The sequence below is a fragment of the Asterias amurensis genome, chromosome 4 (assembly GCF_032118995.1).
Source record: "Asterias amurensis chromosome 4, ASM3211899v1".
NCBI classification, from domain to species: Eukaryota; Metazoa; Echinodermata; class Asteroidea; order Forcipulatida; family Asteriidae; genus Asterias; species Asterias amurensis.
The window spans coordinates 20627740-20746090 of NC_092651.1; the positions used below are offsets into that span (position 1 = coordinate 20627740).

The 118351-nt window shown below is 39.8% G+C and overlaps 3 protein-coding genes across 5 annotated transcripts; 1 reads left to right on the plus strand and 2 right to left on the minus strand.

The window, feature by feature from the left end:
* Positions 1 to 777: 777 nt before the first annotated feature.
* Positions 778 to 65888, minus strand: LOC139936485 (uncharacterized). 3 transcript variants are annotated; one of them, XM_071931315.1, is made up of 3 exons: positions 65825 to 65888; positions 43572 to 43752; positions 778 to 5062 (listed from the first exon to the last, which is right to left on the minus strand). In XM_071931315.1, the coding sequence occupies exon 3, from the start codon at positions 5024 to 5026 to the stop codon at positions 4241 to 4243; it is 786 nt and encodes a 261-aa protein (XP_071787416.1). In that variant the 5' UTR covers positions 5027 to 5062; positions 43572 to 43752; positions 65825 to 65888; the 3' UTR covers positions 778 to 4240. The 3 variants fall into 3 exon arrangements, with proteins under 3 accessions (XP_071787416.1, XP_071787415.1, XP_071787414.1); XM_071931314.1 differs by lacking the exons at positions 43572 to 43752; positions 65825 to 65888 and adding an exon at positions 7264 to 7538; XM_071931313.1 differs by lacking the exons at positions 43572 to 43752; positions 65825 to 65888 and adding an exon at positions 5382 to 5450.
* Positions 65889 to 74902: 9014 nt separating this feature from the next.
* LOC139936533 (ATPase family gene 2 protein homolog A-like) lies at positions 74903 to 96300 on the minus strand. Its single transcript, XM_071931368.1, has 13 exons — positions 95929 to 96300; positions 94008 to 94293; positions 92217 to 93001; positions 91914 to 92043; positions 90398 to 90578; positions 89527 to 89661; positions 88876 to 88993; positions 87708 to 87856; positions 86465 to 86674; positions 84770 to 84903; positions 83914 to 84040; positions 78590 to 78754; positions 74903 to 77708 (listed from the first exon to the last, which is right to left on the minus strand). The coding sequence occupies exons 1-13, from the start codon at positions 96224 to 96226 to the stop codon at positions 77532 to 77534; spliced, it is 2895 nt and encodes a 964-aa protein (XP_071787469.1). The 5' UTR covers positions 96227 to 96300; the 3' UTR covers positions 74903 to 77531.
* Positions 96301 to 96475: 175 nt separating this feature from the next.
* LOC139936095 (uncharacterized) lies at positions 96476 to 117432 on the plus strand. The gene is made up of 15 exons (XM_071930814.1): positions 96476 to 96848; positions 97719 to 99513; positions 100472 to 100587; positions 101884 to 101972; positions 103903 to 103979; positions 104790 to 108568; positions 109087 to 109206; positions 109618 to 109752; positions 110205 to 110467; positions 111099 to 111223; positions 112147 to 112303; positions 112731 to 112907; positions 113842 to 113909; positions 114355 to 114606; positions 115275 to 117432. Exons 1-15 carry the CDS (start codon positions 96596 to 96598, stop codon positions 115315 to 115317), a joined length of 7449 nt encoding a protein of 2482 aa, XP_071786915.1. The 5' UTR covers positions 96476 to 96595; the 3' UTR covers positions 115318 to 117432.
* The last annotated feature ends 919 nt before the right edge of the window (positions 117433 to 118351 follow it).

The window sequence follows — 118351 nt, forward strand, 5'->3', positions numbered from 1 at the left end:
TCATTTCAACCGAGTGAAAACGTGTTCCAACATTTTTTTTTTTCAACATGTGGATTTGTCTCTTGAACGCCAAAAGTTAGAGTGCAAATATTGGGTGACCATCACCGTTTACATACAGGTGACCTTTGACTGAATAATAAATGCAGATGACTATCACATACGCACCTTGTACCATAACTCCCATGCTTGTTCGAAGCATCTGTGTACACACACACGCAGAGGGGTTTGGTTTCAGATGAGAGTTGAATTTAAGACTGCAGTAAACACGTGTGCATTCAACATGTATGTTGTTTGTGCATATTCATGTGTTTCTCTGACATGACAAATCCATGCAAAAACTACATTGTTGTCTGTATATCTGGACATATTCAGATGAAACTCTGGTTCACCTTGAAGGTATGATGGGCAACAAAATGTCAGTTTGGACGTTCTAATCCTGTCTTCAAGGCACACACCAGGGAGGAACTTAAAGGAACACGTTGCCTTGGATCGGTCGAGTTGGTCTTTGAAAAGCGTTTGTAACCGTTTTTTTATAAAATGCATATGGGTAGAAAGATGTTGTAAAAGTAGAATACAATGATCCACACAAACATGCCTCGAAATTGCGTGGTTTTCCTTTTACCTTGTCGACTAACACGTCGGCCATTTATGGGGGTCAAAATTTTGACTCCCATAAATGGCCGACCATGTTAGTTCGCACAGTAGAAGGAAAACCACGCAATTTCGAGGCAAACTTGTGTGGATCATTGTATTCTACTTTTAAAACATCTTTCCAACCATATGCATTTTATAAAAAACGGTTACAAACGCTTTTGTTTTGACCAACTCGTCCGATCCAAGGCAACGTGTTCCTTTAAATGTTCATCTGAATATGCCATTACAACTTAACACTAAATTTAACTCCTTTTTCGAACATGACAACGATGTAGTTTGAATTTGAAGCATGGGGAGTGTTAGTATTTGAAGCTAGAACAACTTGCAAAAGATTGGGATTGGTTAATCATTTTCAGAACATTGGTATTTTGGTATCCTTACTACTTCCTCTGTATATAACACCTTCTATTTTACGATACCATAACTACAACAAGGGTGGGTTAACAAAATGCAAGAACAAAGGCAGACATTTCTGAGTCTCTAATTTGATCCTTCAACAACGGGTCCGAGACCGAGGGGGACATCCCGTCATGATTTACCTAGGTGGGGCGACACAAGGGGTGACGCAACTGACCATGCGCGTTGGTGTTTCACAGCGCCATGTTTCCGGACTCCACATCAACACCGCAGAGTTTAAAGCAAGGCACGTTTCTCCCCTAGAGCTAAACGATTTTGTTTTGTTTTTTGAAAGCCAGTGTAGAAGTTTGATTTGTTAAATGCATTTAAATGCAACTTATAATTTATTGTGTGAACCACATTGTAATTTGTTTATGGCTTTACAACTTCCTGTGTAAAATCTATCTAAAGAGATAAACAAAACTCAGAGTTGGTGTGGAAGAATGTTCCACATGCTCTCAGTTGTCTTTATGTTAATTGAAAAACACTTTTCGCGAACATTTCTTGATTGATTTGAGTTCATCTCTAGTGGAATTTTCACACAACACGAGTTCCAGCTAAAAGCTTTTCTCAACTACTATGGCGTTTCACAGATTATAAATACCACACAGTGGATTAAAGGGAGCTTTTTGCATTTAAAATATGTTTATCCTGCGTGGTTTATCGAGGCAAGTATGCAGCACGAAGGATCAGTTATCCCTGGAAAGTTCTTTTGTGTGAAAATGGTTTTCTTCGGGGGAGATTGGCGAAACCCTTTCTGAAACGGATTTAAATTTTTATAATCTTTCTGCTGAATTAAACTTCTGGGCCGGTCTGAGGAATATTAATACAAGCAAAACATGTCCGCCTGAGACTTGAAAGTATTGGATTGGATTCGCGTGCATGGAAAACCAAAATAAGCAGAATTTGTTTTTAATCTTTTCGGTTGCATTGTCTGGAAACGTTCGGTCGGATCAACTGGGGTAAAAGGGAGGGAAAATGTGTGAAAATCCCTGGTGGGAAATCGGCACGGTGTCGCTTGAGTTTTCTGGTTGATTTAACAGGACTATGAAAACCTTAACTGCACAAAGAAACCTGTGCCTTTTAAGATTTTTTTTGCCGGGGACATTTTTATTATTCCGTTTGAGAAATTTATACCCGGTCGGTAGGGCTGTGTTGAATAACACCGCGACTACGCCGAACAAAAACCCAACTACGGCCGCCCACACTACTGTGTTTGATAGCCGTGCTTAGTGCTGCATGTACCCCCTTGCTTGTCATATAATGCTCACAGAATTGTGCACGCATGCATGCATGCAGAGTGCAGAAAACCCCAACATGCACCAAAAATCCCTGATTTTCTTCCAACTGTTGCTGATAAATAAATTTTAAAAAATAGCTAAGAATTACTTGGTATTGCAGCCTCGTACTGCCCGTGTATCTGGGGACTTTGGGTGAATTCAAACTTGCAGAAAAACAGTGTGAAAACCAAACACTGGTTGGTTTCACATGTTTTTATACACCACTAATGACTCTCGCTTTACGGTCCAACGACAGGACAAGCTTACCTCACCCCCAGGCAAAAAGACCTCTTTCGCACGGAACTGCAGCTGAACCCGTTTTTTTTTGTGTTCAATTGTTGTGAATGGGATATTGACTGGCACTCAATACCGTTTGCAAACCCATTGAAACCCAAGGCATTGTGTTCATGTAAATCCGCCGGAAACCCAGCACATCGACAGGCGTTTAGTTATATGCTGCAATTGAATAGAGCAACACGATCACCTTGTGTACAATACTGGAAAAAAACCCTGATGTAATGGTTGTTTTCACAACTTGGTTTTTCACGGGATGAATGCTGTCCGGACATGATTTCAATAAACTATAAGTTACAATAAATGCATTCTCAGGGAGGAATTCTCTATTTATAATAAGAACTTGGTGTTTTCTTACAACTGGTTTCAATAAACAATCCGATCAGATATGCATTATATAATACCATAGGTTATACAACTTGTTCATATGATATTTAAAAACTGTGACAGTCCTACTGTAAAACATAACCCAATGACTTTAATAACAAACCGACCACGTGACCTAACGCATATTCCACGCATGTCATTCCAGTGAATATATACACTTGTATGTATAGAATATGTATGTACATGTATAAATACAAAGTGTATAGATTCACTTTAATTTTATTGTTAATATAGACCTATGAGTGGACACCTTATTTGAAAAAGTGTAATTCGAGGGGATAACATCCTTGCCCGAAGTTCAGATACAGAGCAAAGAGATGATGATGAAATACGAGATAGTAGTGTGTGGGGACGAGACTTTGTACAAACACTGAACCTGACTCAGTGTTTGTTAACACGAGGTTGGTAATGGTGAAGCAAGCTGCAAAAAAACGCGGGAATTTGGTCGAGGTCAATTTGACATAAGTGGTTTGAGGGGGTCCCGTGTGATTCACATGTTTTTCAGTTTGACCTCATGTTTCCTTTTTCATTCATGGAAGTTAAGTGAGATTCGTTTCGTCATGGCCTGTAATCGGTTTGTCTTATTATTATAGGAACACAAGACATATTGGTTTTACTTACTTTTTTTTAACCGTACATTTTATACATATTATATTTAGCACACTATCTAGGTGTATAGTGTTCAAAATTGCACCATGTTTCCCATCAATAATAATATAATTCAATCCTAACGCTGGTCACCCACCACGAGGCGGTCATTTACATGGTGGTAATTACAACTGACCAGTGGGGGTATTGTGTGTACAATTTCTCTCTCAAGGCTTGAGATCGCTACCGATTTGGTCTCATCCACACGAGGTGTCTACATCGGAGAAATCCTGCCAAGGTGGATGCAATATATCCCTGGTGTTCTGGAAGATACCATGGTAGCAGCTTTCTTTGGTTGCGTGGCAACGTAGCAATCGTTGGACGGACTGCTTCTGCTGCTGCAACAGGAGAGTTGTTTCTACAACCACCGCACTGATATAATATCCTTGAGTTGCGGAAATTCTGCCGTAGTGGCCACGTGGCGATGCATGTCATTGACTCCATGGGGTGTACAGTAACCGCGGCCCTGCGGCGTGAAACTAGGCACCCTGCCGGCCGGTTGTGGTGTCGAATGGACATGATGTTAGTGAGTTTGCTGAGAATGAAGTCGGCCCAGGGTGACGACGACGACGAGGATGATGCTACAAAGTCTCGTACTCCGATTCCTTGCACTTGCAACCGTCCCTCGCGAAGCAGAGTTTGCAGGAAGATATACACCCTCGCCCCGGCAGGTAACACCAGAGACAAGGCAACACCAGGGAGATCATACCCATAATGGACCATCGCAAACAACATTTCTTATCCCCGCATGAACATGGTTTGTCACCCCACGAATAATCATCGTGGTTGCTGTCCGCGAAATGGTAAAATAATCCTTTCACACAGAATAGACAGGTGCAATATTCCAACGTGTTCTCCGCTGAGCATTTGTACCTCCCGCACAGCCAGGTTTGAGGAAAATCTGTTCTAGTCCTGCACTTGTCGCAGCAACATTTCCCGCAGGCTTGACAAGCGATGGGGATATTGCTGTCGTAACAGCGCAGAGGAGTTGTAGTCTGGGCGCTCGAGTCGCTTTCTTCGCTAGTCCTACTCACTTCTCGTTTGGCGTATTTTAAAACTTTGGTCTTGCCGTTGTCCGACACGACAATAAAAGTTGATCTGTTGTTTCGGTGATGATGACTTCCCGACAGCAAGTGGGGCTGGGCTGGGTTGTCATTGTTATTCCTTGTATTGTTGAGAAGCTCATTGCCTGGTTCATAAACGTATTCGTTCCCCGGCGCCCGTCTCTCGGGAGGAGCGCTTTGTAGGGCCGGAAAGTCAACGATTCGGGGCTGCTGGCCTATAGGCTGCCGGCCGCTAGACTGCCGCAATGACCTGGTCAGAGACCTGGGCTGCCGCGATATCACGCCATTTCCATCCTGTGCCATGGATGCAACATGCGGCAAGCCGGTGCTCCATAAACTCTGAAAAAGAAGAAGAAACACACATTTTATTTTACCAGTCAGAAGGCAAGAGAGTCACGCTGAAGAAGAAGAAAAAAGGGAGGAAATTATGAGGTTTAAGTTGATCTGTGCTCGCGGGGTCCCAGTGAATGATTACGTCGACCTCGCCAGGGGGATTCGCACATTAGCATGGGTGATAAGACAGCACCCCAAATCGGACAACTCCTGTAACAATTTATACTCCCACCAGAGTGGGTTAAAATGACAGAGATTTATGGCGACTGACAAAACCGCAAGGCTGAGGTAGTTTGCTAAGGTTACAAAACGTATTAAATGTTACCATTATCATGCTGACTTTTCAAAAACACAATCAAGGACTGGTCCTGGTGAGCGAAGTGTCACAAACAGCTTACAGCGCGCTAATGACGTGAAGTTCACGCGGCCTGCTCTGTTTATACACTGAAAAGGAAGGGACCCAGTAAACTCGGAACTGTCTCATAAAGAACTGGGAAATGATCCTCATTTTCAAAGCCGGACACGGCAGAGCGGAAATGCGGATATAGACACCTCTCAATGGGGACAATCTGAGGCCGCTCAGGGTATTGACTTCCCATAATATCAAGTTAATTTAGGAAGGAATTTACTCAGTCAGAGATGGAAGCAGTGAATTGGAAAGCTCTGGCGACTGATTAAAGGAAACACATGTGACGTATAATTGACCATCATTGCCAGTGAAGCTCCCTCGGTGTAGGAGCCATTTACCTCGGCCGGGCTTCATGATTGAATCTTGGGGGGCTCTCTTGAGCTATCGGTGGAGTGGAGAGCAATAATGCCGATCTAATGTCTGTTGTGCATTTTCGACGTCTGTGAAAACAGTTTCCCTGTAGTCTGTGAGTCTGCTTTGTTGGATGGCACACTCTTCAGGGATCAAAATCCACTGCTAAATGTTTTCGCAGCAAGGAAAATATCCAAGACGGTTCTCATAACTGGTGTGTCCAATTCAAGTGGAATCTTGTGATGACGTTGTATAAACCATTGTATAGCCAAATGGTGCAGTGTAGTCTGCTGTAAAAGTGACAGGCTTGCACTCGCAAGGTTTTTAAATTCCCTAAATTAATTAACAGCTCTTTCATGTTCCCAAACTACCGGTGACAACATCGGGGTAAAACAGACAACTGCCATGTGATATATTTGATTAATTCCCAGAAGAAGAAGAGAAAAACCACAACCAAAACATTATTACAAAATAAAATAGACATGTAAAATGTCCCTGATTTTTAAATGCTATTGCAATCATTTATTTATGGACACTGTTATTACAAAAACACGTTCAGTGAGGGCAGTACACGTTGTGTAGTTCAACTATGGAGGTAGAAATGGTTCAACTAACTCTGCCAAGTATTTGTTTACTGATTATTCGATTATTACATACTATAAGTTTCCACGAATTCTGCTTGTTATAAAACACACACACATGGAAATGGATGGAACAAACTTTAATCCGTTCGGTAAGAAAGATTATTTTAAAACCAACCGTTTCTGATAATCAATGGCAGAATAATGTTTGCCGTTGTACTCTTATTCCCACTCCCAGTAAAAGACATCAGCCAGTGCGTTTACTTTTGATGAGGTAACAATCATACAAAGATTTCCCCACAAACTCTAGCGTAGATTTTTTTTTCTTCCCCCATTTATATACCACCTCCGTCCATGTTTCATGAAAAGTGCCTGGAGGTTTCCACTGGTAGAATTACCTCATGATACAGACTATCCCTGAAATAGCGCAGGCCCGAGGGATCAGATAGTGATAAACCACAAGCGACTGTAAACGCAGGGGGGTTAAATTTCATTTCCACATTGAGAAAAGAGAGAACTAAAAAAGACTGCAATCTCAGAGGCATTGCTCATGCATGGAGTTTCCATCCCATCGAAGTGCGCACACGCTGTGCACTTCGCTGGCAATCTTGTAAGCCGTATATATTTTACCTCCATGCTCAAACCAACGGTTTAAAACTGATGTGCATTCACTTCAAAAACTGCATATCTAAAGTTTACACAGCAGGACCATTATTGAGATTGAGCTGGGAGAATTTCAAAGCATGTGTGTGCTACAACGGTGCATGGGGTATGCCTGTTGTACCCATGCAGCACAAACTTCCCTATGCACACAGTGCCTTCCTGTGCCCGTTATCTACCCCCGACCAGTGATAATAAAAACTTACAATTGGATGACTACAGGCAGGGACTGCCTAACTGTCCATTCATCAGTTATAACATCTCCTCACTGAGCATATAGAATCCACACAAACCCTTGCAGGGAACAGGTAGTAACAACGCGTAGCTTTCCATTTAGTGTATAAATCGCCCGGGTAGAATATTCCAGTTTGGTTTATCGACGAGAGAGAAGTACGAACTGGCGAAGTTTTTTTTTTCGCCGTGGTGTGCTGCCACAGATAGATTTAGATACTTCAGCCCAAGCTCTCCGTGCTGTTCCGGTCTCCACTGAAGGACTTTATTTACTGCTGGGCGGAATTCTTTCACTAGCGAGCTGCAAGCAGGCACTTGGGTATTGATATGTAAATGTAAGGGGGCGTACTCTTTGGGTAGCACCATTACACCATAGGTGGTTTCTACTCTTGTCACCTGCATTTCCGGAGTGGCTAATGTGGCCCTCGGTTCCAGCAGAGACCGGATGGATTTCATCACATTCTAAATTCCTCGCAGTGTAGTATTACAAATAAACAAACGGCAAAGTCGGTCAATCTTTTTAATGCTTGAGACATATTTCATGTAATTACACTTCGCTGCGCTTCCCCTCAGCAATAAAAAGCACACCCCTCCTCCGGGTAGTGGTCGAGTCCACGATTTGCCTTATTTGGACAGGGTCTGTCAACATCCCTGGCGAATGATTTGCTGCTCGCTAATCTCTCGGGATCAGACATTTCCGGTCTTATCGTGTTCCGTTTTGCAAGTTTATCAAAAACAAACGCGAATGGGGTTTGGTGGGACCCGGTGTTTACCGATGAACGCAGCTAGCGTCCCCCTATCGTCAAGTTAGTGGTCACGTCTCGCTGTTCGTAACCGCAGGGATGGCCCCGGGTTGGACGGGATGGCCTAGCGGGTTCCCCCGTTGGTTTTGACGGGTCGCTGTTACGTCCATGATGACCCTCCCTCGGAAAAAAAACTCGTGCATCTCTTACAAAAATGCCGTGTGTCGTTGTACACCGTTAACAAATCACGCCAGAAGTTGACAGCCTCAGAAATAATGCACTGCAGATTTGGCATGGATCACGTACGGTAGCGTGTCCTTGCCATATCGAAACAAGCACTGACATAAGTTTTCAATCTTCATTTAGGAAACAACTTCATTTCTGATGATTTATGTAATTCCACATTCCCAATCATTTCATCTTAATTTCATGCAACATCTTACGGAAATTTACATTTAGTCTTATTTTTTTTAAAGGCAAAGTACACCTATACAAACCGCAATTGACCTATAATTAATCATTTCGCAACCCAACGAGAGGGTTGCGTAAAATAGGTTAGTTCATGTTAATGCACGACTGCTGCTGCTATTATCGATTACTCACTTATGACCCTTAAAAATGCGTATGCCTAAATTTATATTTAAAAGAAAGTTCAAAATATAACTGGAACAAGACAGGCTTTTCTAAATAGTTTAAGGAATAAGGTAACAAAATAGAAAAATTAATTTATTACATGTGATTATTTCTTTGTATGGTTTGCTGGCAGTAAATAAGATCCACTCAACTGTGATTTAGTTCGAATTTGGGGTACTGTCAACAGGTTTTACTCCGTGTAGGCCTATACAGCCTTGTGTAATCGTTGTATAATTTTGGTGTATATGTTTTGTAACTGCTGTTTCTGAATGAATGAATGATTTAATTGTTGTTATGTATTAATTAATAGTCCCTTGTGGTTCACTGCTTGAATTATTAGCACATGTACACGTGGACGAGTCTAGTAGGGCTAGATGGACGAGTTTAACAATCGTGCTCTATTCAGCATGTGGCACATCCCTCACACCACATGATTATAATACACTCCAACCGTGAAAAAAGGATCCTGCGAATGTCACACATCAAGAATAACATCGCTCCAAGCTAGTGGCTTCCCCCCTCCCCAAGAAAAACACAAACCCCAAAAGAAGCAGGCTGTAAACAACACTCAAAGAACCTTCCTCCTATAAACGAAGGTAGACAATCACCTCAAAAGAGCCACACGGAAGTGTTTCATTAGAATTCATTTTAGGCGGCTGAAAAATAGGCTCATTACAGCCTCTGCCTGGACAATAGCAAGAGACAAGGCAAAATCAGAGTGTTTCAGGACTAGTGTATAAAAGCTCTGGTACACTTCACAAGCGGAGGGTTGTTTCAATGGGGACGAGGCTACTCCAACAAAAGTGTTGTGTCTTTCTGGGTGGATTTTGTATAAACGCCAGTCCCAAGTCGGGTAAAAGGTTCTCTCTCTATGCTGCTGGCTTCGACAATCACTCCCCAAAACCCAGGGACAACAACAACCTCCAAACACTGAGAGGGGTTTGTGCCCGTTTCACTTGTTCGCTCTCTCATCAGAAAGATTAAAATATCGATCCACTTGGTGAAATAGCGTTGCAAGAGAAACATAGTGGGGGAATGCATGCGGAAAAGTGCGTAGCGTGTTTTTAACATAGACTGTTAGGGGAGGGGGCGGGGTAAGAATTGCATCACCAGAAAGGATCATCTTAAGATGGATGGATTGGATGAGGGGGGTTAATGTGTACAACCCCCCCCCCCCCCCCCGCGGCTGCACTTGAATTTTGAGAGTGAGAGCCGGTTTGAAACACATCTTGTTTCTTTTTGTCACGGTGTTAAATCCCACTAAGGGTCGGAAATTGCCGATCGATAATGGATCGAAGAGGTGTCGAATGGAGGAGAATGGCCCCGTGATGGGGGGACTCGGGGGTACGGTGGAAACACGGTCAAATCACCCTTAATTACCCCTCGGTGGTATTGGGTCATGGACCCTAGCTCCGGGCAAGGACGGTATCGAACACATGTATGTGCATTTTATGAAACATTAATGGTATTTGGCACAGTCAGAGTATGACATGAGCAAGACATCTTGCATTTGGGCCATCCCAGATTTGCTATTATACCTATACTCAGGTAGAATAACAAGAAATGGCGGCCATTAAAAAAAAAAAAAAAAAATGCTTTCCCCCGAAATTGTTCACAACTCAAATCTGCAACGCCCCCTATAGCCAACTATCTTTCTCATGATATACTCTGACTATGTGCCAAGTTCCAAAAGGCACCGTTCCCGAAAACGATTCCCCTATCTGCCCTATCAATATCTACTTCTGCTCTTGACCGTGTAATAAAAATACAACTAAAGACTATACGGAATTAACTGGGAATTGAGGCCACTGGTGTAAGACATGGCCTAACTATTTCCCTAAACTAAAGCAAAAAGAATTTCATAAAAAGGTACTCTGCCATCATTCCAAGCATGACTCATCAACCCATACCAGACAGATCTTAATGGATTTGTGAACAATCAATTTAAATCAATGATTAAGAGAAACGGAGAATGAAAGACGACTGGCAAAAGAGAAGGTTTTGTGGTTGTAAATTAGACTTAACACAAGTCACAAGACAAAACTTTCTACGAGTCCTTGCATAAACATCGCAGCTTTCGTTACAAAGCTCACTGTTACTGACTAGATTTGCACGAGACCCGACTGGAACCAAGTCTATGGTTGTAAACACACAATAGTCCCAAGGTATCTAAAGGCCCAAAAATAGTTTCATTGATTCTGGATTAGTTTTAAAATTCATCTGCATAAAATTGTGTTAACTTAGTTACGAATGTTGCTAGTGGAGTTGTGTTAAACGTGGGGAAACAGCATTGCACTGAGTAACGACTCGTGACAAGACTAACACAGGAGTATATATAGACAATCCATCAACATTTAAAAATACAAATATGTCGGCAGATCGAGTGTCTGTTGATGATTTGTGAATCCATGTCTATCTTTCTTGATTCAGGTTTTTAGATGACGTAAACAAGAAGCTTTCTACGTAATTGGAAACGGGTAGGACTATTAGCTAAAGTAAAAACGCATCCGGCGAAATTTGGAAAACAACTCACAGAGTGAGCACTTTCGAGAGACGCTGTAGAGTCTAAGCCAAGTCTAAGGAAACCCCTTTTGATCGAACAGCAGCATTGAAGAATGGGTATCAGCAGCGATGTGGCCATAGCCGTAGCCCATACCGTCAACTCAGACGATGGCCCGAACCTACATTTCGAGAACACCCAATCATCGATTGTCTACTGCAATTTTTCATTTCAGGATTTATTTTCAATAGAGAAAGAAAAAAAATGTACCTCCAGGAAATGTCTTCTATAATAATATGCCTACAGATTGACAATAATGACATGTGACAACACGATATAAAGCCAGATAGACCAACTGAGACAGGTTCAAGGTTTCAAGCTCATTAATGTGTATCAGTCGTAGTTGCAATACCGTGTAGCCACAAATTGTCTCAGCAAATTGTCAGATGAAAGCTGACAGAGATGGTTTGGTTGAGCCCCAATATGCTGGCAACGTATACTATCTGAGTGATACCAATAATTATAACCAGATAGATGAACCCATGAAGACGCGGCCTACATTTGAAGAGTAGTAGCTCATGTAACCGGATTTCAAACTTGCACATCCGATCTGCTGATACCGGCAGAGCGTTTCAACCATGCAATACTATTGATTAAACAGATCAGACATCCGCAGATATATACTTAATTGCATTTGTTTCCTGTAAATTTCATTACAAGACATGAAAAACCCAAACGGACGCCATTTCAAATCACCATTTTTCTTCTTCTTCACACCAAGGTGATACTTCTCCGGATTTAAACCCGCTCTGCAATTTCCCAATCCTCGTTTCGGGTCATGGCCGAAACTATAAAACACAATTACACACAGTTATAAACCAGTCTTCAAATACAGTTGTCTGTGGAGCAAGCGATATCAACTTTTAATGGTGATCGGAGCATACATAAAAAGATAAGGGGCTTGTTGTCCTCCAAAGAGAGGACATCTTGTAACCTCATTTTCCGTTTCCACAAAGCGTTGGTGAAGAGTACTCTGTACCATAGCTGTACAATGTTTAAGGCCAAATTTCACAGAGTTGGTTAAGCACAAACAAGTAGCTAATAACACCAAAACGAAATTATGCTTACTAGAATCAGATTATTACACTATCGTCCCATGCACAATGTTGCCTGGTATCCTGCTCATTTCTGCTAAGCAATGAAATTGAGCCCAGTTGTTGATGATGACGAGTAAGCCCTCGTTGTATTACAATCATAGAGCTAGATACAGTGTACCATCAGTTCTCGAGTCAAACCCACGCTCAGCGCACGTGCACACGGCCAAATCAGCAAACACAAAATGAGTCTCACTGCGTTGCATTACGAAATTAAAGACAAGATTTTTTAATTCCGACGAGAACGCAGAGCGCTGATTATTTGTTTAGCATCCCACGCGTCTAGGGTAAAAATAACAATACCCCAGCTTTATCGAACTGTGTCAATAATAATTAAAATATTTATAATTGGGAGCACATTATTACGGCGAAGAAGGGCGGGAGATCATCTTGTGTGGGTGTGGGGGGCCTTGTTTGGGGGGAGGGGGATAGAGGCGTGTGTGGATTCGAAATATAACTATTATTGATTACAATAGCCACCAATTGTTTCTGAAATAGAAACTTTGATTGGCTGTTACTTTCCTGATTCTTTCTATATCCTTCCCTTAATCCCTTTCCCCTCTCTTTTTCTATAAACGGATATGTATTTGTTTGTACCTGTTTCATGCCTCTGAAGAAGGTCCGGTTTGAATCGAAAGCTGAGGCCATCTACCCTACTTATATATTATTGATTACAATAATATATTCAGGGAACAAATTTAATGTATATTTGGTTTGCGGTAACACCAATAATAAAATTAGGTTTAGATTTACAACAATTCGTAACCACCTAACTACAGTCATGGGACTAAAGGCATACAAAGTATTTGTTCAATGAATGAAAACTGGCCGAGTTGTTTTAACTTGTTGTAATAACTTCGAGAACGTTTGAATATCCTAACAAAACAAGTTAAAGCATTTGTTCCTTTTCTATTTAATTTGAAGTAGAACTTCAGTCCTCTGCATACAAGACGATTCGTTCATATTAAATTTAAAAAAGAATATAGAAAACAGAATCTGTCGCACTTCAAATTGCAATCCAACAGTTTCTCTCTATAAATAAAGGTGCTGGATAACAAGCACTTAACCGTCACCAAAAATGTGGCCATCTAATTTATTAGCAAAGGGAGTAACATTACAAAACAATTTGCCAACAGTTTCATGACGTACATATCTTATAAGTTAGTCTGTATCGTCGGAGAAAGGCGACGAAAAAAAATCCCCCACAAAACTAAAAGAGCAGCCTTCCAAAAATTGCCAACAGTTTCATGACGTACATATCTTGTAAGTTAGTTTTCACCGTCGGAGAAAGGCGACGAATAAAATTCCCCACAAAACTCGAAGAGCGTCAATGACTCAAAGCAAGCTAGAAAGTACAGTGGCAACAAAAACGCATTCATACTCACGTTAAAAGACACGAATATACTAAATATTCCCAGTCGCTGATTTCAATAAGGAATCTCACTCATGTCGACAATTCTGTTTATCACTTAAAACCAAGTCCCTGACGAAAATCACACGTGAATTTCCACAGAAAAATATAATATATTTTAATATTATACGTCAGACCATCATAATGCATACAGCACTTCTGCGGTGCGTGTATGGTCGGTAGTCATTAGTAGCATGTGCGCTGCATCAGTGCATACACGATCTCAAATAACTTGAGTATGCACTTTTTTAGGGTTGAAACTCCAATCTATTCAATTTCCGGGGATTTTTTTTCTTTTTTTTCTTCTTCATTTTTTTTTTTTTTTACGTTTTCAATTATTATATATATAGCCTACTTCATTTCCAATCGATAAAAAAGCCCCATCGAGAGAAGAAAGAAATATTTTGTGACTAAAGATTTTACTCAACAGCCCGTGAAGCACCCGGGGTAACACGTTGCGGGTCAATGGGGACAATCTGAACTTGGAGACCGGCGAGATTACTTGCACAATTATGGTATGATTTCGGGTACTGCGGTTAAATAATGGCTATGGGTATGAGATAGCTGCATATAGATGCCGAGGGGCTTGGTAACCCCTAAAGCACCCCTGTAGCTGTAATAGTTGGGAGGGTGGGTGGGATGATTTGGTGGTTCTCTCTCTTATGCTCTTACCAACTCACCATGATCCATCTCTGTATGGCGTTTATATAGAAACCGATTATCACACAGAAACTATAAAATGTTTCGATGAATCGAGGAGAACAGTTATGACAATAAAACAATGTTACCTTTACTTCAGCTGAATGCTTTCAAAAAATCATTTCCACCAACCAATTTCACACTGTGATTGTGCGAACAACGTTGACATGCCCTGCAAATGCAGACAAAGTCCGTCGCACGGTGGCGCTATTTAAAACAAATATGGAAGAGTACCAAGGTCCCCGATTGCACGTGTAAATTGCGGGAACAATGTTAATCAGTTATGTAAATAGATCTATTTGGGGTAAACCACGCATGCATCATCCGCTAACAATTATTTCTAATTTTATTGGACAATGATAAAAGAAAGTATCTTCAAATTTTTGAAGGTTCGGTTTCCTGTTTATGGTGAAAAGCAACCGACCAAACAGTGGCCAGTGAACGCACCTAACTCAGGCGTGAAAACAATGAACTCAACCCATGCAGATATCCGCAGTAAAGAAATAATACCTCCCCCCCCCCCCTGCAAGGCTTGATTAATTTTTCAGTTCAGTGGGGAAATTAAACGATGCCTTTATCCTTTTGCAGGTTGACAATATTGCCAAAGCAAGATTCAAACAAGACCATGTTTTTAGAGAATGTAAGAACGATGATTGATCGAGGATTAAACTCTGATTGAGTGTCTTCAGACAGTAATTGTACAAATTCGTTACCCATGAACAAAACTATTGGAGAGAGAAAAGGGAGTACAGGAAAACATCGAATCAAACTTTAGTTTTGAAAGCTGTGTCTGATTATAAAAGTTCATATCAATACCAGTCACGTAGACAAATATTTCCGTCTATGGGGGCTCAACGTCAAAGTAAAAACAAAATTGCAGTTGAAGATTTTGGTATCTATGTTGCAGTCAAAAAGTAAAAGTAAAAATCAACCAAATTATGCGATACATTTTTTAAGTTCAATATTCACTAAAACCGGATAACCTCATTATTTTTATGAACCATGTGTTTTCCTGGTTAATGGGTTTCCTGGCAAGAGTCAGAAACAATTTATTAAGTTGAATCAAAACGAATAAAATTCAAGGATTTGTTTCCTAATTCGACCTCACTGTGTTCTTGCAATTAAATTTCTTTTTCCTGGAAGCATGATTTCGTTTTTCATTCTGGTCCGTTTCAGTCTTACTTTTTTCATTTAAAGACATTCCAGATTTCACTGTTTTTCTTTCTACAGACATTCTACTTAATTTTCACAATTTTTCAGTTGAATTTCTAGTACTAAAAGACACTGGACACTGTTGATCATTGTCAAAGACCAATCTTCTCACTTGGTGTATCTCAACATATGCATAAAATAACAAACCTGTGAAAATTTGAGCTCATTGGTCGTTGAAGTTGCGAGATAACAATGAAAGAAAAAATGCACTTGTCACACGAAGTTGTGTGCTTTAAGATAGTTGATTTCAAGACCTCAAATTCTGAACCAGTGTGAGTTTTGTGTTGAAATTGCAAAGAAAACCCCAGAACTGGAGTTCACGCAATTGTTTCTACATTTGGAGTTTCTCTTTCTAGAAAATATACGATTTAGAAAATGGGTTTTCCATCTTAAAGGCAGTGAACACTATTGGTAATGACTCAAAATAATTGTTAACTTAAAACCTTTCTCGGTGACGAGTAATGTGGAGGGGCTGATGGTATAAAACATTGCGAGAAACGGCTCCCTCTGAAGTGCTATAGTTTCAGAGAAAGAAGTAATTTTTTCACGAATTTGATTTCGAGACCTCAGATTTAGAACTTGAGGTCTCGAAATCAACCATCTAAACGCACACAACTTCGTGTGACAGGGGTGTTTTTTCTTTCATTATTATCTCGCAAGTTCGATGACCGATTGAGCTAAAATTTTCACAGGTTAGTTATTTTATGCATATGTTGAGATACACCAACTGTGAAGGATAGTCTTTGACAATTACCAATAGTGTCCACTGCCTTTAAGCAAAGAGAAATAACCTCGTTGAAGTTCCTACAGAGTTCGTCACTTATTTGGGTCAACAAAATCAATCACTTCCCCATGATGGTATTTCGACGAATAGAAAAAGCTCAGTTCTTCCCTTCTTCCGGCAGCGGATGCCGTACAAGAGATGTTTTCAACCGGCCTGGTCCTTGCTAATGAATCAAGTCCGGCCACGGAAGCTAGTACCAGGCAAATTAATAATGAAGACCCTACCACATGGTAGGGTTATCCATTCTTTATGGGAGTGGATAAAATCACCGTAAGGTAATAAAGTTTAAAATCTGCCTCCCCCCCCCCCCAAAAAAAGGAGGGGGGGATAAACTTAATGGTTTACCTGTCTCTCCACTTCATAAATTTATGAAATGAATATCATAAACAGGTATTGAATGAAAGGGTTGAACATGTGTTTTTTAAAGGAGGTTATTTTGTTGACTTTGGCAGAAACGGTTGACCCCCTTAATTAGTGTGTATTGCAATTTACGATAGCATTGGCTTATTGCTGACAGTCAACATGCATAAGTGGCCTTATATGTTTAAAAAAAAACTGTTCTGTGTGTTTTTAAAACATTCCCTTTAAGCGAAAATCAATTTCTGTTTGTCAGTTATTGTCTTTGATCCAACCATCCGCAATTTAAAAAAAAAGAAACTCAACATTTTAAAAACATTGTTAACTCCGAACGTAGGCCACCTACATCAAATAAATATATAACAATCAAAATAATAATTAATAAATTAATTAATCATTGTGTCCAATCGCAATGCAGCCCTTTTTTCATGCAACACGCCAGAAATTATTGCAGATTTCTCGAAAATTGCATTTACTTACTTGAACTTATTGAAGAGTGACAAGTTTGAATGAAGTCAAACTTTAAAAACAAAAAATATTTTATTTTAAACAAACTATGCACGAACCCTTTAAAACAAAGGTTTATAATACAAATCATCACGAGACTCAATCAAACAAGTCTTTCAAGAATAACGGAAAAGAATGAAGGTCACGTGCTTTCTATACAAACTGTCAATCATCGCGTGTGGCGGGTAAAAGAAAAATAACTTCGCGCCAATTTCACGGTCTTTCCCACTCTTTTATTTTCATAATTATAACGAACAACAGCTGAAAAGACATCAACTACATAGTTAACCTCCATTATTTCGGCTAGTTTTTTTTTTCTTCTCTATATTTCGCAATTACGAAAGGAATTTGGTTATTTATAAGGACAGGTTTGGGATTGATTTGCAAATAATCAAGTATTTGCTGCATGACATGTTATCAAGTTATCATAGGGTGAATTATATAGTTTCCGCTGAGGTGTTGGTTTATAACACGTTCTTGTGTATTTTTGATTGACGTAATTATTACTAACACGTGTAGTTTGTGTGCATACCAATGTTGGCTTGTGGGCTTTGCTTTTTTTTGCCTCTCCACAGACGTGTGTTTTTTTTTCTCTTCACAATGCAAGGATGTAGTCCATGATGATCTTTGATTAGGTGCTAAGTGACAAGCAAATAATGCGTGAGAACAAACAGTGTATGGTTTGACCATGGTTTGACCATCACACAAGTGCATTGTTTATTGATACAGAAGCAGTCATTTCGACATCAGTAAACTTTAAGAACAATTTGCCACGAAGACTTGGGGGTTATCGCTTTTACATTGCTTTTGATGAATGACAGTTTCAAGTTGAGCAGTTGATGGTTAACAATTCTCTAATCAACACACCAAAAGCATTATTATAATTTACACCAGACAACCTGTGTCCAATATCCGTTTACTAATTAACAGTTTCATGAATCTGTGATTGATTTTTGAAACTTAAACTAAAGACTTCAATCTTTGTCTCATTTTAAAAATGGACAAGGAGGGAATCAATCAAATCCGGATTGCGATCCCATATATATAGGCCTTTTCGAAGTGGTTGCTGCTATGGCTTTGGCTCCACGTATATTATGTTTGATGCCCTGTACAAAAGGGGCAAGTTTTAAAACTAACGGAGCCAAAGCCGGAAACCAACTTGCAGCCAAAGTCGTAGTTTCGAAAAGAGATTAATTATTTGGTATATCTCCGATGCAAATTTAACTACATCTATGATGGGAATTGTCAAGATGTTCCTAATACTAATACTTCATGCAGTTACAATCTTTACTCTTAAAGATTGTCTTAATTGGGAACATAGAGCAAGGATCATGGGGAACTACTGAAACTATAATAGGGGGAGGGCACCTGGGCCCAATTTCATGGAGCTGCTAAGCACAATAATTTGATTAGCATCAAATTTCTTACATGATAAAAACAGGATTACCAACCAAATCTCCACGTGGTTTTCAGGAGAATCAAACAACAGCCGAATACCAGAAACAAGCAATATACAACAAATGGAATGGTTGGTCAATCCTGTTTTTATCAAGGAAGAAATATCATGCTAAGCAATTTTGTGTGCTTAGCATTTCTATGACATTGGGGGCAGTTGACAGGGTGGAACCATCTCCCAAGTGTGTGGCTTGATCCGAATGCCGGAAATAACCCAAATTATAACAAAAGGTGGCAGTCAATGTCAAAGTGTGTTTTACAGATAATCTCTTGAATTGAACCATTCAGATGGGAGTGGGTTGGTCATTGGCAGCAGGCATCAACTTGGGGGGGGGGGGGGGCGGTGGTGGATGGGGGGGGGGGGGGGAGGCAATATCCATCCTGATATATCTCAGACAGGTGTAAAGGGACTGTGCACCAGGATGCCATGGAAATAATCAAGACATTACAACATTCTAAGATTCATATTTTATGTCCGGTTCAATTGTCCTAAATATACCAACATTAAATTGAGTAGAGGCTTCAAACAAAATTTGTTTTTTCTTTGATACTTTCATCTGATATAAAAAAAAAGATGAAGTTTGATTCCTCTGGCACCGTAAACATGTTGGTACGTTCAGAGATTACGAGGCCACATTTGGAAATGGATTTATTTTAGCATAGAACGGTCGGTTGTGAGTGAAAGTCATTTCTTTAAAAACAGAATCTGAAACTATTATGATCCAAATTTTAGGTGGTGCGTTCCACCTTTTGTCAAACCTTGTTGCAGATTTCCATGAGTTTTTGGAAACATCATCCTCAGCACTACAGAATTGTACAGATCAACCAACTTATCTGAAGAAATAGCAGCTATTCAACAAGCATATAACATTAAGAAAAACAGTCTGAAAGTTCTCATTTCTGAAGAGTTAGAGATTGAACGTACTTATGAGATTACGACTTGATCTAATCATGGATTCAATTTATACACAACAGAGCGGTTCCAAAGCAGTCTGAGAGGGTATGGTCAAGTCTAACCATTTAGAGGGATAATCTGCAAACGGATCTGGGTCAATTATACAATCAATTTTATTATTACACAATTGAGTCTAATTAATACAAGAATGAGTCCACAAGATCGGATCAAGTCCAACCAGACTTCAATATCATGATCTACTGCGTCCAATTACACGGATTTGTCCATTATTATAGGATCAACGGATAAAGTCAAACATGTTTAATAATTAATCCAATAATGTATGCATAATACTGAGCCGAATGTCATAGTGTACTGCGTCCTAATACACTTGTAGTACCTGGGACGCAGTAAAACCATGTAATTAATATGAATCTTATATATAGAATCCGACCAACCCTTTTATCAATGAGAAGTCACCATTAACACGAACTGGTCAAGTTCGATTTACAAATTTCAAATTTCAGGACAATATTAACCGTTTTCAAAGATTATCGGGTTTAATAATTTTAAAAGGTATACTTTATTCTGAGTATACAGTGCTAACAGTAACACACATCAGTGTAAGAATAAAAAACAAAAACTAATATTATAATAGTTATTCGTGTACGTCATATTTCAAGTCTCACGGCTGGCACGTCAATTATGAAATCTTCTTAATGGTTATAATTAATACGATTGGCATTGGTTTGTATAACATTCCTTGCCCATATATACAAGGAAGGAACCCTAAGTAAACTTTAATCATCAGCAGACATGTGCTTTTATAATTCACGTCCATATCTCATACTGATTGATAACCAATGATAGTCCACTTCCCATCCTCTGAGCCGGCCACGAGAGTTAGATAGCATCCGTTCCCACACTGATTAAGGGCCGGAGATATACCCCACAACCGAATAACACGGTCATGTGATGGCCTGTAAAAACAATCTACACTATCCTTCGCTATCTTTCTTATTTTAGTACTTCAAAATGGCAGCAACCTCAAGAATAAATCATAAGACTGACTATGACATGATCATGGAAAGGAACAAAAAGGCATCTTTGTGATATGCCATACGATGAACAAACAGACTCTCGTTATAAAACAAGATCTCTGTCGTGACGTCTGGCCAAGTTCCCCTCCTTATATAAAACAGGAAGTTGTTATAAAATAGAAGTAGAGCAAAAAGGAAGACTTATAACTTCATAAGCAGACACGAGATTCAGGACTTCATAATGTACTCTTTATAAGCAGAGCAGTATACAGAAATGTGTTATGAGGGTATAGCAACATCAAAGCAGTCTTGATGTTCGTTACTTAATAATGAAGTGATCTTAATAATGAGGGTTGACTGTGTAATAATAATTGCCACCTTATAACATGAATTTGTAATAAAATAAAACAGCAAAACAAAGAAACACAAAGCAGACATGAGATTCGGGACTATAGAATGTACTTTTGCAAAAAGCAGCACCTCTTTATAACAGTGCTATAAAGGGGGTTGACTGTCTAAGAGTTGCCACTTTACAGGAATTTGTTATAAATTAAGAGTAAAGTGAAACACTAAAGCAGACATAATATATTCTGATACGAATAAAAGACTATATAAGTAGAAACTTTTTATAACAGTGTTATTTATAAAGAGGACTAACTGTATAATAGTTGCTACTTTATAACAGGAAGAATTTGTTATAAAATAAGAGTACAGCAAAGCAAAGAAACACTAAAGCAGAAATGAGATTCAGGAAATCATAGTAAGCACTTTAAAAAACAGAACCTCCTTATAACAGGTTGACTGTTCAGTATTTGTTATCCTGTGTAGTATTTAAATTTATACTTACATGTAACGGTTTCATGTGACCGTACTGAGCTGAGCAGCTTCGTGTGAGAAATTTGTATTCTTTTTCAGATCCGGTGGAAAAAGGTAATAATATTCACAGTCGGCCCCTGCCGTTTGAAGATTGGCTTGTGACTCCGTTGAGATAGGGGTTAAGACACCGAATCCACGGCTGCAGAAGAATGTTGCTTAGAAACAATGGGGGTACGGACAGGTGTGTGAAGCTCTTATTGTTTGCACGAGAGGAACAGCAGTGTTCTTGAAGGCCAAGCCTGGTTCTCTTCTCTTTGAGTGACGGTAGGTGTGTCTAAGTTCATTACATGTCCACTCTTGCTATGTAGTGATGGTTTTACTCTATAGTACACGTGGTACAACGTTAACAGCGTGCAGATGAACCCACCAGAATAGATTGTGTGGGTTTGTTTTCAGCTTGTCTCTCTCCTATACCTGAAGTTCCGGCGTGTGGCTTAACAGCTCAACGGCACGTACGGTCACATGAGCCAGGTGCCATTCTTGGGATTCCAACTCCCGCGTTTTTCATCCTCCTGTTTTTGTATTGGTGCACCGCACGGTTAGGTTATGTCTCTCTCTTGAATACGTGATGGGAAGCCGTAATGACCGGATCCCAGGCTAACATTCGCAGGTGTGGCAAATCATAGAATGATCCGTCTTTCCTTTTTTCCCCCCACAGACACGACGACAGCCCGGTGATAGGGGAAGCTTCTATATAACCGGCGACACCACAACTAGCCTGAAACCCGCTGATGCTCGACAGCCTAAACTCACGTCAATGTCAATTAACTCTCAAAAGCACCACAGATAGTGAGTTTTAAACTTCAAACCCAAGTGCCAAGCTAGACCGCTGTCACCACTTCCTCATTCGCTGGTCAGGGTTCCTTGGAAAAATGTAGAATTGATGTCCACTTGAGTGTAAAGCATCAAGTTGGGGGTCACAAGTGCACAATTATGCCACTCCATATAGAAGAACAAATATTACGTCACACTGGGAATCGATTATTGGTCAATCGATTTCACTTCCAAGTACAGCTAAGCCAGTGCCTTAATGCATCGTATACACACGGTCCAGATGCCATGGCGTTGTACTATAGCTGGAACAGTTCCCATGGGTTTGTCGCTTAATTATTTCGGATATTTTATAAGCAGGAATCCGGATGCAACTAATATTTTTTTTTAAAGGGTCCATAAAGTTATGATTGGGGCGCTGTTGGATGTACAACAACAGGGGTTTAGGGCAAGGAAACCGATGCGGGGAATTTCCGAGCTGAGAGGAACAGCCGTGCTGGCTTGCCAGGGCGACGAGCGGGCAATGTGGATTGACAGGACGGCGTGGTAGGGTCACTGATCGTAGCAGGGGCAATGCACAGGGGGAACTGAGCCGGTTGTGGAAACGGGGAAGACAGGTGTGGCGGAAGAACTGCAGTTGCTCCGTCTCTCTTTCTCTCTCTCTCTCTCTCGAACTTTTAACTGTCATCATATTAATGCACTTTGCAGATATGAGGTTGTAAAATGATGGATGGGGCTAGCTGATGAATAAACAACCCTCCCCAGCCCCCGAATATAACAATTAAATTCAATTTTAGTACTCGCAGGCCACAGACTCTGGCCACCATACTCTAGGCATCACATCATAAATGTTAAACAGTTCTTCCCAAATTTAAAAACAAATAAGAGGTGTTGGCCCGAACACCTAATAAAAGGTTGGAAGAGATTCAGAAAAAAATACGAGAACGCGAAATTATTGGAACATGCTGGTGTGTTTCATCAGGGATTTTCCACAAATTGTATATACACACACGTGCTTATTTGTACTGTGGCAATCAATATAAAGCAATTGTGACTTGGTGGAGCTTTAATTGATGTTCAAACTCTTTCAGATGAAAAGGTTCCTGTGGATGATTACGGTTACTCATCACTTTACAATCAGTGAGCTGTTTCCTCTTGACAATTCCACTCCTGCAACTTTTGTCTTACTCTTAAAATAAAGACAGCCCTAGGACGTTAGAACGTAGGGCCAACAAGTTTCGAGCGAGTTCGAACTTCCGGGACCAAGTTGGACCCAACCATATTGAGCTTTTACATATGACTTGTGTAATTTATGGCTGTAAAAAATAATATCGTATTTTTGGGAAAGTAATCATGAAATTATGTGAAAGTAAAAAATATATTGAACAAATCCACAATATTACCCGTGGGATAAGACTTGACCTCCATTTCCGGTACTCTGTAAACAATTAAGAATGTTGCCCAACTGACGTTCAATTTATCATTCGACCTACGTGAGGGTCGCACACGTTCGGGCGTGATTGTCAAATGGGTTTGGGGGTATAATCGCCTTGTTAGCGCACCTTTGCATTTGGCACACAGGTTGCGTTGAGACTGTTTATGAAACAAACCCTAATAAAGCACGACACCTCAAAGTCGAGTTCCTTTTTGAGGCCGGCAAGGAATTTCAAATTCGCTTTTCTCAATTTTCGATTTAATTAAATAAAACAACTAACAAGGCAGGCGAGGCCATTTCCGTCAACATACTCTTGGATAATCACACGGACGTGTTAATTAAATGATAAGAAAGCGTTGAAGGCCGGACTCTGGTTGGGTCGACCGACGAAGGCAAGCGGTGGTACCGGGGGTGGTGGGTTTTTCACGGGGAAGGAATTTCCGTCACGGACGATTAACACAAAACTTTCGTGTGAACTTTTTTTTATATTTTATTTCACTTGGATGCATTTGGTTTATTGCCCCGTTTGTGTTGGTGTTTTGATCATATTTAGTTTGGGCTATGCACATTGTTGACTCAAGCATTATTTTGGGTAGCTTCCCCTAGATTTTATGTTCCTGTTTATTGGAAGAATAAAACAGCTCACTGCATTTCGAGAATGAAGTTATTTTATTACCGGAAATCTTTTACGACTCACTGGATACCACTAGCTGCCCTCACAAAATGTGGTTTTCGAATATTCGAAATTAAGTAACGGTTTTACTGCAAGACGGTCGTTTGTGCGTCAGGCAATGGACCCTTTTCATTCGAATGATACACACTTCACTCGAAAAACATTACTGTTATTATACCATGATGTCACAACAAAGCGAAGCGACTAAGACTATGGCTTGGGATGCAGATGAAACGTTGAAACAGTCAGCCGTAGCCACAACTGCTAATTCGGATGGCCGTACAAGTTATAGAATGCCACTGCCCTCACAAAGTCAAAATGTGGTTTTCAAATTCGAATGAAGTAACGGTTTTGACAGCAAGACTGTCGTTTGTGCGTCAGGCAGTGGACATTTGCTTTCGAATGTTACACACATCACTCGAAAATATTATTGGCCTATCAATATTATATCATGTTGTCGCGCCAGTTCGGATAAGGCTTTGGCCGTTGGCTGCTGAATGATCTAACAGTTAGCCACTGCCATAAGTGGCGTTTTGGATGTGGCCATACAAGTTTTTAGCAAACGCATGCTTTTTCCGTTTGCGCGGGAACGATTCACGCGGCACTGGCCAATCACACAGAGTGTTTGGTTGGCGTCATCGTGAAGCGTAATGAACATACTCAACATCAATGCAGAGGTCGTGTCCACATTGGCGGGTACGGCTATGGCCTGGGCCCAATTTCATAAAGCCTATAAGCACAAAAAATTGCGTAGCATGAAGTGTCTTCCTTAATACAAACAGGATTACCAACCACATTTTCACGTGTTTTTCAGGATAAGCAAACAACGGCTGAATGCCAGTAACAAGCAACATGCAACAAATTAAAATTTGGTTGGTAATCTTGTTTTTATCAAGGAAGAAATTACAAACTAAGCAAATTTTGTGCTTACGGGCTTTATGAAATTGGACCAGTACGGCCTGAACACCATTTGTAAATAGAACCCATCTTATCACCGAACTTTAAAATTGGGACTAACTCAACCACAGCACGCTGATGGTCATAGCTTGACCGGTGTCACAGTGCTTGTTTGCTTTACTTTGCAATAGGGATCCCATGCTTTCGAAAAATGTTGGGTTTGCGCGAGATATAGACCTTCTCTGTCTTATATTATCCGTATTTTCTGAACAAGTGGTGTGTTTGTGTGTGGGTGGGGGGGGGGGGGGCTGGAATTACCACAACGAACATTTTTGACAAATTTGTTACATGTTGGAATTTCAACCACACTGCCACCCGTGTTCGTTTCACACTTTAATTTAATTTTCTTGGGGGAAATAAACACACCACATCCTAACCTTCTTCCTCCATGATTCTACCTTCATGGTTCAACCCAACTCCAAAGCAGAAAATTTTGCGTACAAATTTTGTGTTTAGTAAAAGTTAACCATTATGACATGTTATTTTTGCTGGTAATCTTAATGTGGTAAGCATAATTTCGTTATGCTTAGCTACTTTTTTCTGCTTTAGAGCAGCTCTAGATGAAAATTGGGCACAGGTTTTGAGGTCTCAGCTTGACATTCCAGACGCACGGGGGGAACTTGAGGCATCCTGTCTCAAGATTGCCCCATCTCGTTCACATTGCTTATCATAACCATCTTAGGAAGGGACTCTCCTGAAGAACTCCACACGGACACAGACCCACTACTGTTCTCTTCTTAATTAATCAAGGGTGATAAAATTCCTTTAATTTGACTAATGGCCGCTCCGTAATGGGTTTGGTTACTATTCGCATCTCCTAATTAGTCGTCAGCGAATGTGGAAACAGATTTTTGTCTTTCTTAAAGACATCTTAAATGCGTTGTCAGATCTTGGATACATACAAAGAAGAGCAGTGTCTCAAAATTGAAGGAAGTTTCATTTCATTTCCTCCGTGGATCTTGGGAAAGATTATAAAAGCACTCTTCTGCAAACCGCGATAAACAAAGAACAGACTTTCTAAAGTTGCGTTTGGTTTTGTCTACTGTTTTCAGGAAGCCCCTTTACTCACGAGAGAAATTTAGCAAGGGTCACTTGCTAAATTGTAGCAAGGGTTGTACATTTTTTTTACAAAATGTTCTTCGTGTGAAAAGACAACAGTTTGTGCAGTGTCCAGGGTAGATCCCTTGTAAAATATTGCCCAATACATAGATGCCTGTCTCCAGTTATTTAAGGGGGGGAAATATGGGAAATATGAACAAGTTCCTCCATGGAACAACCATTCTCGCTCACTCATGGAGCTTCCATGCAGTCAAGCATTTTCAATTGTCGGCTGTTTTACTGATTTGAAGATCATTTGTTTGATCGGTAGATTTTTGAGATAACCAACGTAGCAGAACAACTTTCCTTACGGGTGAAAATAAATCGCGGGAAAAAGTATAAAACCATGCTCTAGCACGATCAGCAACAATTAAAAAGGGGCAAAGAATCGCATTGGTAAACAGTTTGGGCATCAGCAGCAGGGTCAGTGACCGCACGGTCGAGGTGAGAAGTCAGGCCAAATCAGTTGTTGTTGCGTTTGTTTTTTGCCATTATGCACACACACCATGTGTTTTGGAGGCTTTCCCTCGTAACTCATGTCACGTGGTTTGCCGGACGTGGCCGTGCGAGCGTTTTTATTTCTCATAAAAAGGTCCACGGACTGCCCGGACTCGACTCTCGTGTGTGTGCATGTTGTCAGGCCGTTGGATGTGTTCCGGGCCTCGGGGGCGACTGCGAGGCCAGTCCCCGCTGAAAGGTTTATGCCGGAGACCGGGGCGGGTGAGTGACGGAAAACAGAGCCCTTGGACTCCGGGCAATCATAACTCCCAAAAGCCTCTCTCAGCATGTTTCGGAAGATGACAAGAGCCATTAAAATACAAATAATATAATGCTGGGATCATATTACAAACCTGTTATTAAATGAGCCACTTTATGGGCTTTGAGAGGAAGGCCTACGCGGTTTACAAAACCCTCTGCTGTGATGTCTCCTCGTTACACAGTCCTGGGGCCAATGTCACGGTGCTGCTAAGCAAACAAACTATAATATGTGGATATGTAAGCCTACAAGGTGCCAGTTGTAGTGTACAGCTAGGCTTTGAGAGGTTCAGTGCCAGATTATTGCTTAGCCGAAAAACACTTCTGCCAAACACCTCACTGTAATGTCGTCTTCTCGATACACGGGACCAGTATCACAGAGCTACTTAGCTCACAAACTAAAGGCCTAAGTGGATAAAAAGGCCTACAAAAGCACAGGATAAAAAAACAAGTACATAGTCTTTGACAGGTTCAGTGCCAGATTATTTTCTGCATTATTTCTGCAAAACACCTCTTACTGTAAAATCGGGCCATATACACCTTTACCTTGCATGCGCCGGATTTTACATTACACATTGTTGTGTTGTCTGCATTCTGATTTGTTGTTTGCTCTCTTATTAACGATGTATTTTGGGTTGGTTTGTTAAGCGGTCGGCAAAAAAAAAAAACACAAAATGTGGGCTTTCATGTTAAACATAAAGTTTTAGTTCATCGTTTATTAATTAATTAATGATAAAGTAAAGTAAAATAATATTAAAAAAAAAAAACCACTAAATTATATCCTGAACGAAAATGCTCTAAGGTAAGGGCTACGTATGGGTGTCAATTTGATTTACCTTGAAAACACAAAGAGTGCATAAAAACACATGTGCTCAAAAATGTTGCTGCCGCCAAAACCATTACCATTATCTCAAGGATATGACGTCTATTTTTAGTCTTAACACTCCATCATCAGCCTTCACAGTAAAAACAATGACAAACATGGTCACACACAAATAATAAAGGCAGATCCGACCCAGTTTGTTCGGTCCTTCAAATTCTTAAAACCATAGTTCCCTCAGTTCACTTTGTCTTAAAGGCACTGGGCACGTTTGGTACTCAAACAATGTTTTAGCATAAAAAAAATTACTTGATAACGAGCAACGGAGAACTGTTGATAGTATAATTAATACTTGATAAGTATAGTTTTAAAACATTGTGAGAAACGGCTCCCTCTGAAGTTACGTACTCTTTGAGAAAGAGGTAATTTTTCATTAAAATGTTTTAATATGAGAAGCCTGAAGCCTTTCTCGGGCATCTGAAAGCAAATTTGTGTCTTAAATTTTTTCTTTCATTATTTTCTTGCAACCTCATTGACCAAATGGGCCAAAATCGTCACAGGTTTGTTATTTTATGTATATGTTGGGATACACCAAGTGAGAAGACTGGTCTTTGGCAACAACCAAACGTGTCCAGTGCCTTTACGCAAAACAGAAGGAGGGTGGGGTGACAAGAAAGCAGGAAAGACTGAGACCCGGACCGGCGGGTGAAGACGGCTTCATCCACAGGGCAATATTTTGGGTTCATCGTCAAAACAAGAAGACGTCTGACGACCTAGCCCCACCCCCACGCCTAAATGAGAAATTTCCCGATGGGAAGCTAAACCACCACATTATGGGTCTCGAGGGACCACCGGTACTCAATCCACAAGGAGGTGTCTTAAAGACAGTGGATACTATTGGTAACTGTCAAAGACTAGCCTTCACAGTTGGTGTATCTCAACATATGCAAAAAACAACAAACTTGTGAAAATTTGAGCTCAATCGGTCGTCAAAGTTGCGAGATAATGAAAGAAAAAACACCCTTGTCACACGAAGTTGTGTGCTTGCTTGATTTCGAGACCTCAAATTCTAAACGTCCCGAAATCAAATTCGTGGAAAACTACTTCTTTCTCGAAAACTACGTCACTTCAGAGGGCGCTGTTTCTCACAATGTTTTATACTATCAACCTCTCCCCATTACTCGTAATCAAGAAAGGTTTTATGATTATAATTATTTTGAGTAATTACCAATAGTGTCCACTGCCTTTAAGACGTGAGGATACGCGCTCTTGTCTTAAAGGCACTGGACACTATTGGTAATTACTCAAAATAATTGTTAGCATAAAAACTTGGTAACGAGCAATGGAGAGCTGTTGATAGTATAAAACATTATGAGGAACGACTCCATCTGAAGTAACGTAGTTTTTGAGAAAGAGATCATTTCACACTCAATGATTAAAATGGGCATCTGAAAGCGCACACATTTGTGCAGCAAGGCTATTTTTCTTTCATTATTCTCTTGCAACTTCGATGACCGATTTGAGTAAAAAAAATCACAGATTTGTTATTTTATGTAATGGGGCCTATACACCAAATGAGAATACTGGTCTTTGACAATTACCAATAGTGTCCAGTGCCTTTAAGACGTGAGGATACTTGCTCGAAGGCAAAGGGGAAGTTTTTCAGCCCACTTAACTCATCAGAAAAACTGGATGTGGTGTCATCTTCCTAACTGACCATTTCCAATTCCAAGGCATGTAGGCGATTGAGAAGAAAAGGCTTTCGACCTTTCTCTTTTTATAGTCTCAAACAGACCAGACAGAAGCGAAGGCAGTCAAATATCATCAGACACAGAGTTTGCGGTTGTGAGGTGTCAAAACATCGCCATGTTGTTTCCATCTTCTTATAAAACAACTCAAAACTCAATGTTAAGCAACGGGAGTGGAAAATGTCATAGAAAGGCAACAATGACGAGTAGCTGTCATTACATTTCATAATGTCTTCTTTCTACACTTCTATTCTTCCTTCAAAAGACAAGTCAACATTTTTTTAATTTCACACAAACTTGTGTTTACTGTTTGGCTAACCGTCTTCATAAGTCGGTTTGTAGTGTGGTTAACTTTGAATTATGTGCAGGCAAGAAAGTATGTATCAAAATTGACAACGTCTTGAAAAAAGGAAATGAAACAAAAGAGTTATATGAGGCAATGAGGGGGGGGGCGGGGGAAGACGCTCCCCCATGGAAAAGTACATCATCTCCGTTGTAGAGAGAGAGAGGGTGAGACGGGCAGCGAGCAGAGTGGTGCTTTCACGGAGAAAGAATGAAACAATGTGGTGTGCCTTTTTTGGGAGGTCGGGTTGGCGCATAGTGGTATATATCTTATTGCCTTCCAACTACCTCCTGGACCCCGTATTGAATCACGCCGGGGGCACTAGATTGGTTTTTCCGTCCCAACATGACTGCGTGGGTTTTTTCCCTGAAATAAATTATCTGGTGTTTTCCACCCCACCAAAAACTGAATCTTCCTTCAGTGTTATGGGCTTCACAAAGAATACAAACACATTTAAATGACAGCGAGTAGGTCAATGGGTGCCCATTTATGATTTCAACTGCCCATGTTTTCCTAAGAAAACTAGGCACAGACTGAGTCAGCACCAAAACCAATTAAGACTTGGAAGTGATATAACATGTCATTGACTTCCACCAGTTGTCGAAAATAATATTTAGAGATTGTAATTACATTGTGTGCAGTGTCTGTAGGGATGCCTATATTGCCTCTCCTAGTCCGTGACAAACCCTCTATTTTGGTCAAACACGTACACGTAAATCAAGACTACTTGGTGTTTTCTGTTTGGAAACCCTCCCCATCACAGCAGAGTAATTAGGACATTTGTTGTCATCGGTTTCTGACCCTGGCTGATCTACACCAGTTACGAACGAACTGTTGTCCCCGATGAATTCCCCATAGGAGGACTCCCTGGTTCCCGGCGTGCCTGGCTGGCCCCCAAACCACAACCTTGGACGTGTCACTGGTCAGGGTCAAGGTTGTCCGCACACGTTGAGTTTTTAAGCAACGGGTCTCTTTTTGATTTTGGGCGCGCATTCAATTTTAAAGGCACTGGACACTATTGGTAATTACTCAAAATAATTGTTAGCATAACAACTTAACTTGGTAACGAGCAACAGAGAGATGTTGATAGAATAAAACATTGTGCGAAACAGTTCCTCTGAAGTAAGATAGTTTTTGAGAAAGAGGCAACTTTTCATTCGAATATAAAAGACTTCAGGCCTGAAGCCTTTTATTAGGCATCTTGTGTGCAAGAATGGGTGTTTTTCTGTCGATATTCTCTTGCAAATTCGACGACCACTTGAGCAAAAAATCACAGATTTGTTACTTTATGCATATATTGGGATACACTTAGTGAGAATATGGGTTTTGACAATTTCAAAAGGTGTCCAGTGCCTTTAAGCAACGGGTCTCTTCAATTTTAAAAAGGATTGTCGTCTGCTCAAGAAACGATAACCTCAAATATGTTTAACTAAACATGATTCAATTTGGTTTAGGGGCACGACGAGGAGGCATTGAGACCAATTTGTGGTTCTTCTGGGGGGAACATTCTTCCAAGAGAATATAATGATGTCCTTTTTTTGCGGGTGACGACACGGGGGGTGAGTGGTGGAATCAGTGGGGAAGTTATCTATCACACGCAAAACATTGTTGCTGGTGAACCCGAAATGTTTTGGGTTTCTCTCATAATTCCTTTAAAGATACTGGACATTATTGGTAATTGTCAAAGACCAGTCTTCTCACTTGGTGTATCTCAACATATGCATAAACCAACAAACCTGTGAAAATTTGAGCTCAATTGGTCCTCGAAGTTGCGAGATAATAATGAAAGGAAAAAAAAAACCTTGTCACACGAGGTTGTGTGCTTTCAGATGCTTGATTTCGAGACCTCGAAATCTATTTTTTTTTCTCGAAAACTATGTCACTTCAGAGGGAGCCGTTTCTCACAATGTTTTATAATACTATCAACAGCTCCACATTACACGTTACCAAGTCGGGTTTTATGCTAATAACTATTTTGAGTAATTACCAATAGTGTCCACTGCCTTTAGAGGTGCCAAATAGTTGCAGACTGTATGCATGTTTTGTGTGCTCAGCCATAATAAACATGAACTAACAAAACAAGCCCCAAAACAGTGGCACTCCATTGTGCGAGTCAGAAGAAATTAGTAAACCGTACACAATTTCAGCATAAAACACAATTGTTCTTATAATTTTGGTGATGGAAATTATACATTTTTTGCTATTTAAAAATAGAACAACTATCATGGAAACAGTTATCAGTGTACTTTGCACTATGGTGGTACTATAAAAAGTTTGCTTCCAGAGTCAATCTCTTTCTTAGATTTGTGCGATCATTTACCAGAAGTCTAGAACCTGTCATAATATTTAATTTAAACATTCTTTACTTTGCAGTCTATTGTATTCTATGCATACAAGATCCCCCTTTTTAAGCTGCTGAGTTCAAGTCTGTCCAATCACTTAATTTAGTTTGCTCGTTTCGATTCTTGTCCGTCTCGCGAAAGAGAAAGCCCGAAGATGCCGAGCAACAAGACCGACTGCTAAATCTCTCCCAGTGAAGACACGTGTATCACATGTCATGTACAATTCATCTGTACAATAAGAAAGTTTGGAAAGTAGGTTTGTTTTCCAGGCACACACCATGAACATGTAATTATTGTTTTAACGGCATGATAACATCCGGCACTACGACCATACCTACGTTATGTATCATCATACCTCGGACATAAAAAAAAAAACAGCGTGGGAAATGCCAATGTTTAAAGATGGACTGTAGATGCAGTGGGTATATATTGGCAGAATGCCGTATCACTGGATTGGCTCACTCTGTTAGAATCATCAAATGCATCTAAGCATAATTTGGACAGTTATGGTTATTGTGTACACAATCCAACGATTATGTACCGTTGGGTTTAAACAAATGAAAACTGCATGTACCTACTTTTGAACTGAACACTTGAACAACACTTCTCCTAGATATCTTTCCAATTTGACTGCCAGCATTCAGATATAAATTAGACAGTTACCTTACTGTGTACACAAGTCAAAATTGACATGAAACAGCATGTAGTCTGGGAAAACTGCCAATGCTGAGGGAATATATTTGATATTTTGAAAGCTCCGTAAGTGATCAATCTATAGAGGCAAATTCATTTTCAACTAAAATGCTTGAAGAAAACTACTTCTAGATATACTTTCACTTTACTGTCATAAGTTGCAATACGCATTTAAGTTTAATTTAGACAGATGTTCTTTTGTACATATGTCACGATACATATGTATCATTGATATGAACCACAACATATGAAAACTGCATGTAGTCTGGTGGTAAACTGTCAAAGCTGAGGGAGTATATTTGAAATTGTGAAGACTCCAAAGTGACCATTAGAATACAAGTTCACTTTAGTCTAAACCCTTCAACAAAACTACTCCAAGATTTTCTTTCCAATTAATACTGCCATCGATTGGTTTGCTGTTTTGTGTCTCGAAGACGAGAGAATGATGGGAATGAACTGTCTTTTCCAAAAACCCATGATGCACAATATCACTTTAATCGCGAAAAAAATGACTTGTGTTATCGTTTCCTGCAACCCTTGACGGTCTCCTGGAAGTTCGTTTAGGGGTTGCAGCTGCATCACGGAGGAGGATGAAATACGATCGCTATTGTGTTTGAAACAACACCTTGTCATAAACATTGCTGTGGGTGGTTCAAGTGGTCTCTCTATACACCACATAAAATTAACCAATAAGTTTTTTGCGGATGGAATTATGTAGATGTGGATCAAAGGTTTATATAGCTTTGTTTTTATTTTAAAGACACTGGACCCTATTGGTAATGGTCAAAAGACTAGCCTTCACAGTTGGTGTGTCTCAACATATACATAAAATAACAAACTTCGGAAAATTTGAGCTCAATCGGTCGTCGAAGTTGCGAGATAATAATGAAAGAAAAAACACCCTTGTCACACGAAGTTGTGTGCTTTCAGTCACTTGATTTCGAGACCTCAAATTATATTTTTCGTGGAAAATTACTTCTTTCTCGAAAACTACATTACTTCAGAGGGAGCCGTTTCTCACAACGTTTTATACTATATATCAACCTCTCCCCGTTACTCGTAGTCAAGAAAGGTTTTATGATAATAATTATTTTGAGTAATTACGAATCGTGTCCACTGCCTTTAAATCAAGTACTGGTATGTCAAGTGAATATAGAGATAAAGACGACTGCCCTTGGCTGAGGGTGGAACCACAACTCATAAGAAGTAACAGTATAAAAAGTAAATTGCATGTACAACATTGTGCAAACCTCTTTCGGGAAGAGTGTTGGCTCTACTGAGAATGAGCCGGTGTGGTCTCAAAAACAGATGCTCGTCTTCAGGTACCTCTTGTTAATCAACTAACTTTGTTGCCCAGAGGGAACGCTGTCAATCCAAGTCATGATTTGGAAACATCTTGACCCGAATTGAGAACCGTTATTAAAATACATGGACACTATTGGTAATTTCCAAAGACCAGTCTTCTCACTTGGTGTATCTCAACATACTCACAAAATGTGAAAATTTGAACTCAATTGTTCGTCGACGTTGCGAGATAATAATGGAAGAAAAAGCACCCTTGTCAAACGAAGTTATGTGCTTTCAGATGCTTGATTTCGGGACCTCAAAATCTAATTCTGAGGTCTCGAAATCAAATTCGTGGAGAGTTAATTCTGTCTCGAAAACTACGTTACTTCAGAGGGAGCCGTTTCTCACAGTGTTTTATACAATCAACAGCTCTCCATTGCTTGTTACCAAGTAAGTTTTTTATGTTAAAAATTATTTTCAGTAGTTACCAATACTAGTGTCCAGTGCCTATAAATAAGGATATGAAATGGTCCACAAACGGGGGTCAACTGCCGGGAACACACTATGGTGCCCGTGACACCCTCTGCTATTATTAAGAATCACCATGAAATCTCTCATTAATATAGAGGGATCAATAGTTTGACCACCAAGGCAGAAAATGGCCTTTACCAAATTGACTACTACGGCTAACTAAAGCTACGGCTGAATCGCCGCGTCATTATTATGCATTGAAGTACATGTAGGACGTCCTTGGCAACAGTCGTGGCCGTAGCCGTAGCCATTTCGGTATGCTTCCGGGGCTGACCAGTGGTCATCACACCGGATTTGAGACCAACGAATTTCAATATGGGTTGGTCACTTGAAGTATGTTTGCATGATAAGAACCATGGAGGAAGATGTAAGAACATAGAGTTAGAGCTATCTACCTCCATGGTTAGAGCAAGGACCAGAGTCGCAAGATCCACTGGTTAAAAAACCCTTGAAGCAACTCGACCAAATCAAATTAAACCACTCCGGGTAAAATGTACCGGACTGCAACTGTCGACAATTACGGACACAACAACCGGAAAAGTGTGACAACTTGACTAATAACATTGAAAGCATCCTTTGGTGGGTACCGACAATGTGTATACCACACGTGTGAAACTCAGGCCACCTGTCGAGGTGGACCATTTGTAAACTTTGTTTCAATTCCTGATGGCGTGAATTGGACAGGTATAGTTTAGTTTCTGGACCCAATCGAACTGTCACAATCTTTAACACAAGTGTCCCTCAATTAACTCGAGATAAAAGATGCCAGCGGCAAGGTTTCTTACACGCCTTACTTAAGACATGGGCAGGTGAAGAGGCGGTGCCTTTGATGTGACCATGTGACTTGTGGGGAAAACCTTGGTTGGTATCTAGATAATGCTATACCAAGTCTGTCAGCTGCTTGCCAAGCTCCATGCCTAGACCAAAAAAATCTGACGACGGTTGTTGGATATTGAAAGTATGGAAAATGTCATTTACAGGTGCTGGTTATGAACCGCGGGAGAGGATGTGGCATAATTGATATTATCGCATATCGTCCAGTGTTACATAATACGCAACCCTGACACCTGTTACAGGCGTTAAAACTGACACATTTTTGTCAGTCAGGGACGGGAACATTCCGTGGTTCGAGATAAACATGGATAAACAGAAGGGTCACTGGTGTTCACAAGGCCCTTCTAATCAAACTAATATATCCCGATTGGGATTTACTTTACCCTGCTTGGGACCCTCTTCTCCCAAAGAGGGGATACAAATACGTGTATTCCAGAATCGGGGTCTTGTAAATGCAAGTTAACACCTTGCTATTTGGTTAACACTAAACGCTTACACCTAAAGAGGGGGTGTAGCTTTTTTAGACGTAAACGACTTTCTCCTGAAGAAGAGCAGAGTTTACTATTCGAAACGTCAAGACCACAGGCTCTAACCCGCCCACATCAATTGACGTGGTGCCCTGTGCTTTTGCTGTGGTGCCCTGTGCAAGTTTCCTGAACAAAATTACATTTCCTCATAAAGAGAATAAAGTGCCCCTCACCAGAGGGAAATTACTACGCCCTCCAAGAGCAAAGTTCAAGGCCTGCTCTTTTCAGAGCCAACGCTCGTCACAAAAGAGATTTACACATTGTTGCACACGCAAGTCTACTTCAGATTTAATATTTTGTCTAGGAAAAAAACAGCCAATGCAAAATGACAATCACAGTTTCTTCAAGATAAAGAGGTTCCACAGAGCGTTTCACTTTCAAGCAATCTGATGAAGAATGCCTCCTTTCTTGATAAAAAACCCAAACGCAAAACGACTCTGACATTTCTCCAGATAAAGTCATTACATTGCCTCTCTGTCGTCGCTGCATTAGGTTCAAGAAGTTCGACCTGCGACCAGACAAAAACCGAAATAGACAGAAAGGAAAAACCAAGTTCTGGAAAGTTTGGTGTCTGACTTTCCCCCTCTTTGAAACCTCTCGGGATAAAGTAAGAATAGTGACGCACGTCTTTGAGTACAGTCCTCAAGACGTATTCGGCATACCCAGACGGCACTACACTCGAGATTATCAAATTTTGATAAAAAGTTTGGTTGAAAGACTTCAACTGAAACAGAAGGAAAAGATAAATGAAAGGGGGGGGGGGTCGGCGCAAGATCATGTTTACAAAAGAGTAAAATTGGTCAAAGGTCGTCGGTGAGAAAGTGTACACTTGTGTCATGTGCAGTTTACATCACCGGAGTACATTCTGGAAACCGGGACCATGGAAAAGGGTTGTCTGAAATGACTGGGTACTAACAACGAAAGGTGTTGGGTGTATCAGACAGGAAAAGAACGAGTATATGCTGTCCAATTTCAAACGTTAGTATCCACAAGACAGGATGGACACCCAGTAATGAATGGCCACCCATGTCAGGATGGACAGTCCGGGATAGACACCCATGCCACAATGATGGACACCCAGATCTGGATGGACACCCATGTCTGGATGGACACCCAGGTCAGAACGGAAACCAAGGCCGTGTTAAACGAATGAAGATTGTTAAAAGAACGAAGAAACCACAATTCTAACTTTGATTTCGTCGAACCAGACATTATTTGGTGATTACAATGAACAGTATGTTCATGACAATCCACGTGAAATCAAAAACTTGTCTGTCACAAACAGCCATGAAATAAAGGTATAATGGCCAAACAGGTATGACTCTCTCGGTAAACCATGTCTAGCATATGTTTACTAAATATAAGTATGTTGCTTTTCATACGTTGTAACTTAAAGCCATCTACAGAGAAAAAGCAGTTTTGATGGAAGGGAATACTTGGCTGCAGTTCGGGTAATAATACTTTCTAAAGAAATAAGGGAAAGCTTCTAAATTTTAGCGAACTCGGGAGAGACTCCACGTTACGTCGACGCTAACAGAGATTCGCATGGGAGGTGCACTATAGGGAGGATTACAAAAGACCCATTTTATTTCGTTGAGGGTAAAGTTTGCTAAAGTGAGTTGCTTAAGGGTCCTTAACTCACTAATGGTACAGCGATATTGCACAGTCTATTACAGAGTTCATAGGCGAACTCGACTTCTGATCTTATGGGCCCTCGCAGCGCCACGGGGAACGGAGAGGGGTGGGTTATCTACAGCAGAAACAGAACAGTCAGTCAGGATAAATTGAATTTACTGTCTATGAATGATACAATTCTCAGTCCTTTTTGGTTTCGGGTTCACGTAAAGCCGGCAGGGGGACGTTTTCTGCTTACGGGGTGGAGTTCAGCACAGTTTACACTTCGTAACCGCTGCTTATGTCTTGCTTTAAGTTAAGTAAAATACAGGCTAACTTCCCCGCGGTTTTTGTATTGTTAGCCAACGAAAGACTCAATAAGGGGAGACATTGTATCAAATTAAAATAAAAAGAAGGGCAAATGTGTTTTGACCGATTTCCCTATCTGCGGTCGTCAGTTCTCTATAGGATTTACATGACGGGAAAACAAGTCAAAAAATTGGTCCATATATCATCATCGAAGTCGTGCAGATAAATTTGCTTTTCAATACGCTCAGATTTCCGTTGCTCTGGGTCTTCAAGCCATCATGGCCCCCCTTGCCATCTGTGAAGCTAAGCCTCTCACCACAGGCTGCCTGCTGGAAACAACATCTCTTTGAAGTTTGAGTCGCTGTGCGGGAACTATTGCCGACTGGCAGAGTGCTTCATTTTGTTCATGATATAATGCTTGTATTAGATTGTCTTATGGTTTATGGTTGTACTTTGTGTCATTGCACTTGGAAGATCATATACGATGAGTGTCACCTTTCATGCCCGACTTGGGCCTGTTGTTCCTACATGGTCCAAGGTTTGTCGAGTGAGCATGGTTTGTCGGACATGTCGGACATAAACAAAAATGGAATGGACATAGTATCACCAAGGGTGAGATTTTATGAAGATCAGAAATCCTAAACCAATTGATAAAAGTTTCCTCTAGTCTTAGTGAAAGCCAACCGATTTGAACGACGTTACATTTCAGAGGTTTAGACTATACCAGTCTCCAGTTGTTAAACTCATTGCACCTTAGGTGGTAGGGCAAACTTCCAACACTGAAAATGTCTTAAAAATTAAACCCCTTTCACACTAATTGAACTTCGCAGGAAACTTCGGTTTAGCTTCTCACACCCGATTTCCTAACCCTGGCAAACTCCTGAGAAATAACAATTACCAAAGGAAACCCCTTCAGGGTTAAAGTGTTAATATCATACCGAGTGTGCATCCTGCCCAGGAAAATTGCATTGAGTGTGAAACCCATGGCGGTGGGGTTGAAAATCTCCAGGAATTTCTGGGGTTTTATATCCCGGGAATTAGCTCTGTAATGTGAACACAGCCTTAGATGAACACAGCTTTAGATGGTCCCGCTTCTTTTTGTGTGAAACGACGGTTTCTGTTTTAAACCCGTTCTGTTTTTTTATTGTGGCGATCGAAATTACGGTGACCTTTTTTTCGAGACTTTGAAAACATTTCAGACGAAAATATTTATGATAACTGATCAGTTACTAGTAAAATTTATAGTATGTGATCTTTGAAATGCAACTAATCATTTGTTTGGCCTACTTTGTGTTCTCGATGTTGAGAGCCCAAAGTCTTAAGCGGTTGAGCTTTTTTGCTTTTTCATGATTGACTCTGCTCGAACCTCGTCACTCGACAATTCCAATCACCCCGACTTCGCTCGTGCCGGGTCGCAAGTTCCTAAGCTACTACCGGTATACTGAAGTCACTCACAGACACTACTGCTCTAGTTTGGTGTAAACGAAATTGGAGCACTTAATTAAAACGTTTATCAAAATGGTTTAGAAAGGGAAACGAGTATCAGACAATAGTCAATAACAATGTTTTAGCCAGGATTTTGTGAAAGGGTGTCAACATTTGCTCTGGAAATTTATAAACTTGGTGTCCAAATAGTTCACTTACAATACATGTATATTAACTGATAAAGAGGGTGTCCACATTAAAATAGGATATCCATAAGACACACAGACTATCCTCATATGGCTAACACCATGATCAATACCGTGAAGAGAATTCGCACTCACGAAAGTTATCAATCGCATATAGAAAATTCAGCCCACTTAAATAAAAAAAAAAGTTGTAGAACTTGATCTTTCCACAAATAAGAAAATCATATTTCAACCGGCCTTCTTCCGGTCAAATCACGTACACAACTTGCGGAATTCTCATTAAAATTTCACACATAACAAGAGAGCAAAATATAGTCAGCCCCGAAATTTAACAAACATCATCTATAAACTTGTTTACGCTGCAATGAGAAAACCATACGTAAATAACACGCGTGTTCAGATTTCAACGTGTTTACCAGCAACTTCGATTGTGAATACTTCTGAAAACCGAAAAGAACCAAAAGCCCTATTCACACGACACCAATTCAACGGGGGTCCTTTGTTTAAAGGAAGTGGACACTAATTACTCAAAATATCTTGATTACGATGCATATGTTGATATGTTAGAAAACTAGTGGTAATTGTCAAAGACCAGTCTTCTCACTTAGTGTATCTCAACATATGCATAAAATAACAAACCTGTGAACATTTGAGCTCAATTGGTCGTTGAGTTTCGAGATAATAATGAAAGAAAAAACACCCTTCTCACACGAAGTTGTGTGCGTTTAGATGGTTGATTTCGAGACCTCAAATTCTAAATCTGAGGTCTCGAAATCAAATTCGTGGAAAATTACTTCTTTCTCGAAAACTATGTCACTTCAGAGGGAGCCGTTTCTCACAATGTTTTATACCATCAACCTCTCCCCATTACTCGTCACCAAGTAAGGTTTTATGCTAATAATTATTTTGAGTAATTACCAATAGTGTCTACTGCCTTTAAGCACCAAGAAAGAGCAAACTATTTTCTTCAAGTTGGAACTAAAACTCAAAGTTCAATCAAAGTTTTGAAAACTCACATTTTTTCGTGATGACGTTTCTACTTCGTAGATATACAACATTACAACAAGGCAATATGTTTATTGAAGATTGAACACAAACTTGAAAACCTGACAACCTCATGAATCTACGACATCCTATGAAACTCTGAACTTTGAGTTACTGGAAGGACTTGGCGAGCCAGTCGTGTCAGTGTCACATTCGTCAAAAAATTTAACGTCAAGTTTGAGTTACTAATAAATTATTACTCGAAGGACTTGGCGAGCCAGTCTCGTGTCAGTGTCACATTCGTCAACAAGTTTAACATCAAGTTGAAGATACTAACTATTTATTACTAGAAGGACTTGGAGAGCCAGTCTAATGCGACGTGCATTTTCATAATATTCTTGTAGAGGTTGTCGATGGCTTCGCATCAGTGCCAGTCCTGGTGCAGGCTCTGGTATGATGAAAGCCCCCCTATAGCATCGACCCATGGCAAATCAAACAAACATCATGTCACTGGCAAAAAAGATGGCGAGAATTAACGGGATTTGCCAACTAACCACAACTCTTGGAAGGCAGACCACCGACAATCCAGCTTGACTCACATGGCTCCTTTGATGTTAAGGCAATGGACACTTAAGTTTGGATCCAATTGGTCATCGAAGTTGCAAGAGAATAATGAAACCCTTGTTGCACAAATTGGTGTGCTTTCAATAAAATCATAGTGCATAAAAAGGCCTCAGGTCTGAATTCTTTTAATATTTGAGTGAGAAATTACCTTTTCTCAAAAACTATTTGACTTCAGAGGGGGCTGTTTCTCACAATGTTTTATACCATCAACAGCTCTCCATTGCTCGTTACCAGGTAAGGTTTTATGCTGACACTTATTTTGAGTATTATAACCAATATTGTCCAGACAGTCACAGTGCCTTTAAGCAAGGAAGATCGACATTTCCGTAATTTGATCCGCCATCTTAAATTGGCGTTGAACTGTCAAGACCACTTTTCGTCGTCGACCAATTACTCCCATTAACTTTTCCTTTTCTAACCGAAATCAGCAGGAAATTTAATCCAAAATGAAACTAAATGTTTGAACCAAATCACCATCGTTTTGCATCACCACCACAGAGTTGAAGAGTTAATACATCGACCGAGCGGTTTCGCAAAACGGCCCTATACCGTGACTCAGTGTTCCCCAAGGATCGACCTTTGGCCCTCTTTTTTGGTTTTAAGATTAATTGGTAATGACCTTCGACACCTCAACACCTGTAGCATGCATCGAGTTTCAAAGACGGATTCTATATGTTCCCCCCTTTTTCAAACCCCATACACTGAACATATACAGCTGCATTTCAAATCTTTGGAGAATATCCCAGCCCGTGAACACCCAGCACAAGAAACACATACTTGTACATTCCTCCAGCTTCAAAAAAAAAGCTGAAGAATCTCGAATCTTTATTTTGATAAATCATGGTCCTCTGTGGAGTTGGACATTGAGTGGGCCCATGGGAGTAGTTAAGCTGAATAGGAGCTTGCTATGAATATGCCAACGGCCATGCTAGGCACGCTACCTGAGCTCAATTCTGGTTCAATTTGACGAAACCTTTTCCAGTTTATCTACACCACGTTATTACGCATTGGAATCAGCGGTGACAGGCTTGGGGAAAACAGTGGATTTTACGGGTCAGAAATATTGACATCGTGGACTGACTCGTTCCTCATTTAAGAATACAATGTACTCGGTCATGTACCACAGATATCAGCGTCTTAACTCATGTGATCAAACTTACTCAACAACTCAAGATGATCTATATTGCATAATATTACAATGACCTATGATAACCCATAGTTCTGCCTTGAAGGTTGACTACGAGCCTTTCCTCATGTGGTTCGAATCCCACCTCGCGAGTCCCGTCTCGGAGGGCAATCCCATCATATGTTTTCTTGATTACGAGGGTTTCAGTCACCCATTGAACCAGTTTCCATCTTAAATACTAACTGTTCATTATTAAACTCAAACATTCTCTTGACAGAAAACAATTTTCATTCGGTTTATAGACTTCGATTTCTTTCGAAAACGGGCAAACTGCAGAGAAAGGAACGGATTCGCGATTAGTGATTTAGAGTACAATGGCAATAGTTGCTACACTTCAATCTCATGCCATTACGAACATGCTCGGATTTACTCCTACATGGCCACCCGCACTCTCGCATTTAAAGAAATTATAAAAATACACTTCTTTCTCGACAAGCTGATCAACCATTGCGACAATGCTATAGGTGAAGTAAATACTCCAAGAAGTGGAACGAACTTGCATTGACCAATGCTGCTGGTTGGTTGTATCATTGATCATGTGTTATGTCACTTTTTTTTGTAAAAGTCTGTTTCAGAACTAATATTTATTTGTTTATAATATTAGAACACACAGAAAATTACGAAATAGGTTTAGGTAAACAAGCATCTGAACTCTGACTGATGTCACGCCTGCTTTCGTTCCCACTTTCGTCCCCGAGCATGGTTTTTTGGAAACACAACTGAGTCGAGAGAAATCGGGGGTTGATCGGCATTTAAAGTTTTAGTCTGATCATTAAAAACACTGTATATTTACAAAAGTTGTAAATGTAATGTCAGACAAGAAAAAAAAACAGAACAAAATGTAATGTACTCACCAATAAAGACTAGACTGTGATCCACTCCAGAGGGCGTTCACACAAGAAAGCATCCACCTCTGATTAACTCGTCAAGATCTTTCGGCTCCGTGTCACAAGTTTCGAAGTCTTGTCCAGAGAAGAAGACTGCCACAGATCAAAGTCTTTGTAGTAAATTCACAGGGGGAGTGCTGTTCAATGTCTGCAACAAACACAGACGATATAAAATAAAAATAGAGAGTAAATTTGGCGCCCAAATAGGGGGGTCCTATCTCTGGATGAAGAAAAAAAGAGGAAAGAATGGAAGTGTTGTGTACTTAAAAAAATTCCGCAAGTCCTGATGTTAAGTTCGTTTACTGATGTTAGTGACTTCCGAACAAACAACGTCGTTGATGGAACACGTCGGCTGAGCCTGGACTACAATCGACACAGCGGTAATTCCAAGTCACTCCATGTGCCAAACCCATCCCGTCCGGAAATTGCGAGAAGCACTTGCCCCGTGACGGTGTCGCCAGCGGTCTATACCAGACCAGAGGATAGAGGGATGAAGTACAGCCAGGTCAGAAGGCGAAATCATCGGCGGCGATAGCTGGAGTTAGGCCAGTCCCAAGTATCACAAGCTATTGAACAGGTGCCCTATAATAACCAAACGACACTCCAAAGGGACTACTGGCAGAGAGATACACATGTTAAGGTTCACGCAAAGTTTCTTGACTTCTTCGTTTTCTCACATAAGAAAGTCATAACAAAAAAAGTAAACCCCAAGCTCAGGTATATAGGTTTGGTCCCACCGCTGGGTCTAGTATGACCTTTTACACTGCTCAGTAATGCCAACTTTGCCAACAAGCCCAGATGTCTGACTTGCAATCCTTATGCACGCAGGGGACGGCAACCTGACACTAGGAGAGTCTTCATGTATTTTGTCACAGATCACAATATGAGAAGCAGATGAATATGTGGTTGGTTAAACCGAAGGGCATCGCCGTCAAGAAGAAAAAAAATCTATGCAATAATTTCTCTTCTTTATAATAGACCATGGAGGTTGAACAGACATAGCCTATAGCTTCTTCTTCAGCAAAGCTTTCTAACGCATCTCAAAGCCCCTCTGCGTTCGAACCGCATGGGACCCTCACGATCTGAAGCAGCCCCCGGGATTTCCGAAAGTTTTTTTGTTTCGAGGATAAAGGTGACTTTGACAAGTGACCCGAACGGCCTAGATTTCCGTTATGGAGGGTGTCATTTTGTGGCATTTCGTAGATTAGGGATGGATGCACCACCGTTGAACGAATCTCCCCCTTCGGAACAACGGGGGTCTATATGCACATGGCATGTTGTAGCGCAGCACAACCATCAAGACAAACATAGATCCTTTATCTATGTATATTCAGATCTAATTCTTTCAACAGATGGTAAAATGAACCGAAATCTGATTTGGAAGTTATGGTTTTTTTTATAACCTGTTATTTAGGGTATTCTCAACCTTGAGTTGAGTGTTGTGCATCTGTTAATTACGTCAGCATTAATGTATGCTTCAACTTTAAGCCAACATTAGATCAAAACGGGCCTCGTGTATGCCTTCAGTACATCACACCGTGTGCACTTCACTCCCACAGTGTGCTGGTTTTCCCTGTAATTAAAATTACCTTTAAATACCGATTTTGCACTGACTGAAATCATCATAACTTACCAATAAACATTGCTTCCCAAGTTATAAATCCTTACTCTTCTTTCTTGCAAAAAAGTAATGCGTATCCGTCCTCAACCCAAATAGTGTTGATATATCGGTACCGAGGACCCTCATGCCCCCCCCCCCCCAATGTACCATGTCAAGTGAGGTCTAGTGTTCTCCATTGTGACCCCCAAGTGATGACGTATTGTCCCTTGTGTTACGCACAACTTTCTGCATTAGCAGTTTAAGAGTTAAGCCTATTTTTGTCTTTCTTTCAAATCTGTTTGGATTTAGCGGGATTTGAGTGAGACTCACTAGTTGCCTGTGTCATGGTCGAGAGATAAGGACACGCCATATTGGCCAATGAACATTTTTATTTTGGCCGCTAGACGAGGGAGGGCGCCCTACTCAAAATAATGACGTCACGTGTTTAGTAAGGGTATCTAAACCGTTTATGTTGCTTTCTATAAACTCTAACACGTGACCAGACCGAATTTGGTAAACAATTCCACATGTCTGTTGTATTGTGTGTTTATGTCAACCTAACGAATGGGACTTCTAAAAACAATGACGCCATACTTTCCATTCAAAGGTCTTTGTGGATGATATGTGTTTTTTTGAAGGTTCATGCTTGGATTCGAACCTACAACCTTGTGACTTATAAAGCAGACAATCTATAACACTACTGAAGAGACTTTTCCACACAACGATCTCCTAAAACCTTAAAGTTTTGAAAGTGTGAGTAAGGTCTCCTAATTCCCATCAGGGATCAATCGCTAACTGGAATTCTGGCCAACCTTCAGAAAGGTGATTGGAAACATTCACGAATTTAATAAGAACCTTCTCTGTTTTGAAATTGCTGACTTGGTTAAAATAAGAGGGGAAAAAAAGAAGAAACAAAAAGAAGGAATGAAATTCAAGTAATCAAATTAAATCGTAAAGACCCTCTAATAATGTTCTCCTGGGCCGCCCCAGGCTAGCCAGGTCTGTTTGGTGTAACGCCAAGGACTATGGAACTCATGTTCTTAACAATTGAGTGAAGTCCCCGTTATTTGCAGCAAAATTCCCGGCCATTTTGTGGCCCTCCATGGGCCTTAAATCCCCAGATGTCATCGATAGCCACTCTTGCCAGACCATATGGAGATAGTCCGATAATCTCTTCTCCACCACTAAAACCATGGAATGTCAATACCGGGCAGCGCGTCCCACGGGCCGCCGACAGATGGTGATGATTCCCCGCTCACCTTCCTGCCCTCTCGGTATTCTCAACGTTTGGTTTCTATTTCCGCTTTCCCTCTATTTTTCTGTTTCCTTTTTTTTTTCTCGTGTGAAATTTCTTCTTGACTTCTCATCGGTTGCTAGTTCACGCCAGGGCAATTATGGTTCAGGCAAGGTCGATGGATAACATAGGTATATAAAGTAATTGGTCCTGTTAGAAGTTATAAGGATTCCTGGACTTAGAAATCGGTTCCAATAAGTTTAGCAAAAAGGTCCTTGCAGTAACACTCTCCATGCGAGACCTTCAAAGGCCGACGAAAGGGCGCCCTCACTTCAATATGTCGACAGTCTTGAACACTATTTTCCTCGATTTGTTTTATTCACAGAAAGGAGAAGAAGTTGACAAGAACATAAAAGTGAGAATGAACTTTCCTAACGGTTAAGCAGACACAAATATTTAAAAATGAACTGAACGAACACACTTTTTTCAAAAAATGCATCATTATGGAATATCTTATGTTCTAGTCTTTTGCCCTGCTCTATAAAGTAACAGTTTCCAATAGACTATGTTCACAACATTCCTTGTGGCGCACCCCAGTCTTTAGAATTCCCCTAAATGAAGTCCTTTCATTTTCCCTTTCTTGTTTCGTCCTCGGTCCTCATACCGAAAAAGATCATCTTAAAACACACCGATCCTAAAATCTATAGGCACAACACAGACACAAAGATTGACACCGAGCCGGCAAAAATGTACAAACAAATACAGCACCCCCCCCCCCCCCCCCCGTCATTACAACCCTATTAATATTACAAAGTCTCAGACCATAAATTTTAATTTGTTTTCGAAAACAATAAACCCCAGCATCCCCCACCGCAAACTTCCCCGCGTTATATTAATCCGAGGCCAATACCCAAACCACGAGGATGGCGGGAATTAAAAAGGATTAAACAACTATATATAGAGTCACGCTTTGGTATTACCGTTTGAGCTTACTCATTATGGCTTCCCGTATCATGTACGCAGTTTGTTAAAAATAATAAACACGTTGTTTACCGAAAAATACATCGCGCGCGAATCGTGAGGGAGATACAGTCTAGTCGAGCACAACCAATCTGGCTTTGACGTCATTAATTCGCCAAGATGGCTTTCTTGATGCATGATTTTAAGGCTGCGATGCACTGCGAACGAACCCTTGGTGACGTCACGATTTATGTTGACGTCACTCATCGTCTTCCGCCATAAGTCGGTGCGGAGATTTTGATTTTGTCCCTACAGTACGACAGTACGACAGTGGGTTGAGTGTAATAATAATTACAGAAGTCTTATATAGCATGCACAGTATCGATAAGGTACTCAAGGCGCTTGAACAGACATAAATGTTTCAATAGAGGTTTAAAAAAAACACCAAATTATTAAAAGACCTAAATTTTATGTAGCACCTTGTCGCCACTGGCCAGACACACCGGGCAAGTTCCTTCTTTAAGAGATAATTGTAACTGAGTGTGTTCTTTTACGAACATGAACATTAAGCAACACATGTGTAAAACAGTACACTCGAGTCAGACAGTAAGGCCTGGACACTATTGGTAATTACTAAAAATATTTTTTAGCATAAAAACTTACTTGGGAACAACCAATAAAAAGCTGTTGATGAAAGTCGTTGCCGTAGCCGTTGCCGTAGCCGTAGCCGTAGCCGTAGATGTAGCCGCCTATTTGGGTATAGGCGTACGGACTGCTGACTGACATCAATGAATCGTCACTGAAAATGTCAACTGGAACAAACTATAGTCTATAATTAGATGAGAGTATACACAGAGATCGTGGTTCGCTTTCGAAGAAAGATGAATTAAAATGTCATGTAAATATAAGTTGTGACGGATTTGTGACTCCGTGTTTGTTAAAGGGTATATGTACTTTTTCCTATTAAAAACACAATGTCCACAGATTTACATTAAACTAACACAGTTTGAAAATTATGATAGTAGAAAGCTTCCCTTGAAATTTTACTTACTGAGGTGCTGTAGTTTTTGAGAAATGAGTAAAGTAAAAGTAATACTTTTCGTCTCAGTTTTAGCATGTAAAAACGTATTAACCAGTTATGCTATGGTTTTGGTATAATATCATACTGGTTAAGAGGATTTTACATGCTAAAATCATTTTGGTCTCATGAGAACAAAACTATTTTGTGACTTGTTTTACTCATTTCTCAAAAACTACACAACCTTAGTTAGTAATATTTGAAGGGAAGCTTTCCACTATCATTATCTTCAAACCCTGTAAGTTTAGTGTAAATCTGGGGACATTTTGAAAAAGTACCCGAATCCTTTAAAATGTGAGACCCGTTTTAATTTATTTACATTACTGTTTTTGTTCATTGAAAACAAAGTAAGACACATTGTTTTGTTTCAGATTGGATGTTTTTTGTTAGTACAATTACAAAAAAATTACTTCACATGGATTCCTCGTTACGTTACACAATAACATAACTCATAATTTTTATCATTCGAAAGAACAAGGCATTTAAAGGCAGTGGACACTATTGGTGATTGTAAAAGTCTTTACATTTGGCGTATCTCAACATATGCATAAAATAACAAACCTGTGAAAATTTGAGCTCAATCGGTCATCAAACTTGCGAGATAATATTGAAAGAAAACAACACCCTTGTCACACGAAGTTGTGTGCGTGTAGATGGTTGATTTCGAGACCTCAAGTTCTAAACTTGAGGTCTCGAAATCAAATTCGTGGAAAATTACTTCTTTCTCCAAAACTATGGCACTTCAGAGGGAGCTGTTTCTCACAATGTTTTATACCACCAACCTCTCCCCACTACTATAAAGGTTTTATGCTAATAATTATTTTGAGTAATTACCAATAGTGTCCATACACTGCCTTTAACAAAAATAATGCCCGTCACGCCATTTAACAAATAATTATTTGATTTTGTTTGTCAATCATCTCTTGAAAATAAACACCCGCCAGTCAGAATTACTTTCTTATTTTTATGCGGTTTTGATGTCTGTCTTAAAGCAGATGTTAAATCAAATAACCTGAGAAGTTGGGCTTGCGTTTTGCAGAGAGAGCAAATACACAGGAGCATTACGTTTTCCAGTTTCGGCAAAGAAAAAAACAGAAAAAACAAGCGCGCCACCACTGAGGCAAAAACAATAATCAACGAAAAGCACGGAAAATTGGGGAACCAAACAGAAACTGAGTTCCCTTGCCCCGTAAAAGACCTCCGGAACCAGAGAGCAGCTTTAACCCGTTGAGCCTCTCTTAATATCAACCGGGTACAACATGATAACAAACATTGATGCCATGCCGTCCGGTCAGCTGTCAGGGAACGGAGGGGCGGGTTTCTCACGGCGATAATACGGCAGGGGAGAGGGGTGGAGAGACGGGCAGGGTGAGGGGAAGGATAAAGAGGTTGACAGGCTGGACTGTGGATGGACTCGCTGGAAATGAGAGAAGAACCATGGAGAGACAAGTGAACGACCACCCACCGTTTTATCCCATCCAGGAGTAGGAAAGGATGAGGGGGGGGGGTCTTCACAGAGGGGTATAATGATTGGTGTGAGGTGTCGATGTCTGACTGACGGGTGACAAGGGCCTGTAGTCTTTTTTCAAGCAGTTTGTTTGACGCTGGTTGATGGAGGGCATGGGTATTTGGATTGTGTGTGCATGAGTGAGCATTGAGGTGAGATTCGTGAGTACTGACTCGTGGCAGGTGAAAGGTCAATCGCAATTTGGATGACCTTAAAATGAAGTTCCACATACAGCCAAAAATCATTAAACGTTTTTAATCACTCGCTGCAATCACTCGATACATGATGATGCTGTCAACGACAACTTGACAGGAAATTCGCTCGACCCCCAGTTATATCCAACATACACAACAACACATGAACGATGGGAACAAGTCAAAAGTCAAGTACAACAGACACTTCTGGTCCTTACTCTATGTTCTGATTAAAGGGTTGATTCGAACATGGATGAAGAAATAACCTCCTCCATAATTCGAACTAAAAGCCATTTCTTGGGTCAAATACTCAAGTTGGGACATCGTCCGAACTCGAGCAATAGACAACATGGCATGAAATCGAAACACACTGAAAACGGCTGACCTGGCTTAATATAAGTTCAGGACTTGCATATTACATTTCTGAAGTCGCTCACAACAAAATATTGTAATTTTACCAAGTATAGTCTGTATATTATGCTCGATTCGACTCGACCTTAAAACTTCTTGTGAAGTATTTCTTTATCAGTGAAAATGGATCTGCAGTTTATTATCACAATCCAGCTATGATTATGAAATCTACGGATAACATTTCGCAGTTCAGAATATTTCCTGCAACACACATGCAGTTCACCGCTGGTGCTTGTTTAGACTCGTCAAACAAACCACCAGACCCCTGTTAGTTTACACGCAAAATTGTAAAATCATCGAATGTGAGACAAGCCCTTTGCCAAGAGCTGGTCGGATTTGGAACAGGCAACAAATCCAAGCACAATATTGACAGAATAATAAATGGATTTTGCAACCGACTTTCTCCAGGACAGAAGCAATGCTTTTACTGAGAGTACAACAATTCAAGATTCAAGACGACTTGGCAAGTCTAATACATCCCACGGCGAGGATTCGAAACCCAATCTCTTCCGATCTCTCCCGGCATCGGACAGATTCGGGAATCGGATCTCCCTTGTATCGGACCTATTCGTGTCTCCGTGAACTTGGTTCGTTCCGGTGTAAGCTTCGGCTAATCTCTTGGGTTGGTAACCGAAAGCCTAGCCCTGCAGCGGAGAATGATACCATATACCAACCGGATACATCCGGTTTTGAAAGAAAAGGAAACAAAAAATGAATTTGATCATTTTCACCTGTATTGGACCTTGATTGCTGTATTAAAGGAACGCATCTAACTCTTGGATAAGTCTGTTAAAGGGAAGTTGTACGTTTACTAATCACTCTTAATGGCAGTGGACACTATTGGTAAATACTCAAAATAATTATTATCATAAAACCTTTCTTAGTAACGGGTAATGGGGAGCTGTTGAAAGTATAAAACATTGTGAGAAACGGCTCCCTCTGAAGTAACGTAGTTTTCGAGAAAGAAGTAATTTTCCACGAATTTGATTTCGAGACCTCAGATTTAGAATTTGAGGTCTCGAAATCAAGCATCTGAAAGCACACAACTTCGTGTGACCATGGTGCGACAAGGGTGTTTTTTTTTCTGTCATTAATATCTCGCAACTTCGACGACTGATTGAGCTCAATTCACAGGTTTGTTATTTTATGCATATGTTTAGATACACCAACTGTGAAGGCTAGTCTTTGACAATTACCATTAGTGCCCAATGTCTTTAATGGCAGTCAAAACCTTTGGTTAGAAGCCTATAAAAGCAGCTTTTGATATAAAGCATTTTGAAAATCATTTTCTCTTCGAAGTAATGTGGTTAGGTCAATGTAAAGAGATACCGGTTTGTATCCCCCAAATTTCAACATGAGAAGCGTTTCTGAACACCACTGTAGTTGTTTCGGCAGAAATTAATGTTATTTTAACACCCCCAATGTGTACATTTTTATATTTGTTTTGTAATAATATGTGATAGCACCCCCGGTTTTCTGCAATGCAGCTTTGGCCAACGTGAACATTTCAAAAAACATTTCATAAGGAAAGTAACAATAAAACCAGACTATAAATGATATTTGTTAAGTTGATCGCTATTATAGTAGTTACTGGGGTAAGCTCTCAGAAGAAAACAAAACATATTGTGTTTTCCCACCAATAGTTATCATCTTTATACTTGGCAAGACAATACGGAATAGGCCTACAACCACAAACTGATTGTGCAAAATGTCTATCGTGACGAATGAATGCACAGGTGCAGTATATTAACAAAAGCCTATTTATGTAGACAAACAATACTGTCAATAAAATCAACTAGGTTCGAGTTGACATGAAAGGGCCACTCTTTCTGGTTAATTGTAATGTCTTCATCGGAAGTCAATGAGTCCGCCGTTTTTATTATGGGATTCCGTGTACAAGGGAAACTGCCTAATGCAATGAAAAATACCACCACGGACGTATGTCATTTCAAATGCAACCTCGCTCCCTAGGGCGACGCACCGTATAAAACTCTAACGTAAAATAGCTTTTCTTACGGGTTACTTCTCTTAAAGTTAATGTCTTGGCAGTGCACTGTTTGAAAAGTATGGAAATAAATGTGAGTTTGAATTGAATTGAAATGATAAAGAGGTATTTATTCACTCCTAGCACAACAAACATGACCAGACAAGATTGTGCATCCGTTGGGATGGGAGAAAGGTTGTGTCAATGGGAAACATTCTAATGCAGATTGGCGCCTACGTGGTGCAGTGGCGTAGTTAAGAGATATCATTAAGTGCGTCTGGTTAACTGCCGGAAACACTAATAAGTTTGGGTCATTAATGGTGGATCTTTTATGAAGTGAATAATAGACAATAGCCCCCCTGTTGTGTATCCCAGTTCGATTGATGTACCACCGGCAATCATCATGGTGCCGCTGATTTTGAAGTTGTGCAGTAGGCCACAACCCCAAAACCTTGCATAGTTATGTAACTACACCATTGCATGCATTGGCGTTCATATTACTGGCAACTTATTTGTTAACTGAACGCGGTCGAAAAATTACTATAGAGGGCCTAATGTTTGTACCTCAAACGCCGCAGTGATGTTGTTAATATTGCTTATTATGGCAGAGGTAGCATTCATTTGAATATACATGAATAATCAACAATATAGCTCATAAATGTGCCATCCAGCCAAACACAATCACCAAAGACACAAATCTCAAGGAGACCCAGCAACTAAGGAGGGATAAAGCAACCTGACACCATTTCATCTAAAGGAACACGTTGCCTTTGATGTGGATCGGTCGAGTTGGTCTATGAAAAGCGTTTGTAACCGTTTGTTATAAAACGCATATGATTGGAAAGATATTTTAAAAGTAGAATATATAATTATTCACACAAGTATCACTCGAAATTGCATGGTTTTCCTTTTACCTCGTCGACTAACACGGTCAACAAATTTTTGACTCCCATAAATGGCCGACCGTGTAAGTTCGCAAAGTAAAAGGAAACCACGCAATTTCGAGGCAAATTTGTGTGGATCATTGTATTAAACTTTTACAACAACTTTCTAACCATATGCATTTTATAACAAACGGTTACAAACGCTTTTCAAAGACCAACTCGACCGATCCAAGGCAACGTGCTCCTTTAAGCTGATTCTACTATTCCGTCCAAGGACGAAGGATAATTTTGAGTTCATATAAGACGGACTGGAGTATTAGCCTGAATTGTCTCTAAAATATTTAAACATTTTCAATAGCTGTGGTGCTTCTTACCAAATGAGTGTTTATGGTCATTTATGTTGTAATTCCAAAAGGACTAAACCCTCCCTTTAAGTTCAGTGAACTGCACTTTCACTGGTGTACCACCCCCTTTACAGCTCGAGAGAGTATCAGGCAACAGTGTATGTTATTAGAGCTGTCCACAAAATATGTTTGCGAACAAAAAATGTGTTGTCAATGTTGATGGGGTGACGACCCCAAATTGTACTAGAGTTGTACCTCAACATAACCTCAGCAACTCCCCACCCACTCAACGTATTTATAGCGCACGCGTTTTGTCGAAAGAGGGCGCTGTATCAATCAGCTGATGGTCAAACTGCACAACATTATTGGGTGCGTTCGTTTAGCTTCCCTGGGTCAACCCCGGTGTGTGGCGGGTTTTCTTTCCAGGACGAACGTGGGTAATTATCTGCACACATTTGTCCTGGAAAAAAAACCACGCCACACACCGGGGTCGACACAGGGGAGCTAAACGAACGCACCCACTATGTACACGCCCAACCTTAAAATTATTTGAAATTCTTAACTTCGCAATGATAACAACCACCAAATGATGTGGGAACTGAAATTTGTATTTTGAATCTTAATCAATACAATTTTGGAAGGATTGGTCACTAAGAACATAAGGAATTAACCATTAAAGAGGCAATTTGGCAATGTGCCTTATTGCCCGTTTACGTAACCACGGCAAATGTTTCCAAACTTTTGAAGCCGGAATTTGTCAAGTTTTGAAAGCCCGCGACTAACATTGGTATTGGTAATTGTCAAAGAATAGTATTTGCACTTTGTTTTTGAGATTTCAGTAACAATTAACCTGTAAAGTTTATGCTCAATCGGTCACCAGAGTCAAGTAAAAAATTGAAAAACGAAAAAGTACTGTCACTTTTCTCTCAATGGACCAGGACTTCACACTGGACCGCAGGCCTTCTGCTTTGTTTTTTTCAATTGAACTGCCGTGTGTTTTTCAATTGAACGATAATATAATAGATGTTAAATTTGCATCGGGGATAAAGAATATTAATTCTGTTTTTTTGTTTACCCATACACCGATGTGTGTTAGCACTGTATACTCAGTACTTTCCCAAGTCCTGTGAACAAATATCACAGGCATGTTACTAGGGTGGGATTCGAACCCACGACCCTTGCAATTCTAGAGCAGTGTCTTACAACTAGACTACCGAGGTTGCCCAGTAGCTAGAGGCAGTTCGAATTGAACAATATTACCTCTCTTTATAATTATCTCAAATTAGCAAAACAATTCTGTTCAAATGTTGACTTTGAGTCGGATAACATAAACAGTTTAGGTTTACTTGTTAAACATTGTAGGAAGGTCTTTCTCATTAAGATTCTGATCTTTGTAAAAAGAAAAGACGATTATCGTCCGGTAAAACCTTGGAGCAACTGGCACTTTGTCTTTCGTATTTTACCCAAAATGCAATCCCTGATAGTGATAGCATTTCAGGAAATAACTATTTCAAGTAAGGGAAGGATTCAACCATAACTGGGCCTTACCATATTGACCATCTTAATACCTAAACAAGTTATTGTACAACTCTGTGAATATGTTTACTGTTCATCCACAAAATGTTATGCGCATGCATTTGCCTAAAGGTTACACAACCCCTCATGACCTCCCCAAACCAGATTTCCCCGAAACAAAATTTGGCGGGTTTTATAGTTTATGATAATTGATTCCCCCCCCTTGAACCATTATTCTGTTATGGTTGAATGAACTCCTCGATAGGACTACCAACGTTTACATCATCAGGGGTTGCTGTTTCTGGCGGTCTGCTGTTTATAACAAAAAACCTACCCTATTAAAAACAAAGGTAAACAGTGTTAATTGAAGAATGTGGAAGTCGCGACTGATCGCAAAATATTATCGGTGCCACCGAGCACGGTGGTCCCCAGTGGAGGAGAGTAACGACATGGGGCATCTTCTTAAAAAAATGTCATGTTTAGATCACTGAGAAAAAGGGGATCCTTTCACTGTGTTTGGATCATAGACAGACATATCATAGATAAGTGGTTATAAAAGACCCGTCGCCGTCTTCTTTTATGTCTTAAAATAAATTCGATAACAATATTAGAATTCTTAGGAGGAAAAACACTCATGTATGCTTGCTTTTTGCGACATTTTGACTGGAATGACAACCAAGTTTAATATGTTCAACTTAACCTGATGGTATATTCTTTCAGTTCTATATCGATGCTACAATAAATAAACAAATATGTTATAAATAAATGATTGACGCACGTGGCTTTATTCCTCAGGCTGTGGTTAGTAATTTTAATAAATAACGGAAACTAATCAGCCTTTCATATCCATTTTTGTTTCAGTTTCCATTCTGAGGGGCGCCAGTATTGCAGGATCTTGTTCATGTTTGGTTCAAGATTGTTTTTCTTGAGAAAATAGTGAAGAGTGAGTTGGGCGATCCTAGTTGGTATCAAAGGGCCTCTTTTAAAGGTAGTGAACACTATTGGTAATTACTCGAAATAATTATTAGGATAAAAACTTACTTGGTGATGAGTAATGGGGAGCTGTTGATAGTTCAAAACATTCTGAGAAACGGCCCCCTCTGAAGTAACGTAGTTTTCGAGAAAGAAATAAGTTCCCACGAATTTGATTTCGATACCTCATATTTAGAATTTGAGGTCTCGAAATCAAGCATCTCAAACCACACAACTTTGTCTAACAAGGGTGTTTTTTCTTTCATTATTATCTCGCAACTTCGACGACCAATTGAGCTCAAATTTTCACAGGTTTGTTATTTAATGCATATGTTGAGATACACCAAGCTAGAAGACTGGTCTTTGACAATTACCAATAGTGTCCAGTGTCTTTAAATAATGCTTACCAACCAAAATACGATGTCACATATACAATCTCTGTCTGGTATCCTGATATGTTTTGCTTAGAGCTGGAATATGCAATATCAGAACATGGGCCTTTGGAAGTTTCAAGCGAAACAATTCCATTGATCTAGTTTTCGATAAACTCACTAACGACACGTGAAATAGCTCACTGATTATATTTGGCGGTCAACCTTTTGAAAACAAGAAAAATGTGTATGTTCAGCTGGGACGTGCTCGTTCATAACGACTTGATTTCCATTTACAGAAATAGCAATGCTTCTCAGATTGTGTATTCCAACTGCAGACTATTCGTCCTGAGTGGACATAACTGCTCCATATTTTCGGGAATATCCCGAAAACGCTACCATGTTTTGAAATGAATTTTTAAAGACACTGGACACTATTGGTAATATTGTCAAAGACAAGTCTTCTCACTTTGTGTATCTCAACATATGCATAAAATAACAAACCTGTGAAAATTTGAGCTCGATTGGTCATCGAAGTTACGAGATAATAATGAAAGAAAAAACACCCTTGTCACACGAAGTTGTGTGCTTTCAGATACTTGATTTCAAGACCTCAAATTCGAACTTGAGGTCTCGAAATCAAATTCGTGGAAAATTACTTCTTTCTCGAAAACTACATCACTTGAGAGGGAGCCGTTTCTCACAATGTTTTATACTATCAACCGGTCCCCATTACTCATTACCAAGTAAGGTTTTAATGCTAATAATTATTTAGAGTAATTACCATCAGTGTCCACTGCCTTTAACAGGTTCATTTTATGTTATAGGTCTATATCTTGATTTACACACAGTAGGTTCCAATTGCTAACACCTTTGAAGTTAGACAGAAATTATTCTCTTGGGATCATAGTGGTATGGTCGGCATGTATACCCGAGCAATCAGACCTAAACTCATTAAATTTGTATTTCAAATGATAATCAATCTTGTTGTATACTTTCTCATACTTAGTCTTTGAATTTTCTGGAGCAATTACCACAGATGAATTGTAACGACATTCTTTACATGTATTGGGCCCGAGCAAGACATGATGTCATTATTTTGGCTTTTTCATAAAACATACACTCTCCAGCCACACTTGGCACGTTTCCATAATGATATGCAGGCATGCTTGTCCACGTGACATGTTTAAAATCACGGGCGGTAATGGTGTGCGCGCGGAATGCGAGGGCCTCGTGCCGTAACCAGGGAACAAAGTACCATGATGACAGAATTGCAAGGCATGGCATTGATTGGTCAATAGGGAGCTGGCAAGGATCAAACGTCACCGGATGATCAAACGTCACCGGATGTGACCGCATAGTCTTGGCTCAGTCTGAGCAGACGACAAATAAATTATCGTTATTAAAGGAATACGTTGCCTTGGATCGGTCGAGTTGGTCTTTGAAAAGCGTTTGTAACCGTTTGATATAAAATGCATATGGTTAGAAAGATGTTGTACAAGTAGAATACAACGATCCACACAAACATGCCTCGAAATTGCACGGTTTTTTGACTCCCATAAATGGCCGACCGTGTTAGTTCGCACAGTAAAAGGAAAACCACGCAATTTCGAGGCAAATGTATGTGGATCATTGTGTTCTACTTTTAAAACATCTTTCCAACCATATGCATTTCATCTGACGGGACCCAAGTAAGCCGAAGCCATGGTTTTGAAAATGGACTCAACGCACCAATGGGGGGCCCAGATTCGGCCGATCCGAAGTGGCGGTTATGGCTACGGCTTCGACTTTTGCTAATGTCATTGCTAAGGGTGTCCTTTACTTCAACGCATGATGAAGCTGTGATCCAGCCGTAGCCATAGCTGCTAATTCAGACCTCTGAAGGTATAAGCAGCGACATAATAATGAGATTGGGTCCAGCTGCTGGTGTAGCCATGCGCTACGTGTATATTTTATTCCCATGTGAAAATGGAATTCTTGGAGTTATGGTTTACACGTGACGAATAAAGTTAAACCCGCAATAAAAAATAATTAGTGTTTGCACAGGGGACGTGAACTCCACAAGAAGTGGGAAATTCAATTATGGAAGATTGAAAAGGAAAACATGAGTTTCTTAACAAGTTTGGTGCGTGTTAGCAACGCCAGGAATGAAGGAGTGATGGTAAATGCAGGTCTCCTGATGTCAGATGGTTCGCAGATCATATTATGACGTCACGGGGTCAAGGATTAACACTGACCCTGCTGACTAGACACTGTTAGTCTCAAGTCAAGGTCGGGTTTAGATGGACCATAAACTTGACCAGGGCCCAAATTTCATGGCAATGCAAGCTACAGAATTGTTGATGTACTAATTCTATGGGCCGTATAATATAATGTGGTAAGGCTACTCTGGAAATCTGTGTATAAAATAAAAGGGCCCAACTATATGGTACACCATGGTGCTGAAAGCCTGATTCCAAGGTAAGCAGAGCCCTGAAATTGGACCAATGTTTCATCAACCGAATCAATCAGACGAGGAACTGGTACAATGAAGTACCCCGTTGATTTATTTGTTTTTGTGAATTTTCTCGTTATACATATACACTGCTCTTCAACTTGTCAAATCACACAATATCTTGTAAATCGCACGCAGAAATACAAATAGGCCCTAACTTTTTTACTTCAACACTTAAAGGGCTGTATGCAATTAATTAAAAATTTAAGAAATTACAACATTTTCAAATTGCAACATCATCCACATTGAGAACCCAAGAGAAACCCAGAAGAAGAGAAACCCAAGAGAAACCCAACTTGAAACCCGGGGGAAAAAACAAGAGAAACCCACGAGAAAATCACGAGAAAGACCATGACAAAACCAAGAGAAACCATGAGAAAATAAAAAATGAAGTCAAGTGAAAAGCAAGATGAACAACCGGGAGAAAGGCAAGAGGAAAAAACGAGGAGAAAACCAACAAAACCACAAGAAAACCAAGAGGATATCAAATTAAACACAAGAGAAAAAGGTTCGTTTCAACCAGCAATTCAAAAGTTTGTCCCACACCAGCAACAGTCTTGGTCCAAGACATTACAACATCATATTTTTCACGTTATTGTTTTATTATTAAACTCGTTATTACGAATTACACAAAAAAGGCTATAAACGTTAGTTTGATTTATTTGTTTCAATCAATCAATTAGAATCGATATAGATGCAGCAGTAATACCGCTTAGGTGGGCAAACGCACCTGGTCAACTGACAGGGAAATGGGTCAAGTGATCGGTGTCAACTATGCCCTGGGGGCAGGTGGGGTGGGTCTGCCCCGTCTGGGACAATTCCCGTAGATAAAGTTGAGGGCATTGTATAAGGGAGGCTCGTATTGAAATGAGAGCACCTGACAAGCTATATAAATTTGACAAGTTGTACAGTCGAAGTTGATTGTTCTTCACCCCCAAACGACAGAACGTAAACTCTTCACACGTATAGGAGAGTTTATCTATGTATTTTTATAAAGTTTAGTTTTCAAGACATTTACGAGTTTGTCAACGGTGTGTGTCAATCAATCACATGTTATTAGGAGCCAAAATGGCAGTAAAATAAATTAGGTGATAGAAAATGTTTTTGAAGATTATAAAAAACACTCATAAATTTGGGGAAACCACAAAAGCCATCAGAAATGGTCTTATGAACAGGGACCTACCCACAAGTTTTAGAGCACTTCGTGAGAAAGCTGTTCTCACTCAGCAGACATGTTAAAGGAACACGTTGCCTTGGATCGGTCGAGTTGGTCTTTGAAAAGCGTTTGTAAGCGTTTGGTTTAAAATGCATATGGGTAGAAAGATGTTGTAAAAGTAGAATACAATGATCCACACAAACATGCCTCGAAATTGCACGGTTTTCCTTTTACCTCGTCGTCTAACACGGTCGGCCATTTATGGGAGTCAAATTTTTGACTCCCATAAATGGCCGACAGTGTTAGTTCGCACAGTAAAAGGAAAACCACGCAATTTCGAGTCAAACTTGTGTGGATCATTGTATTCTACTTTTAAAACATCTTTCCAACCATACGCATTTTATAAAAAACAGGTACACAAGCTTTTTATAGACCAACTCGTCCGATCCAAGGCAACGTGTTCCTTTAATATATAAATATCGTTGAAGATGAACAATTTAATTGGACATGATTTATGCTTTTTCTCACAAAGGATAAGTTTTTGTAAAGGTTTTTAACCACAACAACAAAATACGCTCAAATGAATGCACAATAACACCCTTTAAACATTTAAACGTGGACCCAAAATTTGATTAAATTTCCAGAGATTTGCTGTATGGTGTGCTTTTTATAAAGTATGGGGTGGGAATGATTTTATTCGTCTGTAATCCAGTGGTGTGATGTACAAAAGATCTGTACTTCAGTTCGAGTACATCACCAGTTCTGAACTTAAAATCCGAGCACAGACTTTTATGACGTCACAGGTTTGGAGTCACAGGTTAGCTGTTTTACTATTTGAAACTTCAGGAATGAATTTACTCTTCCACAAACTAGTTCTGTATACATGTACTTAAAGTTTGAGTAAAGACTTCAATGCCGTCACCGGTTATGCATTTCACTATCTTCAGCAGGTACGAATGTACTCTTACCTTAAAGGCAGTGGACACACTATTAGCCTTCGCAGTTGGTGTATCTCAACATAATATGCATAAAATAACGAACCTGTGAAAATTTGAGCTCAATCGATCATCGAACTTGCGAGATAAAAATGAAAGAAAAAAAAACACCCTTGTCACACGAAGGTGTGTGCGTTTAGATGGTTGATTTCGAGACCTCAAGTTCTAAATCTGAGGTCTCAAAATCAAATTCGTGGAAAATTACTTCTTTCTCGAAACCTATGGAACTTCAGAGGGTGCCGTTTCTCCCAATGTTTTATACCATCAACCTCTCCCTATTACTCGTCACCATGAAAGGTTTTATGCTAATAATTATTTTGAGTAGTTACCAATAGTGTCCACTGCCTTTAACTTAGTAATGAATGTACTCTTCGCACAAACTAGCCTGTGTCTCCCTCCATCTCTTTAAAATTGACAGTGACACATTCAATCCACACACTACACTCAGCCCCTCTCCCCTGATGATAGCCTGGTACATAAGAGAGTCCCCCAAATGTAAATTGCCCATGCATGTAATAATCCCACCCGTCTGTCCGCGTGAGGGTTCCGCCAGATTACGGAGTTACAGGTCGCGGCATGAGCAGAAAGAAAAACAGAAGCCGGCTGAGCTTGGCTTCAAAATGTGCCCCGGGCCTGCCTGGCGATCTCTGCCTGAATTTCCTGGTCCGGTACATTGAACCAAAGTTAAAAACCGGTGTCTGCCCCCCTTTTTTTTTAAAACCTACATTGACTATTCGCAGAAACCATAGAGGGGGAAAAGAACACCAAGACACATGGATCCTCACGAGCATCTGTGACAACCAAAATATTGAAATAGAAAAGATGTTACCGCAAAGAAAAGATGTTACATGGTGTTACCGCAAACTCTTCTATATCTTATTTCCACCATGCAAAGTTTCAAATCCTACAAATTAACTTTAGAAGGCAACTTCTTCTATGTAAACTCCACTCACTCTCAAATAATGTGTTCGTCTCGTTTACACAAAATATTAAAACAAAAATTGCCTGCGTTAGCAGAGTCTTTCTCGAAAGCTTTCGAGAGAGTCTCTGCAGGTCGAAACGTCAGGCCATTTCTGCATTTGTTCATTTACACCATAGGTCGTTTTGGTTATGGTAAGCCATGGTTTACAACAGCTAATTCTATTTTCTCAAAATAGTAACATCCTAATAATAGGCCTATAAACTAAAAACTACCACTCATCAAAAGTACAATGTTACTTTGTCCTGAATCAATAGGCAAGTCTGAAAGGTTCCGTATTGAAGTTTGACCTCATTTTGGAAATTGTGCTGTACCCGATATATTATCTTTAACTTTTTGGTGGGAGCTTTTACACTACAAAAAGAGCAGTGTAGTTGGCCAGGAGTTCGATGACGCCGACCCAGGGCCAGGTTGCAGAACCCTCACAGTGTGTATGTACTCTCAGGGTATTACCAAGTCCTAGAGGTTTGAATGCAAAACAAAATCAAGGTGCTAAAGTGAGTGGCTCAGGTATTGAGAAAATCCTGCGATTTAGGTAAAGGATTATCATTGCGCGGCAAGTCGTAAGGGACGGATTTACCACAAAGGGTGGAGAGGTGATGGGGGGAACAGTGACCGGTTTAGCGGGGGAGGGATTTACGAAGAGGGGCAAAGAGAAAGGGAGCAAGTCGTGCTTGTATACGCCCCCGGGGGGGATGGTGGAGAATCACCGCCTGTAGACTTGATGAAACTCATGGGTTCCCATGGGAGAACGAAAACTGGGACATTTGGGTTCAGTTTGTAATGACTAGTTCTGATTATGTTGCATGGTTTGACACTGGAGCTTCTTTCTATACCAGACCTCACTCATGGAATTGAATTTCTTAAGCTCAAATTATGTGTTCTTAAATCCTAAATTTCTGCTTGTCTCATAACGAGAGACGAGAGTTAGTGCTAATAGTCTGAAACTGGTATAGTTCTAGGTTATGATGAAATGATGGCATTTCCACATTTTAGTAACCTCTAGATTCTAAGGAAGCAGGCCATGGAGCAGGATTTCTTTATGTGTGGGAAAAATAACGTCTGATTTTCTTCACGAGGCCGACATAATTTCTGAAATCAGATAAAGGTCTGGAAATGTCTGAAACCAGTTTGCCACAGCTAATTCTATTTTCTAATCAGTTAAAGTTCCCACTACCAAATCAAATCACACCAAAATCTCATCCCTGAGCTGAAAGTGGAGCGTCACTCCAGAACTCCAGAAGACAAGCCCCCCCCCCCCCCTTCAGTCTAGACACTCATCACCGGCAGCAAAATGTCGCCATGACACGGCTCCATACATGAGCCTCCATGCCACCACCGAATACACCACCAGCGTGCCACTGGCACCTACACGACACACGACACCATAACTTTTTATTTTTAAACAAAAGAACCACACCAGGTCAAAGTGGAACTGGCAACAACGCTTCATATTGATAAAGGGTCACAGGAAGAAACATCAGAAACAATGAGACATGGATGACAGTTGACACAAAGCTTGCGAAAATAGAACACAACATGGCAGGCTTAACACCAGTGGGGGATTCGTCTGTCTTTCTCCTTTTCAAGTTTGCAAAATTAAAACAAAAATTCAAGACAATCCATTCTTTCTGTCGTTTACAAGTTGAAGTACTGTTGTAGAGAAGGGCAACTTATACGCATTCGTGTTCAATTCAAAATTGTAATTCTGTCCATTTTCAAAATCATGGTTTAAAGACACTGGACACTATTGGTAATTGTCAAAGACCAGTGTTCTCACTTATAGTGTATCTCAACATAGACCTATATGCATAAAATAACAAACCTGTGAAAATTTGAGCTCGATTGGTCGTCAGAGTTGCGAGATAACTACTATACTATGAAAGAAAAATATACCCTTGTCACACGAAGTTGTGTGCTTTTAGATGCTTGATTTCGAGACCTCAAATTCTAAACTTGAGGTTTCGAAATCAAATTCGTTGAAAATTACTTCTTGCCCGAATGCGAAGCGAACTTGAAGTAAATTTGACGTCTCAACCCTCCTTTCGCAGCGATATTCGCAAGTGAGTTGAGCAAAGTTGAACTGCTGCGAATTATTCGTTGCGAATTTGTGACGTCAACATTCGTATCGCGCATTCGCAGAAAGTATGAACCGGGCTTTAAACTCAAAGTTTTCGTTATCATCTATTGTGTCATCAAGACGGAACGGAAGAACTTTCACTAGCCGATATTAAAATCACGTGGTATCCAATATATTAAAATTACAGATGACATGGGCAGGTCAATTGCCTACAACTTCTCAACCACCCCCCCCCCTTCCCGCCCCATCCGGGATACCAACCCCCGGAACCAACCACCAACACCCCAAGCCCGACTTCCACAAAAATGTTCTCTTTTGACTGTAAACTACATTAATAGAACCATGAGGAATGAATGTTGACAACGGCATAATATAATAATGAACGACATGGGCCTCGTGGTCATATTTATTTTTTTGCCACTAATTGGCGGTGAATGATGCGCCAAAAGGTTGGAAAAGACTGTTTCATAAGCTGTAATAGAACGAAACGAACAGTAGGTGCATGCATGGTCCAAACGATGAAGCTACACGCAAACTTGTTTGTATATAGCAAAACAATTTATCTAGCATTTGGAAAATATCTTTGTGAAATATTTTGCATAAAGTGCTCAGTTATAATAGTCAAAGCATGGTCAAATTAGTCACCATTAAAATAAAGGTCACTTTGAGCGATGGCGAGCAACATGAAAAAACTGTTGGTATTTAAAGGCAGTGGACACTGTTGGTAATTGTCAAAGACTAGCCTTCACAGTTGGTGTATCTCAACATTATGTATAAAATAACAAACCTGTGAAAATTTGAGCTCAATCGGTCATCAAAATTGAAAAATAATAACGAAAGAAAAAACACCCTTGTCACACGAAGTTGTGTAAATTTACTTCTTTCTCGAAAACTATGGCATTTCAGAGAGAGCCGTTTCTCACAATGTTTTATACCATCAACCTCTCCCCATTACACGTAATCAGTAATGGTTTTATGCTAATAGTTATTTTGAGTAACTACCAATAGTGCCCACTGCCTTTAATTCGAGACCATGATATGAACAGACCTACCACATTTATGTTTTAACTTTTTGCAAAGAAGTTGATAAATACCGGTAGAGAGTTGTGCATTGCTTGTTGTAGCATCACTACACACATATTTTAGAATCGTCGATCAACCATTGTTGCATTCAACTATTATATTTACAATCAACTCAATACAATCAACATTTGGCAATGCATGGCATGCTTTGGAGGAAGAAAAAATTGTATGCAATGAGCATGAACAGAGTATTGGGAAAACAACGATTTACTTGAAGATGTTATGTAACATTACGCCTTTTGTATCATAATGCGCACCCAGAAATGTTTCGAATTCCGCATGTTAAGCATGCCGTCTCACCCCTGCTCCTGCACAGTATATGACATTATCACATTAGACCAACATGTTCAAAGTAACACAGAAAATAATGATCACTTACCGCCAGCCACAGCAATCTTTTCCAAATTTCTCAGCAGTGAAGCTGGTGATCGATGATATCAAATCCACCCTCGAAAATACTGGAGCAATGCCCAGGACACAAACCGTGAACTTCACGTGTTTCTCAGAAGCCCATAAATTCAACGAAATGTCAATTTTGTTAGTTTCCTCCCAAGCGATCTAAAACGTCAGATCACTGCTCTCTGTTCAAATCTTTGCCATTCTTTCTCGGAGTCCGAAGTAGCAGAATAAAAAGTCAGCGTCAAGTGAGATGAGATATGAAACATACTTCACAACGGCCTTGGTAATAACAACTGTCTTGCTGAACGCAATCACAGATGTGTCAAGTAGTACCACATCGTGAGTACCAGTCGCCCTCTCTTTCTCTCTCAGCTAGCTCCGGATGGGAACTTGCAATGCTTGCCTGGGCAATAGGGCTTAGGTATTCTACTCCATGCTAATACCTAGCATGACCCACATTCCACGCGTGGCTGCGCTGGCTAGTAGCCAACCATAACATCCGGTGGTACTGTGTTAGCAGTCGACTTTTTGGCGGTGATATTTCACCGATGTACGGCGGGGTCCTGGGCCCCTAAACAGTTGTTTCGTCATTTCGGCTCAATTCATCATTTATATTTCCGCGGCCGTTTCATATCAATTTTGTGCCATATGGCTTAACTGAGACGGTTCAATCACCTTTGGTGAAACCTATGGAGTATATTGCATTAATGTTGTGCGAGGTATTCTACCTCCTTGGTTGTTGCTTTATGGTTAACATGGCTTGAGAAGAAAGGGGTAGGCGGGGCTATGACGCACCAAGAAACATATCTTTGGAGGGGGTTATAATGAATTCTGCCTTCAGCGGGTGTAGGGGTTGGGGCTTGAATATAGGGTTGGGCTTGTGTCAAACATAAAATCGGAACAGAAGGTTTTTAAAGAATACAAAATTAAGTAGGGGCCTACATTTTAACCAAACTTGCAGGCCGTTGGGTGGAGCTAACTTGAGACCCAAAGCCTCTCCTTGGACGTGACTCTGGTAGGCAGCTAGGACTTGGAGCAAACCATAAAGGAAGGAAGCGAGCAAACGGAGCTCTCTAGCTATTTTGAGGCCGAATCTTTGGTTTGTAGTTTGGAGTCCCAGTGAGCGAGTAGGGTGGGTGGTGAACTGTGTTTCCCGTTGTAATCTAACTAGGGGTGTCAGGGAACTATACTTAATTGTTTCCCTGTTGCAACAATTTCGAAGCAAATGTCAGTTTACGTCACATAATTAAGGTGCAGAGAAAACTCTTTAGTCCCACAAAATCTAACAAATGATTATTCGATAACCTTTGATTTATGAAAACGATTGATATAGACCTACATTTATAAATACACAAACAAGACAGTTCGTGCCGTAATTGTCCGCGAGCTCCATTAGGTTTCATATCACTTGTAAGCTCTATTGTAGATTTTGTCACCACTTACAATAATCACGAAAGAATACGCAAAACCAGACCATAAATCACAATCCAATTCAAGATATCCCCACATAAATCCAAAATTGCTAAAAGATTTCAGCTTTCCTTTGAAACACCCGCAGAAAGCCTCTTTATGTAAGACCCTGACAGCGACACCCATTACCTTTTTGTTTGCTCGCAGAAAACATTATATAAATCTTTTCCGCTGCCCCAGGCTTTTGAAAATAACCCATATCCTCGTTCCGCTATTCTCTCACTGTGTGGGTTTCCGCGAGTTATCAATGAAGCTGCAAGCCCTGGGGTTATAATACTGCAAGATTATTTTTGAAGGACAAAGTAATATTCATAACCAAAAAGTCCCCTTTTCTTTCCCCTTTTTCTTTACAGGCACTATTACAACTATGAAAAGCCATTGAACTGGTTCACATTATTATGCCAGTGGAATTATAGAAATTTATATGAAAACTGATGTTGTATGTAAAAGGCGCCTCAGTGGCCTGTACGTGACCAAATTCTTCAAAAGAAAAAAAACTATGTGTTTTTTCTATTCTGTTACATGTGTAAAACAACAAGCCCGAATGTTTTTCTTTCCATTCAATATTTCATTTTTTAATACTTGGAGAGGCAATTCCGAAGGGGGAATCAATATCATTTGAAAAGCACTTTCATCAAACCGTGGGATGAAGGTTTTAAGAGCAGGAAATTGCAGACTCCAAATAAAATATCTTTTTTTTTTTGCTTTTTAAAATATTGTTTGGAAAGACCGTCTATACACGATATGACTTCATGCATTAAAATCAGATCGACGGGTCACCGGTAAAGCGATAATGCTGAAAGTAGATTAAATTCATTCCAAGCCTTTTTTAAGAATGTATAAAACCAACCAGTGAAAGTTTCATAACTAGAGTAATATTTTAGAAAGAAACATGGAGCTAAAGGCTAAAAAGGATGAAACTAACCAGTGAAACAAAGTTTCATAAAATTTATATTGTGATTTAGTTTTACTGGAATAAATTATACGTCTGTAGTGGATTTGTTAACCATATCCTGCGAGCCGAATGCGGCAACCAAAATAAGCGATACGTGATGGGGCAGATGAACTGGGGTGTAGAACCCCCCCCCCCCCCCCGCATAGGACCCTTTGCTCCTCACCCCTCCCGATGAAAAAAAAAAATAATAATAAAACAGCCTCCAAATTATGCCTCGTCCTCGCTTGTTACTCCTCTAAAATCCCTTTCAACGAAAATAATGTCTGATTAAAGGCACTGGACACGTTTGATAAATACTCAAAATTCCATAGCATAAAAACTTACTTAGATAGATAGAATTCAATGTTGCAAATAGTGTATAATACAGAGAAATGTGATCAAAATTAATGTAAATATAAAAGCGATTAAAAGGTGAAACTTTAAAGACACTGACACTTTTGGTAATTGTCAAAGAATTGGTAACGAGCAGCGGAAAGCTGCCGATAGTATAAAACATTGTGAGAAACGACTTCATCTAAAGTAACATAGTTTGAGAAAAGAGGTAAAGTTCTCACTCAAATTTGAATATTCATGCCTGAAGCGTTTCCAGGCAACTGAAAGCACACACAATGTGCAACAAGATGTTTTTTCTTTCACTATTTTTTTTTCTTCATTTTGGACGACCACTTGAGCTCAAATGTTCACAGATTTGTTATTTCATGCATGTTTTATATATTAAGGAATCACCAAGTGAGAACATTGGTCTTTGACAATTACTAATTGTGTCCAGTGCCTTTAAAGGATTCGGGTACTTTTTTCAAAATGTCCACAGATTTACATCAAACTTACAGGGTTTGAAGATAATGATAGTGGAAAGCTTCCCTTTAAATATTACTAACTAAGGTTGTGTAGTTTTTGAGAAATGAGTAAAACAAGTCACAAAATAGTTTTGGTCTCATGAGACCAAAATTATTTTAGCATGTAAAATCCCCTTAACCAGTTATGATATTATACCAAAACCATAGCATAACTGGTTAATACGTTTTTACATGCTAAAACTGAGACGGAAATTATTACTTTTACTCATTTCTCAAAAACAGCACCTCAGCAAGTAAAATTTCAAGAGAAGCTTTCTACTATCATTATCTTCAAATTATGTAAGTTTAATGTATATCTGTGGACATTGTGTTTTTTGTTAGGAAAAAGTACATATACCCTTTAAGCTAAAACAAAAGGTGGAAATTAACATGTATTTAAAACTTTGCGGTAAAAGTAGGGCAGGTCATTCTCTGGCCAAGGGACCCACCACCATCATCAGAAACCCTTTCCTTAATCTGTCTATCAAAGATCCATGACAAACAGTTGCGTCTCCTCACTTCACACCGGATCTCAAGTTGACCTCTAGGTTAGAGGTCACCGTCCGGTCACCCCTCTTTGTCCGCCGGTCATCACTGAGTGATACATGGCCGTAGTCCTGGTGTGTATGGTATACCTGAAGGTATTTTGGTCATCTCATCAACAAACCATTTTGTCCCAGCATTTCCGATTTACAAACAACTTCAAGTGGTGCGTCGTCAATCTTCGTTGCAGCGTCGACTCCCCATATCGGAACCCTTTCGACCTCTTAGTCTTGGCTCAAGGCGTTGTCATTCTTACTTTGCATTCCAATATATTAGATTGCTTCATGGAGGAAGAAAATCTATTTTTTTCTCAATGCGGTTGCTCTAATGGTAAATCTTTAATTAAAAGGATGACCTACTTTGAATTTACTTTCTTTTTTTCAAATGGCCGTTGACGTTCTGCGAAGTTGTGTGACGTCAAATGTTCTTGGGGACGGGTACGAGGTTGCAAAATCACACCGTGCCCATGATTGGAAAGCCACCACACCGGAGGGCTTTTTCATACTGTACTTTATAAAACTACAGGGACGCATGGATGGAGGCAGCCAATATTGTACTGCATGCAACAACAACAAAACTTTCTTATAGAATTAAAACCATTAAAAAAACTTTGTCTCGCGATCTCCACACATTTTGTTTCTTGCCGGGAGCTAAAGACTTGTTGCCCGAAAAGTCTATAAAAATGAGCCTTGTTAGAGACCTACTTTGTATGCCTACTTTGATAGACAACGTCAATTATTTAAGACTAGTGTGTATTGTTTAGGAATCAGTCCAGGCCAGGTCTTGGAAGCATCATGTCAGTAGACATTTGACGGCTGTTTGATGTTTACTTCCGTGCTTAAATCAATCAACTTGACTCTCTAACGGGAATGCCACGTTCCCTTGACTTTCAACCTTTTTTTCTGAGTTATTATTAATAGGCTGTTAAAACACACAACAAAAATAAACTCATTGTACAAACGTCAAAGACAGTCTAATTTGTAACCAGTCTCAGTAAACCAGGCTCACAGCCTTACGTTCAAAGTTTTCGCGATGTCAGTGTGCAGCCATATTGTATTTTTCTTTGGTATGCCTGCCTGTGTTTCTCTATGGGCGCGCCTTTTCGAAACTGAAGGCCAATGCTTATAAAGGCTTCAACTCTTCGGCCTCTGTCCGCCTCTGTTTGAAGCCCCGTATCAAAATCGCATGTTTTCAAAAATACTAAAGCCTAAATTTTCTTCCGTGCGCATATTGATCAAGCCAGAGCAGGAGTGAAACATGGTTTCGAAAAGGCTTTTGTTGAATTTGGTGTTCGTGTCTACACATCCCGAGAAATATCCCTGCATGACTTTGACATCATCCTCACGACGTTGTGTCCGATGATCATTCATAGAGCAAGGACGGTCTGGTTTCTGCCTGATTTCTAAACAGCATTGCATGTCTGAAATACGAATTCGATGTTATGGTAAGGCTTCAACTTGATCTTAAGTGTACGTCAAAATTAACTGCTAAGCAAAGTGTGGTGTCACAACATTACCGGCGCTCTTTCAAACACACATTGATGTAGTGGTAAAATCCCTGTAAAAAAAATCCAGTGCTTCGGTCTCAAGGTTAGTGACCGATGGCCAAAATATGTTCCCAAAGATGTAAAAAAGTGATTGCCAAACCGATGTGTGAATGGAGGAGGGAAACATAGGCCTATGGATCTTGACTGAGTTTGGTAGAGAAAAGATGTCACCAAAAAAAGCTTTTGTATTGTTTTTATGGATAAACAACGTAAGAGTCCCTTTTCGTAGGTATGAGAGGACATTGGCTTCATAAAGACACTGACAACCCCCTCCCGTCTTCAGCAGCACACGCCAAAGCGGGGTTCCTTGCTGGGCAACTTAGTAGTTTCGACCACCCATACGTCCATGTTGGTTCAAGGATCTTGGTTTATGATCTGTACTCTGTTATGGTTTATGGCTACCTACTAAAACATGCCGCTGGTATTTACATGGATCCTCAAAGTACGCGGCATGTAGTCCGGTCCGTGGACTTGCAGGTCTAAGTGCCACACACATTGACAACAAAAATACTAGATTTCCCTGTAAATCGAAGGAGTCTTATTGCGAAAGTGGTTTTTGGTTTTGGTTTGTGGTGCTGCGGCCTCCCCTTCACATCTCTCGGTCATAGATTCGAACATTTTGCTTCCATATTCGATTTTCATGAAGGCTGTAATTGTTTTCTGTTGAGAAAACCCGAACACCCGGTACAAATGGGCATGGCCAATGAAACCACTGGAGGGAAATATATTTCTATATCCACTATAGTGAAAGACACACAGTTAACAAATATCCCTATAATTGCTTCAAAAATAGGTAATGGCCTGACGTTTCAACCCTCGGATACCAGAGTCTTTCTCGAAGACTAAATGAACCTATAATTATTTCTTTACCTTATGGTGAAAACATGAATACATTAACAAGGAATGGCTGATAGAGGGCACATTTTCCCAGAGTGAACAATTATCCAGACGTATCGTGTACATAATTCACCTCAAAAGGACAGCTCTAGCCCTATCCTTATGCCTGGGTGAGCACGATCAATTTATTGCGAAATTTCCCACCATTTGGCCTGAGGGCTCCACGCAATCTAGATTTTATATTGGGCAATATTGTCTTTTGACAGAGCATTGTTCTGAATTGAGTCACCAGAAGGTGAACATGCAAGTCATCTACCCCTATGAACTGAACCAGAAATGGGGCTAAACCGAACCCAAATCCCCAACTTGCAAAAATAACGGGACATGTGTTAACTATAAAGTTGAACACTATTGGTAATTACTCAAAATACTTGTTAGCATAAAAACCTACCTGGTAACGAGCAATGGAGAGTTGCGGATAGCATAAAATATTGTGCGAAACGGCTCCCTCTGCTCTGAAGTAACATAGTTTTTTTTAGAAAGAGGTAAATTTTCACTCAAATAATGGACTTCAGGCCTGAAGCCATTTGCATCTGAAAACACACACAATGTGCAACAAGGGTGTTTTTTCTGTCATTATTCTCTAGCATTTTCGAAAACCAAATGAGCCCAAAGTTTCACAGGTTTGTGATTTTATGCATATATACCAGGTGAGAATATTGGTCTTTGACAATTACCAAACGTGTCCAATGCCTTTAAGGCACACATTTTTAAACTTTTGTTTTCTCCCTTACTGTCTTCTTGACAACAAAGTTGTTCCAAGATTCACACTTTGTGACAGCATTCCATTCCCATCCAACATCAATCTTTTGACAAACCCAGGCCATGTTTTTACAGTTGAGCGTCAAGATCCACCGCAAAAGTACACCTAACCCCTCTAAACCAAACTTTGTTTCCTCAAAACCAAACCCCTCTGGGATTATATGAAGAGAAAGACCGAGGAACGACAAAAAACCTTCTCAACGCGAAACTACTAGAAATCGCACCTGGCAGCTACCCAAAAAAATCAGGGGCGAGTGAAGAGCTCGCGCCGGTGGGTTCCTGACACGGGGGATATCACAAATACAGTTGCGTTATATCTGCCTCAGCGACTCCACCGGGACTTTCCACAAGCCGTGTTTTTCCCGCGCGAACAAAAGTTCCGAGTTTCGTCGGTGCACGTGTGTGGTTCCCAATAACCACACACACATTGATCCCATGTACACCCACCCAGTCAGGGCATACTCAACAGGTCCAAACGAAGAAAACAAAATAAATAACCCAGTGAAAGGACTTCTGGTGGTGGAAAGAAAGAGAATGAGGAAAAAAAACGTGACCACTAATAAATATATGTTTTTTCTTCTTTCTACCAATAGACTAAACATCCGGAACTTCTATTGTGTCACAGTGAATGTCATTGTTTGGTGTATGCGTTTCAATTCTTCGCAGGTCCCCGGTATGACACGGGTATTTTCCCAATCTATTTGAACACAGCTTCCCCGCCTCGGCTCGGTTGGCTGGCAGGGGTTGGGAAAGTTGGCCTTTATATTTATTTTGGGTTACGTGCACTGTTCGGTAAAGTGCACGAAGCACTGGTTGATCTAGAAAACTTTCTTTTCATGTTTCGCCCGGTAGAAGTTCTAAGCTTTTACACAAAGTTATCCCATATCCACTCTATTATTTGTGATGTATTATACTTTTTAGGTTTACAATATTGTTTTGTATGGCAACAACATATGATTCCGCTTCTCTTAGTCTTAGTCAATGGAGTTGCGAGATAATAATGAAAGAAAAAAACACCTTGTCACACAAGTTGTGTTCTAAATCTGGGGTCTCGAAATCAAATTCGTGGAAAATTACTTCTTTCTCGAAAACTACGTTACTTCAGAGGGAGCCATTTCTCAGTGTATTATACTACCAACAACTCCCCATTACGCGTTACCAAGTAAGGTTTTATGCTAATAATTATTTTGAGTAATTACCAATAGTGTCCACTGCCTTTAATTATTTGTGAGTTTACAATAGTGTTTTGTATAGCTGCAATATACGATTCCGTTTCTAGTCCATGGATTTGGGTGGGTGGGGGTACTGTGCATGCTCTCTCACTAAACTAAACTAATAATAAGATACCAATAGTTACAACTTAATAACTAGCCTGTTCCTTTTCCTGCAGATAGAGGCATACACAGACGCCCCAAAATGTCTCGTGATTTTTCTCACCACCACAGGCGAGAGCCACCGTCCTGATAAAAAAGGTATGAAACTGGGACTCAGATCTTAGGATGATTAAACTAGCCCCTTTTTGGTAGTCGAAATTCAAAGGAGCGTTTGGGAGCAGTATCCCCAGTGCTAAATAAGTAGGCCATAGATCAAAGAGCAGGATTTCTGTATATATCTGACAAAAATACATATTTTTTGTTCATACAAGGTGTTTGTCTTCAGATCAAAGTTGGGAACACATCCCCAGTGCTAGAGAATTAGGCTCTAGATCAAAGAGCAGGATTTCTTTACATCTGAAAAAATTTACAGCATTTTTTTGTTCATATAAGGTAGAAAAAGTATGTATTCTTCATACCAAAGTAAGAATGTTCTCGTCCCAGCACAACCTCGTCTATAAAAAAAACAACAGGAATGACATCTCAAATTAAAAATTTAAGCTTTTCATTTTCTGAACGAACGGAAACAAGTTCACTTCTTTCTTCGTCTCACTAAACCATACGAAGTTTGTAGTACAAATTTGACAAAAACAAACCGAAGTCTGAACCTTTAAAGCCAGTGTACACTATTGGTAAATGTCAAAGACCAGTCTTCTCACTTGGTGTGCCTCAACATATGCATAAAATAACAAACCTGTGAAAATTTGAGCTCGATTGGTCATCGGAGTTGCGAGATAACTATGAAAGAAAAAACACCATTGTCATACGAAGTTGTTTGCATTTAGATGGTTGATTTCGAGACCTCAAATTCTAAACTTGAGGTCTCGAAATCAAATTCGTGGAAAGTTACTTTCTCGAAAACTATGGCACTTCAGAGGGAGCCGTTTCTCACAATGTTTTATACTATCAACCTCTCCCCATTACTCGCTACCAAGTATAAGGTTTTATGCTAATAATTATTTTGAGTAATAGCCAATAGTGTCCACTGCCTTTAAGCCAATAGTGTCCACTGCCTTTAAGCTACAAGTGTCTTCAATGAAATCAACTTGTACAATTCTGAGAAAAGTGAGACATGATAGACACACTTGCAATCGACCATAAATTAATGCAATTTCAGCGCTGGTGCAATTTTTTTTTGCCTAGTGGGTTTTGTGATCTGGCGCTCTGAGCACTCTAGTGTACGAACACGACAAAAGAGGGCGCTGTAACTCAATAAAGGCAGGTTGGTTCTGTGGAGCAAAATAGGAACATGTTTTATTGAGTACATTGGCCGACCTTTTATGGTGTATGCTTAAATAGACTCTTCGGGCTATTAAAATCACAATATATTTTCTGATTTTGCAAGGGCAAATAATCATAAATCATATTAAAGACAGTAGAAACTATTGGTAATTGTCAAAGACCAGTCTTCTCACTTAGTGTATCTCAACATATGCATAAAATAACAAACCTGTGAAAATTTGAGCTCAACTGGTCGTCGAAGTTGCGAGATAATAATGAAGAAAAAAAACCTTGTCACACGAAGTTGTGTGCTTTCAGATGCAAGTTGATTTCGAGACCTCATCTAATTCTGAGGTCTCAAAATCAAATTCGTAGAATATTACTCCTTTCTCGAAAACTATGTTACTTCAGAGGGAGCCGTTTCTCACAATGTTTTACACTATCAACCTCTCCCCATTACTTGTTACCAAGTAAGGTTTTATTCTAATAAATATTTTGAGTAATTACCAATAGTGTCTACTGCCTTTAAAGTAGGAATAATAATAATAATAATAACTTTCGATTTATATAGCGCCTAATAATTAACACTTAATTCTCTAAGCGCTTTACAAAGAAGTACACTATAAATCAACAACAACATAAATATATATATATAACAAATAATACCACTACAAGCATACCGATACAACAATACAAGAACGTAAACTATTGTAAGAAAAGGTGCGTCTTTAAGGCACTCTTGAAATCACCAAGGGAAGATGTTTTCCTGATCGTCAAGGGCAGAGAATTCCACAGAGTTGGAGCCGAAGCCACAAAGGAACGGTCTCCATAGATATGCATATTAACAGGGTGTACTGCAAGGAGGTGTTGTGACGATGATCGAAGTGTACGAACTGGATTATGCTTATGAATTAGATCTGACATATAAGATGGAGCAAGATTATTCTGGGCTTTAAAACACATCATAAGAATCTTAAAAACAACACGTTTTTCTACGGGCAACCAATGAAGTTTCTTTAGAAGAGGAGTGATGGAATCTCTTGAATGAGCACCCACTATTAACCTTGCTGCTGTGTTTTGAATAATACCATGTCTGTAAGTGGTTTAGTTGCATCATCAATGCTTTATCGCATTCAATTGAAAAAAGTTTGCAAGGAGAGGGCCTAAGACTGTATACATTTTAAAACCACTATTAAAAATGTGACTTTTAATACTTTTTGTTAGTAATGTTGAATTTAAAACATGAACTATAATAAGTACTTCTGAAACAATTGAGAAAGAATGTGTAACAAATTAAATTGGGTTGTAATTTTGATTTAGTTTTCATTGTACGAACAAAGTGATTTGTTAAGAAACTAATGAAGAATTTCTGTACACATCCGAACTTCCGGAAATAGTTGGAAAATTGTTCCCCTTATACATTGAAATGATGTACTTTCAACCTTTTCGAACCCCTGGAGTTTAAGATTACCAGGAGCTTCTGAGAACAACATCACAAGTGTGAAGAAGTAGATCAAACAGTATGAATTTTTTTAATCTGGAGAACATACAGTATTTTTGTTTACCAGGGACACTTTAAAATTCAGATAAAAGTCTAAAATTTCTCCACCCCTGATCCAAGTGAACATTTCCAATTAAAGAACCATGATTTTTGTAAGTATGAATATTAAGAAGCAGTTCCACAAAAGTTGCAAAATATTGAATGAATTATTTGCTCTATTTGAGCAAAACATTGTGAGAAACATACTGCTTTTATTGGTTTAACAGGTAGATTTTCAAAAGTCTGAATTCAGATTAAAGTCAGAACTTTCTCATCTCTGTTTGTTTTGTCTTTGCTTAGTATGAAGAAGAGACACAAAGTTGCAAACTATTGAATGAATTATTTGCTCTTGATGAGAAAACAAATGATTGATTCTGTTTTTTCTTGTTCACTCTTACGTACATACTCCTCGTACATTTGTAAAAGCTGATGAAAAGTACGTGGCTAAACGTATGAATATTATGAAGCAAATCCACAAAAGTTTAAAACTATTGAATTAATGATTTGCTCTCGATAAGCAAAATATGACTGACTTGTTTTCTCTTCATATACTGTGAAGTCCACTCTTGTGTTGATACTCCTCGTAGAATTGTATGAGCTGAGGAGAAGTCCGCGGCTCAACAGTCTCAAGAGCGAGCAGGAAATGGCGGGGGTGAATGCAGTCTGCGTCGATATCCTCCTGCATGGCCGAGAGGCCGGCCTCGCGGCAAACCGCCACCACCTGGAAGGAAAACCACAAGGGGGGAAGGAAAGCGTGCATCTTAAAGAGGAATTTCCAGTCCTGATTAGCGAGCCCATTGTTTGCGTCTTGACAAGAGGAAGATGCTGTTAGTCGTTAGAGCTTCACATGTGATGAGGAATGACACTGTCTGATTTCAGACAAGAGCCTTCATTTGGATTTCGCTGAGTAATGGAAAGACACGTCAGACGTTCAACCCACAAAAAGTTTAAAGATTTTTTTGCAACGGCAATTTCTTCTCTCCAAACTTTCTCTCAATTTGATTATGGTCTCTTAAAAATATTTCTAGTCCAGAACAAGAGTTTAGCTAAAAGCCCTGCAGTATTGTGGATTTTCCTCCCAAATTCAAGAAAGTACCAAATAAACTAATAAATCAAGAAAAATATACCTTATTGTATTTAAAGGCAGTGGACACTATTGGTAATTACTCAAAGTAATTATTGGCATAAAACCTTTCTTGGTGACGAGTAATGGGGAGAGGTTGCTGGTATAAAACATTGTGAGAAACGGCTCCCTCTAAAGTGCCATAGTTTTCGAGGAAGAAGTAATTTTCCACGAATTTGATTTTGAGACCTCAGATTTAGAACTTGAGGTCTCGAAATCAACCATCTAAACGCACACAACTTCGTGTGACAAGGGTTCATTTTCTTTCATTATTATCTCGCAACTTTGATGACCGATTGAGCTCAAATTTTCACAGGTTTGTTATTTTATGAATATGTCGAGATACACCAACTGTGAAGGCTAGTCTTTAACAGTTACCAATAGTTTCCACTGTCTTTAAGGAATCTCTTTGCCCTACAAGAAGAAATAAAACCCAAGAAGTTTACAAAACTGCTAAGAAACAAAAAAAGGAATCTCACCTCAGCCCCAGAATAACTCTCCGTTCTCTCAACCAGGAGGTTCACATCCACATCGGGAGCGATGGGCATTCCTCGGAACTGGATTCGGAAAATCTCCTCTCTTGTCTGAGCGTCGGGCAGAGAAATGTAGAGAATGCGATCTAGACGTCCCGGTCGGAGTAACGCCTGTTAAGACAAAGCATAGGATTTGTAATTATAACAACAACAAAAACAAAAACTGATTATAAAGTTATGATTTGGGGTTGAACCATAGAGCTCTATTATATAGCTCTATGGGTTGAATGAAGAAACAATTTACGAGAGCGTTATTTGAGCATGCCGGCTGAGCTTTCTAGCCCTATGTTGGTTCAAATCCGGCTTTAGTCTTTTCTTTTTTTTCAACCCCAAATCAGTTTACAATATAATAATAATAATAATAACTTTCGATTTATATAGCGCCTAATAACTAACACTTAATTCTCTAAGCGCTTTACATTAGTGCCCTGGTCATAGGGCCAATAACATCCATTTTTTTAATGTTTCTCAACTCCCTTGGGAGTATACAACCTGGGCAACAGTTTATATCGCTCCAAAGGCTTTTTCATTCACAATATCAACCTCCACCCTCGCAGGTACCCATTTATTCCCCTGGGTGAAGAGAAGCAATTATAGTAAAGTATCTTGCTCAAGGACACAAGTGTCACGACCGGGATTCAAACCCACACTCCGGTGAAAACGCACCAGAACTTGAATTCGATGCTCTTAACCACTCGGCCATGACATTCTACTTTATGAAATGTCAATGGAACAATTAAGAACTAAAAATATTCACTAAAAGAATAACACAACAAATTTCCAAATGGAATTAAAATATCACTGTTACACAATTTTTGTTTAAAGAAAAGAAAAACAAAATCAAATTTATGTGCAGCGTATGGGGGAAAGGGTAATAAAATAGAAGTGAACATATCACACTAAAACAATTTTTTTTTTTTAAATACATGTAGAAGAAAAGAAATCAAACTTATTTTCAGCATTTTTTGGGAAAAGGGTACTCAAAATAAACAGAAAGCTCAATACAGCACCCTAGTCTCCCTCCCACGCTGCAGGTTTTACCCCTATGGGAGTCACTCACTGACAGAGACACCCTCGCTACCACGGCGACATTTTCCCCTCCACCCACAAAGTCAGCTTAGAGAAGTTGAGATGGATAAACAGAACAATCCCTAAAGAATACTCCATATTTTTCTGTTTATAAATTCCATCCTTCACCGGAAAAACAATTTCTTTAACAAGAGGAGGTATTTTTTTAGGAGGGGAAATCTTTAATTGCCAGTAGATCTGTGCTACTTCCTTCCATCCGGCTATTATCTATTTTCCCCCAAACAATCAAGGTAGAGGTCCATTTTACATATGACAGGAACAAAAGTTAATCGAACACACAAAATTGGAGATGATCTGAACTATATGAAGAAGTCATAACATGGAGGCTGGGAAATCCTTTATAAATAAGAATAAGGTCACAATTTGACTGGTCTTGGCTCCAGACGTTATCTATCTGATGATAATGATGTAGACTGTTAAAGCCATTGGACCCTTTCGGTACAGGAAAAAAAAAAAAAGTTCACAGATTTACAAATAATTTACAGGGTTTACAGAAGGCAATGGTGAAAGACTTCTCTTGAAATATTAGTCCATGAAATGCTTTACTTATTGAGAAAACGGTAAAACAATATAAATTCTCGTTAACAAGAATTACGGATTTGTTATAAACACATGTCATGACACGGCGAAACGCGCGAAAACAGGAGTGGGTTTTCCCGTTATTTTCTCCCGACTCCGATGTCCGATTGAGCCTAAATTTCCACAGGATTGTTATTTTAAGTTGTGATACACGAAGTTGTGGGACTTGGGCAATACTGTTTACCGAAAGTGTATAATGGCTTTAATCACTAATCAAAAGCTAAAGAAGCGCTTTTCGCACTACTCTATTACCAGGGGGCAACCCCAGGGGAATAAATGCTGACCCTTTTCACACTTGGATCATTTTACCCCTTTACCCCTGCTCTGGAGTAGGGGTCAGCAGTCAAACTCTGGGGTATACTTGCAACCGGAATCCTGTGGAATACGCCTCTCTTAATATTTATGCATGAATACGTCACAATTCTAACCCAAAACGAGGCAAGTGGTGTTGGACGTGCGCCTATATAGCCTCATTTTGGGTAAGAATTATGATGTCATGCATGAATGGGTAGCCATGGGGTAATAAACTTCTGGGCCCTCCCCAGGGCTGTATTCCAGGGGGATATGAAGTACAATGTGAAAGGACTTTTTGTGCTTAAACTCTGATAAAGTCAATGAACTCCTATGTACTACAGCGCCCTCTGTTGCCGGAAAGTATCAGACTTACACAAAGATGGATGCAAAGCTCTTGAGAACGAGACTATACACCAAGGGAAGACTGTGTTTGACAGGAGGGTAGGAAGTGTCCCTCTGTGTTGGTGGGACTCTAGAGAGGACCACCCAAAGACTCAAGACCTCTTGGGGAGGATATAAGACTGCCTCTAGGCACTTGTGACCCCATGTGACACCCAAGGTTGTTATGAAGGGGTACATCCTTACTTTGTTTGTTTTTGGTGGAAGTGAATTAGGAAAACAAAAGAGGGGGATTTTTTTTTACAGGGTCCAGTTTTAAGTTTGGGTCAGAGTGATGGGGGAAATATAAAAGTGCTGTGTTGATTTGGTGGCATTTCTAAGCGACAACAGAAATACAACTTTTTGGGGGGCTCGTTTTGGTTTTAATGGTTGTGCTGAAAATTTTAACAAGTTCCTTATGGCTTTGAGTGAAAATGAAAGCAAGAGAGACTGTTTGAGCAGACATTTCTTGTGTGAAAATTGAACATCTGAGCCCAATAATAAATCACAGCATTGCTTCTCACTAAAAAAAAACGTAGAATTTTGTGGGAAGCAGCGCTGCGAAGTTAGATCATGTTCACATAAGAGAAGTACAGGGCATACAAACCCATGTGACAGTCAACCAAAGGGTAAAGTTCAATGCTGTTTTTATTCAATGTTATGAAAAATCAAGAATTTAAATTCAAAATCCCTGTACAAAAATGAACAGACTATTTTGGGGTTTCAACAAATATTGCACAGAAAGGGTATCAAACATTGGCATTTTAAAGACACTGGACGCTATTGGTAATTGTCAAAGACCAGTCTTCTCACTTGGTGTATACCAACATATGCATAAAATAATAAACCTGTGAAAATTTGAGCTCAATTGGTCGTCAAAGTTGCGAAATAATGAGAGAAAAAACACCCTTGTCAGACGAAGCTGTGTGCTTTCAGATGCTTGATTTCGAGACCTCAAATTTCTGATTCTGAGGTCTTGAAATCAAATTCGTGGAAAATTTCTCCGTTCTCAAAAATTACGTCACTTCAGAGGGAGCCGTTTCTCATAATGTTTTATACTATCAACATCTCCCTATTACTCGTTACCAAGTAAGGTTTTATGATATTAATTATTTTGAGTTATTACAAATAGTGTCCACTGCCTTAATAACTTAATATTTATCTGATCTCAACCATCAGGTAATGAGAAGCTCCTGTCGTCCTGTCACTCCTTAATGATTCATCTGAACCCAGACACAATGAGGTTATGTAACCTGTGAAAATTTGAGCTCAATCGGTCATCGAAATTGTGAGATAACAATGAAAGAAAAAACACCCTTGTCACACGAAGTTGTGTGCTTTCTTATGCTTGATTTCGAGACCTCAAATTCTAAACTTGGTCTTGAAATCAAATTTGAGGAAAATTACTTCTTTCTCGAAAACTACGCTACTTCAGAGGGAGCCGTTTCTCACAATGTTTTATACTATCAACCTCTCCCCATTACTTACAATACCAAGTAAGGTTTTATGCTAAAAATTATTTTGAGTAATAACCAATAGTGTCCACTGCCTTTAATGTGAGGTTAGAGACTTGCAATGTTTTTCCCACTTTCACAAGGACCCTTATTGGAAAAACAAATGGATCACAAAACAACATTTGACCTTGGAGGCAGTCTTTAATATACTATAAAAAATATAAAAAAAAGGAAGTTGACATTGGTATATTTTTATGCTCATAATGCATTTAACAAATAGGTCACTGGGTTATTTTATTTCATTCTACATACCATCTTTTACCACCTCAACTCCCTGAATAGTACTCAGCCTGCCGCCGATTTCACAAAACTCTTCCTAACTTAGGACTAATCTTAATACATAGGACGAGTCCCTATGCCCTGCACTGTAGCATGTAAACCTTAAGATTAATCCCAAGTTAGGACGAGCTACTCGTCCTATCTCGAGATAAGATTAATCTTAATCGACGCCTGTGCTGCCAAGATTGTAGTGCACCAAGCTTACACAATCACAGGGTCAATCTCTGCCCTCACAGGTACCAGTTAACACCTGGGTGAATAGGATTCAAGTGTCTTGCTGAAGGACCCACACCCTGATGACTAGCAGTGTCATGGCCGAGCGGTTAAGAGCATCGGATTCAAGCACTGGTGTTTGATCAGCAGGGTGTGGGTTCGGATCCCTGTCGTGACACTTGCTACATAAAATTGGGGAGGTAGTGCTTTCTACTCTACCGGCCAGGCTTCGAATTGATGATACCCAAGCCTACATCCGTACGGACTGTAAAGGGGTTAACCCTGTTTCAGCCCTAGGAGTAGGTGGCAACGGCCTCTGGAAACAAATAATTGTAGCCCACACCTTGAAGTGGCCTTCAGGCCTTGTGTGTCAGGCGACTTGCAAAAAAAAAAAAAAAACCATCAAATTTCATGGTGTTGCCAACCACAAACTCTGTGCTTATGGCACCTATTAATGCACATAACTATACGAGCTGTAAGCGCAGAACTCGGCAGTAAGCAGAACCATGAAACTGGGCCCTGAAAATGACCCTGACATGTCATGTCATGAGCTAAGGCTAATGTCAATTACAATCTTAGAAAGTGTCTTTACTGAAAGACACAAGTGTCAAGACCAGGATTCGAACTAACACCCTGATGACTTAGCTACCAGGGTCCAATTTAATAGCTCTGCTTACAGCAGAAATATGTTAATGGCAACCTGTTACGCATATAAACTAATGGGCTGTAAGTGCAGAATTCCACAATAAGAAATGACCATGACACGCCATGACATGACCATGACATTGGGTCCTGCAAATGACCATGACACGCCATGACATGACCATGACATTGGGACCTGCAAATGACCATGACATAACATGACATGACCTAGGGATCATGTCAAAGTCAATGTGAATCTTACAAGTAAGTCTGGTACCCTACCTTGTCAATCATATCCGGTCTGTTGGTTGCAGCTACTATGGTCACATCTTGTAGTTTCTCAACGCCATCAATCTCAGTCAGAAGCTGACCCAGCACCCTGTCAGCAACGCTATTCCCTCCAGATGAACTGATAAAGGACACAACAAAAATGGTGTTTACTACTGATAATAATTCACAGTAACAAAGACATAAATTGCGAAGCACACAAAACTTTGCACAAGGACTATCGAGACAGAACAGCACAGACAAACAGCACAGACAGATCAGGTATTTTTTTTACTCCCCACCCCCCATCTTTTTTTTAATTCAATTGTTTAAATTAAAGCCATTGGACACTTTTGGAACAGAAAAAAAATTTAAAGTTCACAGATTTCCAAATAACTTACAGGATTTGTAGAAGGTAATGGTGAAAGACTTCTCTTGAAATATTACTCCATGAAATGCTTTACTTTTTGAGAAAACATTAAAACAATATCAATTCTCGATATCGAGAATTACGGATATATTTTACACACGTCATGAAACGGCAAAACGTGCGGAAACAAGGGTGGGTTTTCCCGTTATTTTCTCCCGACTCCGTTGACCGATTGAGCCTAAATTTTCACAGGTTTGTTATTTTATATATAAGTTGTGATACATGAAGTGTGGGCCTTGGACAATACTGTTTACCGAAAGTGTCCAATGGCTTTAAACTTTATTTCATTGAACCCACCCCCATTTCATAAAGGAGTCAACATTTTTAACAAACAATTGTTCTGAATGACCCCATGTTAAATTATAGGTTTTTTAGGCAAACTTAACAATTCCAAACAATGCAATTTAAAAAAAAATGGATTGGTCAAAAGACGACACCTACCTGCCCCTTTCCACAGCCAGGGCGTCCATTTCATCAAAGAAGATGATTGCCGGAGAGGCCAATCTAGCCTTACGGAAGACTTCACGGACAGCTCTCTCCGATTCACCAACCCATTTATTGAAGAGCTCAGGACCCTGATTAAAAGAGAAGGTTAAAGAGGTCAAGTATGAGGTCACAGTAGATCAAACATGAATCAATTTCAATTGAAGAAACAAAACATTGTAGAATTGCGCTTGCGTTGGGTGTATCGTGTGGAGGAAAATCCACATGAGGGTCTTTGGAACCAAGACTACCTACTTGGATATGTTATGTGTGCTATGTAATAATCCAGCTACTAAGGGTTAAAACTGCTTCCAGTGGTCCGACATCTGCTCTAGCAATGCAAGTTTTAACTTAAAGGGTGGCTGCAGTGTTTTTTTTAATAATTTAAACGATTAAACATGACTTTTTAAACCTGAAATATTTTTAAATATTTTTTATTAAATGCGCAAGTATTTTAAAAATGGTTTTCAAGAGATTAGGGGAACCCGCCCCGCCCCTAAAAGGGAGCATGAACGAGACGTGTGCTGTGTGTGGCCTGGTACCTAGGCGCGTGTAGTTAGGGACCAGACTCTTTTTGCCGACAATATGTTTGAATTCCCGACGTGACGTCGATGGTAGGGGGGCGGTAACAATCAAAAAAAGGCGGGCCATGACTTATTCGCTAATTACGCAAGTGAGATTTGTCGGGGAAAAAACAAAACACATTTTATTGATGTTCAATACATATATCAGAAATAAATGACAGCAAAATTAACTGTTTTATTTTAATTCACTGCAGCATCCCTTTAAAAACTGACTTGGTAACGAGCAATGGAGAGCTGTTGATGGTATTATACATTGTGAGAAACGGCTCCCTCTGAAGTAACGTAGTTTTTGAGAAAGAGATAATTTCTCACTAAAGTAATAAAAGACTTCTAGCTAGAAGTCTTTTATTCCTATCTGAAAGCACACAAGTTCGTCCAACAAGGGTGTTTTTTCTTTCATAGTTTTCTTCGATGACCAATTTAGAGCCCAAATTTTCACAGGCTTGTATTTTATGCTTATGATGGGATACACCAAGTGAGAACACTGGTCTTTGACAATTACCAAAGGTGTACAGTGTCTTAAATACACATCTGTGTAAGTGTAAACAAAAAACCCATTATATTATAATTATGAGAAAATAGAATTAGCTGCTAACTGCTTACCAACAAAAATGACCTATGGTATAAACGCAAAAAAATAGCGACTTGCCCAACGCTCGACCCTAGTAGTGTCTTTCTCTTAGGCTAAACGTGTACTTAGCCATATTGTTATATTGATTGTATTCTTTTCATGCTGCTTCTTTATTTCTATAAATGCTCCCAGGGTCTTGCTCCAAATTATCTTTCTGATCTATTGTTTTCTTACACCCCTGGGCCGAATGGAACAGGGAATCATCTTCTACTGCCATTTTCAAAAAAAGACTCAAAACCTACTTCTTCAGTCAGCCTCGTCATTAATCCTTTGCTGTTTTGTTTATCTTTCTTTCTTTGCATTGTTCATGTTTGATTTATTGTTGAGTGCTTTGATCTGTGTTAAAGGCGCTATATAAATACCTATACCATTATTATTATTATTACTACTATTATTAACACGGAATCGCAGGATGGGCATTCATATCTTTGTTCTCACCTTGACCGCAATGAAGTTAAGTCCACTCTCTGTAGCCAGTGCTTTGGCTATGAGAGTCTTAGAGCACCCTGGTGGTCCATACATCAAGATACCTCTTGGAGGTGTGATACCCATCCTCTGGAAGGCTTCTGGGTGTTTGATCGGCCACTCTACGGCCTGCTTCAGCTTCTGCTTGATGCTGGCTTGACCACCGATGTCTGACCAGTATACCTGGAGATCAAAAAAGATTGATCAGGTAAGTTTAGTGTAATCGAGGCAGTGCGTTTGGGATATATGAAAATGGAAAATGGTAGACCAATAATTCAAGAAAAAGAAAGGTTTTGCCCTTAATTCAAGTGAGACATCTTTTTACACTGGCCGGTCCGTTTTTTTCAGTGGCCCACCAGCTTTTTCACTGGTTCCACACTGGACAGTTAACGAGTTGGTGTATCGCCCACCAGTAAGTGCGGTGATAAACAAAAAGAGAACCTAACCGCGGCGATTATACAAACTTGAAACCAGGACAAACATCTGGTACGATGCTCGCGCAAACTGCGCTTGGTCTGCACCGTACGTACTATCCTTTTCTTTATGTTGTGGTAGCCTGGGTGCCAGTCTGTTTTCTTCATGAGGCGCTACATGCATAGTGAGTGCAGGTGTGGCAGGAGATTCTGTCCCCCCTAAGACAAACTGTGCACAAACTTCTTCCCATAGCGCCCTCTTTTGAATCATCCTGCTTCAACTGGCGAGTTGGTCAATAAAAAATTTTTGTAACGGTTTGTTATGAAATGCATATGGTTAGAAAGATTGTATAAAAATAGCATACAATAATCCACACAAATATGCCTCGAAATTGCACAGTTAGCCTTTTACTCTGCGAACTAACATGGTCGGCCATTTGACTCAACAAAATGGCATGCCGTGTTGGATCACGTCTTATCAGGAAAATCGTGCAATTTCGAGGCATATTTGTGCGGATCAATGTGTTTTACTTTTAAAACACGTTTCTGGCCATTTGCATTTCATAACAAACGGTTACAAACACTTTTTATAAACCAACTCGACCTATCCAAGACAACGTGTTCCTTTAGATTCCCATATGAGGGACAAAATCTGTGGCGGACAGATTTCCCTGCAATGCAGCTGATTGTGTACTGCATTGACTAATTTGAGAGGAAAAAAATCACAAAAAAAACCACCTGTCTCCAGTCCTGCAGACATGCAAAACAACAAGATTTTTTTTACAAATTACGATGATATTAACCTTAGGTACTCTGATCTCCACTTCCCTCATGGCGCTGGGTTTGACTCCCTTCAGAGCTAGCACAATGTCTTGAGGAGACACCGAGATATCATCCTTCAACTCTGCATCAATAAGACTTCCCTTCTGTCTCTCAAAACAACGGATTGCAGCTGAAATGAAATAGAGGAATGGCCATCGCTGACTGTGCAAGTTTCGTGTGGTTTTAAACACTACAGAATGTGATTTTGTTTCCTTCACATGTTAAGGTAAAATACTTCAAAATCTACAGTTCCCCAAAAGTATGTCAGTTGAACAACAACAGGGGACTTTTGAGATGCTAGGTGGCAGCAGACTTACCAGTACATAGACCTTTTCGCAAATACTGGGGCGCGCACGTAAAGGTTGGAATTAGGTGCATTGTGGTCTAGCTGGCAGCAAAATTTGATTCATATCTATCCCACAATGCACCTCATTCAACAGTCTGCGCTTGCGCATTGGTATTTGCGATAAGGTCTATTGTTCTCAGTAATGAGCACAAACTCAAAACAATGACAAATTTCCTGGTAAGTCTGCTGCCACCTAGCACTCCAAGTCTGCCATTGCACTAAAGACACGTGAGAGAAAATTTGTTTTTTGGGGGGTATTCAGTAGAGTTAAACGATATAATTCAGACTCAACATTGAACATAATTTGTTTCTGTTCAAGATATTACACAGTAAGTTACTTTGTTATTCAATTTAAAAAAAAACCAGGACTGCCGGACTTGTCCAATCATAAGTTTACTGTCCCAACAAATTTACTGTCGTGTCATGGTCAAGAGGTTTAGGTCACCAGACCCAAGCTGTGGTGTTGCCATAACTGCTTCATGAAAAGTTGGTAAGATAGTGCTTTTGAATTCTGCTCTACCAGCCAGGCTTCTAGTGGATGATACCCATGCCAACATCCTTATGGACTGTGAAGAAGGTAACCCTGTTTCAGCACAAGGAGTAGAAGGCAACATGCCCCCTGGTAGCAGTTGATTTGGATCAACAGCCATAATCAGGTAAGTGTGGCCCTCAACTTGAAGTGGCGATTTCTCATAAAATAATACAACAAATAAAAAATAAAACCACTGGCCTCAGGACTGCAGTCCAGTGTAAAATTAAAGCCCATACACCTCCTTGCACTGCTGCAATGAACAGTTCATTACCTTCTTTGCAAACTGCAGCTAAGTCTGCCCCTACATAGCCATGCGCTGTGTCTGCCACTGTGACTATATCCCTCTCTGTCAGGGTATGTGGAATACGCTGAAGACATTTTGTTAAAATCTGGAGTAAAAACCAAAAAAACACAGGCATGCAACTTTTGTTTGTCAAAACCAGAGGAAAGTGCCAGGCACAGCAACATTTAGTATTTTTGTTGTATCCTATACTTTCGTTAGACAAGCATGAACTTGTTCGAGTATGGCCTATAATATGCATGATGTAATAATGTTTCAGTCGAGTAATTCTAAAGTGTATACAAGAACATACATTTGTAAAATAAAGTTATTGAAATATATCACACAGTTTGAGTACTTTCTATAAATTGTGTTTTTTAAATTTCAATAGAACAGTTAAAAAACCAACGATTTGGTAATTTGCTAACAAGCTAAAACAATTACATGCAAGGTAAAAGGCACTTTGTACTATGAAATATCAGTACTTGAAGACTTTTTGCAAAAGCTTTTTGAATGCGAGCGATCAAGAGCATAGAAATTTCCAGTTCTGATGGTCGATTCATCAGAGCATTAGTTTGAAAAACTTCACTGCTGAAGCAGTCAATATTTGTATACTCTCTAAAGTCTAAGGTTAAGACTTACATCAGCCCTCTCCACAGCATTTGGAACTCCGATTTCAATCTCTCTGTCAAACCGTCCGGGTCGTCTTAAAGCAGGGTCGATAGCATCGGGTCGATTGGTTGCTCCAAGCACCATCAGGTGACCCCTCGTTAACATCTATGGGTATTAGAGTATCACACAGTCATTATCATCATCATCGATCACTTTTTTTCTTCTTCTGATATCGTTCAACATCACAAGGCCACGGACGGTCACTTCAAGTTGAGGGCTACACTTAACTGACACCAGGGTCACCGGGGCACGTTGCCACCTTTTCCTGGGACTGAAACAGGGTTGCCCCCTCCGCAGTCTGTAAGGATGTAGACATGGGTTTCATGCACTGGGAGAGCAAAATGCACTGCGGCCATTTGGCAAGAGTGGTCTGACCACAGGTTGTGCAACTTTAAAGGTTGTGACGACATCTGGGTGCCCTCTGGTTCCCCGTTTGCATTTGGACGCCCTTCTTAATCTTTAATCACAAAAAAGTTTCCCACATCCCCCTTAAGGTGATCCCTATACAGATGCTTCCCAGGTTGTAGCTTATACTTAGGTGTAATCCGCCATACGGCAGTTTAAGGCACCACCATACAACGATATTGACAAAATAGCGAGACTGCCAACATGGGGTAGAAAGCTCAATTGGTAAAGTGCCGGCATGGTAATCCGGAGGTTGAAGGTTCAAAGTAAATGTTCTAGTAAATTTGTCCTTTTTCATCCCCAATAATGATTTAACCATTTATTACTATATAAGTTTAATTCAAAGGCAACCACTGATAGAAACACTAAAACAAAATGTTTAGCTTATAAACACAGACTTAAAAGCAGTGATTATACTTTCAAGTTGGAGCCTCACCGAATCGACACCATCCATTAGAGTCAGGAGAGTCGCTACGATCCTTTTTTCCAAGTCGCTCTGGACTTTCTCCCGGTGGGGACACAAAGCATCCAGCTCATCAATGAAGATTAGACTGGGGGCGTTCTTCGCTGCCTCTTGGAAGATGTTCCGAAGTCTGGCTTCAGACTCCCCATAGTATCTGGAGAGAAGATAAAATTGTCAATTCACTGTTTTTACCAAAGGGCTTTTGTAAGAGTATAGAACTAACCCAGAAATCACACAAAGAGTGTAACGGTAATGTTATAATGTTACGGTAATGTTTTTTTTCTATGAGGTAAAGTTAATGAATTAAAGCGAGAGCATCCTCTGCTTTGCTGGTGCTGCAATACTTCCACATTTGACGATTTCCGGAGGGCAGGTGTGAATGTACGTGAATGTACACATAAGTTAGAAATAAAAGATTGGCAACGAGGTCTTAAACCGCTGTTTAAACAAGCAGGGTTGTTTCTGAGCCAACAGTGATGTCCATTATCAGCACCTTTAAGTGAATCTTTGTATGATTTCTAGGTTCGTTTAATACTCTTACAAAAGCTAAATACAATGTGGCAACTCAACATACAAACGGTTGGACTCTGATTTGGTGGTATACCTGATCTCGTGTAAAGCATTTCAATGAACTTTCTGCAGGATCAGTGAAAACTGGCAGAAAATCAGGGAAACTTATAAGCTATGTCTTATAAAAACAAATGCACACATTACTTAAAGGATTTGGGTACTTTTTCAAAATGTCCATAGATTTACATTAAACTTACAGGGTTTGAAGATAATGATAGTGGAAAGCTTCCCTTCAAATCTTACTTACTGAGGTGCTGTAGTTTTTGAGAAATGAGTAAAACAATGTCATGAAAATAGTTTGTAAATGATGAAAATTATTTTCATGACATTGTTTTACTCATTTCCCAAAAACTACAGCACCTCCGCACGCAGTATTTTCAGGGAAGCTTTCTACTATCATTATCTTCAAACTGTGTAAGTTTAGTGTAAATCTGTGGACATTGTGTTTTTTGTCCTACAAACGTTACATAGACCCTTTAAGTGGTTTTTATTATCATTTAAGGGCTCTTGTAGCACTTATTTTCCATTCTGTAATTAATTATCGTTTCCCCGGAGTTTTAGTGAATGTCTCTTTTTACAATTTTATTGGGTCACAGCTGGTCTGTTTGTACAATCTCTTTGCAGTTTTAAATTGTGCATACTCCTATTGTGTATTTTATAACTTTCCATTGTATATTGTTAATTTCTTTAATTGCTTGTCATTGTTCGCTTGATTTTGAACTTATTTTTATATCTTGTTGTTTTTGCTGATTATCTAAATTTTTTAATGTTTCTCTGTATTAGCGCCATGGAGCATTGTTTTCGATGGATATGGCGCTATATAAATTTTTACTATTATTATTATTATTATTATTTTAGTGGTGTTTTTAAAAATCGAAACCATCATTGTTTTCCTTGAGAGCACAGAATGATGCCTTACTTGCTCATGACTTCTGGTCCGTTAATGATGGTGACGTGTGCTCCTACTTCATTAGCCACCGCCCTGGCAATCATGGTCTTCCCTACCCCAGGGGGACCATACATTAGAACTCCCCTGGGTGGGGGAACACCTACAAGAATGAAGAAAAGAATACAAGAGTTAAACAAATCTTTCGAACAGACTTTCATCTCCACTACAAAATGTATTTTTTTGCATTTCTTCTTTTTCAGTGAATTAATGTCAAACTTACAAACAGGGTTGCTTTTGTGGTTTTTTAAAACCAATTATTGAAGAGCAACTAACCTAATGATTTGAAGAACTCCGGGTTCCTCAGTGGAAGCTCTAACGTCTCCCGAATGGTCTTCAGCTGCCTTGACAAACCTCCGATCTTATCATAGGTCACTAAATCTTGTTGAGCCTCCTCATCCTTCGCATCCGCAGCATCATCAAGTTTGCTAGCAAAAACTAATGACGTCTTCATACTTATGTTACTAAAGACAAGGTCTAGATGTCTTGGGCCGGATCGTTTCATTGGTGAGTTGGAGGATTTCCGTGGCGAGTTGGAAGATTTTTCAAAATGTAATTCTTGAAAGGATTTTGACAAGCCTTGGACAGAATCTCTCCCGGAGTTCAAGGAGTTGGCTTTCTTTGGAGTAGAGGTTGATATCACCAGAGAGTATGACAAATTGGCAGTATTTGAAGTGCTTAAACGATTGGGGGTTTTATATCCACATTTCATATTTTCAGACGGTGAGCGTTGAGAATTGGTTCTACGATTCGGACTTGGACTCAAACCATCATCCAGAAAACTACACCTGACATTTTGAGGTAAAATGACGCTTGAGTTCGACTCCGGATCTGCAGTCCTCAGCACTGATTGCTCACTAAGCCGAGGCTGTGTCCTGTACGGTGATTGGTCAATATCAATGACTGTTCCGTCGATCAGGGTTATTTGAAGGATTTGTGTCACGACTGGCTTGCCGTAGAAGTTGACGCTCAACACAGAGCCGGCAAGAACGCACCTCCCTTCAACTGCTCTTAGAAAGTATTGTTTAAACTCTGCACTTTGAAGAAACTTTCCATCATTCCTACAAATGACAGGCAAATAAAAGAGAAACATATAATTGAATGTTAAACTTTTGATCAACACTAAGAAATGTTCTCTTAGCCGAAACTCCGGAAACAAAGAAACATTTATAAGTTTTCAATTTTTTCCCTTCAAATACACTGTACATACTCATCTTACTGTTTCTTTGATTGAGATGGTCTTCCCATCAAGGGAACTTGGCAAACTCCCACAAGGATATATATGAACACCAAGCTGGCCACAGCCAACTTACAAACATACAAACATTGGTATAATGTTTATGATTTTAAAGTGCACAAGTCAATAAATCATGATTCAATTATTCTAGTCATTGTGAAATCAGTGGTTAGCTTGGTAGGATTCGAACCCACAACCATGGAGAACAAGGAGGAATAAACTTAAAAGCTCCATCTTCCAGGCTTTAAATATGTGTAGGCTTGGAATTTCATTCTAGAATTGGGGTTAAGGTTACTTTAAGTAAGCTTTGAATACCCAGTCAAATATTTATGTGATTACTCAATATAATTATTATCATAAAACCTTACTTGGTAATGAGTAATGGGGAGAGGTTGATAGTATAAAACATTGTGGGAAACAGCTCCCTCTGAAGTGGCATAGTTTTTGAGAAAGAAGTAATTTGCCACAAATTAGATTTTGAGACCTCAGATTTAGAATTTGAGGTCCCGAAGTCAAGCATATGACAGCACAATTCGTGTGATAAGGGTGTTTTTTCGACGACCAATTGAGCTCAAACTTTCACAGGTTTGCTATTTTATGCCTATGTTGATATACACCAAGTGAAAAGACTGGTCTTTGACAGTTACCAATGTAAACTTAACAGCACATTCCACTGAAAAGCCTGGTTCATATTTCACATGCAAGCAAATCATGTATATACGAAATTGTGAGATGTAAACAATCAGAATATATTCCCCCCCCCCCCCCCCCACTTTGACACAAGAGGGTTTGCTCCACTTTCGTAACGACTCAAACCAGGCTCAACTCACGTAGAATACAGCTTCACTTCTGCAGCCGATAACATCCGTCCACAAACGGCTTCAACACCCACCAGCTCATTACCCACAATCCCATGCACTTCTTGCAGGTGGTTGCTGATCCCAACACTGGAAGAGGGAAAGTTGGCTACCGGCCAAGCGGTTCCTATCAGCCTGACCTTTGACCTGCAGGTGGTGAGGAGGACGGGACGGCCAATGCAAAGGTTACATAACCTCATTGTGTCTGGGTTCAGATGAATCATTAAGGAGTGACAGGACGACAGAAGCTTCTCATTACCTGATGGTTGAGATCAGATAAATATTGAGTTAAAGGCAGTGGACACTATTGGTAATAACTCAAAATAATTAATATCATAAAACCTTACTTGGTAACAAGTAATGGGGAGAGGTTGATAGTATAAAACATTGTTAGAAACAGCCCCCTCTGAAGTTACGTAATTTTTGAAAGTGAAGAAATTTTCCACGAACTTGATTTCAAGACCTCAGATTTAGAATTTGAGTTCTCGAAATCAAGCATCTGAAAGCACACAGCTTCTTCTGACAAGGGTGTTTTTTCTCTCATTATCTCGCAACTTTGACGACCAATTGAGCTCAAATTTTCACAGGTTTATTATATTATGCATATGTTTAGATACACCAAGTGAGAAGACTGGTCTTTGACTACCAATAGTGTCCAGTGTCTTTAAAACCTAGATTAAATTAAAGTCAGCAATGAGTAAAATATATTTCTAAACGAAACATGTACACAAAAATATGAAACCATATATTGGAATGATCCCTAGATGAAAGTCAGTAACACTTTATTTTTTCTAAATATTGAGAAGATTTCCGTTTCCTCACACCACTTTTTCACTTATAAATGTTTACCGAAAGGAATATCTCTTTTGAGTAAAATTGAAAACTAATTTATTTCACGACAAATAAATATAAATGGTGGCAGGATACAGAAATTTTGTAAAAATATTTGTAAACAAAACATTCAAAAACCAACAGAAACACCATATAATTTGATTGATCCTTTTATTTATAACCAGGGTGCTTTATAGACCCAGTAACTTGGGCGCTGTGTCTAGGTGCTTTACTCCTTTTTAAAATTTGACTAGAGTACGATGGAAAAAAAACCAGTCAGAATCAAAATAACGTTAATTACCTCATAATTAACAAAGTAGATAGGGCAAACATTTTTAAGCACTGATAAATGATGTATTTATTTAATTAATATTAATAATTATTTGAACAATCAATTCATGTCAACTTTAATGACTAAAACTTACTAAAAACTTATTTGACCATAACAAGATTTAGATTAATCATAAATTGCTTCTCAAATTCCTCAAGAAGTTCTCAATCTCAACATTAAAATTACATTAATATTTTGGATGCCAATAATATTTGCAACAACTAAAAATAAAATATTGCATAAAATAACAAGACTAATGTAATAGAAGTACACCTGTACACGGGACGTAGTTAATTAAAGGAACACGTTGCCTTGGATCGGTCGAGTTGGTCTTTCAAAAGCGTTTGTAACCGTTTGTTATAAAATGCATATGCTATGGTTAGAAAGACGTTTAAAAAGTAGAATACAATGATCCGCACACATTTGCCTCGAAATTGCGTGTTTTTCCTTTAACTTTGCGAACTAACACGGTCGGCCATTTATGGGAGTCAAAAATTTGACTCCCATAAATGGCCGACCGTGTTTGTCGACGACGAGTAAGAGGAAAACCACGCAATTTCGAGTGATACTTGTGTGGATCATTATATTCTACTTTTAAAACATCTTTCTAACCATAATATGCATTTTATAACAAACGGTTACATACGCTTTTCAATGACCAACTCGACCGATCCAAGGCAACGTGTTCCTTTAATTTACATTTTTTCGCAAAAGAAAACTTAACTGGCACACCTTTTTCAACTTGCGAGCACACTTCTCCGAACAGAACACCATTTCTAATGAACCCATGGGTGGGAAGCTCGTCTGGTACGTCCCCTGCGGACCCGAAGCCAGCCCCGGTCTCGTTACAGTTTCCACCGGGAGAATCGGCGCTGGACGACGGCATTGGACTCTGTCCCGGTGTCCGGCATGTCCGGTGAATTTTCGCACATTGCGTCTTGTGATTTGTCCAGTCCCTGCTGCCGACAAGGATGTCGCATATTTGGCAGGCGATCCACTCCGATCTCGTGGACTTCTTCTTCGATGACATTTTATTTGTATCTATTTATATTTTGAGGAAACATGTGAAAAATAGCGCAACTTTCAGAGTGCCATTTCTTAAACATTTTCCAATTGCTTACAGTTATGGTAATTACCCAGACTCACAATACCTATTTTGATATGCAATATAAATTTTAACATAGAGAACCAGACTACATCATCGCACGTGTTTGTTTTGTTTTTTAACACTTGAGGGCTCACTTCCAAAACATCGGGCATCCCAAGAAGGTCACTCGGGTAGGGGTCAATGATGATGTAAACCTCCTCTGGAAAAAGGGGAAATTACCATCCGTGGCAATGCCAGTTATTTTGGTATAACGTTATACTCAGACTAGAGAGAGCGATCACAGCGTTGGCAATGCCAAAGAAAAAGAAGTCCAAACCTGGTGATCGCGACGAGGCCAGCAGCCGAAATAGCCAGCAATCCAACCGATCATCAGTGGGGAAATCGGACCGTCAGCCCGGTATGATCGCTCACGGAATTGGCGGTGGAGACGAGGAGTCCGAAGCGGAGACAAGGACCCAGGAACTTCGATATCTGCAGGATATGTTTGAAGGGAAGCTGGATCCTGTTGTGGTTCACATGATCATGAATGATTGTGAATTCAAGGGTAATAAATCATGGGATTCTGGATTGTTTTATGATGACTTATTTATGAGTAGTTTTTAGTTTGATGTGTGTTTTACTATTCAAAAAAGGAAAAAGAAAACAAAAGTTAGAAATGTAAAAAGTAAGACCACCTGACCATTCCTCCTATCTTACCTGGAAAAAGCTCCGATCATAGATAGTGATCATTGAAGTTCGTAATCACATTCCATTCATTCTGTTCGGAATCCTTCATTTTATAGCAATTGGATGGATATACACAATGACAATTGATAGTAGAAGGATTTGGGACTGTAGTGGGATAACTTTCCGTATGGCGCCACCACTTTTTCACTCATTTTTAGAAAAAGAGATATCTCATTGAGGTAAATTAGATACTATAGAATATTTCATATCGAATGAATAAGTGGTGGCTTCACACAGAAACTTTTCTCTGTAGTGTAACACTGTCAGAAGGGTTAATCTAAATAAATAAGACGAAAAAGGCTGGGTACACTTTTTACAATTGTCAAAGCGTCATAAATCATATCACACAAATGATTTTGGCGATTCTAAAACGGGGTTGGGTGATTTTTGGACGAGGCTTTGATCCTGGTTGTGGCAATAGCAGATTAATTCCACACGACGCAAATTTGTAACTTTATTTGGTAGCAAAACAAACAATGTTTTGAGATCTCGTTTGAAGTGGGCCCCAGGCCATCCTCACTTGTTGTATCCCAATATGCTTAGATTAACATACCTGTGAAAATTTGGGCTCAATTTGTCATCGAAGTTGCAAGAAAATAATTTAAGGTAAGTCGTTGTAAACCAAAAGTGTATCCTGACATTTATTACCAAGATTCAATGAACCCTTTCTCTGACTTTCTTTTTTTAGTGGAAGCAGCTTTGGAAACACTCTTCAAACTTGTGGATCAAACTTCTTCCTTTGAGGCTGGCATGTTCAGACGATCAGGATTCCAAGATGTCTACATCCCTAAGATGGAAGCTGAAGGAGACTCTCCAGAAAACTCAGTTGAAGATGCTTATGAGGAGGAATTACATTTTGCCGCTGGTAATGACCCTCAACAACAGACACAGAGGACACCGACCTCTGAAAAGTATGCCGAGGAGGGCATGTACGGACTGTCACAATTCGGAGATGTCTACATCCCTACGATGGAAGCAGTTAGAGACCCTCCGGAAAATGCAGGAGAAGAAGCCTATCAAGAGGAATTATTGTTTGCCGCTGGTGGTAATGACCCTCAGTCACAGACACAGAGGACACTGACCCCACCTCTCAACTTGAACATCCTTCCTTACACAGGTCCTCGCGGGGCACACACAGTCGATAGGAGCAGTTTGCAAATAGCTGCACAGAGTCATTTAACAGACTTAAGGATCAAGGACAGTAAACCTGTTTTGGATGGAGAGGTTTCGGAAGCACTTGAGTATTCTGAGCCAGATCTCCAAGGCTCTTCTACGGGTTCTGCCTTTGTAGGTCCTGCTGCTTCAGGTCCTGCCACCTTGGGTCCTGCTGCTTCAGGTCCTGCTGCTTCAGATCATGCTGCTTCAGGTCCTTCCGCTTCAGGTCCTGCTGCTTCAGGTCCTGCTACTTCAGGTCCTACCGCTTCAGGTCCTGCTGCTTCAGGTCCTGCCACTTCAGGTCCTACTGCTTCAGGTCCTGCTACTTCAGGTCCTACCGCTTCACGTCCTGCTACTTCAGTCCATGCTGCTTCAGGTCCTTCCGCTTCAGGTCCTGCCTACAATCCCGTGAACACGCCTTCAGATGATCCAGAAACTCTTAACAAGAAGTTGTCAGACAAATCAACGGAGGGAATTGAGACAATTGTAACTGAACATCAACTTGGGCAGGATGAAAAGTTTATTGATCCTTCCTCTACGACTGCAAGTTCTGCCATTCCACTTGTGACAACAATGGGAAGAGAATCATCTCCAAGAACATCGGCACAGAGTCCAAGCTCTGAATTCAGGGCAGACGATCATCAATCTACACAATTCAGAATGGAAGGATGGCCAGATAAACCGAAAATCAACCTTGATGCAAACACCTCGGCTTTTGTCCCAACAGCTTTTACCGGTGACCACAGGCAGCAGGCACCGCAAATGAGACCCCAGTTTCCACTGTCTAGCTTCCAACACTCTAGACTTCCACCTCGGCACCAGAACAGGATGCCTCGGCCAATGCCCCGGCCAGCAGGCAGGGCCTCCATGCTGCAGAGACATGTCAGACCTCAAGATGGCAAGCCTTTCTTCACGAAGAAATGGAATCCTCGAGGGGTTGAGCCGTTCCAAGCTGGTGCCTTCCCGAATTACCCACCACCCTTAACACAGCCATTCCAGTCTCATCAGCCCACTGGAAGAGATCAAAACCAACCGAACTCTTCTTCATTAGTACCATCATGGCTGCAGAATCAAGGATTCTCCCAAAATCCAACTCAACAATTCCAAGCTGGAGTACGTCCTCAATCATTCCCAACAAATCCATCTCACGAGGGCGTGTCCCAACAACCTCCAAAATGGCCAATAGGTGACCACCCAAAGTATGCTCAAGTGGACCAAGGAAACAGCAGAAAGAGAGACTCGGAAGAACAGGTCGATTCACTACCACGGGGTAATGTGCTGTGTTTGATGAGGGGTTGCCCTGGGAGTGGGAAGAGCACACTCGCAAGGTAACATTGTCTAGATTATTGTAATTTTATAAAACAATAACTGTCTTAGCATTCCATACCATCCACTATTGTTTTAAATGAAAAACTATGTGCCAGCCTGAATTGATAGATTGTGGTATATGCCTGAACAGTACACAGTTAATCCTACTTTCTGACCATTCAAATCCCCCCCCCCCCAATGCAAAAAAAAGGAATACCATCTTGTGCCCCCTTAAAGGGTGGCTGCAGTGTTTTTTTTATAATTTAAACGATTAAACATGACTTTTTAAACCTGAAATATTTAATTTTATTTTTTATTAAATGTGCAAGTATTCTTAAAATGGTTTTCAAGAGATTAGGGGAACCCACCCCGCCCTTAAAAGGGGCATAAATGTGACGTCATGTCGGGAACCCGAGCCGTCGGGCCCCCTGGCTGCGTACATATAGAGACGTGTGCACTGTGTGGCCTGTTACATAGGTGCGTGTAGTTAGGGACCAGACTCTTTTTGCCGACGATATGTTTGAATTCCCGATGTGACGTCGATGGTAGGGGGCGGTAACAATCCACAAAAGGGGGGGGGCATGACTTATTTGCTAATTACGCACGTGAGATATGTCGGGGAAAAAACAAAACACATTTTATTGAGGTTCAATACATATATCAGAAATAAATGACAGCAAAATCTGTTTATTTTAATTCACTGCAGCATCCCTTTAAAGATTTACCCTAGATCGGCGCTTGACCAAGGGTACATACTATAATAGTAAAAGCAGTTCTTACGTAGCCCAATTTCAAAGAGTATCACTGCGCTTCACAAATTAACAAAAACAACTATAGCGATTTTACACTAGAGTAGATATGTTTTAGGATTGCGTTTGAAACTGTTGGTGAGGATCTTATGGTTTGTGGTAAAGGTGGGTTTTAATCCTCAAAAAACCTTATGTTTGACAGTTTCATTTCTTTCTTTTTTCTTCACAGGAAGTTGGTTGGTGAAGGCATGATCTTGAGTACAGATGACTTCTTTGTGACTGGGGGTAGATACAAGTTTGATGTGACCAAGCTGTCTGATGCACATGACTGGAGTCATCAAAAATGTAAGACAGAAGGTTTTTTTAAATAGATGTTAAATTTGCACCTGGGATAAAGAAGATTATTTGTATGTATCTATACACTAATGTGTGTCAAGCACTTTATAGTCGGTACTTTCCATGAGTCCTGTCTAATAAAAATCCACAGGCACATTGTTTGGGTGGGACTCGAACCCATGACCTTTGCCATTCAACAACATGCCACTTTACTACTAGACCACTGACATGGGCAATTCACTGCTTTGTGACATCAAGAGAACTCGACTAAAACGTCTGCAGCGTCTACAAAACATCGCTGCCAGACTAGTTTCTCTCACCAGTAAATATTCCCGCATCACTCCTGTTGTATTACAGGATCTCCACTGGCTGCCAATATCACACAGGATTCAGTACAAACTTGCCCTATTCATTTTCAAATGAATGCTCCAGAATACCTCATCAACCTCATCCACCCATACACCTCAGCACACACCGGACTGCGTTCTAATGAGCTCATGATGCTTCATCAGCCCAGAACTTCCACTCTTTGGGACAATAGGTCATTTTCTGTAGCATCAGCCCTGGGTGTGGAACCAACTCCCACTGACTGTCAAATCATCTCCATCTATCACAACATTCAAGACAAACTTAAAATCTCACCTGTTCAAACAAGCAAACTCACACAATCCTCAGTCCTAATTTGTCTTTCTCTCCTCAAGTGCCATGAACGCCTTCCTGAGGCGGATACCGGCGCTCTATTAAGTGTTCTATATTATTATTATTATTATTATTATTATTATTATTAATATTATTATTATTATTATTATTATTATTATTATTATTATTATTATTATTATTATTATTATTATTATTATTATTATTATTATTATTATTATTATTATTATTATTATTATTATTATTATTATTATTATTATTATTATTATTATTATTGTTGTCGTTGTCGTTGTCGTTGTCGTTGTCGTTGTCGTTATTATTATTAATATTATTAGAGGCATTTTGAATTCTATATTTTAGCAGCGGCTGCAGGTACGTAGCAATTTAATAGATGTAAAATACACATCCGAATTTGCTAGCCGTGTACAAGTATGAGTACCCAAAAAATGGACCTCAGTCATCCTGAAGTCACTGGCATTAAGTCACAAAAATCATTCCAAAACTTTCCGATATTGTTGAACTTGAGTTACCTGAGAATTGTACGTGGCATTATTGATGGGAATGACAGTGGATGTCTTGCTTGGGATAACAAAGATCTAAATTTATCTTCCTCTTTTCTAATTAATATTGGTTTCTGTTATTTTGCAGGCCAGGAGGCGATGACTTCAGGGGTTACACCAATAGTCATTGATAACACCAATATTGAACGCTGGACGATGAAGCCCTACGTTGTCATGGTAAGATACTGTTTGGCCCAAAAATATCAAGAATTTAAAGATATTAAATTGAATGGGGCCAATGGGCTGGGTCGTCATTACCAAAGCAGGCCCTTGACTGTACATGGAATTATAAACGCTTACTCAATTGCTGCACACGCTCACCCTTCTTCTGTATCATTTCTATGGAGAGCGTGCCTGATTTAACTGGGTAAAGCCCAGTTCATATTTGCTGCGAATTATTTGGTACTAATATGTGACGTCAACCCTTCTTTCACATTAGCAGGAAGTATGAACCAGGGCCATTTCTCAAAGCTCGGCTTGGGCTCCAGCTCAGGCTGATATCCGTGTAATACGCGCTGCTCCAAAATGCAGGTTAAATGCAAGCTGCGTACACAGCACGCGGAGCCTAAGCCTGAGCCGGAGCCCAAGCCGTGGTTTGAGAAAGGCCCCAGGCTTCAGAGTTTACAACTCCGTGTACAGTCATAGGCCTGCATCACATGACGACACAGCCCCTTTAACATAAGGGCAAAGATCCCTATTCAAATCAGTTTGTGAGTCACTCAATAATTTTCCCTTGGAACTCTTTTAGCAAACATGAACACTTCATTTTGTAATAGTTCCAACGTATAAAGGTGGCATGTAGCCAGAAAGACGTGGTTAATGTTAGATAATTTCAAACAACAAAACTTAGTCTCTGATTATGAGAATATTGATCTCAGTAGACTGTACTTTATTTGCGTCTGACTTGCTAAATAAACACACCAGGACTAGGTCGCCATGGTGATTGTTCACAAATTTTAAATTATTCATACTGTTGCAAAATGTTGGTTCAACAAAAGCAAGGCCACTGTGTGGTTGTGGCTTTTAAATAAATTCAGTGGTTCTCCATTATGCCCCATTTTCATGTATAGACATTTTTGAGTATCCTGTACTGATATTTTCCCCGATGACTGCCAGGATGTAACTGTCAGCGTATCCGTTGTGCCTTTTTGGTCGGCAGTGCCTTGTGTGCTATATACTGGCGAGCGCATTTTAGGACATGTAGTATTTGGATGCAATGCGCATGCAATTTGTATCTATTTTTGTTTTCGTGCCATATTTGATTTTAAATGATTGTCTTAATCAGCTTTTTATTTTTTGTTTACTTCAATTTGGCCTAGTATTTGTTTTGTTTGCATTTGTTTTTGTTACTCCCTACGTGAAAGCTTTTGGAGGTTGATGTTTGTGTTGTATATATTCTTGCCATGCTTTTATTAAAAGATTGGTCTGGGGGATTGTAGTTGGAGACCGGTCCATTTTTGATTTAGGGGTAAACATTTAATTTTTCAGTGCCACTGTTTTATTTTGGTGCATGAAGTGGATTGGTCCCTGACTGCGGTCCTTTGGATTGACTTTAAATCCCTCCCATTGAGAGTGAACTGTTTTCTAAATAATCTCCGTTTTTGAGTGTAATAGTTTATACGCCATTTTAATTTTGATTGTAATGTTTTACTCATATGTTTAATTAATTAATTTTAAGTAACTGTTCTCCTCCCTATAGGAGTGTACAGTACTTCTCCCTCTCAGTTTTTTCCGTGTAAGATTTAGGCAATTTTAAATAGTAATGTAATGTTTTACTCCAAATTTTTAACTATGTAACTGTTCATGTAATTCTGCTGCTGGCAGCGAATTTAATAGAATTTTAATAAACCATTGACTGAATGAATTTGATTCAAAAAAGAGCATGCCCAGCAGACAGTAGCTGCGTGTGATATTGGCGTAAGGGGTCAATATGAGGTCAATAAGGGTCAATATGAGGTCAATAAGGGTCAATATGGGGTCAATAAGGCTCAATATGGGATGAATCTTACTTCTATAAGGATACAAATTATGAATTTTGAGGCATTATGGTGAGCTATCAATGTGGATAATCTGTGTAAATGACAACAAGCTATTTTTGTTTGAACAGGCAATCAACCACAACTACTCAGTTGTGTTTCGTGAGCCCACAACGCCATGGAAATTCAAGATAGGCAAACTGTTCAAGTGAGTATGATCATTGTCTCTCTTTTTTATCTTATTACTTTTTTTTCAGGAGTGTTGCCAACTTTTACCATCCTCCATTTACTACCCGATTGAAATTGTTATGAAGTTGTGAAGTTCAAACACATGTTTACCAAAATCATATAATAAAAAACATTGTTGTTGGTTAGTTTTACTTGATTGTAGCAGAATCTAAATCCATAGCTATGATATGTTACTATTTATTACTATTATTACTATCCCCTAGAACGAAAATAAGAAATTCTAACTCCCGTTGAAACGTTGTGCGAAGTAAGGCCATTTCTGAATTGGTGGTTATGGCTCGTGTATTCACTTTGTATCCAAAGCTGTTTGTTTATTTAAGTACTGAAACAAAACTTAGGAGAGAGGATGTAGCAGTATGCCATAAGCAAACTGACTTCCCATATTGCATTGTTTCACCAAATACTGACTTCCCATATTGCATTGTTTCACCTAATAACATGGCCGCCCGCATGTATCGGTCGATTCTCATTATCTAGAATAAAGCTAGACTTATAACCCATAACATATGAAATTGTATCTTCTTACAGCTAGGGCTGGATTTCTGCATCATTGTGCGTTGAAGTAAACGATATCCTTAGCAACACCCTTAGCAACAGTCGTAGCCATAGACACAGCCGCCAATTCTTATTAGCATGCAAAGTTTTTATGAGCACCTCTAAACAAACCTTTTTTAAAACTGTTTCACTTCGAAGCCAATGGACAGTTGTTTTCAGCCCAATCATTCAGTTTAGTTAATTAATTTTTTTTTCAATTATTAAAACTCAACAGGTACAACACGCACAATGTTCCAAGGGACAGAATAAGAGTGATGATAGAGCGGTTTGAGAAGAACGTCACCGTTGAAAATATTCTTGGCTCGTCCAAACCAAAGAAGAGAAAACCTCAACAAGACCAAGACAACGACAAACATCCGTCCACGAACAAGAAAGGGAAGGATCTTAAGATAGAAAGAGGCAATTTAAAAGTCGAGGATGCTGGAGAAAGCCGGAAGATGAGGAGAAATGATGAGGATGATGAAGAGGGTCTTAAAGATAAACAGGAAGACGTCCATGAGGGATCCAGACGGACAGTTGGAGACTCTGTTGCAGTTTCCAGAGACTCAAAGGAGCAAGAGGAAAGCCTGAGTGAAGACGAGATGTTTGTGTCCGACGAGGATAATAATCTTGATACATTCACGGAGTCGATAACCTGTGATGCATCACAGGGGGCTGAGATGGAGTCGAGAGGGACTGGCTCGACGATAGCCCCACAGACGGAGGACAAAAAAGAAGACGCTAAAATGAAAAATGAGGAGCAACTTGTTGAGGTCACGGGCGGAGAAGATCCTGAAGCAACTCATTCGCCAAACAAAGTGAATATTCGTACCAAAATAAGCAACAATCTTGAAGAAGATGATGACATTATTGCCATGGTGAAGTACATTTCTGAGACGACTTATACTACTCCTGATAAGAAAACTCAAGAGGGTGCCGGCAAAGGAGAAGAAAGACTAGAGAGCGTCGGGGATGATGATTTGGAGGCGGTGATCAGTTCAATCACACAAGGGTCTTATGTGCCAGAAGCAAAACATTCCTCATCGAGCCCGATTTCACATCAAGCTTTGCATGACGAGGCAACTGGAGTTGAAACAGGGGTGACCAGTTATAGTTCGCACAATTTTGTAATACATCTACCAGAGCCTTCAGCACAAGGTTCTTACGTGCCACCAATCAACCAGTCTTCATCGAGCCCGATTTTACATCAAGGAGCTTTGCATGAGGAGGCAACTGGAGTGGAAACAGGGGTGAGCAGTTATGGTTCTGAAAATTTCGTAATTCATTTGCCAGAACCTTCAGCTCAATTTGCAGATGGAGATGTGAATGAGCAGAATCAAGAGTTTCGAAGAGGAAGAAACTTTGAAGATTTCACAACAGAAACAACTGACAGTGGTGTTTCATGTAAGACATTCGGCTCACAGCAGAACCCCGGTGAGGCTCCTGCTGACATCAGACAAGATCGTCTTGTAGGTGATGAGGCAGCAAGGATGGCTTTTTCTCAAGGAGGGTTGCCTGATCCTTGCAATTCACAACCTCAGCTGCAGGATGGCTCGAGTGCCATATCAGAAAGGACTGAAGACCAAGATGATTTCTCAGCTGTTATGACGGAAGTTGCAGATGCAGCGTCTGTCCTGTCTCACGAACTGACAGAAATTGAGCATCAAGAAAATATTGACAAGTCAAAGGTGTCCCCTGGAAACTTTCTTGGAGCTAGTGAAGAGCTTACTCAACCTCACGATGGCCTGAACGAGCAAGATGATAAAACCGAAGAGGAGGACTTTTCGTTGATGATGAATGAAATAAAAGATGCAGCTTCAATCCTGTCCCATGATCTAACAAATATTGAAAAACAGGAAACTTGTAAAAAGGATGACATCAAAGATGAAATTTCTGCTCGTGAAACTGACATTCTTACTGGTCATTCAAACTTAAAACAAACGGACAAAATATTTCCACATACCCAAGAAGGCATCGCAACTTTGAGTCAAGAGATTCAAATTAATTCCTCTAACGAGATGAGAAAAATGAGCCAAGGGTCTGTGGAAGATAACAAAATCACAGCAACTCCTTCAAGTAGCAATGCTGTTCCATCAATCAATGACATAAACAGTAACAATGTAAAAGTGTCTAATCAAGATGGCAAAGTAAGCAGCAGTCCGCATGCTCTGACAACAACCAGCCCATCATTCCTCCATCACCCCAACAGTGAAAAACACCCAGTTTTAACTCCACTAACCCCCTCACCGTGCTCGACCCCAAGAAGCCAAAGCCCTAGCCCTTTAATATCGCCTTCAAGTCAAGACAAGACCGCAGTTTTGAATTTTCTAGAGAAAAAGAAACTGCGTCGCTCAAAGTCAACAAAAGGAACAAAAATGGCAGCAGTGTTTCCTAAGCTCTCCCCTGGAAAAGTGGACTGGTCAGAACTAGCTGATGCAAGTGGAAGTGATGTAGGGAGACTAACTCCAGAGAAACTAAGAAGCTCTTCGGCCGAGGGAATCTCTTTTACTGAGGCAGGAACAAACACCCTTCCTGCTGACTTCTCATGCTTACAAAGGTTATCATCGGGGGAAATATCTGAAAATGATGTGGAAAAGAAGGGTTTAAGAGTGGTTTCCGGACAGGCAAGGCAACTTGCCAAGAAGAGAGATATTACAACATCAGAGGAAAGCACTCTTGATTTGTCCTCATCAAGTTCACCTCAAAATAAATCTCCAATTCCATCGTCGTTTAAACTCCATAAGAGTACAATGACTGACCAGGAAAATAATACCAGTGACAACTTAGAGAAACTCAGGGCACTCTTCCCGACCGTTCCACAAGTTGATCTTGAAGACATCTTGTCAAGATGTGAAGGAGATCTTGAATGGGTCACAAATATACTTCTTGATGACTTTAGCAACAGTGAGAGGAGCCCGCTAGCAAAGCAACATTCAAATAAAACTTGTGCTTCTCAAAACTCTCCACGAGACGACTCAACACAATCTGGGATGGCAAGAAATCAAGACAAAGATGCCAAGCTTGTCGAAAAGCAATCAAAAGATCAGTTCAGTCCCAATCGACTCACTCAAAACCTGGCCTCTAGTATGATCTCAGTTGTTGATGACATTCTAAAAAGCATAAGCACCGGAGATGTAGGGTCTGCTACTAGTTCCCCATGCAAACAAGAAACTTCCACCAGTGTCAACAAATCACAGAATGCTACATTAGATTCACCACAGCATTCCAGTCGAATCAACAATTTGTTGCGAGAGTTGGACCCAAGAAACTTGGCTGTTGAATTTGCTGAAGTGGAGCAAGATTCTTTTAGTGAAGTGGAAGGGCCTCCAAAAGTGGCCCAGCAAGAAGACACAAATGCCTCACAGAAGTTGGATATTCCTCAAGAAGAAAAGCAGACTCCAAAGGACTCCTCTCCTACAGATGAGAGGCTCGAAGATAAACAAAAGATTACTGCAAATAGAGACCCACACCCTGAAACCCTCCTCAATGAAAACAAGGATAACGTTGAGGATGGAAAACTTCTTGAGGGCTGTACTCAAGAAGAACCTGACCCAAAAACTGCATCTCCTCTCGTTGAAAATCAACGTCCCAACACACATTCAGATGATACAAGTTCAACCTTAGCAGCTGCAGAAATCAAGCTTGAGGAGGCAAACAAAGGAGGATCTCAAAGGGTTGCTGAGTCTAAAGGAGCCACCCCGGAACCGAGGAGAGAGCAAGTTGTCAGGCCAAAAACACCCTCTCGCAGTGCATCAATGAAATCCCACAGTAAACCTAAGAGAGACAAGGCGGATGAAGTTGACAATCTGCGGGCAAGGATGAAACAAGACTCCACTTCTCTGAGGCGAGACATGCTTGAGGCAGCAGGAGGGGTCCAGTTGTCTTGGAAGCAGCAAGGAGAGGAGGAGTTTCGCGTACCACGCCCAGAGCAGACGATGACGAGGCAAGGGGAAAGTGGAGAGATGGAAGATGGAGAAGTGATGACTGAAGAGAAAGCAGACATCACCATGCAGGGTAAGTGCTCTTTTATCTCTTTTCCTCTTTTATATTCATTGCTCTTCATTTTTTCATCAACTGATTCTTTTATATTTTGGTCCCCAATGTTCAGTTCATCTTCAAAACTATTTCTTGCAACACCCCTCTCCTGACGATAACTAGAGCAAGTTAATCGGAAATGTTGAGACTAATTAAGAACTCACTCTGCAGGAGTGAAGTTAATAACAAGAAGCCCCCTTGACCCCACTAAGCGAAAGTAGTAGTTCCTGTTGATTTCCTATACCTTCCATCCTGATATTAGTTAATAAGCAAGAGAGTTCTTTTCAGAACAGATAAGTCCCCCTAATCCGAAAAAAATCTACTTCACGGCAGTATATATAGCAAGTTCTCAAAAGAACATAATCTACCAAGCAAAAATTTATACACATGGTGTTACCTCAAACAAATATACAACATCCCTCTCCTTGATTCCATCTCAAAAATGTCATTCATGCAAATATTGATTCTGCTTCTCCTTTCCTCCTCGGCACATGCAGCACGAACGAAAACAAAAGAGTTGTCTAATTTGAAGGAGGGGCTGATGCTACAACTGGACCCAGCCTTTGCCCTTCAACTTCAGGAGATGTTTGGCTCTGCTGGCTTCTATCTCCTCCCAGGTAAACCTGGGCCCAATTTCATAGAGCTGCTAAGCACAAAAATTTGCTTAGCATGAAATTTCTGCCTCGATAAAAAACAGGATTACCAATCAAATTTCCACATGATTTTCAGGATGAGCAAACATCAGCTGAATACCAGTAACAAGCAATATGCAACAAATGGAAATTTTGTTGGTAATCCTGTTTTTATCAAGGAAGAAATTTCATGCTAAGCAAATTTTTGTGCTGAACAGCTCTATGAAATTGGCCCCAGGGTTTCTCAGTTCTCAGAAAATGCACAATGGTTATAAGAGATTAAAGAATTCTCAATGCATTGGAAACGAAAATTGTAACTATTGCCTCCAGGAAAAAAAAATATAGGCCTAAAATGCAATATTTTTACCTTAAAATGAAGTATAACTTTGGTTTCAGATGGTCTTCCAGCAGAAGACTTGCAGGTTCATGTGGACTACGACCTTGCCAAGCAGCTACATAGTTTGTGGGCTCGGACTTTGACGACGAGATTTGAGCAAGAAGAAGAAGAAGTGGATTCCATGATTAAAGCAGGTAAAGCTCAATGAAAACAGTAGGAAAAGTGTGCAGAAAGCTTGTTATATTATTTGTATGCATCCACCAAGCAAAAGTAGTAGTCCCGGCCGATTTCCTTTCTTCTGCTCAGGTAGTAGTTAATGAGTAGGACAGTTCTATTCAGAACTGAGAAGTCTCCCAAAATCTGAAAATCTACTCCATCGTAGTAGAGAAGTCTTCCAAATTTGGAAAAATTTACTCCGCAGTATAGTAGAATACATTGCAAGACAATTTCTTAAAAGAACATGATCTACCAAGCAAGTAGATAATACACATGGTGTTACCAAAAACCAAATATAAGTTGACGGTAGATGTACATGTAGCAGGCAACAGCAGGCTCGAAAGTTCAGTATCTGACATTATTCAAGTGCCTGGAAGTGTGACATCAGATGTTTGAGCTATCACTAAAACTCCAAATTTGCTTTTGGTAGATGAAGAACTCGCTCGCAGGCTGCAGCAGCAAGAAGATATCAACCACATGGCTGAAGTTCAGACGGCTCGATCAGCAAAGTACCAAGAGTCCAAGGCTTCCCCAACAAGAGCCAGGAAACTAAATAGCTACCTCGTTGGGTACGGAGACAACAAGGGCATGATTGATCCGCTGACATTGCCGAGGCAATCGGTGCAAGAAACTACGAGTCTGAAAGAGATCATGGATGAACAACTGGCTGCACAACTCAGCAAAGATGTGGAGGTACCAACATATTACATTATTGTATTAAATATCAACTTATAAACCACATGGAAAACTGACTGGGTAAATATTTAATTAACGTGAGGAAATAACACAGCCAGGCAGCGAGTGAAAAACCTAATCAACAAGCAAGGCTCCGGTCCGGGCTCGAACCGGGATGCACAGAGGTGAAAGGCATGGAGAGAAACCACTGAGCCAACCTGACTGCCCTCATTGTGTTTGTTAGTTTGTTAACCCTCAAAGAGTGTGGGGGCGCTGCTGTAGAAAAAGAAGTCATTGTATCAAGCACCCTGCATAAAAATTGAAGTTTAGCTTGGTTGAGCTGGATGCTATTGCATTAGTATTATGGGTAAACCATGTTTTTCAGAAAATGTCTTGAGGAGCCGTTTGGTGTGTTTGCTATTGTCATCAATAGCAGACAGATAAAATAAAGTTCTCCTTCTTTTTCAAAACTGAGTGAAATTGAGGTTTGGACTGGGAAGTGGAAGTCCCCTAAAACAAGCGAGCAAACAAACACCTCAACACCCCACAAATAAAGAAATAAACTTCTCTGAAGAAAGTAGATTTGCTTTAATCTCAGTGTAAGATGAAAACCGTCAGAACAGTTTTCTTGTTTTGTTTTTTAAACCAGACTGAAGAGAAGCTGGAGTGTGATGGTTCTGTTTCCATAGCAACTAAGCTGAAGAAGGACAAACTGTTCGAGGAATTCCCGAGTATAGACAGAGACACTCTGGAGGAAATCTTCAGGGCCAATAAGTAAGTCATACAGGACTGGAGAGGGCACTTGCATTAGTAAAAACTTTTTTAAGTCTATTGGAAATTTTGGAAGAGGCACTAAGGCCAAGACCAGGGCCCAATTTCATAAAGCCTATAACCATTCAAACTTGCTAAGCACAAAGAAATCGTGCTTAAAGACAGTGGACACTATTGGTAATTGTCAAAAACCAGTCTTCTCACTTGTTGTATCTCAACATAAGCATAAAATAACAAACTTGTGAAAATTTGAGCTCGATTGGTCGTCGGAGTTGCGAGATAACTATGAAAGAAAAAAACACCCTCGTCATACGAAGTTGTGTGCTTTCAGATGCTCGATTTCGAGACCTCAATTTCTAAATTTGAGGTCTCAAAATTAAATTCATGGAAAATGACTTCTTTCTTGAAAACTACATCACTTCAGAGGGAGCCGTTTCTCACAATGTTTCACACTATCAACTTCTCCCCATTATTCGTTACCAAGTGAGGTTTTATGCTGATAATTATTTTGAGTAATTACCAATAGTGTCCACTGCCTTTAACAGAAACTGTTTACAAGCTTAAAGTCCACAATATTTACATCGTTGCAATTGGTGACCCACTCATTATTTTCTCATCAAAGAAATTTGCTAAGCAGTATTTTCTGCTTAGCAGCCTTATAAAATTTGGCTCAGGGCAATTGGTTTTGATCTTGCAATTCTCCAAAACTCAATGTTTGAAAACTGGAAAATATTTTAGGATTTTTTGTCCACTTTTTTTCTTGTGACTCCAACGGCTTTCACAAGTTTGTTATTTGGTGTATACATATGTTGGTTCACATCAAGTGTGGACACTGGCCTTACACAATTATCAATAAGGAAAATCAAAATCTGCTGAAAAATGTCTGTACAGAAAAGATGAAGATATACGATTATCCTGACTTTTAGTTTTCAGTTGGAGTCAACCATTGGGCAGGTTAAATCATTCTTCATGTCGGCATCGGACCGACCCAAGGATGTCTACACAGACGAAGCACTGGAGCTGATGGAGAAACGACAGATTGAACAAGCTGAGAGGGAGAGTCTTGCATCGTCAAGCGAGGGGGTAAGTCATCACTGTGGGTGGTCCCAGGCTTGAGATACAAGTCTGACGTCACCGTGTTGAAGGCATCCTTTCATAACTTAATTTTAAAAAATTACACATACACAAGTTTGTATTGCGCTGGCCCTCTACCAACTGAGCCATCTAGCACTATGTTGACGGTCTCCCTATTTAGTCATCTTTGTTCGGTGGTGCCAGTCAGAAGCCATACAACTGCTACTTGCAGTGTATAGCCAGGAATCACACCCAAGTTTATGATCCTGGTAAGCGGCAGCCAGGGATTAACCTAAAGGTCTTAATGACAAACAATGTTATTATCTATCTCTGTCCCTTTGATAGCTCTGAGAACGTGGTTGGTTTTCAGTCAACACCACATCTCTAACATGATTTTTCATTCAACTGTTTTCTTTCTGCCATGTTTTTTCACCAGACCGACGATTCCGCTTCCCAGGAGGGAAGTTGCTTCCAATCTGTCAGCAATCCGGACTACGTAGATTACCGGGCTGAGGCCACACAGCATTATCGACAACGCCATGAAGCGTTCCAGAAAGCAGCGGCTGCTTATAAACGAGGCTTTAAAGACTTGGCTTCCTTCTACTCACAGCAGGTTGGTGCAGCGTGGGGATCATGGATGTTGAGTCAGACATACAATGATAATTATAATTTGTTTTAAAATAATGTTAATTTTGCATAGGGGAAAAGGAATATTTGTTTTACACCTTACACCAATGTGTAATAAGCAATGTATAAAATGTACTTTTCTGAGTTATGTGAGAAAAACAGAGGCAAACCACTTGGGTGGGATTTGAACCCAAGACCTTTGCATTGCTACAGTAGATGTCTTAATATACAATAATACCAAAGGGCTAGCCTGGTGGCTAGCTAGGCAGTTTGAATCCTTTGTCTAAGCAGCAGGGCCCAATTTCATAGAGCTGCTTTAGTACAAAATTTTGCTTGAGCAAAAAACTCATTGCTTAGTAAAATCAGATTACCAGCCAAGACTCCACTCAATTGTTATGCTAAGTAAACAACAGCTAAATATCAGTCACAAGCAATGTATATGGCATGACATTTTGGCCAGTAACATGTGAAAAATAAGCGAGCTATTTTCGTGCTTAAGCAAATATTTTGCTTAAGCAGCTCTATGAAATTGGCCCCAGGTTCCTGCAACAGTTTAATTTATAATAGTTTTGCATCAAGGATAAAGAATATAATTTGTTTTTACCCATACACACCGATCTGTATGACGCACTGTATACTCAGTACTTTCCCGAGTTCTGTGGAAAAAAATTCACTGGCAAATCACTTGTGGGATTTGAACCCACGACCGTTGCATTGTTAAGCAAATGTCTTACCACTAGAACACTGAGCTGGACTGGTGGCTAGAGGCAAATCAAATCCTATGTCTTAGCAGAGGGTACCGCAACGATTTAATAGATGCTAATTTTGCATCTGGGATAAAGAATCTGATTTGTTTTTACCCTTACAACAATGTGTAATAAGCACTTTTTTTTGTAAATGTTAATCTCTTTTTCTTTTAGGGTCATCTCCATACAGAGAAAATGAAGGAGGCAAATCAAAGAGCTTCTGAGGTCATTTTGACTTCAAGGTAAGATTGGGTTTTGTTATGAACAAGAATTGTAGTTAATGATAAAACCAATATAATCAAATTAATTGATTTGTTGCTTAGAAATACAGTATCTTTGAAGAATGTGAAAAGTGTAGATTTATTGTTTTTCTTTGAAATTCCTTTGATCTACATGTAGCAATATAAACAGTGAGAGCCATGTCACATGAGGAAATTTGCAGACAGCAAGTTCCAAAAAGAGAATCAATTCACATTTGATTGTTCACATAATTTTCTTAAGAATCATAAGAAATTGTTCGACAAATTACTCCTGTGCTACCAAAGTGATCATGTAGCATGCACTGCAGTTGGTTGCCTCCAAGATGCCTCATGTTCCAAGGCCCTTAAGGCACAGTGAGTGGCTATATTCCCAAAGGTATTTTTGTTTCACACATTCCCGTCCTATCTTCCTTATAAACCTTGACAGGAATTCCCTCTTCAGCGACAACACCTTGGACCTACACGGCTTACACGTTGACGAAGCCCTACTCATGCTAAACAAGGTCCTGGAGGAGAAGAAGGCCGAGTTTGAAGCCTTCAGTCACCAGCCCCATCCCCCGGTAACCAAGCCCCCTCCCAGGCATATGTTCATCATCACTGGGAAGGGCAACCATAGTAGGGGAGGTGTTCCTCGCATCAGACCGGCTGTTACAGATCTCTTAAAGAGGGCAGGCTTCAGGTAAGATAAAGGGCTATTTTTGTGAAGTCAGTAAGCATATGATTTCTGCACACAGGGCCGCCTTGGCAGAACATCATTTTATCCACATTGCTTGTGTTTACTAAATTCCTTTTATTGCACTTTGGTTTTTGGCTCTTCCTAGCTAAGGTAGAGAGTCTATTGTGACTATTCACAGCTGATATTTACAACAGTTACAACAGTCTCTGAATGTAAGCACTGATAATAAGACATGTGCTTGGCAGCTGTTAAAGCCATTGGACCCTTTCGGTACAGAAAAAAAAAAAAAAAAATCACAGATTTACAAATAACTTACAGGGTTTACAGAAGGTAATGGTGAAAGACTTCCCTTAAAATATTATTCCATTAAAAGCTTTACTTTTTGAGAAAACATTAAAACAATTATAAATTTTCGATATCGAGAATAACGGATTTATTTTAAACACATGTCATGACACGGCGAAACGTGCGGAAACAAGGGTGGGTTTTCCCGTTATTGTCTCCCGTCCTCGATGACCGATTGAGCCTAAATTTTCACAGGTTTGTTATTTTATATATAAGTTGTGATACATGAAGTGTGGGCCTTGGGACAATACTGTTTACTGATGTTATGCGATTGCTGTAATTGAATTTCACTACACATTGTTATTTTTGTCTTTCTCTTCTTCCAGATATACTTTGGCAAATGCTGGGCTAATTAAGGTCAACCTGTGACCTGTTGCAGTCTCTCGGAGGATATTGTAACATCTCAAGACAGATTAATGTTCACAGTTCACAGAGGTAGTAGGTTTGCCAGATCGGGTAAATAAGAAGCAGCCTAGTCGACTTAAATAATTTTGTATTAAAGTATTTTTGCCTCTTCATTTGGAACTGCCATGTAATTTCACTACGAGGCATGCATATTTATACAGCTTCTTACTCAATTAAAGTTAAAGGCACGCTTTTTAGCTGGGATCCAATTTAGCAGAGTTGGCGCAGAGATTTCTGCAAAAAGCTGCTGCGAATTGAGTGAAAAGTGCTGTATGAGTGAATTGTTTATTTTTTTTCAATCGCATGATCAAACACACTTGCTTACACGTTAAGTGAAATTGATTGAATGTTTTGAGGAGTTTTTATTTTTGCGCAAAATATAATAATGCACTGTTTAAATTCTAAGCTTATTTGCCAAAAATAACCAGAGAAAAACCTGGGAAACCTATGTTATTGAGTTCAGCTAGACAGTATTATCGGTGAATTTGGCACTACAGTAATAAAGTTTTTTTTTAAATATATACTGTTCATCTTTAAGGATAACAGATGCAGCTGTGTATTTCTTTCAAAAACAAAATTTGACGCCTGTTAATATCGCCAAAACTTTTAACTTTTAATCTAATTGAAATTTATTTTGTGGCAAAACTTCCTTTCAAAATGATACAAGTACAATATTTTTTATTTTATGAAACATGCATGTGTAACCAACTACTATTTAAAGTTCACTTGTGAACACACAGATTCTAAGTTTCAATCTGAAACCTTAATGTTTTGGGGTGAACATTTTTTCAAACTATATTACTTCTTAGTGAATCCTTTCTGAAAAAATAGTTTATACTTTCAGCTGCAGTTCTACTTAACAAGTATAGTTTTTATTGTCATAAGTTTTTGGAGTTTTTACCAACCTATAACCCAACCTTCAAGAGAGATTTCCGAAGGTGCTGACATTGACATTAAAGCAATAACTGTCTTAAATTTTCTTGCGACTACAAAACATGGCAAATTTTTCACAATTTGTTAAATTTTTGCATATTATGATTCCTTAATAGTAGTAGGGAGTAATTTAAATATTTTCCTAATTAAGTTTTGTTCAATTGGGAAAATCCTGAACAATTCCATTTTGTTTTTATATTTGAGGGAAATATGACATTATATTTTGATTATGAAAAAAAATATATTTTAAGAAAACTTATATAGTTTTGTATTAAATTGATGGAAGACAAATTACAGCTTTGTAAAATAAATTCATGATAATTATAAAGAACAAGTTATTTTTTAAAGTTGAAAATATTTTATTCCCAGATGTGCCTTATTTTGTCAGAAGTTGTGCATTCTTGTAAATAGTATAGCTTTGGTAGCAAGAACAAATGCTGCTTTTAATGATTTTATTTTTATTTGATTAAAATTTAAATCAAGGCATGATTAAAATTATCTCTGTAACTTGTTGTCCTGAAGATACGTGCAAAGACATTATAATCAAAGATGTGACCAATCTTGGGAATAGGAGGGAGAAAAACACACATTTACTAGACCCCCTGCATGTGACGTCAAATGTTTAAAAAGCGCCCTCACCGGGGTCAAAAAGCGCCCTCACGGGGGTCAAAGGAGGCAAGTGATTGGACGATAGCTGTTCTTTGTGCGTAAAAAGGTGCACATGAGCTCAGCGTCTCTGTATCATTTTGCTTTATGCAAGGGGTCTGTAAGCCATTTGTGACATTTCTAAGACGTTGGGGTTTCACTTTGGTAATGTTTTTGTTCAATTCCCGAATATGGAATTGTATTTCATTCTCATGGCTTGGCAGGTATACAATGGAAGTAGTTATAATTGTCATTAACTGCAACTTGATACAAAATTGAAGTTTCAAGGTATTTTTTTTTTTTTTTTTTTTAGAGATTTGCTTACATTTTATTAAAGTTAATAAAAACTGATAAACTACTTAGTGTTTGATTGGTGTAAAAATTCATTCAGGGATAAAAAAAGTGTTTAAAGTGATAAGCACAGTACCTGAGGCTTTCCAATTACTGTAGGTGGAAAAGAACCACTCAGATGGGATTGGAACCCACGACATCTTAGCCTTTAGTCAAGACGCACGCAGCACATCGGATAGCACGCACAGCCCCAAAAATGTAACGCACGAAAAAAGACTCGCCGTGAGCGGCGAAGCTGCGAAGCGCCTTTACCAACTCGTTTTGGGGGCCTTATGTTTTTCTTTACATTTGCCAACGATTTTGGTGGGAGAAAATGTAACGAATTTGCATCGAACGTTCTGTGACGTCATGCAAGTAAATGTGGCTTCTTATTGGCCAGCAACTCACCACGCTAATGCATTATGCATTACATTTTTCTCCCACCAAAATCGTTGGCAAATGTAAAGAAAAACATAAGGCCCCAAAACGAGTTGGTAAAGGTGCTTCGCGGTGATAGTCTTTTTTCGTGCGTTACATTTTTGGGGCTGTGCGTGCTATCCGATGTGCCGCGTGCGCCTTGACTAAAGGCTAAGGACATCTGTACTCTAGGGAAAAATGTCTTAACACAAAGAAGATGCCTTAACAAAATTGTGTTTTTTTTATGTGTATAATATGAAAGGAACTTTTTGGAAATTCGGTTAACTTTCTATCAAAACATCCAAATTAAAAGTCCAGCATTAGACAATAAAAAAACTAAAAAAACCTGTGATGTCTAATAACTGAAAACTACGACTCTCGAACTACCTCTATTATGCGTAATTCAAGTGCAGATGACCTATGCACAGTAGAAGTACGGACGTCATGCTCAGTCTGATACATGAATTACACAGTGTATCAGGGTTGAGTGTCATTAGAGACAAAAATATCTGAAACTAGGATCCAAACTTTAGAAAGTTATGTTAAAATGTTTGAATTACCACCTTATAGTAGCCCCTGGGGTTCAGGTTTCACAGAGCTTTTTGGAACATGTTCTCAGTACAAAAGAAGTAGATCAATGAGTAGGATTTCAAAACTTATGCCGAAAAAAAAG

Bases quoted from the DNA above. Each gene is read 5' to 3' on its own strand.
- LOC139936095 (XM_071930814.1), top strand. From the start codon at position 96,596: ATGCCAAAGAAAAAGAAGTCCAAACCTGGTGATCGCGACGAGGCCAGC. The intron at 99,514-100,471 runs GTAACATTGTCT...TTTTCTTCACAG, and splicing joins GGGAAGAGCACACTCGCAAG to GAAGTTGGTTGGTGAAGGCA. The intron at 112,304-112,730 runs GTAAGTCATCAC...TTTTTTCACCAG, and splicing joins TTGCATCGTCAAGCGAGGGG to ACCGACGATTCCGCTTCCCA.
- LOC139936533 (XM_071931368.1), bottom strand. From the start codon at position 96,226: ATGTCATCGAAGAAGAAGTCCACGAGATCGGAGTGGATCGCCTGCCAA. The intron at 92,044-92,216 runs GTTAGTTGCTCT...TCATTCTTGTAG, and splicing joins GGAGTTCTTCAAATCATTAG to GTGTTCCCCCACCCAGGGGA. The intron at 90,579-91,913 runs GTAAGGCATCAT...TCTTCTCTCCAG, and splicing joins GGACCAGAAGTCATGAGCAA to ATACTATGGGGAGTCTGAAG.